This window comes from Cydia fagiglandana, chromosome 7 (assembly GCF_963556715.1).
Source record: "Cydia fagiglandana chromosome 7, ilCydFagi1.1, whole genome shotgun sequence".
Taxonomy (NCBI): domain Eukaryota; kingdom Metazoa; phylum Arthropoda; class Insecta; order Lepidoptera; family Tortricidae; genus Cydia; species Cydia fagiglandana.
The window spans coordinates 20,395,751-20,539,929 of record NC_085938.1 but is presented as its reverse complement, the minus strand read 5'-3'; the positions used below and the strand labels follow the sequence as shown (position 1 = coordinate 20,539,929).

Here is a 144,179-nt window from a genome sequence, read left to right as displayed (position 1 = left end):
CCAATAATTTAAATTTGCGGCCACGCCGGTTGTTTAGGGGATACAAAATTGGCCTAAGCCCGGGCTCTGACACGCCCCGCCTTAATTACAAAGATTTACACTCTGACAATAATTTCAGAATGAGATATTCTCAGATATAGTGGCTAGATATAGATATCGAGCCAATCAGATCGCACCTGGTGCTAAGCTTGCGAAATAAGTTACAGTTTTTTAAAACTAATTTCATTTCAGTTTGATTAAAAGATTTTGCGTAGTTTTAAAAGTAATGAGAACTATTCGAAACGATAAAAAGTCTTACATAAAAATCTCAACACAAAGTTTTTTTTAATACTTGATACCATTAGTTTTCCTGTACGTACCACTTTGGTTTTTATGCATTTAATTTTATTCCTTGTTTTAATAATCAAATGGCGTCGTATTTTGAATATTGAATTTGATTTGTGTCAAGATTAAAGGACATAAAATGAATTAACTTCTGTCAATTAGAAACTTAATTTGAAATACATGCATCTACGAGTTGTAATTTGTACACGTTTTTTCAGATAACATTGTATATTCAGTCAATACTTCAATGGGGATACAGATGTTACACCCAAACTATTTCGTGTGTAACAATCCGCCAAGAACTTTTTTTTGCAACGTTAGCTTTAGGAATTCAGCTCAGTCTATTGAATGCGCATATTTCGGCAAAAACTCTGTGCTTGTGATCTTAATGCTTTTTCTTTCTTTCTCTAAGTCCAGAGTCGCATAAATCTATTGGTGATTGTAACTTGGTACTTTATTGCAAAATCACAAACTATTTTTCATCCTCATTCTGGTTCCATCTGGATCTGGTTGAGCTGATATTTAATAGTAACTCTTCATATTTTTGTATTATGTTTTCATATTATTGTAATCGAAATTATCCTTTTTCAAAATGAAAGTTTCGTTAATTTCCTTTGAAATTTTTGAGTACCGAATATCCAACGTCCCTCGAAAAAAAAATAGAATGATGATGTTGCACAACGCTGTTTTGCTGTGCATTTAGTTTTTAGATTAGGTAAGGTTATTTTTCTACAAAGTTTAAGTAGTACTCTTTTAATTTTTAGGGTTCCGTACCCAAAGGGTAAAACGGGACCCTATTACTAAGACTTCGCTGTCCGTGATATCTAGACAGTTGAAATTTTCACAGATGATGTATTTCTGTTGCCGCTATAACAACAAATACTAAAAACAGAATAAAATAAAGATTTAAATGGGGCTCCCATACAACAAACGTGATTTTTGATCAAAGTTAAGCAACGTCGGGAGGGGTCAGTACTTGGATGGGTGACCGTTTTTTTTTGCTTTTTTTTTTTGCATTATGGTACGGAACCCTTCGTGCGCGAGTCCGACTCGCACTAGCCCGGTTTTTATTTTTTTTATAAGTCAAGCTGTTCCGCCTGCAAATATACAAACTTCAACATTGCTGTCTTCTTTGTCAGCTGTAAAAAGATGCCCTGCTCTTTAAGTTTTAACCCCCAAAATGTCTACCTTAGGGTAATCATTAGCCCATTCCAAAGGGTTACTTGAACAAAGCACAAGCAATAAGCGGGCATTCGCGCGCTCCTAATCCCTAAACTTCCGCACTTTCGAGCCTCGTAAAATTTAAAAACAAGCAACCACATAAACTGGAAACAACAGAACATAATAAATAATGCAAAATATAAATTTTAAAGCGCAGTTATGAATAGGGAATCCGAAGTTCGCGTTGTAAATAACGTTTAAGTCGTCCCGCGGTTATCTTTTTACTTTAAAGTGGGTTCTTAAGGGGAATCGTAAATTTTGCCTTAACCCGAAGACGCGTACTGTAAAATGCTGGGGAAAAGGCCTGTAAATTAACGGGTAGGTATTAAAGTGTCGTGATATTGTAACAAGTGGTTTATAATACCAGATACTTTAGCTAGGAAAAAGTAAATTTTGACGAATAAAATTTTTGAGATTTTCGCAATTAGGTACCTACCTAACATAATAATATTATTATCCTTTTTTGTCACACTTTGTTTAATCGTATAATAGATTTATCAATCCCATGCTTGTATTGCATTTTTTTTTCATTTCTAGGTTCGTTTAATACGGAAAAGTTCATAAACTAGTATGCAATAGATTAAGACTTTTAATCAGACTATTTTTGGAGTAACGCTTATGATTCCTTATTACTTATGTAACAGAATACTTCGCGGTCAATTGCACCAAAGTATCGTTGTCCCAAAAGAACCACAAGCAGGTGAAGGGTTAGCAGCACTTATGAAAGCAGGGCCTATATTCCTGACGCTACACCGCCTCTGCCACGCATACTCATTTTATCAGTGTAGCCTATATATGAGTTCGTACAATTATGGGTAATACCTATTATTAAATCACAGAGAAATAAGGATGGCTCACGTTAGAACGGTCCATGTCCGGGCCGAGACGTCATAGAAAACAAAGAGTCGGACGCCTCCATCACCCTATATTCTGTTGTCCTCACTCAGTGTTTTCATCTTTTTCGTAATGCGACTGGGCTTGGAACAAATTTTTGGCGACGCTCTGGCTGTTTGTCACCTGTGTCATAGTTTTTCATTTTTAACTTACCTAATCTTTGCGAGCCGCAGCGACCTCCTTGCAGAAACTTTCGTTCAACTTACGAGGTGAAAAACACTCGTCTTTCTCATGCGAGCTAATGGTCAAAAATTATTATAATCAGCAAGAAATTGAAGAAATCATAAGGAACGATGAGGCAAAGAAAGTAGGTAAGTTCTTAATGCTGCTGTCCTAAAAAAAAGGCCTCTAATGTCTTTCAGAGCAACAACCGCTAGAACAGCGACATCTAGTGTAACATTGGGACACTATTGGGAAACTATAAAACAAAACATTAAATTTAATTTAATTGTCCATCGCAATTCAACGCGGTAACGCAGCGAGTGTGATGGGCACCTTTGCGCCGGGGGTAGCGCGGGGAGGTCTCGTTGAGTAGTTTTTATATTCTTTATTTTATTTTAGATATATTTAGGGTTGTTAGTTTTAATTTAGTATTATTTAAAGATGTATTTAGTTCATAAGTTATTTATTTGTCTTTCTACTGTCTTTTTCCTATTTAATAGGTCATAAAGTCTGGTTTCAAAAGTAATATTCTTCGCAGAAATCGTACATTTCAAGGGAAGGGAATCGAGCAATGCGCGGACACCGGGGCCTAATGAAAACATGGCGTAAGATAAGGTAACGACTACTGTTTTATTATTTAGGGTGGACTTATTAAAATTCTGCGGAAGTATAGCGGGTATATTTAATTGTCGCTTGTTGAGCAATATAATAAAAATATAGTAAGTTTTTTATACCTATTGCCTGATTTTAAAGTTTTATGAGTTTGTGGAATATTTTTATTTAGTCTCTTGTACCTAACCTAATTGAACCTCTAGCCGCCCAGAGACCTATAAAAAGGTATCTTTTTCCATTCTAATTTGAACTTTGTGTTGACAAAATAAAATTTTATTTTGCTTGGCAAGGTTTGACGTATGGGCGGCTAGAGGTTAAAAACAAATATAAATAATGTACTGTCGATCTTTTAAGAATTGAAGATTGTAAATAGTTACTTCACAATATTCACACCAACTTACATACTTACAAACTTAATCCAGTTTAGAATAGCCTCTCATTCTAATACCATTGAATTATGTATTAAAACGTTGTTACAGACATAAGATGAGGGCAAGACTCGCTGTCGACAGTCCAAGGTGCTGCAATATTCATAGAGAAGACTTTGTACTGCGGACTAAGATGCAACTAAAGAAATCTGCCTGAGGAACAAGCGCGTGGCGAGTCGAAGATAACTATTGTCTGACTCTAAGGTTTGAGATACATGATAGACAATACATAGTACCTACCCAGTTACTGAAATCTTTTTAGTCAAGACCTTGTATTTCGACAAAGTTGCAATTGAAGATAGGATTACAGTCAAGACTAAGATGCAACTAAACTGCTCAAGGTACAAGTGAGTGAGGACTCTATCATAGTCTGATCAAGAACTGGTCAACTACCAGGGGTGAGGGGTGGGTAGGGGTCCTCCCTTCGGGCAAACTCGGATCCGCTGGGCTCAGCATTGCTCCGAGCAATTTTTAGGGTTAACACAACTTGATGGCCCTTTGCGTGCACGACCACAGATAAGATAATGGCTTTAATTTTGACAACCCTTAATAGCCGAAAGGGATACGGACAGCATTATTCGACCCTGAACCGCTGTCAAACTTCGGTTTTATATGAAGTTTCCTTTCTGTACGGTAGTACTATTACTTATTCTGTACAAGTACTTATGCGACACATATGTAAAGTTTGTACTTCTCACCAAAAATCAAGACAGTAGCCATGTAACTAAGGTATTGGCCTACTAAAAGCGACCAAAGTAAAAGCGTGTGTCAATCCAATATTGAATATTGATAACTTAGGAACGAGAAAAGTGCATTCATGCAGTGAATTCAGGTCTTTCTCCGGCCGCAGGTTGCTGAGCCTGGGATCGCGAATACTATTGCTACTGTTCTAACAAACAAAAAAAACCACCAACACTTGCACCACACCCGCCATTCGCACCCAAGAGCGCATTTTATCATATTTTATAAAATTTAAGACCTTTGTCTTGGCACGATGTGAACAAGTATTTATTCATAAGAAACTAGAATTTGTCAGCACTTCGCTACAATGTTGTTTTGAACTTTAATAAGTTTTCCGAAAGTAATGTCAATTTGTAAAGAAGTTGGTGAATGCGTCTGCTCTGGGATTAAAAACTCACCAAAACTTGATTCTGTTCTAGCAATTCGTTACGGATTTGATGTTGTTATAATACAGGGATGATCGCTCACGCTGAGTGGTGCGCAAGATATGTAGTCGTGTCAGTAGGCATCGCACTTATTCCAGTCGTGTCAAAACAAGACTTAAACCGTAACAAATTGTTCATCACACATCTCAATCGGCCTCCTTATAAATTAGGCTACTTTTGAAAACATATCAACACATAACAAACAATTGTTTAAGCCGATTAATTATTTGTTTATTTTTAATTCTGTCGTTCCGACCTTTGTGGTCGCGGACAGATAGAGTTATCGTTGTATTCAGATTTACCTTTACTGTTCCATTTTAATTGCTGACCCTGATTGATTTGTACGACGGTCATAGTCCAATATTTTCAATAGTGCAAAATCACACCGACTTCCTTAGGTTTTGTTGGCACGTCATGAACGCTGTCTAGACATCTGCTGAACTCAAAGTCAAGTTGCCCGCATGCATATATTAAAGGTGTCAGTCCATTTCCAACGACAGCTGCATTACTGTTCATTTTACTATGGAAATTGACAATGACAGCAACGCGTTCAGTACTAGTAGTGCAGCTGCAGTCAGAAATGGAATGTGACCATAACTCACTTTACATTCATGACATTTTTAACGAAAAATATTTCTGAACATCGCTTCGTCAAAATTGTACTCGTAATTGAAAAAAACAGACTCTTCAAAAGTTACTCTATCAAATTTCCCGCCTATCGATATTATTTGGGGGCTAGTTTTTGAGTAACTAGCGCTCGAAATTAAAAGCGAGTGATCGAAAATAATCACACACAATTTGTCACGATTATTTTCGCAGGAATCTAATAATACCTACGTATTTTTGCAAGTAACCATTCCATCGCCATATTGGCTTTTTTGCGTTGTTGTTTTACGCAGAAAATCGATAACTACTTTACAGGTTATTAAAAAAGTATTAAAAACAAAGGTATGATAAATCATCGTTGAAAATTATATTAAACAAGTATCACTTTTTACCCGACTACGGCAACGCCACGGAATAAATAATAGTACTAGGTACAGAAGACTCACTCTCTAACAAAACGCGTCTGTTACGATCAGCACAGATATAGCCGCTAGGTGGCGACAGCGCCACGCGCGGCTTATGGTTTTCCCCAAAATTGGGGTGGAACGGATGTATTTTTAGCTACCTGTAGCAAAGCGACAAAATCGCGGAGTAAGCCACGCCTGGCAACGCAAAAGGAGGGTTAGTGAATAATGTATGTACCTACTTAATAATATTTAAAGTATATTACGATCGTGTCACAAAAAAAAATACATTAGAATTGAACGCTACAAGTGGTCATTACCATCACTCGATTATCAATTTGTATCGCACATATTTCAAAAATATTTATACTCGGGCAAGCCAACTCTGTCAGTACAAAATGACGTCAATTTTGAAAAATGTAGGCACGAGGGATCGATCTTCTATACAAATTTTTAATTTCGCGCCTTTTCCATCTGACAATGATGGCTTGCTAGAGTAGGGTAGAGTTGTTTGTTTTATGGTTTTTCACAGATTTTCGAATGACGAAATCGAGCGCTCGAAATTCAAAAATCGGCCCCTGAATTTCGCCAATAGATTGTCGATTAATTCACGATCTCTGGGGCCGTCTTGTAAAACAGCCAATTAGGAGCGCCCAAGACTTTGCCCGTCGAATTACGATTCGCTAGGAACTATCACTCTGTTTGATTGCGGCGCTTTTGACACTTCCGAAGATAATTCGGAGTGAAGTCGGATTTATTGTTTTCGTGTGGCTGTCGATATTGTGATTGCTTTTCGTGGGAGATAAACTTTACTAGTGGATTTATATCTTAGCTATTGTATTTCTACTATTATTATGAAGCCAATCAAACTTACATTCTTTCTGTGTATTGAATACTGAGATAGTAATAAAAAGACAAATATAAAAATAAATAATTTACTAATCAATTGGCTACCTATACCGTCTTTCGTCGGTGGGTCGTATACACCCGCCTCCACATTTCGTAGGCCTCGGGGTTGGGCACTGGGCCCATTTTGACTTCTTCCCCTATATGGAGCAATTTTATACCCTCTCGAGAGCTGGGGGACCATCGTGGTAGATCTGCGGCAGATTCTGGAGTTGGATTTCTGTTAAAAAAAAAACAATGTAAATATAATGAAAAAATTCAGGGTACCTCAGTTAATTTATATTAAACAAACAAATATTTAGGAGAAAATGGGAAGGACTTATGGTAATTTTGCTTTGCAAATTCTGTGCATATATCGCTTTGAATATAATAAATGATTGCCAGTTTAATTTATGTGAATTTTACGTACCCATATTTAGCGAAATTGGTCCACAATTTAGTCATTGTACTTATTATTTCATTATCCTTTTTGTTCCAGACCTCCACATAATTCGGCCAAAAGTCTGGTTTAAACAAATAGAACAAGTCATCGGCATGGCAGGCCCCTTCAGAGTTCCGATATCCTGATCTAGCTTTCAAAACATTTCTGCTGCCTGCATAGTCGAAGTAATAATTATAAATAGGTTTGTCTGTATTTTTTATCAAAACCTCGCTTTCTAGCAACGACGGCATTTCAAAGTACAAGTGAGTATAAAGATCTGACATGTTCAGTATTTTTGACATATCAATAGTCTCTTCTCCGAAGTAAAATTCTTTCACTTCTTTCGCTGCTTCTTCAGCCTCTAGTTCTGTTTTGAATTCTAAATCAGAAGCGAATAAATAACGGCCGTTCCTTTCATCGACAGATTCAGGCGTAGTCTCTTCACTAATTAAAAATAAACCTTCTTTACTGTTCGATCCATAAATGATGGATATATTCAGCTTCTTCTTTTCAAGAATATTATACGGCAAATCTGTTATGATAGGCTCTACGCCAGGAAAAGGTTTTTCAACGCACGGTAAATGCAATAGTTGTGTGTCGAAGAACTTGTCCAAAGGTTTCTTCGGTCTCGTCCTTAGGAAATCCACCACGGGGAGGTCTTTAAATATATTGTACAGCTCGTGCGGGTCTTCTGTATCATAACCCAGCTGTTTTGCAATAAGACTGTACACCCACACGGGGTTTCTATTGATTGCCCAGTTGGCTATAGACGATCCACTCTGTATGACAGCCCTCTGGAACAAGCCATTGGCTGCGTCGCTAGCTACAAGCATAGACAGCGAAGTAGCTCCAGCGCTTTCGCCAAAAGCAGTCACATTGTCAGGATCGCCGCCGAACGCAGCGATATTTTTCTTTACCCACCTCAAAGCCGCCAGCTGATCCTTCAGGCCAGCGTTTCCTGGCGCTTCTTTTATATTAAGACACATGAAACCTAGTGCGCCTAATCTGTAGTTGAAAGTAACTATGATAACATCATGTTTGACTAGATAATCTGGCGCGTAGAGGAACTTTCCTCCGCTGCCTAGAGCGAAGGCTCCGCCGTGGATGAAGACCATGACGGGCAGAGGGCGCTGCAGAGGCATGGTAGGGACGTAGACGTTTATCGTCAGACAGTCCTCTCTGCCGACTGTGCCCCACTTGGAGTTCTGTGGGCACATGTATATGTGGTCTGTGGCTTTGAAGGTACCCTTCCATGATGGTGGCGGTCCAGGTGCCTGAAATTAAGATAAATTTCAATCTATATGTCAGTAAATTTACTGAATAAGAAAACAGATCAAATTACTTTCTAATCTAAATTAATCATAGCAGAAAGTGAATGTGTATGTTTGTGTATTTCTAGCAGTAAGATAAAACGTTAAAATATTAATTACCTACTTATATTTTCAAGGTCGTTGCTGTAAGATATTCAATTTAACATTGGATATAATCAGCTCGATAACGGACGCAATTATTCCAAATGTAGGTCTAAATTCTGTAAATGGGGTTTTTACTTACCTACTTGCAACTGTAATTAGGATAATCATTTGATCATTATAGTCTCCGAACAGAAAAAATACAATTGTAGAGTAATTACCTATCCATCAGCATTTGTGTCAAAAGTCATACCACTAATTGCTGATTATAAACGTTTCATTACGACAGGATAGGGCCTACCTATCTTTGACATCACATGTATAAAATAAAAAACAGTGAACCAACTCACTTGAAATCTGGTGCTGTGATTAGTCGTCGCATACGGTATACCGACGTACTCGAAGTATGACCCGTCATCGCTGACCTTCCCACTCAGTCTACCTTGAGCGATCTCGACCTCCGGCGCTGGTTGGTCCACCAAGTTTACAGCGAATAACGAAAACAACACTAGATTCTTCGAGTACTTCATTTTAAAAGGCCATAACACAGCCTAAAGGATTATTCTAGAATTATTTTTGTTTATTTACAACTATTTCACCATAGCGCGCACATGTCCTGTGTTATATTTAGGTATATCTAACACTTTGACACTAGACTTAAACTCCGCTTATCACTCACACGTAATCGATAACACTGATAGCCGATAGTAAATCGTATTTAGAATTGAACAGTATAATTCCAATTTGCTTTTATATTATTGTCAGCTGTGTAGTTATCTGTTTGCGAGCAACTCGATTCACATTGTCATTAAATAGTTACGTTTCCGTACACACCGGAATGTAATAAAAATAGGACTTTGTACCCACAAATAAATAAATAAATTTAAACAGATAGTACAATAGATATCGACCGTTGAGCCGGCTTTGCGGCCTTCAACTGACTAGAAGAGGTAATAACGATGTGACGTAATTACCCACAAACACGATAACGCGGTCCTTATACACGTTCTTGTTTAAAATATTGTAACAAAACCAGACCGGCTAGCATGACTTGCGTTCTCGCGCCAGAGTCCTTGAAGAGGTACTTGAAGTCGCGCTAAATATATGAAGTTACGCGCGAGAACAACAGCGAGGTCTGTTTGATAGTAGTAGTAGTAGTAAACTCTTTATTGTACAAAAAGGCATTAAAAATAACAAACAAATAGTAAGAAGTACAAAGGCGAACTTATCCCTTTGATAGTTTATTTAATCTGGAGGCCAATTAGAATAAAATCAACAATCTAATAAATGGTTTTTATTTCTAAACTCAGGAACAAATATTTTTTAAGAACTTACAATGTAAATACACAAATATTTGTGAAGTAATGGCAAAATGTTCTCAAAATGTTGAACAATTCGGCCCCGCGGTGTAATCGCCTCCCAAATTAGCTGGTGTTAGCAATAATTACACTAACGACACAATATTATTCCCGTGACCCATAGCTTTCTCATTGCCCAAAATTGAGTTGAATAAATTAGGAGGCTAACGGTTGAATTTTAACGTAACCCGGGCTTCTGCTGAATTTTAAACAACAACGTGCAACGCCCCTTAAATACGTACTGGTATATTTGAGGGTCATTTTTGAATGGCTGGGTGATTTGAATTCATATTTTGCTAACGATACCTCGGTGGAAAAGTGCTTAGTGATGTTTTAACTGGGGAATGCTAGTAGTTTGTTCTAGTTTATATGTAAATGTAACCAACATTTTCAAAAGTAAGATGGCAGACGTGAGAGTGCTCGTAGAGTAGGTAGGTACCTAGGTAACTACATGCGTAATCTTTAAACTTATTTAAATCATTACAGACTATAACTTTCTATTACAGGTTGACCTTATATTCATATTATATAGGTGCCTATAGGTACCCACTATTGGCATGTATTAGACGTTAGTACACCTAGCTGCAAAATAGCGGAAGGTGCTGGGCCTAAAATACGGCGTTGCGTGAACAAGAGATTTCCTTTGGCAGGGTTCATTTGTGATATCATAATGACACCAGTAATCAGTAATCAGCGTATTTATTGCTTTCATAGGTTATACAGGTTGGTACATTGTATTAGTTCAGCTATGAAACCCTGTAGGGCACTGCAATATAACTTAAATCTAACTTAATAACTATTGCTTAAGGCTATCTCTAATACATTTTTTTTTAAATAACCATACGATCATGCATCATATTATATTCATATATATATATATATACATCTTTTAAACAGTTACAATTTTTTTTTTAAGTTGCGATATCTAAACTGAACTACTATATTAAATACTATTACTATAATTAACTATCTAAGAACTCTTGCACTGAGTAAAAACAGCTGTCTAATAAATATTTTGTTATTCCGAAGTAAAAACACAAAAAAGTGAAAATAATACTTTTTTTTTAATTCCTCTTCACGCTTAAACCGCTAAATCAATTTAGTTAAAATTTGGTACAGAGATAGTTTAAGTCCCACGGAATAACATATAACATAGCATACTTTTGATCTCAAAAATCAACCCATAAGGGTGTGAAAAGGGAGGTGGAAATTTGTATGGGGATTCAATAACTGCAGAACCGATTTTGATAAAATTTGGTATAGAGATATTTTGAGTCCCGGGGAAGAACATAGGATAGTTTTTATTAAAAAATCTCTTAAAAGTTAAAAGGAAGGTACGTACAATTGTATGGGGAATCAATAACGGCTGAACCGATTTAGATGAAATCTATGTCTACATCTTTGATTTAGTTGAAAATGATACTAAACTTGACATAGAACCTAAACTTCAAAAAATATTAACCTCAGACGTCGCCGACCCCCCCACCCCCCATCTGCATCAAAAATCTGGTTGGCTCCACTTCTAAAAAAGTTTTTATTTTGTTTTATTTGATAATTAGATAAAAAAAGTCCACCTAAACTAAACATATAATATTCCCGGTTAAAACATTAAATAATTATCTACATGACGTGGCAGAGCCAGCAGACGAAAGGGCCATCCATAACTTCCAACCATTTCAATAAAGTGTCCACCACAAAGCGCAAGACCAAAGGGCTATAGGGCCCTTACCCATAGGGCCCCTTAGCACTAGAGCCAAAGCGATTGGAAGCCCTTGAATTGATTCGCGGGTCATTTGCATCTCGGACGAGCGAAGTCAGCTATTACTGACGTCTCAGAAACTAATCTTCAGAGTGCTAAGTACCGAGGGCTGTCCGAACAAGGAAGGTATGGAGATGCCTAGTGATGGAATATATCAACGAAGCTCTTCGTATATTGATGACTTCAAAAAACGGGCCATATGATTGACATTTATCTGACACGTATCACTGTCAGTTATTCCTTCTCCATAAATGTACCCCGCCTGTAGCTTTCATAATTACCCAATACACCGCTATTACGCAATTTACCGCTATTAAAATAATATTGTGATGGGTGTCTAAAATTTTTGAATTTCTAAAACAAAATTCTAATCAATTCGTCAATGATTACAATATTTGACTTTGTCAGGCTGCGCGCAGTAAGTAGGGTAGTCTGGCTAATGAAAGTCGAACCGTGTAATCAAAGAGCCGCCAGCTACAGATTTTTTGAATTTACCGCATTTTTGCAGGTTCAACTATTATTAGCCAGACTACAGCTAAGTTTGAGTTGCTCGCGGCACAATACACGTTTACACGTGGGGTCATTATTGAGCTCAAGTCAGACTTCTATAGCTATTCTAGTTCGTTGGGGATGACTCATGGTCTACTTAGATAAACCCCACTAGCTGACATTATTAAGAAAAAAACCGGCCAAGTGCGAATCGGACTCGCGTTCCAAGGGTTCCGTACATTACACAATTTTTAACAATGTATTTATTTATGTGAAACATGAGTGAAATGTCTTTAAAAAATCCGTAGGTGTCGGATCAAAAACTAAGTAATTTAGTCCGACTCACGCTTGACTGTACATTTCTAATAGGTTTTTCTGTCATCTACAGGTAAAGACCTACTTTATGTATTTTTTCCAAAATTTTAGACCCAGTAGTTTCGGAGATAGAGGGGGGGATGGTAATTTTTTGCCTATTTTCTTGAATTACTTCTAAACTCTTTGTTCTAAAATTATAAAAAAAATATATTTGAGATTCCACAATGAGCTCTTTCATTTGATATGTAACACGATATAGTTTAAAAAACTTTATTTTTTAATTTTCTCATTTACCCCCATAAGTGGCCCCCATGTTTAAAATTCATTTATTTACGTTACATATCTGTCATTGGGTCACAAACGTCAAACTTACATATGTGTACCAAATTTCAACTTGATTGGTCCAGTACTTTCGGAGAAAATAGGCTGTGACAGACGGACAGACAGATAGACAGACAGACAGATAGACGCACGAGTGATCCTATAAGGGTTCCGTTTTTTCCTTTTGAGGTACGGAACCCTAAAAAGGTTCGATTTTTTAGATTAGTGTTATGGTGTTTGTAGACTTTTTGTTCTTTATATTTTGACAGCAGCTTTTTTAAACATCCTTCTAATAATATTTTTTCATTCCTAAAACAAACTTTACAATAACTACTTAATATACATTAACAATTCCTAAATTAAGTACCTATACGAGTATTCTTCTAAAACTTTGCCTAATCATTATAAAAACAGTTCAATGAATACATTAATCGAATGGAATTCTTATACATCAATTACTAATTGTCAATTATTTTCTTAAAACTTAGATACAACAAAAGTTAGCGACTCGACATCTTTCTTTATTCATCTTAAAGAATTTTAAGGACTTTTAATAATTTTAAAGGCGTTCCTTCCGCGAGCACGTCAAAGCGAGTCTCGAGGAGTAGAAGAAATAGTTTCCAAGAAAATTACTGTTGAATTCAGCTCAATTAGCATAAAATCTATATTTTTATGAAATTGTATGATGAAAGGCAGAGCGGAGATATAAAATGAATTAAAAATACGTCAGACCATGATGTAAAACGTACGTTTAGTGCTCTGCGTGTCCAGTACAACAACGCCTTCAGGGGTTTGTTGGGGCTGCCCTGGCGATGCAGCGCGTCGGGGATGTTCGCCGAGTGGAGCACAGACGGCTTCCACGCAGTGCTGCGCAAAAGGGTGGCGTCCCTGTGGCAACGCGTGCGGGGCAGCACCAACACACTCCTGAAGGTGATTGCGGAAAGGGTCGACAGCCCTCTTATAACTCACTGGATGACAATGCATGTTCGGTCCAATGAGCATTATATGTTTTACTAACACTAACATTAGAGTTTATCTGTATAGTTTTTATATTTCTTTGTTACCTACTAATACTACTAATACTTAGTTTTGTAGACAAAAATATGGATATTTGGTGTCTGAAATAAATATTTTCATTTCATTTCATTTCATTTCATTTCATTTCATTTCATTTCAAAAGGAATAAATGGCGGCTCTTTTCACTCGTCCCGGGAAATGTCGACCACGTTTTTTGTGTTAATCCTATCCCTAACGACATCTGTCCTAATTTAGCAATATTTTCTTGCAAATCTTTTATAATGGCTGTACATCTTTAAAAAAAATCCAGGATCCCGGCCTGTCATTGATCAGTGAGTCGATCGACGTCGAGTGATGGTCGATCATTTCTTAGAAGAAGTAATTCGATAAGTACATAACGGCATTAAGTCCGCCTGTTGTACTTTTTGTATGTGCAATAAAGTTTAAAAATAAATAAATAAATAAATCCCAACCGAGCTGTATACTCGTAGTTTTGATATTGGTAAATCGGAACGTCCTACCTACAAGAGAGAAAATTTAATTACAAGAAGATTTATCTACAAGAGAGAACATTTTAACAACGCACCTATCATACGCACGCATACGTACGCATAGGTACCTTCGATACTAACAGAACATAGGTACAAAATTACATACACGCATAAATACCATTTCAAAAGAACAAAGGGCATCAATAAACTAAAGCAAAGCCCGAAATGCAGTGATTACGAAACTGCAGCATTTTTAATTGCGCGAATATTACCACTCGATGCGGGAAGTTTGAAGCAGCCATTTTGTTTTTTACAGTGCATACGTGTCCGAGTGGCGGCGCGCGCCGAATAATAAAATTGCTCTTTACGGAAATCATTCGGATATTTTGTATCTTTTGTGTAAAATTTGGCAGTGCTGCGTCTGGGGCATGAATTGATGCGCCCATTCTAGCTTATTTAGCTGTCAGTGTATAGTCTGACAATCCAAATTGTCATAGAAAGGGCGAGAATAAAAAATTGTGTATGAGACCGTAGAGTCTAATTTTTTTAAATTGACCTCCTTTGTCTAATGATATATTTGACTTGCCAATCTTTTTAACTAATAAAATTATACGAACGCAATTTAATACATATAAAATATTAAGCCGAATGGGTAGATCCGATTTTTATACAATGGGAATAAATCAAACAAATTTTACATACAGTTATAAATAAGTAAGTACCTTGGTACCTTTCAACATACATAATACATGACTTTAACATATAATACCAAAGCCAAACGTTACCTATATTACCTACGTTACCTTTATAATTAAATTCAATTCAGGTTAAACCAATATCCAACTAACCAAGTAACCATTTTAATAAATACTGGTAGACGTTAAAATTAATCTTTTCTCAAAAAGGGAGATAAATCAAACTTGCGGCCGACACACGAGTCAACTGAAATAATAAATCTATGGCGTCATCTTATCTCAGACGTTGATTGATCTGTCTCTAATCCGCTTTCATTTGTTACCAGTTAAAACGTGTGAGCGCTTATTTTGCAAGTGAACGCCTTACACGCGCCTTAGGCACAGGGTTGGGTATTATGATTTCGAAATTTTAATAAGGTCATATGTGGCTAATTCCGTCATAGGGACTATTCCGTCCACTAGCGTTTTTCTCGAAGAACGAACAACATTGATAAATTCGTCGACAAAGAAATTGGTTAACATTTTAAAAGAAACGCATACTTATATATTACTATAACTTTACATACCTATTACCTACTCATTTAAAATTTCACCTTTACTAACTTTGAGCTAATTTTACGGTTTCACTTAAGCGAGATTAAGACACTAATAAGTAATAACATATTTAAAATTACATCAGGCTACTTGTCATTAAACTTTTTAATCAACGTTTAATAAAATAGATATTAATAGATACCATTAAACTAAAAGTGCTGGTACAACTAGGGCCAACCCTACTTAGGAGAAAGGAAACGCGACGCGTGCTATTGGTGGGCCATTTTGCATAGGTACAGTCGCCATCAGATATATCGGAGCGGCCAAGGTGTTCACAATATCTGAACACGCACTCTAACGCTCTGACAATAGAGGCGTGTTCAGATATTTGTAAGCACCCTGGCCGCTCGAAATATCTGATGGCGAATGTACCTACTTAAATAAATTTACACTACACAGATTCGGGAATCTTCATATTATTCCTACTCATAAAAAGATGTTCAACTTTTCATAACTCACTCATCATCATCATCATCATCATTTCAGCCTATATACGTCCCACTGCTGGGCACAGGCCTCCTCTTATGCGTGAGAGGGCTTGGGCTATAGTCCCCACGCTTGCCCAATGCGGATTGGGGACTTCACATACACCTTTGAATTTCTTCGCAGATTTATGCAGGTTTCACGATGTTTTCCTTCACTGAAAAGCTAGTGGTAAATATTAAATGATATTTCGTACATAAGTTCCGAAAAACTCATTGGTACGAGCCAGGATTTGAACCCGCGACCTCCGAATTGAAAGTCGGACGTCATATCCACTCGGCCGCTACCGCTTTTTTAACAACTCACTATAGTTCGTTTTTTTAGCATTAGAAAGAACTTGCAAGAAGGTAAGCGATCTTGATATGTCTTTTAAAAGAAAAACGCTTTTTAAAAATCAGTAACTATTACTTATGAAAGCAGAAGAATATAAATGATCGTATTACATTCATAATTGTTACATATTTGCAGTAACTTATTTTAAAATTGTGTTTTCCAATTAAAAGACACATCAAGATTGTTTACCTTATTTCTAATGCTAAAAAAACGAACTATAACGCTTTAAAAAGTATTCCCATGAGCAATTGAGTGCTTACTTTGAGTAATGGAAAATCGAAAATAATAAGATTAATTGGAATACTTTTTCTCCTAGTACCTAGAGAGTCAATCGTGCTCGTGATTTCGAGAAGGAAGAACCTACAATTTATGTGTATTAAAACGCCCAATTGCGGTATTTGGGGATCCGTTGTTGGTTTCAACTTTGAGCCAACCGTTGGTAAGCCTGCTGTTTTCACAACGCCGTCGCTCCAGCAGGTCTTTCATTGTGCCATTGAAATTAGTTAAAATTTAGGATTTCACTTATGGTAATTGATGAATTTGTCAAGATTTCCATTGTTTAGAGGATATACCTAGTGAACGACCACTTCTGCATACAAAAGTAGTCTCTATTTTCCTCCTTGGATATCTATTGATATTTTGGAAAATATTTTTATAAATTTTATTGTTTATGCCCCTATTTTATTTTTTCGATTTTATTATTATATTTAGGAATAAGGAGCGAAAAACAAATAATAACAATTAAAAACGAAAAAAATTAATGAAGCACAATAACTATTACGTAGGGTAGATTTATAAGTATGTCGGTAGTTGGACATTTGGAAATAAACCAATCTGCTATAGATCTCGATCTTTTATTCATCTAACATTGGCGCAGTCGGTAGGATAGTATATTCAATATACATCGAATTGTGTAAAATATGTTCTATAATGTTAATACCCAGGGAGGAAAATGGGGACTGCGTTTGTATGGAGAAGCGGTCTTCCACTATCGTATTAAGGTAAGGTTTGGAAGTACCTAAACCAGAGGTGACGAAAAATATCATCCTGCCTTCTTACCCTCTTAGCAAACACTCCACATAATTTATATATTCGTACATAATTAATTTCCGAGTCGTGACGTCACGTCACTTCGGCGCGTGATTAATGATAATGAGAGCCTTTTTGATTACGTTGCTGGCATTAACATGTTGTTTCCAGCGTTACGTGTAATGTGTGGGTGGCGGTAATTTTGCGTCCGAAATTATGTTCAAAGAAAATATCAGAGTAAGATATCCCTACGTAAGAAAAAGAACAATTATCAATTCGGAAAAGTCCGCCGTGACTATCTATCCAAAGTCGTTTCTGTCTTGACGACGCCGAGTTCGCTAAGGTCCTTTTGCACTTGTTCTCTCCAGTAGGGATATGATTGTCGTTCTTGTCTACGTGACAGCGTGATAAAATGGTCTCCGTCACTTTCTATTCCACGGTGTTAAACAATGACAGTTATTTTATCAAGTGGATAAAGCTATCCATAATACGCCGGCAGTGGTACCTAGGACAGGACGTCCAGACGGTCTTCGGTCATTTGGTACTCCAGACTGCACCACTTTATATATGGACTACGTGCTCAAGCCATCGGAGTCTCCAATGTCTCAGTATGGATACCCGAAGCCTAAACCTCTACCTGGCGAATCCGCGGAAACCACGGCTTATGAGATGACTCCCTATTTATCAAAAACCGGGCAAGTGCGAGTCGGACTCGCGCACGAAGGGTTCCGTACCATAAAGCAAAAAAAAAACGGAAAAAATGCAAAAAGAAAACGGTCACCCATCCAAGTACTGACCACGCCCGACGTTGCTTAACTTTGGTCAAAAATCACGTTTGCTGTATGGGAGCCCCACTTAAATCTTTATTTTATTCTGTTTTTAGTATTTGTTGTTATAGCGGCAACAGAAATAGTTACATCATCTGTGAATATTTCAACTGTCTAGCTATCACGGTTCGTGAGATACAGCCTGGTGACAGACAGACGGACAGACGGACGGACGGACAGCGAAGTCTTAGTAATAGGGTCCCGTTTTACCCTTTGGGTACGGAACCCTAAAAACTAGTAACTTGTAATACATGTGGAAGTCCCTTTCTAGCAAAAGCTGTCAAAAAGGGACTTTCACTTGTATTGCAAGTTACAAGCTTTTGATAAACAGGGCACTGGTTGCAATTCATCAGCGACAATCAACGTGAGCCGCTAACGCTGTTTGCGGCCAAGGTCGTGTCAAAACAAGATGAAAACCATGTTAAATTGTGGGAACAGAATCGACCTAATAGTTAAATGTACCGAGCGCCTCTGGAATGATAAATCTGAGGATAAATTTCAATACTTTAATTAAAATTTTACTAGTACCTACTAACTTACCAGCATTTTACCATATTTTAATAATATAAATGAAAATAGTTTATGAACCTAAAAAGTGACGAAAAACTCCGCGAAAAGCGATCGGGCTTGTCAAAAGACGGCACTGACGTATCTTTAAATGACTTAGCGGTGACAAGGAGGCATATTCTGATTGTAATAACGGGCCATAAATTTGATCTGGATGGGTTATCATATCAAATCAAATTCCTCAACAAGGCCATGTATTAAATCATTTATTTACATACAATATACATGTCCACCTACAGTTGTACTACTAAACGAAATTAATAACTAGCTTAAATCTAAAATAGGCCCTTGAGGCATTATACCAAGGATGCTGGCGGCATTTCCTCTCTGTATCGCAATGCTGATACGTTGTGCGAGGTAGCCGCCAGCTCTTCGGTCACCAATTCCTTCATTTGTTTTTACAATCTGAATACGTATCGTACAGTACAGTAATATAAATGAGCATGAGGTTTTCATGTAACAATTCTGCTATTTAAAAGTATAGGTAGGCATTTTACCACATCTTATAATAAAAATTAAAATATTTGACGAGCCCGAAGGTAAGAAAAACTCCGTGAAAAGCGATCGGGGCATGTCAAAAGGCGTTAAATAATCGAGTTAAGAGTACCGAGCGCGCCTAACATCATAAATCTGAGGAGATATTGCAAAATGGCGGCTATCGCGAGATATGACGTTGAGGAATAGCCCTACATCATTTGGTTAAGGGCCATTTGTTTACAGAGTCTTGGTACGCCATGGCGATAAGATGCTTTTCATTTTAACGCGTCAAGATAGGAAATTAGAATGAAACAAAAGATATGGTGCACTGACAGAAGATTTGGCTGTCGAGCGTGTTTTTACGAGTACCTTTTTATTTCAATTAGATACTCTAGAAATATATTTCTGTTTAAAATTTCGCTCGTCAAATTCCTCGACTATATTCACTAACTGCGAGCATGCGACTTTCGATCCGGAGGTCGCGGGTTCAAACCAATGAGTATATTGGAACTTATGTATCATATATTGTTGACCAGTCGCTTTTCGGTGAAGGAAAATATCCCCTCTGGATTGAAGGCCAGATAGCAGCCGCTTTCGTCAATACGAATGCTTACGCCAATTTTGAGATTAGTTGCCAAGCGGACCCCAGGCAAGATCAACCACCACAAGGAAACTCCCTTTCACGAAAAAAAACTTCATCCCAGTCGGTCCATCCGTTTGAGAGCTACGATGCCGCAGACAGACATTGGCGTCAAATAACACCCCTCCTTTTTCGTCAGGGGTTAAAAAACAGTAGTGACGTCACATTCCCGTAAGTACTTATAAAACTTTATGACGGATGAGCTCAGTAATAAAAACAGAATGCGGAGAATTTTAACTAAACTAATTTAGCAACACGGCTTACACGTGCCGGCGCCGAGGGCTGAAGGGAACTTGTTTGTTCTAAATGTAAGGTTACAAGTATCTTTGTAGAGGATGTATACAATGCTATGCTGATTAATGTCGACGTATCTTGCTTCCACGTAAGTTAATTAGGAGATGAATCATAAAAAGTATGAAATATTTATTTTACCGTGGCAGTAATGCAGCAACGTATGTTTATCATTTGTGACGTTCCACGGCAAAAGGTACCTTATGGCGGCTGGCGCTTACGTCGCATAGCGCCGCAATAATATTGAAGCGACGTTAATAATAGCGTAAGCGCCAACCGCCATAAGGTACCTTTTCCCGTGGGACGTCACATTTTATACAGGAAATTGACAGTGAAAGCGCCCGCGTTAACACTGCAACCATAATGCAGCTGCAGTTGTCATCTGAATGTAACCTTTATGGTAACATTCCATTTCTAACCGTAGCTGCACTACCGGTACTGAACGCCTCGCTGACATTGCCAATTTCCATAGTAAAATGAACAGTAATGCAGCTGTCGTTGGAAATGGACTGTCACCTTAACCTACGCAATATGGTCGACCGTGACGCCAATTCAAAGCATTTTTTTTCGTAAATGAGTCCAAATCTACCCAAATTCCGATCCTTCATAAAGTCGAAATCGTTTTGCACAAAATACAACTTCATTTATTAGGATACATAATAAGTATAATGTTGTAAAGAGACCCAGTATCTGACTTCGCTCGACTTTAAAAACTGAATACCTAATTCAATTATGCTTTAGTTCCATTCTATTCAATTTTGCTTCAAATTACCTATTCTCTTTTCGTACCGACATTTTAAGAAGAATATTTTAAGTTTTTATGATACTGGTTTATTAGGATAATGCCTTTCTACATTAAGATATTCTATTGGTAATTTGTAAGCATTAGAACAGTTACTTAGTCACAAAACAAAAGCGATTATGGAATATAATAAATAACTACATGGTAAGTATTAATTATCTATTCTAGTAATAGAAGTAGGTATAGGCCAAAGGTATGGCGCCATCTTTTCGAGCATAATTTTTTCTTGACTTTCGGAGGCACGTCTTTTTCTTACACTTTGCTTATCTTTAGTTGAAAAGATGATTCGCTCGCGACACAATACACGTGAGATCATTTTGAGCTCTGATCACTTCTATACATACCTACTTGAATTCTAGTTTGTTATAGGTATAGTTCCAGCATAATTTCGAAGATGCCATTCTGGTGGTTTACGAGACGTCTAACAAAGGCGGCTGGTTCCGCCTGGCCATTGATTTTGGGCTGGCAGATAACACGGGCCCATTGCCGCATGGTTTAAATGGAATTGAAATTGTATTGGTTACATGCAAAGTGCAAGTGCGTCGTGTGGCAAAGCTATGTTTTATCACAGATTAGAACGATGCTTTACTACAAACTACAAAAGTAACTTTGTAATAATGTTTAAGTGGTATATAGTATATGTATAACTAGGATTACAAACTTACTTATGCGTGCGAGTGAATGCCATACGTTACTTTCTAGATCATCTGGCAGGTAGAAATGACAAGTTGCCGCAAATAGATTTTTTTTAAATTATTCCAAAACAAAAAAATATTATGTTCCAAATAAAATAAAAAATAAAATAAAATATTATAATCCAAAACAAGGCAAGGTTAAAGATCCGACTAAGATCTGACATATTATTTTTATTACTCTTTTGATATTTTATTTTAAATTATATTAAATTACAGAATGCCTCGCTCGTGCCTTGTGGTTCGGCGGTTTTTTGGCTGAAACCGGACCTTAACCCGAAACATGAATTTTATGCCGAACTTCGGATACCGTAAAATGGGGTGAGTAGGGACAAAACTGAAATTCAAACCTCGATAACATTTTATTTTTACATATGAAAACTGAATGGTGTATATAATAAGTGTTCCGGATGTTTGTATTTTAGTTTTTATTTTATTTTGTGTAGTTCCATTTCATAACTTTGACGATAAAGAGGAAAACCCACCACACCCCGTAGTGCCTCGTATTTGGGGTGAGAGGAGTTTTCATACAAAGGTGATTTTGGAAGATAGTTGGATCAAGTTTTTTTATTATGCGTATTACTATAGCTCCATTTTAAATTGGAATACATTATTTTTGTAGCAGTAGCCTTAAAATCCCTTCTCACCCCCCCTCTCAAACTTTCTCTCCCCATTCATAATCCAGCTCTCCCCGCGAAACCTACTCACCCCGTTTTACGGTACCTAAAATTAAAAAATTTGATGATGATGACGATAATCTAACTATGAACAGAATTAGTTGCTCCAGAATGTAGGCATAGTTCGACACAAAGGAGTTGTTGACTACGGCGTAGACAATACACCGAAGCCGCGTTAATTTGGTCTAAATCACCTCTCGATAGACACCGGACGTACGGTTCACTTCCGGTTTGTGATACAAGTGGCAAACGAGCACATGGGCTGATTGGTTTGGTTGTTATCATTCAAACAGTAGCTTAGCTAGTTTGATTAAAAGTAAATGATTGCGTATTTAGTTAGCAAATTCCATAGAATGACACTTTATTACGTAATAGGTACCCTTATCCAGAAGTTTTAGAAGATCACATAGGTACTAACTGCCGTAAACTGGGGTTACTTTGATTCATGGGGACATAGATCATCGATTATTAAACTATAAGGAATTCCAGTTATGAATGATTCACGGTTAGTTTTACTAGACACCTTGACCTCTCTAGAGCTTCCCTGATTTTCAGGAAAGCATGCATGGTTGTTTATTTATCGCTCTTGTTATGGTTTTGATACGACTTTGACGATCGTCTTGGTGATTAGCGCACATCTCACGCACGACTTTTTCTTCATTTCGCATGCATTATTAGCGTGAGCAATCTTCGAGCTCGTATCAAAACCATAAGAAATTATTAATTCTGAATCGGTCTGACTCCTTATTAGTTCGGTATTTCAGTATCGACTAAAATATCACAAACGGTTTAGACACAAGGACTGTCGTTATGCTCTCATTTGAATAGGGATGCAAATCAGGCCTGTTGGACGTGTCTGTGTGGCCGTCCCGTGTATTGTCACTGGATACAGAGCACAGGCGAGGCAAAGTCCAGCTTTGAGCGATGATATACAAACAGACAAACGAGCAGACAGAGCAGAATCGCCTGATGTTAAACAATTACCGTCGACCATGGACGCCTGCAACACCAGAGAGGTTGCAAAAGCGTTGCCAGCCTTTAAGACGGGAGTACGCCCTTTTCTTGAAGATTTATAGGTCGTATATATCGGTCCGGAAATACCGAGGGGGACAGTCCATTCCATAGTTTAGCTTCTGGAGAAACGCACAGTCGAGGACTGCCAACGTACCAACCATCTGAGCAGTGAAGATGGTAATGTTGTCGCGTAGAGCAATGGCGGAATAAAGCGGCAGGGATTAATCCGAAATTCCTTGGAATACTCCCCGTTATACATGCGATAGAAAATGCAGAGCAAGGTTTTTTAATCCAGAAATAAACCTAGCAAAATCAATTTTGTATTGAGCAGAAATGTCTGCAAACGAGATGCCTATAGTAGTTAAGACTGCGTCGTGCAAAATCAGCGAAAAAGGCAGTCACCGTTTAGTCGCTAGCGTCCACATCGCTTGATAAAAAAAATTATAATAAATATCATTATTATCCCAAAGAGTGTGTTTACAACGAATCACCCTTGAAAATTTGAAATCTTTTACAATATAATAAATACACTCATGCAAAGTTGTACCTAAAACGTGATGAACGAGTGTCAGCGTTTAGTAAAATTTGTATAAAAAATCGATGCTCATGCTACAAAATCGAGTGATTTCGAAAGCCAGATAACTAGACTACAACGAATCAGGCTTTTCCTATTTTGCCTCTTAAAGGCTACAGAGAAATTCAATCGTAAACGTAAACTTTCGTAAAATTTCCATACATCCGCCATATCTGTCAAATTCTCCTTCTCCTCAGATGCCCGCTGTGGGCCGTTGGAAGCGGACGCGTACATGCTTTTTCCAAATTGACTTTTCAATTTGGCATATATATTGACAAAAATTCATGTCCGTATACGAATGATGATACCAGTGAAAAACTGTGTTCAAAATAAATAGGGTAAATGAATAATGTCACACGGAGATCCAGAGTCATTAAAATTTTGATTTGTTTTTATTCATAAGTCATAATACTTTAAAAATATAACAAATTATTTAAAATATATACGAACACAACCAAATCAGCGTAATTAGTTTCTTCCTAATTCACTAAAAATTAAAAAAGTTTGAAGATTTGTTTTATCTTATTGGAATAAATTTTCATTGTGCTGGCATTCATATTACGTCATTTTAAAAACATATATGACATAATGTCAATATACTAGATAGACAATTTATCAACAAATTTCTTCACATTTTAACGTAAACAATATAAATTATTAAAATTTTATTTATGAAGACGAAGCAATGTTGTTCACATAATATCAGCAATAAAATTTTTAGTTTCAACCAGTTTTGTTGCTATTCTGAGAGCTATCACGTGCTTTGAAAGTTAATTCAATGATATATCATCAAGAAATTGAAACCAAGACTCGACCTGCAGTCTCAGCGTGTTTTTGTGGCTATATTATCAGTTGAAAGAACGATATTTCCATCGCAGTGGTATGGTTTACGAGTACCTATATTGGTTTCATGTGACGATGTTTATATAAATGTATCTATCAAATAACAACGTGCTTTTATTTCATTGATATTCGGTGCAAAACGATAACTCAGTAGGTAACGAAAAATAATTACTTATCAAAAATGCCTTAAAGTTTTTTCAGTGAACGTTTATTTATAGGTATTTATGAGGTCTTATGTCTTATCAGCGTGGCTTTGGCCTTTGGACATTTTTGTAATGCTTTGTAATAAGGTAGGTGAGGTATCTATATCCCTCATTTAATAACCTTTTTTTGAATGAATTACAATTTAATTATTTAAATAAATAAGTGGTCTACAAACATACATATCCGCTCGGTCCGCTAAAATAATTTAAGTGCCCTACATAATAGGTATATTTCAGATTAACAATCAGTAAACATCATTAATTACGCTCAAATGCTTGTTTCAGTACAAACTGGCTGAAATACTTCCGACATAAAACCTAAAGGTATAAAAGTACAATTTGCTAAGTAAACTGTCAATCTACATTAATTATAATAGATAGACTCTTAGAAGTCAGCTTACTGAAGATTATGAACAACATATAAGTACTTTCTAAATAAAATACAATTTGTTTTTCCATGACTCATGTAGGCCGTATTTTACTATAGACCATTTTAAATTGAAGATGAAATTAATTCATGATAAAAGCTAATAAGGCCCGGTAATATTTTCTGTTATTCTTGAACTTCTGTTCAAGTCAGTGTTCAACTGTCAGTGCAAGTAACAAGGCCCGGTTCCGAACCAACATGGTATGGTTTTTAGGGTTCCGTACCCAAAGGTTTACCCTTTTACTAAGGGACCCTATTACTAAGACTTCGCTGTCCGTCCGTCCGTCCGTCCGTCTGTCTGTCACCAGGCTGTATCTCACGAACCGTGATAGCTAGACAGTTGAAATTTTCACAGATGATATATTTCTGTTGCCGCTATAACAACAAATACTAAAAACAGAATAAAATAAAGATTTAAATGGGGCTCCCATACAACAAACGTGATTTTAGACCAAAGTTATGCAACGTCGGGAGTGGTCAGTACTTGGATGGGTGACCGTTTTTTTTTTTGCTTTTTTTTTTGCATTATGGTACGGAACCCTTCGTGCGCGAGTCCGACTCGCACTTGCCCGGTTTTTTTATAAAACGTGTATTTTTCAAAAGCGCTGGGATATTTATATAACTATTTTGGTATGTGAAGAAACATGAACAAATGAGAAATCTATATTGAATTGATTTGTTAATAATATCCTGATTATTAATAGAACTATTTCAGTTAAAATAAAGGTGGGCCTTATATGCTTCACCTGACCTTATTCGTCCACATTTAGATCCTATAGCTATATTTGGTCACTTTGGCCGTCACTATCTATTTGATGCCGATTGTACTAACAATTAAAAGTACAGCTCATATGAAAACCTGTACTGAAACTTAAGCATTTGAGCGTAATTAAAGATGTTCACTGATTATTAACATTACGTGTTAAAGAACCGTGTCCCGATGGTGCGTCCATTAATGAATCGCATACTAACGGATAGAGGTTTACGAGTACATTCACGGAAAAATGATTATAGGCAACCCAATACTAGTGGCTTAGTTGCCGTTTATAAATCGTTTGTGTCGAGCAAAATCAGCGGAAAAGGCAGTCACCGTTTAGTCGCTAGCGTTCACATCTCTTGATAAAAAAAATTATAATAAATGTCATTATTATCCCAAAGAGTGTGTTTACAACGAATCACCCTTGAAAATCTGAAATATTTTACAATATAATAAATACACTTATGCAAAGTTGTACCTAAAATGAGATGAACGAGTGTCAGCGTTTAGTAAAATTTATATAAAAAAATCGATGCTCAAGCTATAAAACCGAGTGATTTCGAAAGCCAGATAACTGGACTACAACGAATCAGGCTTTTCCTATTTTTCCTCTTGAAGGCAACAGAGAAATTTAAGGTTAAAGTTAGGTGAGGAATATAAGGCCCGACGGGTAACAAGGCCCAGCATTCAAGAATAGTAGTTAAAATAACAATTAAATAGCTGTAAGCAGTACTGTAAAATACTGATAAGTGTTTGAGGCCTCCTCACTGAGGAGATTTTGTAATGTCATGACCGAACTGGACCAAACGTTGGCATGTTATGATAAGTCTTGTCATTCATGATAGATTCGGGCCCGTATAAAGTAGTATGAACGACAGCCTTACTGGATCGTATTTTATATTTTTCTTAATTCTAATATGTCAATGCGGTTACCAACTTTTTTGTCACGTGTGATTATATGCTCTTTGTCTGTCACACGTGTCTTAGAATAAATTTGCACGTTCTTTGTTCGGTTTTATATTTTGTTTGGAAATAACTTATTTAACATTATGCTACGCTAACATCGGTGCACGTAGAGAGATCATATTCGACACATACATGGATTTTTCATAAATTGTGAATCCGTATAACTCCAGCTAATAAGGAACAGATTGCTATTATATAGTATAGGCTTTCCATAATATTGACAACCGTATGACATCATATGAAGTAATAATACGCAAGATTTTGAATTGTTGATTCCAATCGCAAGTTGTTCAAGACATGAAAATTTTAGCAATATTATTTATTTTTTACTTTTATGAATCATTCATTAATTTATTTCATCAAAAAATGGTTGTCTGTAAAGTCAGTATACGGACGATAATTTTGCGTGATAACGTCATAAGAAAACGTGGCCGTAACGTTACCATGGAAATCTGTCCACAACGTTATCATGGAGATTTGGCCACAACGTGACCGGTGTTCATCGATTTATAAGACGTTATCACGCCAAAAATATTTACAACAACGAATCCACTGCTTCATTGTTCACCCTAATGCCACTAAACATCCCAACTCTGTAGGTTTATAACATTAAAAATGTTTATCAGATCGTTTTCGTGGGAGACTGTACATTTTCAAAAGTTACAACGATAACAAAAGGCAGTGGTATTAAAAGATGCAGGAGTTTGCGGAGCATCGTAAGGTAGGTAAGGTATTAACACAATTATCGTTACGAAACACAAACTAAGCTTTTGCGATGTAGTACAATTTAAATCATTTCTAAAAGTGACGTTTGTATAGGTATGTATATTCTTCTGAGAATAAATTGTCTTATACCTGGAATCGATTGTTTTAGTAAGTTAGGTAACAAACACTCTATATTACAATCTTGTACCTATTACAAATGCAAAGTATAGATCGTGTCATTCACGAAAACGCGTGCCTTGACTTGTATTGCCATGTTATTAAAGGTTAGATTTACCAAAGCAGCGCGTCATCGTGGATCACATGAAACTATAAAACAAAATGCCAACAATCAAATGAATCTAGGCCTTAATTTACTATACAAGTATACAGGGTGGAAAGATAAGTCGGGCCCTGGAGGGAAATTACCTTAATTATACCTTATTTTTAAAAAGAAACAAAACTGCATTCAAAGATTTTCTAAAAACTCGCTTGCCTCGCCCGGGACTCGAACCGACTAAAAATTCCAAAAAATAAAAACTCGCAAGTTTATTCTACTAGTCGATACAGTTAATGTTAATGATAACATTTCTCCAAGAAACATTAGGTCTTACACTCGTCTGTTGTACAAAATATCCATAAAATCTAATATTTAGTACTTAAGATTTCGTTTGACAAGCCAGATTGAATAAAAAAAGAAAAATACTTTTAATGCAGTTTTGTTTCTTTTTAAAAATAAAGGAATGTCTCTTTTAAGTAAAATGAGCCAGCTTAAGGATTTAAGGCTCCCTCCAGGGCCCGACTTATCTTTCCACCCTGTATACCATTTTAAATTTAAGGCGTAATTAATTCCAGATAAAGGATAATAAGGCCTAAAGGGAAATTTTGTAGGCCTTATTACCCACGAACAATGTATGTGAACTGAATAGGATAAAAAGGAACTAGATTATAACATATTGTTCTCATGTTTAGCACAGTGTAATAAATAAATATTTTTTTATGACAAAAACGATCGTTATATGATAAGTACCTACAAGCTGAAATGTATGTACATTTTACCTGTGTGAAAATTGTATAATTGAGATAAATAAACTAAATTATACTTACTATATTCTCTGTTATTCTTGAACTTGTACTTGGGCTAAAAAGGCCCTCTGTCTGTGCGGGTGACAAGGCCCGGCCCCGGGCCTTATTGAACGTGAGACGAAATAGTAAATTTAATTATTTTTATATAGGTAATTATGAGTTCTTTGATTTCCCGATAAGCATCACTTACTGACTTACAAAAGTATAAATGTAGTACATATGTAGTACCTGAATTTTATTAGAGGTTTTTAAAGCCTTATTATCAATTAAGTTATAAGTGAAATATAATAAGCGTCTTTAGTTGTAAAAAAATATTACAAGCCCTATAACTAATGAGGGGATCGTTTTAGATATAGTCCACTTTTTTCGAGTAGGTAAATTCGGACTATGTTTACAAACCGCATACCATCGCCCATGACCACACTGTTAACTGACAGTTCGTAAACCTTATTACAAAAGGCATAAGGTCCACCGATGGACAGTTAAGAGCATCGCCGTTTGTACCTATCTTAATACAAATAAAAGTCAACAACGAAAATACAGTAAAGGGCCAAAAAGAATGCACATCGGCAATCATCGCATTTCCGAATACAAACGAATGCTCATTTCCATGTACATCAATTATTAGGTTATTCGTTTATCAGAATTTGAATTTAGAACTAAGTACTTTATTGTTGTTTTGTTTTGATTTCACGTGAAATATATAGAGCTGTAAAACACGATGTAACTATTTTTAATTATTGCTATGTTCTTGTCAGGGAAAAATAATCTTCATAAATATATATTTTATATAAGATCGACAAAAAGTGTAATATTGTAATGACAAATCTCTGTTGAACCTAAATAATTACTTACATTAACATCCTCATGTTTTTTAAATTGGTTGGCTTCAGATAAAAAATATTTATAAACATTGTGGATAATTTCGCGTGACTAACGCGTAGAGTAACGGCTTACCTTTTTTCCCTATAGATGCCATAGTACAAATTTAATTTTATAGGGGTTTTAGCAGCTCTATATATATATTGACTTAGATAGGCGACTGCACTCTCTCGCATTTGAACCATGACTGACAAAACAAACGTCATGGTGTGTGCGACACAGATATCGCTATACGAAGTCGAAATTAGCCGATTGCCTCTTTCTAAAGCTCGATGTGCATTCTTTTTGGCCCTTTACTGTAATTAATTACCTAATACGTCACATACCTATGACATGACATGAACAAACAAGGAAAGCTATATATAAAAAGTGATTTTTCTCTGTCTTCTCACAAAGGAAAGCTTTGACAGTTTAAATTCCTGAAAGAAGGTCCGTAGTTAACACTAAACTCGAAACAGCACCTTTAAAAAAACATTAGGGGTCACTGACCTGTCCCAGTAAATTGAGGTAGTGTGTGTGAGCTGCGTTTGTGTGTGAAATGGGGTAATTTGACAGAATCTGAAAATTTACCCTCCTCGACGCCCTCTTAAGTGATTGGAACATCGCTACAGGCCCACACAGGCGAAAAATCAATAAAAGTCGGACAAAACCTAAACATTCAGGATTATTATAGAAATCGTATTAATGCAGGTTTGCCAACTAATAAAAACAAAATTACAATTATATTATGACATTTTATTAAATTTTGATCATAATATCTTCTTCTAAAAGCGAAGCTTCTTGGGAAGCGACTTTTTACCACCCAATTTTCTTAGTCCTGTTATATAAGGATCGGAAGACACTAAAAGTCTCTTGAAAGTGTCTTCCATAGCCATTTGCCTAAAAAAAAATGTCGCTTAGTCACATTTTTGATTAAACTAGTCATCGATTAAAATGAAAATTTTGTTAAAATGTCGCGTAAGGTCGCATAAAATAATGGTTGTATGTTAAAACCCAAGTTCTGTAGTTTCTAAAATTGATAATATCAAAACCGGATCTATCAGGAAGTTGTACTTTTCTCCTTGGTGAAGTTGAACAATGTGCAAAAAATACAAGACATTACACTTATTTTTTTTTATAATAAACAAGCAAGCATAGCTATCAAAAGTAACTATTAGTAATTAGGTTATTACCTCCTGGAAGGGTATCCATCATTAAATCACAACTTTCTGAAAGCAAACGATAAATAAGTAAGCACATAAGTAACACTTCGCAGAGCACTAAAATATTCGCCTTTGAACAAGTCGAACTTTGGAATGAGAACGTGTCGCGTAGATGACTCTAACATGAAAATGATTATGCGAGTAGCGTGCACTGTTTATTGGACTACCCGCTAAGATTGGTTTTTGCCTGTTGGGGCTACTTAGAAGTTTTTTGGTTTTGTCCGACTTTTATTGATTTTTCGCCTGTGTGAGGCCCGACCGTTACAGCCAGCCTACGTAGAGGCGTGCCGAATGCCGTGTTTCCAAATAGCGAATCTTTTCATTTCAATAGCTTGTCACCACATGACTATTGGAGCATGTTATAATTAGTATACAGTATGTAAATTAACGAAAAACATTTACTTACTCAAAACCGTAAATGTGTAGGTCACACTGAGCAACTTTTACTATGACACCAACCCCGAAATCGCTGTATATACTTACTGTATCCTAGACTATGAAGCATGTTATAGATACGACAACCGAGCGGAATTAATGAAAAAGGTTTTAAATAAGTACAAAAATATAATTATTTAATAATATACAACAATGTAACACGTATAAAACATTAATAACATAAAAATATGGTTTTTGATCACTCAATTCGTGTACTTACATAAGAAATTACCTATTGATTTCAGAACTATCATATGGCCTATTTGGCTTACAGAGGAATCAGGTCATGACCTTAATTAAATCAGCCCCAGACTATATACATATTATACATATCAATATATTCAATATACATATTCAATAGAGATGGCCAAAAGTGTAAACATATCAACCTGATTTTATTGACCCCAGTTAAATCATTTTTGTTCGGAATATTTTCAAATTTAAATGGAATATTAGAAAATTAAAGCACAACAAATAATATTCATATTTCGGTTATAAAAACCAGTTTACAGTTTTGACCAATTTCAGGGCTCAGTTAACATTTAATATTAAAAGATGTAAACACTTAGGCCACCAACGCTAGGTATTTCATAATTCACACTCTAAGGGTCCGGTAAGACCTTGTACGGGTTAAGGATGCCGTTGGGGTCCATCAGCCGCTTGAGGTCCCTCATGAGGTCCAAGGCGGCCGGGTCCTTGCTGTAGTGCACGAACTGAGGCTTACGGAACCCTATACCGTGCTCCGCGCTTATGGAACCCTGAAATAACAAACGATTTGAACAGGTTACCTAGTATTTAACGGCCTCCTAGCCTAGTCGGTAGTGACCCTGCCTATGAAGCAGGAGGTCCCGGCTTCGAATCCCGGTCAGGGCATTTATATGTGTGTTTATCACGCATATTTCTTCCTGAATATGGACTTTATTTCTTCAAGATGTTAATAGTGTATTTTAAAGGTCTAGATGAAAATCTAACCTTGAGCTTAGCGACCTCTTCGAAGATATAGGGCTCCAAAAGGTCCGTGGCCTGCTTGCTGTACTCGGGCACCGTTATATTGATGTGTATGTTGCCGTCACCTGGAAATATTCACATTTATAAATATTTTATGTGTCCCATTTACACTACAGTCGCCATCAGATATATCGGAGCAGTCAAGACGCTCAAAAATATCTGAAAACGCCTCTAATGTCAGGACGCTAGAGTGCATGTTCAGATATTGTGAACACCTTGGCCGCTCCGATATATCTGATGGCGACTGTACAAGTCCTGATTCGTCCAGAGCAGCGGTCGGCAACAGGCGGCCCGCGGGTCGCATGCGGCCCGCGAACGCCTCACTTGCGGCCCGCGAGCCTCTCTGGCTATTTTGTATGTAATATTGACAAACGACAATGTCTGATAAAGTCATTAAATATTAACAAAGTGCGGCCCGCGTCAACTTCGTTAACTACTATGTGACCCTTGGCTGCTAAAAGCTTGCCGACCGTTGGTCCAGAGCATAGACTAGAAATCCTCTAGACCGAGTTTAGAGCAATTATTTCATGCAACCGATGATGCCAAAAATGCAAGGGTGCGCGGGACGAGGTGAGCGAAATCGTGCCGTGATTGGTCCGTTCAAAGACACGGACGTCACACAAATACACTTTCGACTCGAACATGGAGTAAAATTACCGTATGCGTGGCAGAGGGGGTAGCGCAACTATGCTCAGTCTGGAGGATGTTTTGTCTGTGGTCGAGGGTCGCGAAGTTGGAATGTCGACACAATGCTAATTTTAATCGTTTTATGGTGAGCGTTCCGAATGAACGTATAGACACCTTTAACAAGGAGTTGTGGCCGAAGGGTGTCAAGTTTTGGCGGTTCCACGGCCGGCTCCTTGACACAGCGGGTCAGACATCAAGCTTGTATAAGTGGCCATCTTACCAATGTGGCCATATCCGTAGACCTTGGTGGTAACACCCTTCACTCGCTCGCTAAGTTTAGGCTCTAGATCTTAGCTGACAACAGGGTCACAAGTCAAGCTTGTATAAATGGAGATCTTACCAATGTGGCCATATCCGTAGACCTTAGTGGTAACACCCTTCACTCGCTCGCTAAGTTTAGGCTCTAGATCTTAGCTGACAACAGGGTCACAAGTCAAGCTTGTATAAATGGAGATCTTACCAATGTGGCCATATCCGTAGACCTTAGTGGTAACGCTCTTCATACGCTCGCGTAATTTGGGCTTTAGATCTAAGCTGATAACATGGTCACAAGTGAAGCTTGTATAAGTGGCCATATACTTAGACATGTAACGGTCTTCATTCGCTCGCGTAGCTTCGGCACTAGATCGTAGTAGTTGGCGACGGGCTCACACATCAAGCTTCTATAAGTGGCCAACTTACCAATGTGGCCATATCCGTAGACCTTGGTGGTAACGCTCTTCACTCGGTCGCATAGCTTCGGCACTAGATCGTAACTGACAACAGGGTCACACGTCAATCTTGTATAAGTGGCCAACTTACCAATGTGGCCATATCCGTAGACCTTGGTGGTAACGCTCTTCATTCGCTCGCGTAGCTTCAGCACTAGATCGTAATTGACAACAGGGTCACACATCAATCTTGTATAAGTGGCCAACTTACCAATGTGGCCATATCCGTAGACCTTGGTGGTAACGCTCTTCATTCGCTCGCGTAGCTTCGGCACTAGATCGTAGTAGTTGGCAACGGGGATGGACACGTCGTATTTGTACACATAGCCTTCTAGGAGGCCGGAGCCGGCTATGCTTTCGCGAAGGTTCCAGATCGTCTATGGAATATAAGAATGTACTTTAAGGTGCCGTAAGTTTAAAAATCAGTTTTTGAAAAATCGTACCGTTTTTTTAGACAATAATACGGTTGTCTGAAATTTAATTAGCAATCTTGAGGATTTTTCTAGAATCTCTAGATTCTAATCCTAATTTTTTGACATTCGTTCGATTGGTCTAAAACGCACTTTAAACATTTGTAACAAATTATACACAAAAACTGGCCACGTGCGAGTCGGACTCGGGCACGAAGCGTTCCGTACAGTTACGCAAAAAACGCCAAAAATATCACGTTTGTTGTATGGGAACCCCACTTGAATATTTATTACATTCTGATGTTTTAGCGGCAACAGTATAGGTACATATTATCTGTGAAAATGTCAACTGCCTAGCTATCACGGTTCATGAGATACCTGTCCTGGCCTTAGTAATAGGGTCCCGTTTTTACCCTTTGGGTAGGGAATCCTAAAAAGCTAAACATATCTAGCTTCTAAAAATGCGCAATTTTATTTTTGACTCATTAGTTACCTACTTATTTTGTAAAAACGTCTCGTTTTAATAGATAACAACGTTATGATTATGCAATAATAACATTCACACAGATAAGAAATATGCTGTAAGTAAGAAAACAGTTTATCTCTATGGTGTCCATAATTAGCTGTATTTGAACGCATTATTATATTTATAATTGTTCCTGCGTTATGGATATTTTCTGTGTTTCAGTACTTATTACAGCTATTGTTAGGTATATATATCGTCCACAACCCAAGTCTTGTCGAGCTTACTGTGTGTCTAGGTCGATTAGTGTGATTTGTGTTTGTTTTTTTGCGTAAAATTTGCGTTAGGTGGGGTAAGACTAACATAGTTCTTTTATTTTGCTTGGGGCAAGACAAACATTATGAGGATATAGGAAAAAAATGTAAAATTATTTTTACCTGGATCTTAGCGGGTTCTGACGCGACGGTGACATCTAAGAACAGCCCACTGCCCATCTCTCGCTCGAGGAACCGGTTGAGCATCTCGCTGTCGTGAGTTTCATCGCCGCCGTGCGTGTCTAGTCTAGATCTAATATACCTTTTCTGTATCTTAGCGGGTTCCGAAAGCGGCAGTGACATCTAAAATGTAGCGACCGCCATCTATATCTAATTTACCTGGATCTTAGCGGGTTCCGACGCGACGGTGCCATCTAAGATCAGCCCACTGCCCATCTCTCGCTCGAGGAACCGGTTGAGTTTTTCGCCGTCGTCAGTTTCATCGCTACCGTGCGTGTCTAGTCTAGATCTAAAGTACCTTGTCGGTATCTTAGCGGGTTCCGAAAGCGGCAGTGACATCTAAAATGTAGCTACCGCCATCTATATCTAATTTACCTGGATCTTAGCGGGTTCCGAGGCGACGGTGCCATCTAAGATCAGCCCACTGCCCATCTCTCGCTCGAGGAACCGATTCAGTTTCTCGCTGTCGTGAGTTTCGTCGCTCCCGTGCGTCTCCACTAGCACGTAGAACGGGAAATCCGCTATCGGGTTCCTGTTCCACAATCAATCATTTTCCAATTTCAAACTTCAAAAATCATTTATTCGAGTAGGCTTAAAATTAAGCACTTTCGACAAAAGAGGTACAGTACATATATATTTTTTAAGTAAGGACGCTAAGGAAGAAGAATTTCGTACATTGACCCGTCATTTCCTATCTCTATCGCACGCGCATAATTGTGGCTTTCCATCAGAGAAGGGTCCGTATGCTTCATGTGCAATAAGAGCTTTTTTATTAGAAATTCCGTCATGGAAAGCCACATTAATAATTTTATATTTAGCTTTTTCTATTTTGGTGTCCCACTGCTGGGCAAAGGCCTCCCCTCGTTTTCTCCACTCGACCCTATCATCGGCATTTTCCTACCATTTGAGGTAGAATTCATCCAAGTCGTCCCGCCATCTCCTTTTGGGCCTGTCTGAACCCCGGCCTGCGCAGTCTTCACCATTTAGATACGAAAAATAATTAAAAATACATAAGTATAAGAAAACAGTGTAACTGTCTTAAAATAAACAAATATTATATGATAAGCACGTTAGGTATTTGTTTAACTCTTATCATCACTTGTACATTACATAATGCATTACACAATGAATCGTCATACTTTGAAGTAGATTCAAAACATTCACAGATCTAAGAGATTTGATACAGACAAGATGAAAAGAAATCAGTGACATACATAGTGGTAAATCACATATCTTTTGCAGTATAGATGTATTAATAGTAGAATCATACTCACACACACACACACACACACACACACACACACACACACACACGCACACGCACACACACACACACACACACACGCACACACACACGCACACACTTAATAATAATAAAAATGTATATTTTAGCTTAAGTTAGTGTAAGGTAGTTTTTAGATTAGATTACACTAAACTAAATCAAATTTTAAATGTATAACGAATAAATTGTTAGAACAAAAATGTTAGCTGGGAAGAGCGGGGTCTCCTGTCACAGGTATAATTATACTTACTAGGAGACTCCATTAACTGTATTGTTAAAACGAAACCTTTACCTAAATATATAATTTTTCATTTTCATTTTTTCATCCAGTGATTTCTCGTTAAAATATTTTTTAATACAGTTGCTCAAAAAGTGCTACTTTACGTAGCTGTTTAGCGTGCGGAAAGTTGGTTATCTCGAACTAGTGCTTTTTACTTTTCCAATTTTTTTAAATTTATACTTGTTCCAATTCACGACTACTTATTGATGAGTGTTAATATTAGTTTCCTTTAAACGTCGTAATCAGCATAAAAACCTACCGTTAATGTAAGAATACGAAAAATATTACATATTTCATATTTAATTACTTACCTCTTCATCATTATAACACGTTTATTTTTTAATATTCAATATTGAAAATTCCGTTCTTAATAAGTTGACTGAATGGAACGGAATAGCTGCCAAACGCCCATAGATATAATATACTCAAAGACGACGTCTAACCGAGCTGTCACTGTTACCACTTTTGTTTAGTGTACGATTAACAATGTTTTTCTTATTTTTTCGCAACTGTATTAAAAAACGTCGTTCGATACACGTGCGGAAATGTCATTCTTCACTCGTCCCGAGTCTTGCCACTCGCCTGCGGCTCGTGGCAAGATATCTCGGTACTCGTGAAGTAATGACATACCTTCCGCACTAGCATCGAAATGTACTATTTCGTTAACCCACTCCCTGCAAACGCGCTAGCTAGCGGACGCCCTTTTCTCGTATGGTGGGCAGCTAGGTTAAAACTATTATTACTGCTAGGGAAGTGTTAGGTACACTTACGGCAAATTGAGATTCTTGCTGGTACTCTGGATGGAGTAGTTGTCGGCCATTTCGAAGGCCGACAGGATCTCCCCGAGAGACGCCTTAGCGCTGCGGTACAAACTCAACACGCTCTCGAAATCCTTCACGCCTGAAACATAAACCAGATACTTTATCCTCGTAAGGCCCAAGGTCCTATCTATAGTACTAAATCAGTTTGATGAAATTTAAATCATATCAAATTAGAACAGAGTTGCATTTTATTTTGTGATGTCAAGGGTCTGTGCATTAGGTAGCAGGGCAATGCACGGCAACTTTAGTGACCAGTCCTAGCATTCCCTTTAGGCAATAGCCGCATTGTTGACTATTATTGATGACCTAAGTAATCAAAAGGTGGTAACTATACTTACCAAAGAAGCCAAGGTTCTGTGCTTTAGGTAGTACATGGCAATGCACGGCAACTTTAGTGACCAGTCCTAGCATTCCCTTTAGGCAATAGCCGCGGTGTTGACTATTATTGATGACCTAAGTAATCAAAAGGTGGTAACTATACTTACCAAAGAAGCCAAGGTTCTGTGCTTTAGATAGTACAGGGCAATGCACGGCAACTTTAGTGACCAGTCCTAGCATTCCCTTTAGCCAATAGCCGCCTTGTTGACGATTCTTGGTAACCTAAGTAACCAGCATGTGGTAACTATACTTACCAAAGAAGCCAAGGGTCTGTGCTTTAGGTAGCACAGGGCAATGCACGGCGACTTTAGTGACCAGTCCTAGAGTTCCCTCTGAACCGATGAAAAGGTGCTTCAAATGGTACCCGGTGTTGTCCTTCTTGAGAGTTCGGAGGCAATCCACTATGGTACCGTCTGCTTTTACCTAAAAACAATAGTGTACAATTTATTTTAATCTTTTTTTTTATAAGGGGTTTTGTCATACAGTGACGATGTCACTTCCTAATGAGATCTAATAGTTATAGCGTACAATTAATAAATTAAAAAAAAAAGTGTATTGGGACTTAATAAATACTATAATGATTCTCCACTTTCTACTCACTGCTTCAAGCCCCATCACTGAACCATGCAGGTTGCCGTAGCGTAGCAACCTTAGGCCTCCAGCGTTAGTGCTAACGTTGCCTCCAATATGACAGGAGCCCTTCGCTCCAAGGTCGAGCGGCATGATGAGGTTGCGGTCTCGGACATAGTTATCTAAGGTTTCGAGTATGCAGCCCGCCTCGCAAACAAGGGCACCTAAAATATATAGTTGTTTTACAATGGGTCAAAGTTGTTTGTTAATTCCTCTCGCTAATATTGATACCGAGGAAGCGAATAATCCCAAAATGGAACAATAAGTGTTGTAACGTTAAAAGGCATAAAGGTTAAACAAACTTTGCTATCAAATGAAACACTACATTAACATATATTTATGTATTTACTAGATGAAAACCCGGCTTCGAAAATAAATAATAGTAATAGGTAATACTCATTATGAATTAAGTAATTATTTACTTTTAGACTTCAAACCTTCATCAAGGCGGTTACAAACCTATCTCATCTCAGAAAACTTTAAATCCGTAACATTAACTCGAAAAATTTACTATTCCGATATATCTAAAAACAAATATGTAATTAAAAAAATCTCATCTGCTTTTCTGGTAGCAGTTCGGTTCTGTAAGGGTCGCAGTTCTAACCTAACCTAACCCACTTCTGGTTGCAGTTTGGTTCTATAAGGATCACAGTTCTAACCTGACCCACTTTTCTGGTCGCAGATCGGTTCTGTGAAGGCCGCATTTATAACCTAGCCCACTTTCCAATCTCAAAAGAGGGAACCCTTTTGTACCTACCCTTCATGGCACTAAAGTGAAAGTATGGAAATTATGACTACTATTTCATTCTTTAATATTAATGCCTATCCGTTAATATTAAATTCGTTAAAAAAAAAACTGGATAAGTGCGAGTCGGACTCACCCATCAAGAACGGAACACTTTTAAGTATTTGTTGTTATAGCGGCAACAGAAATACATCATGTGTGAAAATTTCAACTGTCTAGCTATCACGGTTCATGAGATACAGCCTGGTGACAGACGGACAGTAGAGTAAACTGAAATAAAGGTTCCGTCACACCGGCGCGTTTTCAGAGCCGGGCCTGAGCGTTTTATATGAAAAAGCGGCGCGCCCCGCTCACGCGCCGCACGCGAAACGCGCCTGTGTGACGGAGCCTGAAATATCAAACCGGTCAAGTGCGATTTGGACTCGCGCACGAAGGGTTCCATACTTTTTAGTATTTGTTGTTATAGCGGCAACAGAAATACATCATCTGTGAAAATTTCAACTGCCTATCACGGTTCATGAGATACAGCCTGATGACAGACAGACAGACAGACAGACGGACAATGAAGTAAAACTGAAACAAATGTCATATACCTACTAAGAAAAACCGGCCAAGTGCGAGTCGGAATCGCTAATAGGTTCCCGTTTTTACTTACCCTTCAGGTACGGTACCCTAGTATGGTACGATACCCTAATCAGGTACGGTACCCTAGTATGAGTGTAATAGATTTGTAACCGGTCAGCAATGTGAGTCCCTTGGAGAAGCAGAGGTCTAGTCTAAACTCCCACTTACCATCGGCATTAACAGCCTTATATGCTTGTTTGCCACCAATATGTCATATTAAAACATATTAATAAAAATTTACTCGGTCAACAATGTGAGTCCCTTGGAGAAGCAGAGGTCTAGTCTAAACTCCCACTTATCATCAGCATTAACAGCCTTGTATGCTTGTTTGCCACCAACATGTCATATTAAAACATTTTAATAAAAATTTACTCGATCAGCAATGTGAGTCCCTTGGAGAAGCAGAGGTCTAGTCTAAACTCCCACTTACCATCGGCATTAACAGCCTTGTATGCTTGTTTGCCACCAACATGTCATATTAAAACATATTAATAAAAATTTACTCGGTCAGCAATGTGAGTCCCTTGGAGAAGCAGAGGTCTAGTCTAAACTCCCACTTACCATCGGCATTAACAGCCTTGTATCTTGTTTGCCACCAACATGTCATATTAAAACATATTAATAAAAATTTACTCATTTCATTGGCCCCGCTTAAATATTTCTTTAATTTGTTTTTAGTATTTGTTGTTATAGCGGCAATAGAAATACATCATTTGTGAAAATGTAAACTGTCTAGTTAATCTAGTTATCACGGTTCATGAGATCTTGAGATACAGCCTGGTGACAGACAGACGGACAGCAGTCTTAGTATTTAATAGGGTCCCGTTTTTACCCTTTGGGTATGGAACCCTAAAAAGTGACCAAGGCCTCCAGTGCCCCAGGCTGGAATCAAAGCAGCGTCCTCTGCTATTGCCGCAGGTGCCTGTGCCATTCTGCCACCGGGCCATCCACGGCGGCATAGGTCGGATTTTTCCAAGTATACTTATGCACTACTTACTGAAGGCTTATGGAGCCTAAATTAAATATTTTCTGAAAATAATTTGTTTTGTTCTAATAATATATTGGAGTCCTAGTAATAGGGGTCCCGTTTTTACCCTTTGGCTACAGAACCCTAAAAATCAACCTAGTTTTGGTACTACGCTTAACTATGACTCTGAAATTTTAGCAGGAATTAATGTTTTTTTTGTTGTCACCTGTCAAATTAGAATAGAATAGGATAGAATAGCCTTTATTGCCCAAAAAAATAAATTTCAGTACATATTACATTTAAATAAATTCACATTTCATTTATATCAATTAGTTTTTCAATATTTTTTCCTTAGTAACTTTATTAAATAATTTTTATGTCATTGCTTTTTAATAATTATTTCAGTCTGCTTTCTTGGCATAGGCCTCCCCCAGCTCTCTATCCCTTGCCGTCCCTATCCAATTCGGCTCCGCATGCTTCTTTATGTCATCCGACCACCTCATTATTGGTTTCCTTCTCTCCTTTCTCCATCTCTAGGATACCATTCCGCTACCTCTCTATCCCACTTATCTTTACCTTCCCTTGCCATATGTCCAGCCCAACCTTTTGCAGTCAAAAGTGTGAACTGGTCAAAAGAACTTTTAACCGACAAAAACAGGCAAAACTGCTTTTGACTGAGCATGTTGGTCAAAAGTAGTTTTACCTGAAAAGTTTTACCTGAGAGACCGATGTTTATACTAAACACAATACTCCCATGGAACGCTTTGAAGTTCAAATATCGTTACGTTACGATGGCGTTTGCACTTTGCACTATGTTCGGTGACTATTTTTAGAGCACCGTACAAAACTTTGTTCACGGTGCTCTTATGGGATCACTTCGGTCTTGCAAATCGGTTAAATGCGTTTTTCTCAAAGACCGTTTGATGTAGGTACCTGAAATTTGGAATAGTTATGGCAAGTACCATCACTAACACTGTGAATAAGTCGAAACTGCTTATTTCTGATTTTAGGGGGAAATTTAGGGGTTAAGAGGGGTAGGCTGAATTTTATTTTCAATTGTAAGAATCGTGTGAGGTACCATTAGAAAGCTTGCAAAAAATTGAGTCGATGGACTGATTTTGACTTCATTTTAGAATGCAATAGTTTCGATAAAAAATGCATTTAAAGTTGCAAGTTTTCATACAAAAATTTTCACCTCTGTCCTGGCGATTTTCGGGAAAACTATAGCTAACAGGCAGCTGACCAGTCAATATCCAACTAAAACGACTATGGAGACGGCGGGAAAATTATCAGGTTAACTCTAACTTTATTAGTTTTTAAACTGCAGCCTGATCTTTGGTTGCTTAGGGCTAGCTAACTGATGCTTACACTGGTCATTCATATTAAGAAGTAGTTTTAGTTAGAAAGATCCTTACTTAAAACTTTGACATTGAAATTTATGACTTATGTCTTTGATACAAAGTTTAATTCTACTTACTTACTTTTGTGAGATATTTCATTTTTTTCCTGAATAGCCTACTATAAGTATGAGAGAGTAAAAGATCTGCAAAATGCAACCTTATTATAAAGCAAATAAGTTTAAATTTCGAACGGGCTTTCCAACCAATGGACTATCGCAGTGTGCTCAGTAAGAATCATATTTTATTATTGGAGTTTATCAGTTTAAATTTAAATTAAGAATTCCGTTCTTCACTGTCGTTGTGTTTTTTTTTCACATTAGGGCACATAGAGTTAGTAAAGCGAATAGAGATAATAAAGTCATTCAATATTTATTAACAGCTATGGCGTCATCTACCTATAGATTTTACTGAGAGTATCTAATTCGTCGAAACAATACCTATTCCTTTTCATTAAGTACCATTACATTTATGTATTAATTGTATAACGGAAAGAGAGACCTAAGCCCTCCTACGTGTACACGCTCAACGAAGCTGGCCAACTGTATTGTCACACGTGCAATAGAGTGTTTAAGACCAAGTTCGGCCTGGCCAGTCACATAAGGGCTCACGCTAGACAGCGTCCATGATGTTTATCTGGGGTCGCCGTCATCGAAAACGATGAGGAGGACTATATATAATTGTATAAAGTATGTATATTTTTGAACCGATCGGTGAGAGCAGCGACTAGATACTGTTCTGTGACAAAAAAAAAATTAAAATTCACAATTCACAGTTTTTGGAAACAAAGGTAAAGTTGACGAAATATAAAGTAAGCCGATCTTGATCAAACTTGTTTGAGTGACAAAAATGTCAGTTAAGATTTGGTACTCATGAATTCCAGTTCTACTAAAATATTTTTGCTTTTAAAAACTGATGTACAATAAGTCCAAAATTGTCCGGTAAGTTAGGTTTATATTCAAATACGCAATTCTTTGTAGCAACTCCGCCAAGTGGACGGAAACAGGTACTGGACGGCAACCTGACGCAGTTACCCTACTTGTACTAAAACTTAGACATTTATTATTAGGTACTTATTTCTGTGACTTATATGAAACATGAGCAAATTGATTAATACTTTACGTTAATTATATTTTGAGTCAGAAACAAGCCTAACGTCAAAAACCGAGAAATGCCGAATCACAGACTTAATTGTAATATTATTCCTTTTTGAGTCGTGCCTGCCCAGTCTACAAGTTTAAAATAAGTACAACAATTGCGACTATATCAAAGATTATGAGGTTGTATGTATACCCAGTATTTTTGACGGATTTAGTTATTCATGCTCGAAGTTGCCTGTCAACTCTGACGTATATTAAATTGTCAACTATTTTGGTGTTTGAAAAAATCAATAATTGGCAAAGTACCGTGGCAGAAAAAGCCATTCTCACAAAAAAAGAATCAATAATAATGAAAATGTTCAGACAAGTGGAAGAATATCATACTTCAATATGTTATGGATGCTAGTAAGATGTAAAAACAACAGTTTAGCGGAATGTCAGTTTACGAAATGGTTTGTACAAATTACAGAGAAATTCATAATAATTTGTTTCTACTAGAAATGTGCCTTCACCAAACGTTTTAGATAAACGGTATTAGGCCTATATTATATAAACGTTCTTGATTTCGGTTGGCCGAAATGGGACTTACGATTTTTCCTCTTTTCACCTCCAAGATGAGGTTGATTGTTAGTGTTCGAAAGCTGTAATTTGGTATGGATATACAATCAACCCGACAAGGTGGTAAATAAAATCTTTAATCTCTAAAAAATATATCTAAGGTAGAAGCTTTGTAACTTCTACGTTACCTATACTAGCCCAGAGGACTTTAATAAAAGTCCAAACTCCAAGGTCCCAGAGCTCCCAGACATTACCTTCTTATTTCCTAGTCAATAAAATGTACTTATGGGATAAATTAGTATTAGTATCCAAACTTAAAACCACCTAGGGATGTGTCGTACGGTGCTCTGAACACCGTAGTCTTGACTTCGTGCTTGGCCAATTATTTATTGTTAACACACACAATACACTATTTAACAGGTTTTTATCACGTATTTTCGAATAAATTAATAATTCAAAACACCCCAAAGCCGAATGGTGTTGACGTCTAGGCAGTGTTGCAATCGTCTTAAAAGCCGTAACAGACTATCGCACGTTCTGGTTTAAAAAAAAATTATGTAATAATTCTACCGGTATACATATCCATATGAAACGAAACTTAATGCAAATAATAACCATTATACATACCGGAAAGTCATCAAATAAACAGTAATAGTCGTCTTGCTTTTTATTAAAAATAATTGGCCAAGCACGAAGTCAAGACTACGGTGTTCAGAGCACCGTACGACACATCCCTAGGTGGTTTTAAGTTTGGATACTAATACTAATTTATCCCATAAGTACATTTTATTGACTAGGAAATAAGAAGGTAATGTCTGGGAGCTCTGGGACCTTGGAGTTTGGACTTTTATTAAAGTCCTCTGGGCTAGTATAGGTAACGTAGAAGTTACAAAGCTTCTACCTTAGATATATTTTTTAGAGATTAAAGATTTTATTTACCACCTTGTCGGGTTGATTGTATATCCATACCAAATTACAGCTTTCGAACACTAACAATCAACCTCATCTTGGAGGTGAAAAGAGGAAAAATCGTAAGTCCCATTTCGGCCAACCGAAATCAAGAACGTTTATATAATATAGGCCTAATACCGTTTATCTAAAACGTTTGGTGAAGGCACATTTCTAGTAGAAACAAATTATTATGAATTTCTCTGTAATTTGTACAAACCATTTCGTAAACTGACATTCCGCTAAACTGTTGTTTTTACATCTTACTAGCATCCATAACATATTGAAGTATGATATTCTTCCACTTGTCTGAACATTTTCATTATTATTGATTCTTTTTTTGTGAGAATGGCTTTTTCTGCCACGGTACTTTGCCAATTATTGATTTTTTCAAACACCAAAATAGTTGACAATTTAATATACGTCAGAGTTGACAGGCAACTTCGAGCATGAATAACTAAATCCGTCAAAAATACTGGGTATACATACAACCTCATAATCTTTGATATAGTCGCAATTGTTGTACTTATTTTAAACTTGTAGACTGGGCAGGCACGACTCAAAAAGGAATAATATTACAATTAAGTCTGTGATTCGGCATTTCTCGGTTTTTGACGTTAGGCTTGTTTCTGACTCAAAATATAATTAACGTAAAGTATTAATCAATTTGCTCATGTTTCATATAAGTCACAGAAATAAGTACCTAATAATAAATGTCTAAGTTTTAGTACAAGTAGGGTAACTGCGTCAGGTTGCCGTCCAGTACCTGTTTCCGTCCACTTGGCGGAGTTGCTACAAAGAATTGCGTATTTGAATATAAACCTAACTTACCGGACAATTTTGGACTTATTGTACATCAGTTTTTAAAAGCAAAAATATTTTAGTAGAACTGGAATTCATGAGTACCAAATCTTAACTGACATTTTTGTCACTCAAACAAGTTTGATCAAGATCGGCTTACTTTATATTTCGTCAACTTTACCTTTGTTTCCAAAAACTGTGAATTGTGAATTTTAATTTTTTTTTTGTCACAGAACAGTATCTAGTCGCTGCTCTCACCGATCGGTTCAAAAATATACATACTTTATACAATTATATATAGTCCTCCTCATCGTTTTCGATGACGGCGACCCCAGATAAACATCATGGACGCTGTCTAGCGTGAGCCCTTATGTGACTGGCCAGGCCGAACTTGGTCTTAAACACTCTATTGCACGTGTGACAATACAGTTGGCCAGCTTCGTTGAGCGTGTACACGTAGGAGGGCTTAGGTCTCTCTTTCCGTTATACAATTAATACATAAATGTAATGGTACTTAATGAAAAGGAATAGGTATTGTTTCGACGAATTAGATACTCTCAGTAAAATCTATAGGTAGATGACGCCATAGCTGTTAATAAATATTGAATGACTTTATTATCTCTATTCGCTTTACTAACTCTATGTGCCCTAATGTGAAAAAAAAACACAACGACAGTGAAGAACGGAATTCTTAATTTAAATTTAAACTGATAAACTCCAATAATAAAATATGATTCTTACTGAGCACACTGCGATAGTCCATTGGTTGGAAAGCCCGTTCGAAATTTAAACTTATTTGCTTTATAATAAGGTTGCATTTTGCAGATCTTTTACTCTCTCATACTTATAGTAGGCTATTCAGGAAAAAAATGAAATATCTCACAAAAGTAAGTAAGTAGAATTAAACTTTGTATCAAAGACATAAGTCATAAATTTCAATGTCAAAGTTTTAAGTAAGGATCTTTCTAACTAAAACTACTTCTTAATATGAATGACCAGTGTAAGCATCAGTTAGCTAGCCCTAAGCAACCAAAGATCAGGCTGCAGTTTAAAAACTAATAAAGTTAGAGTTAACCTGATAATTTTCCCGCCGTCTCCATAGTCGTTTTAGTTGGATATTGACTGGTCAGCTGCCTGTTAGCTATAGTTTTCCCGAAAATCGCCAGGACAGAGGTGAAAATTTTTGTATGAAAACTTGCAACTTTAAATGCATTTTTTATCGAAACTATTGCATTCTAAAATGAAGTCAAAATCAGTCCATCGACTCAATTTTTTGCAAGCTTTCTAATGGTACCTCACACGATTCTTACAATTGAAAATAAAATTCAGCCTACCCCTCTTAACCCCTAAATTTCCCCCTAAAATCAGAAATAAGCAGTTTCGACTTATTCACAGTGTTAGTGATGGTACTTGCCATAACTATTCCAAATTTCAGGTACCTACATCAAACGGTCTTTGAGAAAAACGCATTTAACCGATTTGCAAGACCGAAGTGATCCCATAAGAGCACCGTGAACAAAGTTTTGTACGGTGCTCTAAAAAACGACCAACCTAACTTGTAAGCATGTTTGCAGTTTCTAAACGCAACAAACGCTGTCAAATGACAACCAACAAATTGAACATTTGCATTCTTTGTCGAAATTTTTTCACTTTTAAATGCAAAATACTCGACAATACGAATTTTGCGGATACATGTTCTCGATTCAAAAGTGATATTTTTTCAAGCTCTTTCGATTGAGCATAATTTCATTCGGTTTTACCGTCAGAGCCGCTCGCGTTTATATATAAAGATGTTATGTTAGCGTCGCAGTGTCCATTGTAATACACCTTGGGCACACAAATATTAACAAAATAATGTAATAATTTACCTGATGTCTCATCCAAGCTTATAATTTTGTTCATCGACCCGAGACTAACGACTATCTCATCGAACACCGGTACAGAGCCTCCGACAAGCCCAGTATTGCCGCCCTGTGGGCACACCGCCAGTCTCCTCTCATTGCAGTATGCCAATATCTGCGATACCTGCTGTGTTGACTTTGGCTTTAGAACCACCTTGGATTGACCTGAAAATATGACACAATTGTTCACATTCATTAAAAGCAGCGGGGGAGAAGTGGTATAAAGGAACCAGGTTTTCATATTATTAATTCTTAATGCAACTAAGGCAGTGGTTCCCAAAATTAACTTGGATCCAACACACCTAACAAAGGTCCCAAATTCGGGACCCATTTCTTGGCTGTCTTAAATAGGGAGCATGAAATATTATTAGTACCGGCTGTTAACCCGATCAGTTGGCATGTTGTCTTATATGTTCAAGGGCCCACTCAAATTTCACTCGCAATCCACCAATATTAGTATGTGTCCCATAGTTTGAGAAATGCTGAACTAGGGGTTAAAATAATATATATTTTATAGTTTTACATTAATTACCTCTGCAGTTCTTAATCCAGTCTATATTGAATGGCAGAACATCACTCTCTTCTGTGAGCACTTGCTCTTCACTCAAGATAGATTTAAAATAATTAACATCTTCCGATTGGACCACTCCAAATTCTTTCCTCTTAACATTGTATTTTGTCTGTTGAGAATCAGTGTGTTGTTAATTAGAATGCTAACCCATTATAACCTGAGTTTTTTTAGGCATCAGAATTGGAAAATTTTCTAATAAGTATATTGTTCTTGAAATAATTTTAGGTGATTAAAGCTTTTTAAACTTATCATTTTTCCATACAAAATATGGTAGCATATGGCACCGCTAGTCTATAATGGCCAGAGCTCGGATAGGGTGAGCTATTTGCCTTATAATTTGACATGTCTTATGTCATATATAAGGCAAATAGCTCACCCTATCCGAGCTCTGAAATGGCATAATAGGTCAGGAAATGAATGCTCAAAAAACGTTGTAGAGGGAAATGCTAGGAACATAATTTTTGACTCCGTAACTTTGTTTAGACTAGTTAGGAGGTGAACATATCAAAAGTCCCCGGCTGTAGCCCCGGTGCTGCGGGGTAGAGGGGGGTAAGAAGGTCGAATTTTTCGGTTTTTCATTGATATCTTGGAAACTTTGCATCTTAGCGACATGACTACTAAGACAAACCGAAAGCTCATAAAATTAGTTACAAGTTTTATCCAGTCCAGTTTTTCGATATCTTGAATAGTTTTTGAGATAGACGCTCTTGAAAGTTTATTTAGGGATTTTAATGTTATCTTGATATCTACATCAGTGATGCTGTTAGGCCATGTTTGGCATCATTTTCGTATAAATCGGGGGTGCTGAATTAATTTATGGTATCACATTGGCACTATTCCGAAGTTAAACCAAAATTAAAAATATATATATTCTTTAAAATCCCTCTTCACGCTTAAACCGCTGAACCAATTTCGTTGAAATTTGGTACAGAAATAGTTTCAGTCTCGACACAGGACATAGGATAGTTTTTATAACCAAAAGCATCTTTTGAGGATGTAAAAAGTGGGGTGGAAGTTTGTATGGGGAGTCAGTAACCGCTGAACCGGTTTAGGTGAAATTTAGGATGGTATACATCTGTGATTTAGATGAAAATGATACCAAACATGACTTCAAACCTTACCTTAAGCAGTATGAACCTCAGGAATTCAGTTTCGTCGATGAAGTTGAATTCCCCCCATACTTCATTTCACAACTTTAAAGGATGATTATTGAGATAAAAAGTATCTTATGTCCTGTCTTGGGACTCGAAATATCTGTATACCAAATTACAATTAAATCGGTTGAGCGGTTTAAGCGTGAAGAGGAATTAAAAAAAAAAGGTATTTGTTTAAAGTTTATATGTTTTTTCTTAGGAATGGTGTCAATGTGATACCAAAAATGAATTCAGCATCCCCGATTTATACGAAAATGATACCAAACACGGCCTAGCAGCTTCACTAATGTAGATATCAAGATAAAATTGAAAGCCCTAAATAAACTTTCAAGAGCGGATATCTCAAAAACTATTCAAGATATTGAAAAACTTGACTGAATAAAACTTGTAACAATTTTTATCAGCTTTTGATTTGTCTCAGTAGTCATGTCGCTAAGACGCATAGTTTCCAAGATATTAGTGAAAAACCGAAAAATGAGACCTTCTTTCCCCCTCTCCCCCCCAGCACCGGGGCTACGGCCGGGGACTTTTGATATGTTCACCTCCTAACTAGTCCAAACAAAGTTATGGAGTCAAAAATTGTGTTCCTAGCATTTCCCTCTATAACTTCTTATTTCTTGGCCTATAATACTATCACTCTTTCTGTGATAATGGATAAAACCTGTAGGTGGTATTCTATTATAGAAATTCATGATCACAGAAATATTCAAGATAGATATTTTTATCAAAACAAGTTTCATTGTTAACATAAGAAAAAAATCAATCTTCTGCTCTAAACATTATGGTTCAATTTTGCATGCATAGATATAGCTGTCAAATACAGATGTTATTATTACCGCTGATAACTGTGGCAGAGCTTGAGATGCGCAGCGAGTTTGAGATAAAATTAAACTTGGTTTACTAGTCCCGAGTGTTCTGACGAGCACTATCGCGGATTTTATCATATTTGCAACTGTCTTGAGGCAGTATTAATCTTGCACTAACATAAATATAGTTATTAAACAACCTTATCTACGTTTATGTGATAATGAAATGTCACTTCTACTTCCAAACTTGTGGCACGTGCTGCCATTGAACTTGAAAGTTTAATATTAATTATTTTAATTATTACTTTCTATTATTTGTTAAATTCAAAGCAACCGCGATTTTAACAGTTGAATAAATAGATGATTTTTCCAAATAAAATAAATCATTTAAATGCTCTTTCGTTCATTTGCATCACAATGTTTTTAAAAGTGGCTTAAACTGCGACAGTTGACAGATGTCATTTCACACGTGTGTGTAAACGAGAATTCGTGTTTTGTGTGGCTCTAACCTAAAGAAACAGAAAAAAACTGCAATTTCTATAAAAGTGACTACAAATATATCGTAAAAATGGTTAAAGTAAAAGCAAAAAGTTCTAAAAAGAAAGAAATAAAAGCTCATCCGACAAAAATGGAAGTAGAAACTGTTGTGTTACCTCCAGTGCGAATGTCGGATGATCCTACTCCTAAACAGGTACAAATACTACTTTTATTTTATTATTTTGTCGTGTTTAGATAAATATAACGATATATTTGTTGGTTATTAGGTAAAATGGATCAACAGGCAGAGAGTATTGGTATTCGCGGCTCGTGGTATCAACCACCGGCACCGTTATCTCATGGAGGACATTAAGAAACTGATGCCCCACCACAAGACTGAGTCCAAAATGGAAAGGAGCAAGAACCTGTACGTGGTGAACGAGATCAGTGAGATGAAGAACTGCAATAAATGCATCCTGTTTGAAGGCAGAAAGATGAGGGATCTGTATTTGTGGATGGCTAACATTCCTAATGGACCGAGTGTTAAGTTTTTAGTAGAAAACAGTGAGTATATCTTCATACATTGACACATATCCAACTGTAACTTGATTTCAAGCAACGGCCGAGCACCTCAAACGGCGTAAATATGCAGCCATTGATTCTGGTTGCATGTTTGAGCCGTTTGGGGTGGAAACCCTCGGGCCTTGGGGACCCGGGGCACACCAAATATTTAGGGAGCTGCCAAAGCGTCTTAATGATGCTACGGGTGACCAGAGGGCTGGGTACTTCCTTGCCCAACGAATTGGCATTGCCATTCAGCGCGGCAATGCCACCAGCCTTCTGGGCACCCTACCGTCCGGCGCCGAGCTAGCTCCCATTTTTTATCTGTAAATATGTGTATATAGTTGTTAGAGTTTAGTTTTAATTTTAATTTTTAGTTTAATTATTTTGTTAATTCTTTTATTTATGTAAAAATAAAAAATGACACTAGCAAATTAGTCTAATCTGTGGATTTATTAAAATATATCTAAGCAATGGCTTTTGTCACTCTCCACTCTGGGATACCATCCTGCCACTCTACCAACACCAACTGAGCTGCCAAGACTTACCCATTGACAGTGAATATTTCCACCATATCCTTTGTATGTGCCTAAGAAGGTCCTTGTCTAATATATTTAAGTGTAAAACTCATTAATTGAATGTCAAAAAAATTCAACAGTATACCTAGATCATGGCTTGTCATTTTACAGAGATCTTGATACACAAGCAAATCAGTACTATATGCATGATTTCTTTTACAGTTTACACAATGGGTGAGCTCAAAATGACAGGAAATTGTCTTAGAGGATCCAGACCGCTTCTTTCCTTCGATCCTCAATTCACCAAGGACCCTCACTACGCCTTGCTAAAGGAACTACTAATCCAGATCTTCGGGGTGCCCAACCACCATCCTAAAAGTCAACCGTTCTTTGATCATGTGTATACCTTCATGGTGCTTGACAACAGAATTTGGTTCAGAAATTACCAGATTTTATCGGAAGATGGTGCTTTGGCAGAAATTGGACCTAGATTTGTGTTGAACCCTGTAAGTAAAACCATAAGTGTTCAGACAACAGATGTAATTTTGAAAATAAACTAAATACGAAAGAAAAATAGAATAAGGATGATTCCTACATTTTTATATCAGTATGTCTTATACTTTTGTATGCCTCACTATCAATGGATAAAATAAGATAAAATTTATTTCATTGAAAAATATCCAAAAATTAAAACAATCATAATACGCTTAAATACTTACTTAAATATTATAAATGTACAATCACAGTGGTTATGAACAGGTACAGTACAGTATGGTCACAGTGGTGATGTATGTCAAGTTATGAACAGTCTGCCAACAATCCGCAGTTCGTTGTTGCTTTTCGCTACTAGTTTTCCCATGCTATAAGGCAGTTAAAATTGTAAGAGATTTATCTCCTCAACTGCTTCCGAGCTACAACAAATGCTTGTAGAGCTAAGCACCGCAAGCCTCGAGATTGGACTGAAGATGAATATGTCAAAGACCAAGCTTATGACGAACAGCACACCACGTAGGATAGAAATAAATGGAGAACAAGTTGCATATGTCCATGAGTACATTTATTTGGGCCAATTAGTCTCCTTCCAGGCGCGTCAGGAAAAAGAGGTCGAAAGACGGATTGAAAACGCCTGGAGGAGCTATTGGTCCATGAAACACCTGATGAAAGGTAATCTTCCGATGTCACTAAAACGGAAGCTCATGGACATGTGCATACTTCCAGTTCTAACCTATGGTGCACAGACTTGGTCTTTGACTAAAGCTCAGAAGTCCAAACTCGGGGTTTGCCAACGAGCTATGGAGCGTAGCATATTAGGTGTCAAATTGGTGGATCGAGTCCGAAACACCACGCTGCGCTCCAAAACACAAATCGTCGATGTAGCTCGGAAGGCGGCCAAGCTAAAATGGGACTGGGCTGGTCACGTCTGCCGAATGCCGAATGAGTTGTGGGGCAAAATTGCTACAGAGTGGGAGCCCGAAAACTCAAATCGGGGAGTTGGCAGACCCCGCCGGCGATGGCGGGATGAACTAGACTCCTTTTTAAAGGAGTGGCCAGACACAGGAGAGGAAAGAGATCTCTGGAGAAATTGGGGGGAGGCCTTTGCCCAGCAGTGGGACACGTAAGGCTCCAAATAATAATATAATAATAATAATAAATTATAGGATTCTGCATTATGCTTAATGGGGATCCTAGTGTCTTATGTTTTGTCTTCTTTTTCTTCATGTACCTACTATATTGTGGTATCAAATAACTGTCTTCTTTCAAAGTTTCATACTCACAATATTATTGCAGGTAAAAATATTCTCCGGTTCATTCGGTGGAGTGACCATCTGGGAAAACCCGAAGTATGTGAGCCCCGCTAAACTGCGGCAAGCTTTCTCCAAGAAAGCTGGTGATAAGTACGAGAGACGGATTGAGAAGAAAGCGGTGTATGAGGCCACGAAGCCTGAGACAGGGTATCCAGATATTGAAGATGCCGATTTCTTCAAGGGTGATGCTGTGGAGAAAGCTGAAGAAGTGGTTGTAAAAGGTAAGAATTATTGTTATTAACCAGTGAATGTCTATGAAGGTCTGAGGGAAGTTGGCGGTGGGTTCAAGGGACTCTTAATAAATGTCAAATGCCAATATTATTGCCCAAAACTACGTCGGCACCGTCTATTGCCCAGAATTTAGGTTGCTGTATGACCAGATTCCGGAGGTTAGTAATTAAAAAAGGTTGACAACCTGCGTACAATACCACATTCCCTGGCATTGGTGTTATATTTTAATTTTGCCATTTTATGTTTCTGGTACAGTCAGCATCAATAGTAACGGATGAAACAGCGCTCCAAAAGTATCTGCCACCCTGGATTGACCTGGAATTATTTTCTAAATAGAGATACATCACAAGAAATATACTTTAGAACACAAACTGTAGCGATTGTATCTCTATTTAGAAAATAATTCCAAGGCAAACCAGGGTGGCAGATACTTTTGGAGCGTTGTTTCATCCGTTACTATTGATGCTGACTGTACCCATCAAAAAATTATTTTAAAGTGAAATTTAAGGTACACACCCAACCAATTGTAATTATATTTAAGGCTGTTTTCATAAGCTATCTATATTTATTTCACAGACGAAATAAAGGAAGAGATGGACAGTGAGGAAGAGGTTCAGGTTAGACCTGCCGTCAAGAAATCTAAGAGCAAACCGGACATGGCCATCAGACGGAAACAACTCAAAGCCAAGAGCAAGCTCATCTCCGACCAGATCAAGAAGAGGAAACAGTTCAAAAAGAAGAAGCCTACTAAAAAATAAATACCTGCTAAAGGCTCCGTCACACAGGCGCGTATTCCGGGCGGGGCGTGAGCGCGGCGTGTCCGTTTTATATTTTTTTACATGGCGCCCCGCTAACGCATCGCCTGCAAAACGCGCCTGTGAGGGAGCCTTGATCCCTTGACCGCCGAAGACGTCAATTGACGCGCGCGCCCAATATCAACCCTTCGTGCATTCCGAAAAGCTTCTCGGTGACGCGCCGCGGACAATAGGCGATTTTGTATTTTATGAAATAGGTTATTGTCAAATAAAAAAAAGTATTTCCACACAAAATTAGTTTTATTTCGATGTGAGAAGCTACAATAAACAGGTACGGTTGGAAGAAAATGCGGTTCACAACATGATTATAGATTCTTAATAATAATACAAATGTCCAAAACGCTAAATTACTCAAATTAAATAGATGAGATCTCGATTATTAGAGTCGGACCAAGCTAACTCTGCCTGTCATTTGCAATGACAAAGTGTAACAATGTCATTATTAAGCCTTAAGGGTTACAGCCAAATATCAACTTTCGTGCAATGCGACAAGGTTCCCGATGACGCGCCGATGTGACACTATTTGACTTTGTTAAAGTTGGTGCATAGTTAGCTTAGACCGACTGTATGACTCTTAAACATGGACGGTTGTCAGTCATGAGTTTATATTATTTTTGAGCCAGATCTACGTAGAATGAACTAATTTAACCTAAAGAAATGGGTGAAAAATATTTTTCAAAAACCTTAAACAAAATGCAGTTTAACAAAATTTGATCAGGAGGAAAAAATATAATCTTTTTTTTAATTCTGTAGCTCATGTAACTAGTTTCCTAGGATAGCGGTGCCGTCATATAGCGGCCGTCTCCATACAAATACTACGACATCCATATTTAGCCGTATTATCTAGTATGGAGACGGCCGCTATATGACGGCACCGCTATCCTAGGAAAACCGATCTTTAACCCTCTGACCGCAAAACAAAAGACGTGCAACTGACGAGCTCGGTTACAGGGTAATATGAACCTTTGCGCATTACGATAAAGTTTGCAATGGCGCGTTGTATATAATAGGCGTGGCATTCAAAAGGTTAAACCCGTTATCCAGGAAATAGTTTTGTTACAATTCCCTGTCCTAACGGTCATGGTACAGTATAGAATTTTACTGATAAACTCAATAAAATGAAAATTTATAGTTTTCCTCCTGTGCTTTTCATATGATTCACAAGTTTGTTACAACTTTCAACGGAACACTCAATTATTATTCTCATAACACTGTTTAATCTTATTTAGTGCTTAAAGTTTTAAGTATTACAAATTAATTCTTCTTGCATTGATTTTTATATGTAAAAATATAATATTAATTAATGATTTAATCTTAGAGCTAAATAAACTATCTTAGAGTATTAAATAATGAGATTTATAAAAATACTTCAGGAAAGGAATGGACTCATGGAAGTGAAAAACCTTAAATTGAAAGGATATAAAAGATGCCAAAAGGAATTAAATCAAAAGTTAAGATTGGAGTATTTTTCTCGTCTGTTTTTTTTAACTATGAAGTTTAAAAATAAGAAAAAATCAGACTAATATTATTACCGTAGGTACTTATGTTAAAGCTTCACACTGAATAATATAAGAATATACTGTCTCAATTAAAAACAGTCTGCCAATATAAGTCGTGTTTTATACTTTATACTACAAAAATAAAATTCAAATCTATCAAAAATCGCATAAAAACGCTATAAAATACTAGCAACTTGTATAATAGATATCATCAAAACTTAATATTATCTTGCAATAGTAGCGCCAGGTATATACATTTTATGAGAATATGTATAACTATAAATGCAAACTTTAATAAAATGATTTTTAAAGTCTTACAAATTAGGGTGCGTTTGAATCTAATATCAATTAAATCTTTTGTGCGCACACCCATTAAAAACATTAAAGTTTATTAAACGCTAGTGATTTTTAAAACAGGTGCTATCACAAGATATCACCAAAATTAGACACCAGATTCAATAGAGTAGTTATTACTTATATCATATAAAGATGGACAAAAATGCGATGAGAACAATACTTTGAATAGCAATAAATTAATGTCCTAAACACCTATCTATAAATATAAAAAAAGATTACCAATAAGAGCTTCAAATAAAGGTACATGCGCCTCTAATTTACATACACATAAAATTCTTGCATGAAAGCATTTCTCGATGTTTTTCGTTTTAAACTTATACCTACTCTATGTTTATTTGATAAATAATATAAATGCCTCCGGACTTTCGTTACCTGAAAATCAAAGAAACATTTTTAATTTTTAACTAATAATTTACATAATTAGAGGTACCGAAGAAAGGGAACCTTTTAAAGGCGATTGGCTGTGCACTGTTTCATGTGTAGTACTCCTTCTACACTGGCCGTTTTGTGCGAGAGGAAATTGCCTCGCGCGTATGCTCGCTCTGCGTGGACCCGGGTATTGACGATTAAAGACGATATTGGTTAGCGATGTTTGTTAATATTTGCTGTGCGAGAGGCATTTGCCCAGCAGTGGGACACCATAATAGGCTAGCAAAAAAAGGAAGTCATTTGCACTCGGGTTAACCGACTTCAAACTCATATCCTCAAATTATCTTCTTCTTCTCAGCGTATTTGTGTCCACTGCTGAACATATGCCTCTTTCGTGGATTTCCATGTTGTTCTGTATGCGGCGGTTCTATGCCAGGTCGGCCCTGTCGTCTTTCTTATATTGTGAGAGAAGATGTAATTACCGTTAATACTTGGCGTCGAGATTGCGCAGCTCGTGGTCGGTGGTGTCCAGGTCGTCCGGCTTGTGTCCGCCGAGCTCGGCCAGGCGGGAGTTCTTCCAGCGGCCCTCGCCGGCGTTCATGTTGCGGTCTTCACACACGCAGAGGAACAGCGTGTCCACTACCATCTGTAAGAAACAAACGTTTTAGTCAAGGGTAAGGGGTTTAGGTAAGGGTATCATTATACTAGTCGGCTATAGACGACAAGCCCTACAAAGCAGAAAAACTACCATCCGGCCAATAGACCGGGAGATAGTGACACATTTTACTGGGTCATTTTAGACCGGGAGATAGTGACACATTTTACTGGGTCATTTGTACCAGTATGGCTGTTCGTCAGGGGTCTAAGTACGTAATGAACGAAATAAAAATGATGGTCATAGCGCTGGTACCGGCGGCCCAATCGCGTGGGCGTTAGTCGAACGTGTCGGATAAAATACGAGTGTCGAACGATTTGTTCCACAAAAATCCTCGTATTTTTCGATAGTCCATAAAAAAGAAGTAGACGGTAGCGTAATGCCATACTTCTCCGGTGTGACTTACAGCCCGCCATACTGAGGCGAACACATTAATTAAAAAAAAAACAATTCAATCATTAGTGCCAAGCTAATTTTTGCACAGGTGATCATCGTCGAGCAGCCATTCATGGACATCACCATGCCATACTTTTCGGATGGTTCCAAATGGCCGCCATACCGCCGCAAAGGAGTTATTTTTTTTATTGCTAAACGATTTGTACCATCTTGTAATTTTTTTTCAAGACTCTGTGTAATCATAAATGGAAATCTCATAATGCCATACCTGTAGGAGGTGGCAAATGTGTACAATTTTTTTTTTAATTTCAATTATGGTGCCCCTTTTTCCCCCTATTAGAAGTATGGCAAATATAATAATGGTCACATTGCATCATATAATTTCCAAAAATCCAAATGCCATACTGGTACAAATCCGCAAAAAATTGTTTTTTGTTTTAAGTCTTGGCTTAAGTCTCACAGTCGTCCGCCCCGTAGTTATAAACTGAAATATTTTTTTTTAGGTATAATTGTATCCAAACAAATAGAATATGATGATGCCATGCTGTAAAAAATTATTTTACGTATACATAGTCGTATTTTTGAAAAGTGTCGATTAAATAAGTTTTTCAAGTATGGCAGCACTTTTTCCCCCTACTATAAGTATGGCAATTATAATAACGGTCACATTTTATCAAATACTTTCCAAAAATTTAAATGCAATACTGGTACAAATCGTTTAGCAAAAAAAAAATTAACTCCCTTGCGGCGGTATGGCGGCCATTTGGAACCGTCCGAAGAGTATGGCATGGTGATGTCCATGAATGGCTGCTCGACGATGGTCACCTGTGCAAAAATTAGCTTGGCACAAATGGTTGAATTGTTTTTTTTTTAATTAATGTGTTCGCCTCAGTATGGCGCGTGGCGGGCTGTAAGTCACACCGGAGAAGTATGGCATTACGCTACCGCCTACTTCTTTTTTATGGACTATCGGAAAATACGAGGATTTTTGTGGAACAAATCGTTCGACACTCGTATTTTATCCGACACGTTCGACTAACGCCCACGCGATTGGGCCGCCGGTACCAGCGCTATGACCATCATTTTTCTTTCCTTCATTACATGCTTAGACCCCTGACGAACCGCCATACTGGTACAAATGACCCAGTAAAATGTGTCACTATCTCCCGGTCTATTTCTAAACTATTTTTTTCACTAACCTCGTATAAAGACAGGATGCAATGCGCAATAAAGAAGGAGTAAATGCAGATGAAGAGCGTGGGCACGGCGTAGAAGTGCAGGTCCGGGTTCCGTTTGACGAGCAGCAGCCCGATGATGCCTTGAGCACTCTCTGATTATATACTGCTTGTCGAAAACTAACTTTTTAACTAACCTCGTATAAAGACAGGATGCAATGCGCAATAAAGAAGGAGTAAATGCAGATGAAGAGCGTGGGCACGGCGTAGAAGTGCAGGTCCGGGTTCCGCTTGACGAGCAGCAGGCCGATGATGCCGGTGACGGCGGTCACGATGCACTTGCCGAGGAACAGGATGAAGTCGCCCACGCTGTTGATCGTGGCCACTTGGAGCGCGTTGTTCACTATTGTGCTGAACGCCTGAAATAAGTTAGGTCTGTAAGTTGTCGTTTAGAGCCGACAGTCTACTAAAACAACACTACAGTTATTGGAACTGAAAACAACCTGAAAAACCCAGAGCATTATTACCCGCGGCATTATTGAAAAATTTCCTTTAACCTGAATATCAATGTGGTTCGGTGAAGGGGACGGACTGAAAATCAGCGCTGCGCAGGCAATTTGTAATGAAATGGCTGACGCAGCGTATGCTGAGACCTTTCCTTTTACACACATGCCAATTTTTTTTAAACTATTTTTTTTTGTAATTTGTCTATTTTTTGTGTGGCAATAAATGTTAGCGTCTAATGTTTTTTATGTCTGTATGTCTTTTTTTTCTATACGTAATAGGTTGTGGCGTTAAACATATGTATTGTGTAATTGGCTCTATATACCTATTTATGATTCCATTATTATTTTTTTAGCTTTTGTATCTCCTATGTAAATAAGTATTTTCTTTCTACCTTGCCAGCAGCTCTGCAGAAGTTGCAGCGCTCTATAGTGATGATAGTGTAGGCGTTGTGGTTGAGGTAGCGCATGAACTTCTCCAGGCAGTAGAAACAGCAGATGCCGCACTTCAGGCCGCACTTGGCGCATTCCGAGCCCTTGTCGGCACTGGCCGACAATCTGGAAATAGAAGAAAATAATAGTTTTCTATATTGCTCGAGCTGATTAAGTTCACTCAATATAAAGTTCCGTTGGCGTAACAGAGGGATTCCACTTACTTTTTATGCAAATTTAATCTCAGAATGAATATTTGTTGGGTTTCTTAATTTGATCCAGAGACAATTAAGAAAGTCCCGATTTGTATAATAGAAAATTCGCAACGAGTGGCGATAAATTAAAACACGACTGAAGGGAGTGTTTTGAATCGACACGAGTTGCGAATTACCTATTTGTACATGTATCGTACAACGTTTTACAGTACATATGGGTATGTCCCTTTTAATTTTCTAGTCACGTGTGCCAATTATCGCACTAGTGCGGTAATTCGGTAAAGTACTACTGTAAAAAAATTGAGACACTAAAAACTTACTGAGTGGAAACAAATAAGAATAGGGAGTAGAGCCTACGAAATTTTCATGTTTGTTGACGAAAGCCAACCTTGGCACGAACGTACGAACTCTGTAACTTACTTAGCATGTAGATAAGTGAGTATAAGCCTCGGTATCTTGAACAGCGTGATGAGGAAGGAGCCTTTAGCGACGGAGCCGAGATGGTACTTGACCAGCTTGCCGATGGAGTACAGTACGGGAGAGTGCGCGTTCTCACCGCTGGAAAAATAAGAAAAAAACGTTTATACAGCGAAGTGTTACTGAAATAAAGGAATAGGTTTTACAAACGCTGGCGATGGTCATTTTAGAATAAGTATTTAAAACCCCAGCTCGCATCAATTAGATATTGGGATTTATGTTATGAATTATAATACAATACAAATACTCTTTAATGCGTTCCTCAATAAAAGAAAACAGAAACAACAGGCAATTAATCAAGGTTCAATACCATTTAATGTAGGAAAACGGCCTAACCTAAGAAAACCGGACCCTATACATCCAATACTTTTACTTACCTTATCAGAATCAGATGCCTACTATGCTATGCTATACTGCCGATAGCAAATCCTGGGCTCCTTTAAGCTACCGGACTGGAGTCTAAAAACACTATGACCTGCCACACAGCTGAGTATCAATAAGGCCCAGTTTTCCCTTCTGGGCTAAAAAAAATTTATAGTCGCTTACATGAAATTATTACGCCAGTTTTCAGAAATAGGTTGTTAAGAGTGCTATTACATTTCGGGGTTGAGCGAGTTTAGGTATTTTACGCGCTGCGGCAGGCCGTGCGAGCTCAGTATTCCGATCCCTTCTACCACACTCGCACTACAATGATGGATTAAACATTCTTGATCCTTCGCGAAGCATATTGAAATCAACCATAACAACACTAACTGTACTTAAATTTTAAAGTCCTAAAACTGTTATTTGGTAAGTACGAAAATACTAAATGCAGTGCAAATGTACATAGGGGCTGTTCATAAATTACGTCATCTATTTTTGACCCCCCCATCCCTCAAATCATCCAAAAATCATGCTTCGGATGACTCTGTTTCCTCCTACGTCATGCTACCATCATCCGATGTCCAGACCCCCCCCCCCCCTCCTCCCATTTGAAACGACGTAATTTATGAATAGCCCCATACTCGTACTTATGAACGTATATTACTCGAAAGAAATTATAGGTACTCGCTTATTTACAAGAAACAAGTTACAAGAAACTGAAAATACACAGGGTCTGATGATGGAGCTGGAAGGTGGCCACGGGTACCAGTCTATCATGTAACTAAACCACTTCGTGTTTGGGCTCGTTTGATTCGTCTCAACAAGATCTTTGACATTGAAGATACACAGGGTCTGATGATGGAGCTGGAGGGTGGCCACGGGTACCAGTCTATCATGTAACTAAACAGTTTCGTGTTTGGGCTCGTTTGATTCGTCTCAACAAGATCTTTGACACAAGATAGTACTCAGGGTCTGATGATGGAGCTGGAAGGTGGTCACCATTACCAATCAACCATACAACTAAACCACATCGTGTTTAGGCTCGTTTTATTCATCTCAACAAGATCTTTGACACTATATAGGTGATACTCAGAGTCTGATGATGGAGCTGGAAGTTGGTTACCGGTACCAATCAACCATGCAACTAAACCACTTCATGTTTAGGCTCGTTTGACTAGTCTCAACAAGATCTTTGACACTAGGTGATACTCAGAGTCTGATGATGGAGTCGGAAGGTGGTCACCGGTACCAATCAACCATGCAACTAAACCACTTCATGTTTAGACTCGTTTTATTAGTCTCAATAAGATCTTTGACACTAGGTGATACTCAGAGTCTGATGATGGAGCTGGAAGGTGGTCACCGGTACCAATCAACCATGCAACTAAACCACTTCGTGTTTAGGCTCGTTTGATTCGTCTCAACAAGATCTTTGACACTAGGTGATAAACCAAACACGAAGTGGTTCAGTTATGTGATAGACTGGTACCCGTCGCCACCTTCGAGCTCCATCATCAGACCCTGAGTAGTATCTTGTGTCAAAGATCTTGTTGCGACGAATCAAATGAGCCCAAACACGAAGTGGTTCAGTTACATGGTAGACTGGTACCCGTGGCCACAGTCCAGCTCCATCATCAGACCCTGAGTACTAACACGTGTCCAAGGTCTTGTTGAGACGAATCAAACGAGCCCAAACATGAAGTGGTTCAGTTACATGATAGCAGTGTTGGCAAAAGCCGGGCAAGTGCGAGTCGGACTCGCGCACGAAGGGTTCCGTACCATAATAAAAAAAAAACAAAAAAAAAGCAAAAAAAAAATGGTCACCCATCCAAGTACTGACCCCTCCCGACGTTGCTTAACTTTGGTCAAAAATCACGTTTGTTGTATGGGAGCCCCATTTAAATCTTTATTTTATTCTGTTTTTAGTATTTGTTGTTATAGCGGCAACAGAAATACATCATCTGTGAAAATTTCAACTGTCTAGCTATCACGGTTCGTGAGATACAGCCTGGTGACAGACGGACGGACGGACGGACAGCGAAGCCTTAGTAATAGGGTCCCGTTTTACCCTTTGGGTACGGAACCCTAAAAATCAATTCGAATTGACGATTGAGAATTGACCGATCAATTCGAATTAACGATTGACGAAACTAATTCTAAATCTACTGATTGAAGATTGACGATTACTAATCGTTAATTCGAATTAATCGGTCAATCCTCAATAGTCAATTCGGATTGACGATTACTTTGTATGTACCTACCTAATGTCCTTTTTATTTAGGCCATTTTTGTGAAACTGACCAAATGCGTTCAAAAGCGGTGTCTGAGTTTACCAAAGGTTCCGTAAACATGTTTCCGACGGCTATATGAAGGATGTCCTTTTTGGAACATTTTCAGGACTTTCCTTGAAATTAACCGATAGCGTTCAAAATCGATATCTGAGGTGCGCAAAGGTTTCGAAACTTGTTTCCGAGGGAAATATTGAGAGATGTCCTTTATTGGGACATTTCTAGAAATTACCCGATTGCGTTTAAAATCGATATCTGAGGTAAACAGAGGTTTCTAAACATTTTTTCAACTGCAATATTGAAAGGTGTCCTGTTTTGGGACATTTTAGTGACATTCTTTGAAAGTGACTGATTGCATTCAAAATCGATATCTGAGGTGCAAAATATGGTTTCAACGGCAATATTTAGATTCTACACTTTAGCCGCGTACTTACTTTACTACCTGCATTACGCCACCCTGCTGAAAAAAGGTCATTTTTCGGTATTGCCGTAAGAAACATGTTTCGAAACCTTTGGGCACCTCAGATATCGATTTTGAACGCAATCGGTTAATTGGAAGAAATGTCCCATAAATGTCCAGAAAAAAAGGAAACTCCGTCTGTATTGCCGTCGGAAACATGTTACGGAACCTTTGGAAATCTCAGATATCGTTTTAAAGTGCCAACGATCAATTTAAAAAAATGTCCCGAAATGGAAGGAACATCCTTCAATACTGACGTCAGAAACATTTTTCGGGACCTATGGTCGACATCGATTACGAATATGAACGTAATTGGCCAATTTCGAAAAATGTTCTTAAAAGGGACATCAGTCAATACTGACATCAGGAACATGCATTCGAGCCTCTGGGAACCTCAGATATCGACTTTAAGTCCAGTAAGTAAGTCCCTAAAAAGGACACCTTTGAAAACTAATCTTATGGAAGGGACCCTAGGTTAATCTAGATTCAGAATTGATTTAATCCGAATTGAGGATTGATGCGTTAATTCCAATTGATTCAATCGGATTGACGCGTCAATCAGAATTAAATCAATTCGAATTGATCAATTCGGATTGATCAATTCGGATTGATCAATTCGGATTGATCAATTCGGATTGACGCGTCAATTCGATTGATCAATCCGGATTGATTTAGTTCAGATTGATGCCAACACTGCATGATAGACAGGTACCCGTCGCCACCATCGAGCTCCATCATCAGATCCTGAGTACTATCTTGTGTCAAAGATCTTGTTGAGATGAATAAAACGTGCCTAAACACGAAGTGGTTCAGTTACATGATAGACTGGTACCCGTGGCCACCTTTCAGCTCCATAATCAAACCTTGTGTATCTTCAGTGTCAAAGATCTTGTTGAGACTAATCAAACGAGCCCAAACACGAAGTGGTTTAGTTGCATGGTTGATTGGTACCGGTGTCCACCTTCCGGCTCCATCATCAGACCCTGAGTACTATCTTGTGTCAAAGATCTTGTTGAGACGAATAAAACGAGCCTAAACACGAAGTGGTTTCGTTGCACGGTTGATTGGTACCGGTGACCACCTTCCGGCTCCATCATCAGACCCTGAGTACTATCTTGTGTCAAAGATCTTGTTGAGATGAATAAAACGAGCCTAAACACGAAGTGGTTTAGTTGCATGGTTGATTGGTACCGGTGACCACCTTCCGGCTCCATCATCAAACCCTGAGTACTATCTTGTGTCAAAGATCTTGTTGAGACGAATAAAACGAGCCTAAACACGAAGTGGTTTAGTTGCATGGTTGATTGGTACCGGTGACCACCTTCCGGCTCCATCATCAGACCCTGAGTACTATCTTGTGTCAAAGATCTTGTTGAGACGAATCAAACGGGCCCAAACACGAAGTGGTTTAGTTGCATGGTTGATTGGTACCGGTGACCACCTTCCGGCTCCATCATCAGACCCTGAGTACTATCTTGTGTCAAAGATCTTGTTGAGACGAATCAAACGAGCCCAAACACGAAATGGTTTAGTTGCATGGTTGATTAGTACCGGTGACCACATTCCGGCTCCATCATCAGACCCTGAGTACTATCTTGTGTCAAAGATCTTGTTGAGACGAATAAAACGAGCCTAAACACGAAGTGGTTTAGTTGCATGGTTGATTGGTACCGGTGACCACCTTCCGGCTCCATCATCAGACCCTGAGTACTATCTTGTGTCAAAGATCTTGTTGAGACGAATAAAACGAGCCTAAACACGAAGTGGTTTAGTTGCATGGTTGATTGGTACCGGTGACCACCTTCCGGCTCCATCATCAGACCCTGAGTACTATCTTGTGTCAAAGATCTTGTTGAGATGAATAAAACGAGCCTAAACACGAAGTGGTTTAGTTGCATGGTTGATTGGTACCGGTGACCACCTTCCGGCTCCATCATCAGACCCTGAGTACTATCTTGTGTCAAAGATCTTGTTGAGACGAATAAAACGAGCCTAAACACGAAGTGGTTTAGTTGCGTGGTTGATTGGTACCGGTGACCACCTTCCAGCCCCATCATCAGACCCTGAGTACTATCTTGTGTCAAAGATCTTGTTGAGACGAATCAAACGAGCCCAAACACGAAATGGTTTAGTTGCATGGTTGATTAGTACCGGTGACCACCTTCCGGCTCCATCATCAGACCCTGAGTACTATTTTGTGCAAAGATCTTGTTAAGACGAATAAAATGAGCCTAAACACGAAGTGGTTTAGTTGCATGGTTGATTGGTACCGGTGACCACCTTCCGGCTCCATCATCAGACCCTGAGTACTATCTTGTGTCAAAGATCTTGTTGAGACGAATCAAACGAGCCCAAACACGAAGTGGTTTAGTTGCATGGTTGACTGGTACTGGTGACCACCTTCCGGCTCCATCATCAGACCCTGAGTACTATCTTGAGTCAAATAAATACATATAGAATGTCAGGTCGTTTCAAATATTTTTAATCCTGTCCGGTAGTTTATTAAACTGTACCATTATAAATTATAATACTATAAAAAACAGTGCTAGGATCAAAGTCTCTCGTTACGGTTTACACGCACACAGTATAGCGTTTTACACGGCGCCCGCCGCACACAATGATAAAAAACCTCGTCGTCGCCGTTGAAAATGTGCGGAGCCGACCGACACACGTCCTGCCTGTACAAGCTCTGCCGCGGCACTGAGCTGGCGAGCGCGCGTCATCGGTAATATAGAGTAGTTTTCAAAAAATTGCCAAAAAATTATAGTAGAATTTCATAAACACTAATGTATACCAACAGTATAAGCAAACGTTGCAGATTGCTTGACTATGAAAATGACTTCGATATTAAGTAGATTTTCGTAGAAATTGACACTTGTTTCGGAGAGAAAATTGAGTTCGTTTTACTTTGATTTTCTCTTTCTCAAAGGTATGTAGGAAAAATATCGTTTGATATGCCTAAAGTACAGGGTATTAGTAATACAAAATAGCCAGGTTTAGCAGAGTAAACTTCTCAACATTTCCAAATAAGAGCTTGCCGTTCAGTGCTTCACGCGGTTTTTCGGAAACGACCATCAGAAAAAAATTCATTATTAATTTAATAAGTCCTTTTTCTAATATTTACAACGATATTTAAAAAGATAAGAAGACGCTTTTACTGGAACAAGTACTCATTGTTTCTAATAATGAGCTCAAAGTCCTGAATTTCGTCGACTAGTATCATCAATTTTGCATTATTTCGACTTTTCTTGTAAGAGCGCTCTTAAAAGCGAAAGGCTTCTAAGCGAAATCATTGCAGAAGCTCTCAATGTAGGTAGTCCAGCTAAATGTGCCAACTTACCGGAAGTACCAGTGCGACACGGCTCCAGCGATGGTCATCTGCTGGCAGCCGAGGATGAACTCGCTGCCCCACACGAGGCAGATGAGGCACATCCACCACATGCTCTGCACCCATGAGGGGCTGAACTCTATGGGGTCCAGCTATATGTGCCAACTTACCGGAAGTACCAGTGCGACACGGCTCCAGCGATGGTCATCTGCTGGCAGCCGAGGATGAACTCGCTGCCCCACACGAGGCAGATGAGGCACATCCACCACATGCTCTGCACCCATGAGGGGCTGAACTCTATGGGGTCCAGGCTGAATGCTGTAATGTGAAAATCATATCTAAGGAGCGCTGGGGTAATAATGAAAGTGTTTTTTCAGAGTAAGTTAAAAAGTCGCCCGCAATGCTGTGGTAATTTCGGGATACGGACGAATTTTAGACTTACCCCTTCAAAAAAATGTTTCAATTTTACCCCAACGCGCATTTAAACTGAAGATTTTTCAACATGTGATCTGAGACATTTTTTAGTTTACTGCTTCGCTGGTGACGCTTTGTGGTTATAAATAAGTACCCACTGGTGGTGGTGGTTATTGTGGTTAAGATCATTGTTATCTTTATTAAATAAATAAATTGAAATTGAATTGATAAATACACTTCTACCGTGACCGTACGCTTGTGTTACATGGCGACCCCGCCTGCTACAGTACTTATACCTTCTTCCTATTTCTTAACAGTTCTATATCTTCAATCGTTAGTTCGTATAAAAATGACTGCATTAGCAGCATTATAATGCTTACGTTTCGGTATAGCGCTGCTGTTGACATTTTGCGTTCTGATAGATGCGTTGTTGACCACATCTGGCAGCTGGGAGCCGTTGATGAAGAAGTTAAACTTGTACGGAATGCCGGGATACGTGGCTGTTGCGAGGCAAGCCTGGAATTTGATAGTATATGTGACGTTCCACGGGAAAAGGTACCTTATTGTGGTTGGCGCTTAAGCTGTTATTTGACAGCTACGCGTCGTAAGCGCCAACCGACATAAGGTACCTTTACCCGTGGGACGTCACATATTAACTTTTAATATTTTGGCCGCCACCCAATAGAAAACCTTATTAGAATGTATCCATATTTTTAGGGTTCCGTACCCAAAGGGTAAAACGGGACCCTATTACTAAGACTTCGCTGTCCGTCCGTCCGTCCGTCTGTCACCAGGCTGTATCTCACGAACCGTGATAGCTAGACAGTTGAAATTTTCACAGATGATGTATTTCTGTTGCCGCTATAACAACAAATACTAAAAACAGAATAAAATAAAGATTGAAATGGGGCTCCCATACAACAAACGTGATTTTTGACCAAAGTTAAGCAACGTCGGGAGTGGTCAGTACTTGGATGGGTGACCGTTTTTTTTTTTTGCTTTTTTTCGTTTTTTTTTTGCATTATGGTACGGAACCCTTCGTGCGCGAGTCCGACACGCACTTGCCCGGTTTTTTATACTCTTCGAGCAACACCGGCTTCCGACACGTCGGAAGAGAGGAGCCCAAGCGATATCTTACATTTTTTGCGGGCGGAAAAATGCACACATGCGTTGCACCATTACACTCACTACATACAAAGTCCAATCTGTAATGACGACACAAATACAATATGGCACACGACAAACACAAATCTTTCACACCTCGATAGCTTCTTGTGTACGGATGAGTCACAACACTCACCGCGCTAATTTTGTGCATGCTCAGTTCGGCATGTGCTTCGGCAGAGGGGAAATAGTACGAACGAATGCCGTCCCTTCCCGGTGTCGCTGGAAGTATTTGTCGGCTATGGCCAAAGAAGGAGATACTTACCACGACAATAGACCAGAAAGCGAAAAACAGCACGAGGAAGAAGAAAGTGATGATCGGCTGGACGAACAAAGCCGGTATGGAGCCGAGACAGTGTGCGGTCTCGCGAAACAGTTGAGCCAGGAACGATACGCGGGAACGCATCACGTATACTAGCAGTAGTAAGATCACCTAGAACAAAAACATCGTTCAAGATGGGGTCGTAATTTCATAGAAGTTTGACGTTTAAATAATATGTCACTTACCGTAATAATAGTAGCAATGATCGAATACCAGAGGAATGCAGTCTCATTCTTAAGATTTTCCTAAAACAAAATATTCATATTATTCTGATGCCCTTGTTAAAATAGCTAAATATATGCACTTTATTTCTCATTTCCTTTACAGTTCGCGATTGCGTTGTTTTCGTGCATTACTTTATTTCAAGTTCATACTTTAAACTGTAAGGTTAATAAAATTTAGAAGTTTTAGCAAACTACTAATAAACATAATAAAAAAAATAATGAAAATCAGAAGAGTTAAGGGGTCGCTAATCATAAGACTAAAAAAAATTAAAATAAGAAGACTAAGAGGGTCGCTAATTATTTTTCTACTAAGGAGGTCGTGTATGCAAAAGGTTGTAAAGAACTGGCATAGAAGTAATTTATCGTACCTACTTTCGTCTAAGGGTTGTTTCACACGTACCCCAACCACACCACGTCGCAGCGTTAAAATGCGGTCAAGCAGTGGTTACGTGTGAATTGTACTATTCATTAAACTGCTACGGGTAGGCGGAGAGGAAATTAAACAAAGAGTTAAGAAAAGTAACTAATTTATTCTCCGCCGCAAGCACACGAATAGGTCGTAGGGTAGGGTTCTAGGCCGGTACTGATTTTGCTCCGAGGACAGTTCCACCACGCAAGTACTCCCCTGAAGCTGCCGGAGCCACTGCGGGTTTGGAGACGGAGACGGACGAGCTGAGGGACGTCAGCTGGGCCGCTCAGGAACTGCCGGCTGGTCTTCACGGCTACGGTCTTAGCCGTAACTAGGCCCCCTGGAATTTATTTCCATAGTGTGAAGAGAAGTTCTTTATATGTCTCCGCTGACTGTACCCGGCACGGCAAGAAGCAAAGCAGGAAGCAGTACTGCGTGATGATGATGGTGAAAGTTTGGTGATGTGCGGAATGGTACAGTCAGACGGAGTTTACACTTTGCACTGATGTTAAGTTTAAAAGAACAAGTTATAAAACAAAACTGAGTATAGGATCTAACGGTCAAATTTTGAATTTAAAAATTACTGGAAATTAAATTATCTCATAGACTTTAAATAAACACAATTTAGCAATTAAAACGAGATGAAATAAGAGTGGAATGATTGCAAGAGTACCTAAATTAAGTGGCAAGCAAAATCACACAAAGAAATAGCATAGCGAAATAGCCGTTACAAATAACATTTAAATCTACCTGCTTAGAATAAGCGTAAGAAATGTTCAACACTTACCCAAAGGGGATTTTAAACACTAAAAAATGATTCCATTTGCACTAAATGAGTGCAGGAACGGAATTAATAAATATAACCGTACAAATTCATTCTCGCCGGGCACGACAGACGTCGCTGCGCGAAGGCAAGCGAGCGTGCGCCGGCGACGAAAGCTAGATCTGTCCTGCCCTGATCGACTGGCGCGCGGGCCCGCGCGGAGAGAGGGTCCGCGGGACGGGGACGCCGCTAGCCGGTTTACTTCGAACAAAAGAGTGTTGCACGAAGTACAGTAAGTCGCAATTAGAGGGAACAGTTTTGTGTAAATAATATTAAAGTGATATTATTTTAGTGTATTTAAGACAAGTGATTATTATTAAAGTATTTATATTTTAATGCCATATAAGTTATTTTACAATCTAATTTAATTTTATAAATGTAACCTAGGTTACGTAACGTATCTACGTTACAATACATACAAAATATGCGCCCGATCACGTGTTGTGGTTGTGGTGTGGTTGTGGTTGTGGTACGTGTGAAACAACCCTAAGAGAGACCCCGAGCATCGACGTCTAGTCAACTCTATGGCAGCTTCTGGACGCAATGTTGGCGCAACTGAACAAATCGCTGTCGCCGCGTAGTTGTGCCAATGTTGCGTCCAGCAGAGAGAGAGAGAGTTGATTAGACGCCGACGCTCGTGTGGGGGGTCTCTAAACATTAACACAAGTGGCATAATTGACTTACTGTCAAATATATGGATCCTGTGAAGTTCTGGTTTCCACGTCTCAACTCGTAATATGTGTACCACAGAAGAATGGTGCCAGCAATGCTTACTACTGATACGACTATCATGAAAATCCAAGACACGACGGTAGCCAGCAAGTGCAGTATGGAAACCATGATCAAGGAACACACTGGAAATTGGAAGAATTAGAAATTAGAGTGGGATCACAACAGTTTTAAAGTGGGAAACATATAACCTGCACCAAAGAATTTTAACCCGTTCACACTTACAAAAGTATGATATTTTGAAAGTAGGCAATATTGAGAACCGGGCCTTGTTTGAGGCAGGTATATGACTCATTCTATTTCGTGCAATGTGGGAGAGGTGGAAAATAGTCAATTACTACACTTTGTATTCCACAGTTTCGTCAGTCTCTACGCTTGTTTGACATATAATCCAATCAGATATAAGGCTAATACGGATAAGTGTGGCTGTGGGGTGAGTGTGGTGTGGCTCGCCACACCCCCACATTGGGCCTTGTTTACGTTTAGTATCAAACGCACTCACACTAAACACAATTCAGTGTATACATAAACAGCAAACAGCCCCAAGGAAGTGAAGGCCAGCAGCCACACTTACCCGTCGTCCCGTAAACCCTAAACCTCATGACGATAATTTCGCGTAGATTTCAAAACCCAGCATCATTCACCCCAACACCATCTTGAGAATGATAGCGGAAAAACCAGACTGTCCCATAATGTTCCACTGTGAGGGACTATATACTACAAGTGTGATACAGTGGTAGCAAAATTAAGAGTTTGGCTACTACTGTATTATATCTATTTGTCAATTTTACTGTGTATATGTTGTGTTTATGTGTAATTCTTGTATGTTTATTGTGTTGTATAGCTATGTGTGTAAATCACATGAAATAAATAGTTTAGAATTTTTTTTTTTAAAGTTATTAAAGTTCACGCAATCATTATCAGCATAACTGCCGATCATATCTGGGTCAAGTAGGTAACAATATGTAACAAGTACAAAATTATCGACCAGCAGTAACGAAATGGAACGCAGATTAAACTGTGATGGTTATCATTATCAATTTGGTTGTACGGGTGCAAATGTACCTATACAAAAAAACCGGGCAAGTGCGAGTCGGACTCGCGCACGAAGGGTTCCGTACCATAATGCAAAAAAAAAAAGCAAAAACAAAAACGGTCACCCATCCAAATACTGACCACTCCCGACGTTGCTTAACTTTGGTCAAAAATCACGTTTGTTGTATGGGAGCCCCATTTAAATCTTTATTTTATTCTGTTTTTAGTATTTGTTGTTATAGCGGCAACAGAAATACATCATCTGTGAAAATTTCAACTGTCTAGCTATCATGGTTCGTGAGATACAGCCTGGTGACAGACGGACGGACGGCCAGCGAAGTCTTAGTAATAGGGTCCCGTTTTATAAATAGGCTGTCAAAATGAGCGTCGCTGCTGTATTTAAGTACAGTCTGCAGCAGAAGTTGCTAAACGGGCGAGGTACGAGGTACTTATTCAAAATTACCTTGATGCGCTCTTATTCTCTTAACAATAAAGTAGCGTCAAGATCATTTTGAACACCTGGCCTGCTTAGCAACTATCGCTGCTGACTGTACAACATTATTTATCTTCACCGATGGCGCGCAATCGGACTGACTCTTGAGAATGACAAATGTTATGACCATGAAATTACAGACTTAATTAGATTTTCCCTCGTGCTCTTTGCTCTAGCCGAGATGTAAATTATGGCCGACGTAGATTTTTAGAGCCAACCCACGCCAGCGTCTCTCGAGCGTCGGCGTCTAAGTCAACTATATGGCAACTGCTCGACGCTGACAGTGTTGCCAACTTGGCATAAATGATGCCAGATCTGGCATATTTTCATTCGCTTTGGCATCAAAATTTTCCATTTAGCATCTGGCATATTTTTTTGCATAATTTAGTCTAAGCCAAGTTTGCAGCAACTTGGCAGCAACAATATAATATACGCCATCGCCTTATGTGGTTCATATTTTCATATGAATTTTGACTTTTGTGGACGGATGGACGTCGTCGGACTATATAAAGATGCAGTTGGCCAAGCAGATCTTGTCAGTAGAAAAAGTGGCGGAAAATTTGAAAAATGTATGTTTTTTTAGTATCTAATTTCAAGTGTCATTTTAGGTATTTTTTTCAGCATAATTCAAAAAAAAATTGGCATAATCTAGACATTAGTCTAGCATTTTTTTCAAAAACCGAGTTGGCAACACTGCGACGCAACGTTGGCGCAACCGCGCAGAGACGCGATTTTCCACAGCGCTGACTAGACGCCGACGCTCAAAAGACGCTAGTATGTGGTTGCCTTTAGAATGTATTACTGTATAGTGATACTAGCTTCTGCCCCGCGACCTCATCTGCGTGGACTGATGGATAATGATGATTGATTTACTGTAATTATAATTTGAATCTTGATGCCTAACCAGTAAAGTCGTTATTTGAACAGTTTCGTTACTTTCATTAGTTACACCAGCGGTCGGCAACCTGCGGCCCGCGGGCCGCATGCAGCTCGTGAACCTGTCACTTGCGGCCCGAGCGCCGCCTTGGCTATTTTGTATGTAATAGTGACAAACGACAATGTCTCATAAAGTCATAAATATTAACAAAGTACGGCGCGTCACCTCCGTTAACTACTATGTGGCCCTTGACTGCTAAAAGGTTGCCGACCGCTGAGTTTGACAATAAATTGTGCTCACTCTAGTCTAGTGTGCCTTTCTACTCAGATTTGCTTGTGTATATAGATAAGAAAATGTATATTTATGTAAATTAATTTCAAACACAATGAAAATTGTTTATGAATAAACTATGACTATGACTATGACTCATATTGTTTGTTTTAGTCGCAAAATGACGCTTTTATTTATACGTCTGCCGTTCTAGGGTCCTTTACCTTACGCACGCCACATGACAAATTATAAAAGCTATGCTTATATTGCTTATATTATGATTAAAAATTACCTAGAGTCAGATCAAGAATAGTCTGCAGCAGATTTGATAGCCCACGCAGTGAAAGTGTTATTTTAAACGTCAAACTTCTATGAAATTATGGCGTATAAATAACACTTGCACTGCGTGGGCTATCAAATCTGCTGCAGACTATTCTTGGTCTGACTCTACAACATTAATAAAGAAAACAATTTAATTTAACCTTCATTCACTAACATTTTGCAATAAACACTGTGAAGGCTAAGAGAATAGGAAGTTTTATAAAAATGCGTGAGTAAGTTCAAAGGCAGTACAATAGACTGGTTTCCTGTAGACCAGTGGTTCTTAACCTTTTCAGTCCGGTCACCCCTATGACTAACTAGGGACCCTGATTTTACCCCTCCTCCCAATGGTAATAAAAAATAAAACGTGTACGTTTGTTGTATTGTTATATTAGGCTAGCTTATTACCCCCGTAAAATACCAGTTTTACCCCCACGGGGGTAATTACCCCTAGGTTAAGAACCACTGCTGTAGACTGTAAACAAGTTAAATTGTTCCTTTGCAATTATAATCACTTACATTAAGTCATTCTTAAGATTTTATTTTGAGTCTTCAATAGTCAACTTTTATAATATAGTCTACTATGTGTTAAAGATTAAAGATCATGATTAATAAGATCTTTAATTCTATGGCATTAAGCCCGCCTTTCGTTAGATATCTATCTAGACACGCGGCAGCGTGTCAAGCCAAGTTCAAGCAAAGGAACTGGCTAGCCAGCGCCGAGTGTAATATTACACGAACCACTTGGTGCCACTTTTGACCCTTCTATAACTCAAAACATCTTTGACGTAAACACATAAAACTACGTGTGTTTAATTATATCCATAAGGATATCTAGAAGCCCAAATTTCATGAAGCTAGCTCAAACGGTTATAAAGGTATGAAGGTCAAAAAGTCGTAAATTTTAAGACTGACTTATGACTTATAGTACCTAAACCTAACCTACTTCCAGATGACCTAGAAGGATGAAATTTGGAATCCAGCTTGGTTATTATGTGTAACCGTAGGAAAAAATCTAAAAATAAAATAAAGTTAAAAAATAGGGGGGGTCCCCATACAAAAAAACCACTTTTTATTGGGACTGACATATAAGTACCTAAACCTAACCTACTTCCAGATGACCTAGAAGGATGAAATTTGGAATCCAGCTCGGTTATTGTGTGTAACCGTAGGAAAAAATCTAAAAATAAAATAAAGTTTAAAAATAGGGGGGGTCCCCATACAAAAAAACCATTTTTTATTGGGACTGACATACAAGTACCTAAACCTAACCTACTTCCAGATGACCTAGAAGGATGAAATTTGGAATCCAGCTCGGTTATTGTGTGTAAGCGTAGGAAAAAATCTAAAAATAAAAAAAAGTTAAAAAATAGGGGGGGTCCCCATACAAAAAAATATTTTTTTATTGTAGCGTTGGAACCGTTACAAGCAGATATTTGAAACTACCCCAATATATGTATTATTATATTTGCTATATTAAAATAAAGTTTAGTCAAAAAATAAGTGGTGTCCCCATACAAAAAACTTGTAATACGCTCTAAACAACCGGCCAACGGTGTGTCGTCGGCGGCGCGCGGCACCACATAATTATACAAAGAACTGAAGTAAAAACCATACAGCGGAAACACAAGAAAAAACATTAAATCTCAATACCTGCCTAGTTTTCTTTACAAAAAGTATTGATATCCCACCAAAAACATAAATGTAAAAAAGGAGAGCCAAGTTCAATACAAAAATTATGCTTGGCTGTGGGGCTCGCCGCAAAAAGAATGGAGATCTAAATGAGTGCCACTGCCAAGTTCTATGCAAAATCCAAATATGTATTTATAGGAACAAAATAACATTATAAACAAGTATTAAACTCTATTTCTTTGCTTTATTGGATACCTATAACAATTGCTGTTATTTAAAAAAATGTGAGATCTTAAAGTAGGTTAGATTTGGCTTGGCCAGGTTTTATCAGAATTACAATATATATAAAATGATTGATATAATGAAAACTGGCCAAGTCAAATCTAACCTACTTTAAGATCTCACATTTTTTTAAATAACAGCAATTGTTATAGGTATCCAATAAAGCAAAGAAATAGAGTTTAATACTTGTTTATAATGTTATTTTGTTCCTATAAATAAATATTTGGATTTTGCATAGAACTTGGCAGTGGCACTCATTTAGATCTCCATTCTTTTTGCGGCGAGCCCCACAGCCAAGCATAATTTTTGTATTGAACTTGGCTCTCCTTTTTTACATTTATGTTTTTGGTGGGATATTATATAAAGCTGTAATCAATCAATTGGCCTATATTAGTTCTTATAAAACTACATAGTATTTTACACACAGACACACAGGTAATAAAGAACTAGGTATTGAAAAGTTTAACTAAACTTACTATGACTTAATAAGTATGTAATATGAGCATATCTTTTTATAATTAGGTATTAAATGCCGTTTACTATAGACTTTAGAATATACTTAGTTATTGACAAATTGTTAACAGAAAAACTGAAACCAGGAATAACATTTTGTTAATCACCTACTAAATTAATTAATTAAAGTATAAAGTTCCCTTGTTAATTAATTAATTAACATATAACTTTTAATAAATTACCACTGTGGTGATGTCATGTCATACGGCATTAAACATGAGTCACCCCCTCCCTCGGAATTAGATCACTGTGTCAATTGCGATACACCTCAAACGGCTAGAGTCGGGTCGCATCTTACTAGAGTCAAAGGATTTTGAACCATGAAAACAGTAGTTTAATTTCATATTTCATTGGCAGCTCATAAGTAGCGGGCGTGCGGGCGGCGTATAGCAGTGCCGCGCAAATGTGATATGTAACTTATTGTTAATAAGGTTCATTTTTCTTTTCTTTTGCAAAATGGGCCTGGACTCCAAGTAACTTCATGTAAATAGTACATTAGAGGATATTAACACCTACGTTTCTACTATTTACGTCTACCTGTTAAATAAATGGGAGGTTCGTTAATTAGTTAAAAATAGATGTCAATTAACACCATTGGCAAAGATCTATTAGATCAATGTTTGTATAAGTTTTACCCCTATAAGTATCTCTCTTGCCTCATAAAATCTCCTACCCCACCTATTACCCTGACCTTAGATTTGGAGTCACATAATTCTTTTTTTTTATTCATAAGCTATAAATTGTATGTGTACATGTTGATGTTAGGCAATACAGTGAGAATCGATACAATTTTACCCAGTGGGTGTAGCTACATATTTACTTACATACCTACTTATTAACTAACCGTTTATATTATAATATTCACTTAACCCTTTATAAGGCATAAAGGTGTCAGGAATTATGCAAAATTGAACTCTATCACTTTGAAATAAAGTTCAAAATCAGGTGGAAAATATATTCCCTCTGCCTTATAAAGGCTTAAGCTGTAGGGGCATAACTCAATGACAAATTTTTTAAGTGCTGTCACAAATTTCAAGTCATTGGTTGACTTAATTTCTACTGGCAACATATTAAACACTTTATCTTTTCTTAGTTATTTAGAAAGTATTTTTAAGTAGTTATTTTCTTCAAAGCACACATAAATTAAGGCTAATTATTTAACCACTCACAGCTTATCAGTTAAGACTTAATATTTTAATAAATAAACCCATTTAAAATAGTGAGATGTTAAGATAACAATAAGGTTAGTGTAATTTTCAACCTTGTATTAGTGAATGGTTTAAGAGAGAGTTAATGAGCATATAAGACCAATCCTTGGTATTGCCAGTGGTGGATTTGCAATCTTAGCCGCCCTAGGCACTAGGCCCATTAGCAAGTACTAGCCACCCCTTTCTCAATACCCATCTTATAGACTGCCACCCTAATATTTGGCTGCTCTAGACCCGGGCCTACTGTGCCTTAGCTCAAATCTGCCACTGCTGCCAACCATACACAAGTTACTTTTTCTGTTCTCAAAAGTTATGGATACTGGAGCCTAATTTCTGGGTGTGACTTACATCAGGTAAAACTGGTCTCAACAGTTTTAAGCTGTGTCAATAATGGTGGACATTTACTTTACTACTTTTTTAACCTTTGAGAACTGAAAAGAAAAATTCTGCCCTAAAATCTGTGTGACCATGCAGCTTTTATTAATTAAATATATTGTGGAGGACCCGTTTGTGTAATTAAATATGTGTACAAAACGCGAGAGTTTAAAGAGTTATATGCAACTAAACTTCATTCAAATAAATAACACATCACAAATACAAGGCTGAATTGTAATAACATGTTATTAAAGATTACTTACATAATGCAACGATGACACATATTATCATTTCTTTCCATGATGAATACAAGTCCGTCAACATCTGTTCAATCGTACCCCAACTATTGAGCAAGTTGTACACATCTGTAGAAACTTTCTCCGAAAACTCTTTAAAGGACTTCGGAATGCATCTGTTCAGGAGAGGAAATGTTTCAACTACAGGTGTTACGGGGCATGGCCCTATCATGCTGTGCAGTCCATCGTATTTTACCAGCTCGTTCAGCCTTGTTTCATAAGTACACAGATTAGAACCCGTTTCACGATAGAACTGCTGTATAGCAGCCAAATCGTTCAATTTCTTATTAGGACATTGCTTTACGCAAATTTTTATAGATCTCCTCAGTTCCTTTATATCCAGAAAAAACAAATAGGGCTTGTCTATTGTGCTGATTCCCGCTAAAGGATAGTTTATGAGCTTCTGGTTGGTTTTGACACCACATGTGTTGCCGAATGAGTCAAACCCATTGATTATTCTTGCAGGATTCCCGTAAACGAACGATATTGCTGCGATTACGAGCTATAAAGAGAAATTAAGTTGAAATTAGAACAGTTAATAAGCATAATAAAAATTATAAACAATATCAAAGTTTTTCACTTACCATAAGCACCCAAAATATAATATAGATCACCAACCAAAGGACATCGGTGCAACCTTTCTTCGGAGTTTCATTTTGGGGTGAAATCTCACTTTGCGCGCAACCCATTTTTACTCTTCACTTGACACTTATCGACTTAATATTACTCACAACACTGTACTAATTAAATATTTTGAGTGTCTTTAAGATTAATTTACGATCATAGTAAGTTTATCTATAATTATACCAGCAACAAACAGAATAGGCCGGGCCGCGGCCGGGTACGACAACAATATCTGTGTAATAAAGTTAAACAAACGAAAAAAAGTTAGGCGTGGGTTTGAGCCTCACTTGCTCGGCGAGCGGGGACCGGCGAGGTGAGGTGAAGTGGGGGTGGAGGATGTCAAAAGCAGTTGAGAAGGAGTATAGCTGCGTCCCTGTTGTCAAACACTTAATGCCCAGCCACAATAGATACAAACAGATAAGTTCTTGTTGAGATTGGGTTTTTCACATAATCATTCATTCAAAAACATCCTTAAAATGAAATTTAATATTTTTTCGTTGAATTTATTAAACTTACCACTTCTTTCTCAGATAATAATAAAAAATCAACCTGTGAAATATGAAATATTACATATTTAGCTCTGATCAAAGATTTACAATTTCAGAGCATACCTCTTTTTTGACGTTGACACTGACATTATTTATCTGACATAAATTCACGAAATTCACATAACCTAATTTCGAAATTTTGATTAATTTTGTAATTCTTATATTGTGGATAAAAATCGAACTTAAAGTAGCCCTAGCTAGTTTCTTAGTTATAAATTTAAATCATGCATTGGCGTTATTTAATCAACGTGCGGACGCAATTGTCCAATTTTACAGTGCATAGATATTTAAGTAATAATATACCTGAGATTACCAAAGTACACAGAGAAATATATACGAGAATGTATCCAACGACGGTAGTGCTTCCAGATGGATCTTCATTTAACATAAGATATCATGAGCCTAGGAAAATTATAAAGGTATGATGTCTGTAAGGTGTGCAATGTACCAGTGTGTAGGTAATTTTGAAAGGGTCAGTTCGGCTAGGTATCTGTTAACTTAGTTATTTACAGCTATAAACATACCCTAAATATATACTGCATAATAATTATAACTGGATCTAAATGTTTTAAATAAGGCTTTCAGTTTGGTGTTCATTGTGCCTTAAACATAGATTCAAAGAGTAACTTATTTGATTTGTATTATTTCAGCTTCCCTTAGACTTATCGCAGCTGTCTGAAGAGGAAAGAAAACAGAGGATTGACAAAAGAAAACCAAGAAAGAAGGTTAAAATTACTGAGGATGTTGAAGACAATTTTAATGCAAAAAAATATTTGAAATATATGAAGAAGAAGTGAAGATAATTAAATCTGTAAACTGTAGATTCTTATTGTTTAGTGTTATTAAAATTGAAGATTGTATTTAAATGGGAGTCATTTCATTTGGATAAAAAAACCAAGCCCTTTGATCTTCAGTATGAGTTTAGTAAACACTATTATATCATTAGCATTACGACAATGTATATTGCTTTAAAATAATACCCCATTCCAACCAATATTCGAAGCTATACACTTTAATGGGAATTTTAGAAACCGAAAGAGAATCAGGGAATGCAAACCGGTTTTAATGGTATGAAAAAACCGGTTCTAAACCGAAATTTCATACAAATAAAAACTGGTTTGTATTCCCTAAAGAGAATGAAATGAAATTAATTCAGTCTGCCAGAAGACTATTGATCTTGCGTTTGGATACTACACGAGCGTGGAATGTCATTTTTATAATTTGTGTGTTACGATTAGTGATATTAAAGATAATTACTGTCATTCCACGAAATATTAAAATTTCTTAATTCATTTAGTATTTTCGTATTGAGAAACCCTTATTTATGAATTAATCTCTACTTACGAAGTTACATACGTGGTGAACAAAACGCAAAGTGTCAAAATAAACTGTCAAATTCCTTCACATTTACATCGTATAAACGAAAACATGAGCCGCTCGTTCAATAAGTACTGTTTAAATATGCTCCCGATCAATTTATTCTGTAAGAAAGCAAATCATTAATTCTACGAATTACAGTGTATCAAAAGATAGCGAGAGTGAAAATGGGAAGAACGCGACGTATACGAAGCCAGAAGGCGCGTACTTTTAGAACTTGTGGTGCTGAAAGCGAACTTATACTCTTGAACTCCTGGCTCGCTAAAGAAGGAATGTTATACAACAGCAAATTGACCCTGGCCGTATTCGAGAACACCGGCCGCGGCGTTCTCACCAAAAAGAAGATAAACCCTGGAGAGGAGCTTATGAACTTACCTCTAAACTTAACTATAAATGTAACCAGTATTTTGATGGACTCTACATTTTGTAGTATTTTTTTAGATAACGATAAGAATTGTTTGATAGAATATAAGCATACAATATCATTTCAGTCACTGATGGCATTTTACTTAACGTTTCTGCAATCACAGGGTTCAAAATCAAAATGGTTTGTGTACTTAGAGAGCTTACCTAAAGAATATACTGTACCGTACTTTTTGCCTGAAGAAACAAAGTTATATGTACATGCGGATATACTTACTGTTGTTGCAAGGCAGGAGGATGTAATTAAACATTCATTCCATATTTTTGAGGATATATTGTCTCATTGTACAAATAGTCAAATTGATGTGATTAGAATTAAAGATTTTTTCTGTCAATCTAGATATGAATGGGCGTACTTTACAGTCAATACTAGATGTGTTTACATGGACTTAGATAAGGTAGTAGATCTGAAAAACATTGAGAACTCTATTTTGAACCTGATTACTGATAATACTAAAATATCACTATGTCCTTTTTTAGATATGATCAACCATAGTCCCTATGCCAAAAATGAGACTAAATTGATGGTCAGTAAAAATATAGAAAATATTAGCATAAATAACTTAAGCCAAAACTTATTTTCTGATGTGAGATTTTCTATTTACACCAAAAATACTTTTAATCCTTATACAGAAGTGTTTATATGCTATGGAGATAGTCACAATCTGAAGCTAATCACGGAGTATGGATTCTGCTTGCCGAATAATGACTTAGATTATGTCGCTTTTGAGTTTGATGATTTAGTTTCATTCCTAACAAGTATGCAGATAAAATTGTCTCAAGAGCAAATTGCATTTATAAATAGTCATAATTTGAGTAAAGATTTGTATATTGATTTGAAAGGCCTCAGTTTTAATTTCTATGCTCTCTTGATGGTTGTCAAATATTACTATGAGAAGAACAAAGATGTGAGCAGACTGATATACTCCGCAGCTATCTGTTCTAACGACTCTGACCTCAACAATCTGATAATGCCAATGATGGAAAAGAAACTAAACTTGATCAAAGAATCAATTACTAAATTGAAGACTTATGAAAGTAATATAATTTTGAATAATTGTATATCACTTATGTGTCAATATGTTAGGATATTAGAGAAATTTATTAAATGTTAGAACTAAATTTGAGTTTTCTTATATACCTAGAGGTATTTCGTATAAGGTGTTGCGGCGCACGTGATTTTAAATTCTCATTAAAGTATGGACGATAAGCACCAGGTATTTCATACATTAACCCACCTGTTCCAATCTCTAATGGCACAAACATTATACTTACCATTTTTATACCTATTATGTCAGTGAAAATAAAACACAGTTTGTAAACAAAATAATATACTTAATCAACTGTACAAATACTCAACGACGTGTTTTATGGTCTAAATTTTACAATACAACAGTCAAATAACACTTAATAACGTGTAACTTTCGTTGGTTTACATTGACACATTTAAATCTTGTCTTAGTTGGATTTTTTTCCATAGTCTAAAATCAGAACATTTACAAAATATACATTGGAAACAACACATACTTGTGAAATAATACATCTGTAAAATGTTTAACATGTGTGCACCAGGCACATACTTGTAAGTTCTTAATTACAAATAAATCATAGTTAATTAAGAAAGACGCGCAAAGGACATAGCAGATGGCGCTGCCATCGTTAAAAAAAACATGTCGATCATTGATGTTTGGGAACTAAAAAAATCGTTTCCTCTTATCGTTAATTTGAGAGAACGATTTTTTCGAACAGTTGATAAGACACTGAGGGTTCACTTTTTGCTAACATTATATCACACGGCGGTAATATGGAACAATTTAGCTTCAACTACAATGTGGCTTTCCATCACAAGAAGGGTCCTTATGCTTTATGTGCATGACGGTCCTTTCCAACAGAAATTATGACAAAAAGTTCCTTATTGCACATGAAGCATAAGGAACCTCTACTGGAAATGGAAAGCCACAAATGGCTGGCAATTAAAGACCGTGACCATATCAAGACTAGAGCATCGTCATATGTTGAAGGTTGTATAGGTACATTAAAAAATAATAATAATATACACAAAAGCAGGATACATTTCTTCAGCTATTGTAATCCTTTTATTTCTTGAATAAGTTTTACAAAGGATTACCTCAAGTTAAAATTATCATATGAATTCGTCAAAACCATAGTCAAAGGAATCGTTCCTTGTGTCTATGATTGGAATACATCTGGCTGTATATTATACTCTGACAAACCCACTTTACCCAGTAGAAAAAAGGCGCGCAATTATAAATTCTATGATAGGACAACCCGTCACGCCTATTATTTTTAAATATGCCTTTTTCTACTGACGGAAACGGCTTGCCAAACTATAGGTACTTGGTAAGCACAACGCTGTATTGTCTATACTCTCATGCCCTTGAATCATTTGATTTCTCTGAAAAAAAAAATTAACATAAATCATTATGATATAGAGTTATAGACGACACGTGTAACAAAATTATTTATATCTTGGAAAGGCATGAGTAATTGAATGATCCTCGTTTAATTTCAACGAAAATGATAAACATGGAATTATATTGTATTGCCACAAAGCAAAAATGCAATATTCACTAGTGTCTCGTCGGCGTCAGCCACGGGGGAGAGATAGTGCGCTATGTCATCGTTGCCATCAGATATACTGGAATAGTTCCGCCAAGGAGCTCAACCCTTGCATTGATGGTCACTTAATTCTATTATTGACTATTGTATAGTAAAAACAGGAAGGGACCAAGCATTGCACCTTGAAGCACTCCACGGGCTACTGGAATCCCGCCGAGTGAGTTCCATTATTCCATTAATAACTACTAGCCGAGTTCTATCCGAAAGGTACGATAAGACTAGGTCAAGAGCACCAGCTTTTATCCCATAGCGGCATAATTTTCTCTTTAAATTCTTGTGATCAACGCAATCAAATGCTTTTGATAGATCACAGAAATTATATATTTTTCACCACACCAGCTCGGAAAGGCTTACTTTGCACTTCAAAAACCGATAGCAAAGTTGTATTTTATTCACATGTGAGGCAAAGTAATCAAATGCAAATGTTGAGTTGTTTTCTTGTATTTGCTGGTAGAATTGACTTTTAAATGATGATTTTGGATGATAAATATTTAGTAACATTCATTTGGAGTTGATATGGTTTGATTTTGTTTGATATTTTACATTTAATATTTGCTTCATGTTGGTGTGGTGAAAAATTTTGTGTTTCACTCGGGGGCAAATTTTGTTTAACCCTCGTGCTTTGAGACCCTCGTAACGCTCAAGATTCCATTATTCGAACCACTCGCTACGCTCGTGGTTCAATTTTGGAATCTTTGCTCGGGTATCAATATTAGCACGAGCGGTTAAACAACAACTTTGCCCCCTTGTAAAACAAATAACTATTGACGGTTATTAGAGTTAGACCAGGAAAAGTCTGCAACTATTTTGATAGCCTACGCAGTGCAAGTGTTATTTATATGTCATAATTTCAAAGACGTTTGACGTTTAAAATAGCATTTGTACTGCGTGGCCTATCAAAATCGCTGCAGACTTTCTATCTAGGATTATATTATAATTATAGAGTTATACCTGTTTTGCTTCTCCCACAGCCTTGCGTAGAGCGATCCACTCTTGGCTATAAGATCGTCGTGTTTCCCTCTATCTGTTATATTGCCGTTTTCCAGCACTAGTATTTCGTCGGCGTCCGCGACGGTGGAGAGACGGTGCGCTATGCAGATGGAGGTGCGGCCTATTGTGGCCGCTTTGAGGGCTTGTAGAATAGCCTGTAGAAAAAAAAAATCATTACATTTGCATAAACGCAAAGGAGTTTTACATACATTCGATTCGGGTAATGAATTAGAGATTAACTAGATACGATATAGTAAAGATATGTGACGTCCCACGGGTAAAGGTACCTTATGGCGGTTGGCGCTTACTGCTATTATTAACGCCGCTCCAATATAATTTCGGCACTACGCGACGTAAGCGCCAGGCGCCATAAGGTACCTTTTGCCGTGGAACGTCAAATATCTTTACTATTTCATATCTAGTGAATCTCTAATTCATTTCCCGAATCGAGCCGATAATAAGCTGTACTTAATACTGCGCCATTTATATGTCAATGGAAACGCGAATCCTCTAAAGCTAATTATTAATAATGACGTGGCCTCATCGAACGCTTGAACCCACTCGCACACTTCTGTTTTAGCCCTTTACAACTAACTTTAGTGTGATATCAAGTATGTAACTCACATGTTCAGTAAGCGAGTCAAGACTGGATGTGGCCTCATCGAACACTATTATAGGCGAGTCCTTGAGTATCGCTCGGGCGATGGCGACTCGCTGTTTTTCTCCTCCGGATAATTTCAGTCCGCGCTCGCCCACTTGTGTTTCGTAGCCCTGCAATTATGAACTTTATTACAAGGGAAAAGTGACCAAAACAAAAGTGAAGTAAAATGATTCGAGGGTGTGAAGTTGTAGGGGTGGATTCACATCTATCAGCATTGAGCCGCATTTTAATTATACTCCCGGCCAAAACTATGGAAACAAGCTTATATTTCAATAGGAAAGTGTGTGGATTTTATACTACTCGTCAACCTTTTGAACGCCAAACGCCGCATCCATTTGCCGTGCCACTAACGCCACGGGGGTAAAATTTTGTTTTGTGAATAAATAATGCCAACATAAAAGTGGGGTGTTTTAAAGTAGATTTTCATCAAAACACGCTCGACGTCAAATGCCGTCTTTGGCGTCGTTGTCACGATTTTGCGTTGACGCCAATTGCCGTCTGTGTTCAAAGAGTTAACAATTTAATAACAGAAAAGTAAAAATAATAAAATAACATTTTAAAAGTAAATTACTCAAATTCTGGCTGTGATGGTTACCAATTCAATTGTAAGGCAATCAAACTGGCGCCATCTATGCAAACCTTTAATCATTAAGCATTTGCATAGTAATACACATACCTTGGGCCACGTTTTAACGGACTCGTGCAGCTCGGCCATCTGGCTCGCCTTGTAAACTTCCTCTACCGGCCGCGACAGGTCGCCATAGTGTAGGTTATGCAAAATCGTGTCGTGGAACAACACGCAGTCCTGAAATATACACATAGTAAGAAAAATCACTTAAAAACTAACAAGGGTATAAAATCCAAACATAAATATATCGATAGGTAAGGTGTATTTGGGTAAGACAAATTAGTAGGTATAATCACGGAATTTAATGGTTTATCGATTTTCGATTCTATGTAATGACATTAAGGTTCAAAAGCGTCAAACATTCAAGTTCCGTGACTGCAATGTACTTCAAAGCCTGACTTTAGTGACTTTAGATGGCGCTGTACGGCTCTGTACAATATGCAGTAACCGACTGGTAAAACTCGAGTGTACTTACAATTCAGTTACTACAAAACATGGCCGTATATCCTCCTAAGGCCCAAGGTCTTACCTATAGTACATCCATCGTACTGTTTGGTTCAATTTTCAAACAACGCAAACTCTACTCTATTTCCTACACCTTAGGTTCAAATTTCAGTGGCGAATTTTGGATTTTTCATGTGTATTGCTGGGCCTTAGGAGGGTACAGTGCCATATTGCATTATCAAATTCAGGTGCACATTTTCACATCCTTGCTTAAAGCTAAAACACGGGGCTCCCCATATTAGTAGCCTAAGGCTCATTTAGACGACGCGCGAACTCGCTTGCGATTTTAGTTACATTGAGATTGAGAGCCATTGCGTGCCATTGAGATTACATCAACTCAGCCGACTGATCAAATAACGCAATGTAATGAAACTCGCATGCGAGTTCTCGCACCGTCTAAGGGCTGATTTAGACGGCGTGCGAACTCGCATGCGATTTTAGTTACATTGTGGACTGTTGGTTACGCCCAATTCAACCGACCGATCAAAAACAGCAATGTAATGAAACTCGTATCACAGAATAAATAATAGTACTAGGTACGGAAGACTCACTCTCTAACAAAACGCGTCTGTTACGATCAGCACAGATATGGCCGCTAGGCGGCGACAGCGCTGACAGGCTTATGGCTTTCCCCAAAATTGGGGTAGGAACGGATGTATTTTTAGCTACCAAAGCAAAGCGACGAAATCTCGGAGTAAGCCACGCCTGCTCGTATGCGAGTTCTCGCATCGTCTAAATAGGGCTTAAATGAGCCTTACCTGTGGCACGATGGCTACGGCCCTCCTCAAGCTGGCCAGGTCGACGTCGCGTATGTTCTGGCCGGCCACGAGAATCTCTCCCGACTGCGGCTCGAAGAACCGGAACAGTAGGCGAACCATCGTTGATTTACTGCAACACATTTACTGTTAGAGGTGCTTTATCAGTGTCAAATCGGTCAATACATAACTGGGTCAAATGAAGTAGTTAAGTAAATTATTTATTATTATTTAGTGACATTTGAACTAATAATATATTACTCTACAGCTAATAGAGCAAAAATACTGATTTTGATAGTTTACTATTGCAAAATTAAATTAATGCATGTCACATTTATACTTTAATTTTTTGAATTAAGTTGAATTGAATTGTATAAACAAGTCTTGTCTGAGCAACCATAATGAGCTAATTAATTAGTGGAAACTGTTTTGGCTTATGTAATATTTAATTGTAATTATCTATATGTGTTATTTTTCGCTGTTTGTTTCCTATTATCAATAAATAAATAAATAAATTTGTTATTATTCGGCGTCGGGCTTTTAATGACATGATGATTTGAAGGGATGTTTACAAAAACAACATAACTGACTAAGTACACTGGTTGACACCTGAAACGATTAAAAATGTTCTTAAAAAACCGGGCAAGTGCGAGTCGGACTCGCGCACGAAGGGTTCCGTACCAAAAAGCAAAAAAAACAAAAACAAAAAAAAGCAAAAAAAAACGGTCACCCATCCAAGTACTGACCCCTCCCGACGTTGCTTAACTTTGGTCAAAAATCACGTTTGTTGTATGGGAGCCCCATTTAAATCTTTATTTTATTCTGTTTTTAGTATTTGTTGTTATAGCGGCAACAGAAATACATCATCTGTGAAAATTTCAACTGTCTAGCTATCACGGTTCGTGAGATACAGCCTGGTGACAGACGGACGGACGGACGGACAGCGAAGTCTTAGTAATAGGGTCCCGTTTTACCCTTTGAGTACGGAACCCTAAAAAGTGTCAACCGCTCTTAGCAGTTATGTTGTTTTTGTGAACATCCCTTCATTTATAGATGTTGCGCATAATTGTTTTCCACAGTATATTCTCGGAAATGTTCGTATTTGTCATGCTACTTCAGTCAACGTCAGTACTTTTCGTACAGTTTGACTGAAATAGCAAGTTCACGTTTGTACGTTTCCGTGAAAATACGATGGAAAATAATTATGCACTACATCTGTACTGAAACATTTATATCGCGTAGTTTTTTAGGGTTCCGTACCCAAAGGGTAAAACGGGACCCTATTACAAAGACTGCTGTCCGTCCGTCCGTCCGTCTGTCTGTCACCAGCCTGTATCTCACGAACCGTGATAGCTAGACAGTTGGAATTTTCACAGATGATGCACTATAACAACAAATACTAAAAACAGAATAAAATAAAGATTTAAGTGGCGCTCCCATACAACAAACGCGATTTTTGACTGAAGTTAAGCAACGTCGGGCGAGGTCAGTACTTGGATCGGTGACCGTTTTTTTTGCATTATGGTACGGAACCCTTCGTGTGCGAGTCCGACTCGCACTTGCCCGGTTTTTTATTTATTCAGAGACAAAATTGTTTGCAATAGACACTTCATTTCGAATAAAACGTCACCTCGACTGATATTAGAATAGAGGTAAAATCAAATTGCTTTGTTTCTCAGAGATATTCTAAATTTGAATGTAATTAAAGTATCGGTTATCGATACTGTAAACTTTAAAATGCCGCCACAGATACAGGTTTCCTTATATAGGCCTTTAGCTCATCGTTTCTAAATAAGTATATTATAGGGAGGTGTTATGATATGGATGTAGATAATAGTTATTTACGATACAAGTGCGGAAAAGAGGAAATTCGAAAAGAGTGGCGATAAATTAAAGCACGACCGAAGGGAGTGTTTTAAAACGACACGAGTTGCGAATTACCTTATCGCACGTGTATCGTACATATGGACAACGTTTTACAGTACATATGGCCCTTTAAACTTTTGACATACGCACGAAAAGTGCTATTTTACGCACTAGTGCGGGAAAATAGGACCATATGTACCTACTGTAAAATAATTTTGTTTGCTTCCTAAGTCCAAATTGATAACAAGGCCTTCCCATGACCCTGATAACCAGATGTTATAATATTTGTTTAAGTTTCTGTGTATAGTAGGTAGGTAGGTACCTAATCTACGACGAAAACAAAGTAATATCTTTCAGTAGAAAAAAGCAAGATCACAGTCGCTGAGAAGCATTCACGGAGTCAAGTTGTATATTCAGTAGTCCCTATTTATATTTACCTACTGTGAGTAAAATATATATTTATTAATTAAAAAAATATTATGTAGAGTCTGTTCGGAAAGAGAAGAGGCGTGGAATGTAGTTGTAATTACTATGGGGAAAGAACACTACACTATATAACTCCTCGGATTTATAATAACATTAGATTTCTGTCTGTAAATGAAAATATTACAAAAGCAGCGTTTGAAAGAAAGTTAAAACTGAAGATGTTGGAAACATACTTACATAAAAAGTAATAAGTTCAAATACATACTTGCCTAAAAAATTATAAAATCATTCCACAAACATGTACATATTAAAATTATCAGTAACATTATAAATAGCTAAAAAAATGCATGCTTTCTTTTCTACTAAGAATAGTATAAATCACGATTGTAAGGTAAGAGTTGAGTGCGGCGCGCCAACAAACTCCAGTTTGGTGCATTTATTGTATACAGGGTGATTTCGGGGTCGTGGAGCAAGAGAGCCAGACATCATACAGAATCCAAAGATGAGCCTAATGATGTTGTTAATTATTGTTTATCACCAATAATGATGATTATTTTCCAGATGAAAAGTAGGAAAAAAACACTTTTGCATACAATTTGGTGACCCTACTCAATGTGACGTCTTGTCGCTTTCGATACAGCGTATGTCAAAAGTCATAGGGTGACCATAATTACTTAGTATAACATTAATTTTACTTGAAAAATAAGAATAATTAAAGTAATTATCTTTTAATCAAATACTACCATATGATAATGTGGATCATTTACAGAGTCAGAAAAAGTGGTTCTGGATCACGACCCAGAAATCACCCTGTATATTATGTAACGTTGTAATTTGTTTATATGAATAAATGAATTAATAATAATAATATAATGCTGCGACCGGGTCATGTATGTCTATTGTTGCGCCTGTGAACGGGTTCCAGCAGGCGTTCTACATGACATTAAAGCTCTCCAAGGGCCTCCACGTGTTGGATCTATATCCCCACGCAAGCCTATCACAAGACCGGGATTTATAGGCCCGTGAAATCCAAAAGGAGACACAAAATAATATAACATTTTCTTTCTGTTAAGTTTATTGCAGTATGCGACGCGACTTCGATACACAAATAATTATTTGTTGTATTAATACACGGTGTAACGTGAGGAAACCGAATAATTTTAACCACGCATTTCTGAGGTCAAAAGAAGGAAAAAATTTAATATGAGTTTAGGTCTATTTCGCCAAAAAAAATTTTTTTTTTGTTTTGATTTTTCCATTTTTTGAATGCATTTGTACATAAAAAATAAATGTTATTTGTAAACTTGTGACTTAAAATTGATTTTTGCATTTTTTTTTCATAAAACCTTCTTTTTGCAAAGTGTTACTTGTCACTTTTTGACATCTATCAATAAAGATATTTAGACTACGTCCCATGGCAGCAACATTACCATCAAAAAGGCATTTTACACTATGTAACAACAAAAACTTGTTTATTTTTAAATTAATATTATCTCTGAAACTAGGCGTTTATTAAAAAAAGTTTATAGGACATTGTTGTCTCTAAATATGATCAGGAATACGCTGTTAAAATTATTCGGTTTACTCATGTTACACCGTGTATAATTTCAGAAACAAACGGAAATGAAGACTATACTAATAATCATGAGCATTGCCTGCTTCGTGGCAGTGGTTCTCGCGAAGCCACACGATGATGATATAGCCTTCGAACTAGAGGGAATAACTTCTTGTGATGACGACAATGCTGATTGCGATGAAGATACTTATTGCAGACAAAAGCCTGATGGAAAATTTTATTGCGTGATTGAACCTGATAACCCATATAATTTAAAGGGGCCCTCCGCCCCAAAACGTCACTTTGGAAACTGAACCATTGTAATAAGACAGAGAAATAAAACATTTTGTCTAGCTTTCCTCGTGTGTTAATGATATAGGTCGAAAATAAAATGAGCATTTATCCCCGAATTATAAATGTATCATGACGTTCCACGGCTAAAGGTACCTTATGTCGAATTGCAAAGAAAATATACATAAGTAAATAACAAATATTTCAGGTCATTTTACCGTATTTATTCAAGGCTAAAGAAATGAGTCCTCGGACCGGCAGCCAGCTGCAGTATTGACAGGTTTTGGATTTTATTGCTAAGTCAATAAGGGAACGGGACTGTACTTTATGCACTAGAGCATAAAAATCAACTTCATCCCGTTTACACGTGACTTAAACACTAACTTTACATGACAAGTGAAACTACCCACTTACCCACTCCCTGAGCCTCCAACGATACCAATCTTCTTGCCGGCGGGGATGGTGAAGCTCAAATTGTTGAATATCGGCTTTCCATTTATGTACTTGAAACTGACGTCTTTGAATTCGATGGTGGCTGTCTTCTGGTCTACTTTGAGGGGAACGGCTGTGGTTTTCTCCTAAAAATAAATATGTTTTTGGCAAAAATTTAGTTCTTGCTACAAGCTCTTATTGCTGACTGTACTTTTCTTTCCACATGCAACTATTACTCATCGAGACAATTCTAACAACCCCAATCAAAATTAGCTTGCGTTCTTTCATCACAGAGATCAGAGATCCTATGGCCACCTCCTGTTTCCATCATCAGATCAGCTCCATTTCATCATAATATTGCATTGTCATCCGATTTACATATGTATGAAAAATTTCAGCTCAATCGGAAATCGGGAAGTGGGTCAAATTTAGCTTTCAAGATTTGACCCACACTAACTAACAAACTTACATACTAACAGGGCAAGTTAAATAAAAAGCTTGTAAAAAGAGGCAATAGCATGGATATTGAAATGTTACGGTGTATTTTACGTAACAATTATTTGTTTTTTACAAAAGTGGAAAAATTCATTGCCTTCAAAGCCTCCTTTAGCCTCATATGCGGTGGAAACATTCGCATGTATTGGATAAGGTTTTGTTAGCTCAGATGACGGAGCTCTAGCGATCTAATAGTCGTGGGTTTAAGTCCCACCCAAGACAGTGAATTTTTCCACTTTTAATTTGTTTCTAAGTTTAATATTACCTTAATTCTGGATTCTACGGTCATGAGCGTGAACATGGTCTGCATATCGATGAGCGCCTGCCGCACCTCGCGGTACACCGAGCCGAGGAAGCCGAGCGGGATGGACAGCTGGAACAGCAGCCCGTTCACCATCACCAGGTCGCCCACCGTCATGTTGCCTGCCGGATTTGAGACGTATGATTTACATGTTAAGGTTCAAAACGCCATGCCACCGACATAAAAGGAAAAAAGCTAAAAGTTGAAAATCGAGTTTTTTTAGATCTATAAATTTGAACAACCCGACTCGTTTTTGCGAGCCTTAGCGCTTACAAAACTTCCGAGTCTTTAAAGTCGCGAGTCGAGTCCTATATTGAGTCTTTTTTTAAGCGCAACTCAGGTCAGTCAGATCCTCCCGAATAAAGACTCCGTCAACAATTTTATAGATTTTATCTACTCGTAAAAAACAGTAAAAATATGGCGTTACTCTATGAAGTCAGTCTTATCGCTAAAGACCGAACTCTTCCAGACCAGACCAACTGGGAAGAAGAAACAGTGAGTTTAATCAAAAAAGTAGATGTTGCGAAAATGTTATTATGTATAGATATTGTTGTTTTAAATTACCTTTAACAATCTCGTTGGCAGCCAATATCATGATCAAGCTGAGTCCGCCGCTGAATATAGCGTGTTGGCCGAAGTTGAGCGCCGCGAGGCTCGAGGCCGTCTTCAGCGACGCGGCCTCGTACTTTTGAAGGCTCTTGTCGTATTTCTCAAGTTCGTATTTTTCGTTGTTGAAGTACTGTAATAGAGGGGGTGTTGTATGAGGACAAATAAAATAGGAACGAGTTGGACGGAGTCGCATAGTTGAGGTTTCCGGATTTTTAACAAGCTTTTATTAGGTCGACCTGTATGTAACTAACTATGTAATGGAATCTAAGGGAACTAATTTAACCATCTTCCAAGGAACGTAGCGTCATGAAAATTGGCAGATGTATGTAGTTCTGATGACAATACAATAATATGGTACTGTCAAACTGATCTGATGATGGAGACAGGAGGTGGCCATAGGAACTCTGTGATGAAACAACGCAACCTAATTGTGTAAGGGGTTTTTTGAATTATCTCGATGAGTATTAGTTGTCGGACGTAAGAAAAGTACAGTCAGTGATAAAAGCTTGTACCAAAAATTAAATTTTTGCCAAAAACTTATTAAAAATGTTTCAATGTGACAATTGAATAAAGTCTATTGACGTTACAGAATACTGCGGAGAGCATAACGACATAATATAAGAGAAACTTTATGGGTTTGGGTGACTGTTTGACCTCTTGGTCTATTGGCTCACATGTTTAGCGAACTTGGTGATCGCTACTCTTCGGCCTCTCGACCTTGCGTTTAGTCTCATAGTTTATCACAATTATGACCGAGTATAAAGCTTCGTTTTAGACCTCGCTCTCCGCTCTGTTTACTGCGCTGCACATTTTAAGTGCATTGTTTTCCGGCCTCTGGGCCTCGCTCTTACCTTGAGAGTCTAGTAGTTAATGAGCGATTTATTCTCCCTCCAGTTCGTGTCAAAAGCGCTTTATGAGCTTCATAATCGTTGTCTTTCGGCCTCTCGGCCTCACATTTACCTTGACAGTCTCGTAGTTGATGAGCGAGTCGATGGCCTTGTTCCCGGCCTCGTTCTCAGCTTTATTCATGTGCACGCGGAACTTCGTGCGCCACTGCGTGATCGCGAGCGTGAACGCTGCGTACACGCCGACGCAGCCGAATGCGAGACCTGTTCACAAAACATTTTTATGAAACGACAAAACTATATATTTTAACAGATTAGATATATAGCGAAATAATGATTTTTAAATACATACATACGTCGGAATGTACCCATCGACATGAGTAGTGTGTGTCTGTGTGTGTGTAGTGTGGCCCATAGCTTGGGAAATGCTGTACTAAGCCTTACGCCGAACAGAATTCAATAAAAACACAGTGCATTACTTGGGGTTCTTATGCACGAACAGAGGTGTCTAGAAGTATGAGGTATTTATAATAATGTTGCTTACCTGTGAACGCCAAGCCCCCTTTCAGTCCCAGAATTGAAGACACCAACGTCAGCTCGAAGATAGTCGGCACAATGTTAAACACCATGGCTGAAAGGACGAAGTTGATGGCGCGCGAGCCGCGGTCTATCGTCTGTTAACAATATTTAAAATTAGAATGTCTCTTGTGTAAATAAGGATAATCTAACGCCAAGGGTTAATTACATATCCCTTTGACCGCTAATGCCCACTAAACCTGGAGTTACCATGGTTACCAGTACAATTAGACACTAGGTTAACAGTTTAACTGCTTAACCCAGGGTTAGTGGGATGGTGCAAGTGGCCCTAAAGATGTCAAAGCCAGGACTTTACGCCCCACCTTAAGGTTCGCTTGGGCATCTTACATGGCGACCCCGCCAATGCTTTATTACAATGGCGGTCCTTCTCTAGTCAGTAGTTTTACCCTTCTAAGTTCTGAGTTCCTTTAAAAAGAACAAATTAAAAACGAATTTTGAACCATAATGGAATAAAAGAAGGTTCAAAATTCAAAACTACAAATATGACTATTCACTCTGGGTCTTTGGAGGTTACCTTGGAAAGAGCGCCGGTCTGCCGTCCCAGATGGAAGCTAAGATCCAGGTTGTGTATGTGCATGAACACGTTGCAGGCGAGGCGGCGGATGGAGTGCTGGGCTACGCGCGCGAACACGGCGTTCCTTAGCTCGTTGAAGCCGGCTGCTGTTGCTCGGGCTATGCCGTCTAGAAAAAGTATGATGACACATGTCCAATTTTATAACAATATCTAGTTAAATAGACAGAAAATTAGCAATTATCACTATAAAATTGACACTTAACATGTTGAACGCCACAGACGGCAATTGACGTCAAAGCAAAATCTTGACAACGACGCCAAAGACGGCATTTGGCGTCGATCGTTTTTTGATAAAAATCTACTGAAAAACACCCTACTTTTAGGTTGGCATTATTTATTCACAAAACTAAATTTTACTCCCGTGGCGTCAGTGGCACGGCAAATGGATGCGCCGTTTGGCGTTCAAAAGGTTAATAAATAGACGGAAATGATAAAAAAATACAAGACCTACGATTCAAAATTTAAGTTTAAATTATTTCAAAAGAGAAAAAAAAATTGTACACGCAATATTTCACCGACAAAATCGCAATTTACCTGTTACCATGGCCGCCTTCACTTGATCTTAATAAGGCCTAGTTTCGCTTTTGGGTAGTAATTAAAATATGCAAGCTAAAAACAACTTTATACCTCTCTAAATAAGATTGAAAATGAACTTACATCCAAGAAGTAAACTAAAAGCGGTAGTTCCCAATGCCTGTGGAACGGTCGCCATCCCCAATAAGGCGTCTCCAGACGTCGCCGTGACCGTGTTCACTTCGTCCACGGCGTATTTGAACAGGAAAGGGACGGTAACATTCATTATCTTCGCACCGAAGAGGAGGGACAGGGACAGCATCACTCGGTTGCGGATTGCGGGGTTGTCCTGAAATTGGTAAAGACTTTTTATCCCTATTTTATACAGAAAAAAATACTGCATATAAAAATACGGGCGAAAAATGTCCTTAATCGCATAAAATTAAGGTCATAATACCATAGTGTAAAAAGTAACAGTGCTCCGACGGCCGTGTACCGAGCTACCAGGCGTGGCTCACTCCGCGATTTCGTCGCTTTGCTACAGGTAGCTAAAAGTGCATCCGTTCGACCCCAATTTTGGTTTGCCATAAGCCGCGCGTGGCGCTGTCGCCACCTAGCGGCCATATCTGTGCTGATCGTAACAGATGCGTTTTGTTAGAGAGTGAGTCTTATTTATTCTATGGAGCTATTATTTATTCTGTGGAGCTACTAACAATGCGATGACAGCGATGTATGCAGCTCGGGTGCGCGGGCGTTAGTTCAACTCTATCAGTTATTGTTTTTTTGACATGTAAATTTGACTCACCTGAGGCCATATGTACGCCAGCATGCCCCTGATCATATCAGCACCGGACACCGGCTTTGCATCCTCCAGGTTTATGTCTTCTCGGGACAAAACAGAGGCACCTGGGTGAAAGCAGTCTCTCTTTTGGATACCTAGGGCGGAAAGTACAGGATTGGATAGGTTGGGAAGCTTGCTGTGTCCTTTAGGCGTATTCTGTGTTCCATGTTATCTTGGTACTCTGGCCTTTTAATCTACATTTACTTTACTATCATAGTAATTGAATGAGATATTCGGTGAAAATATTTACATAAACTTCTCACAGCTAGCACATGTTATTCTTAATAAAACCTGTTTTTTTTTGTTTTTGTTTTAGCTAAAATGTTTTTTTTTCTAGTCAAAGTGGCCAGTAGTTTTTCACAACCATACAGGCATTGTAACATGCCTTAAATGAAAAATTATAGTGACCTTGATGTTTTTTGTTTTCATTATTATTATTTGTATGTCTTTTCCATATCTCGGGACCATGGGGTCCCGGACCTTTGGGAGGCGTACGTGGGGCCGAAGCCAACAGCGCAGAGGCCCTTTAAGACACTTTAATCTAAAAGCAAGGGATACACGTGGCGGATACCATCCCCGAACGCACAATGTGATACATCCGGAGATGGTCCCCGCCAGGTGCAAAGACTATTGCAGTGCAGCACTTTTGTGCTGCGATGGGAACTAAGGTCATGGGCTATAGATTTGAAAGTTGGATGGACTGGATAATGGGCTATGGGAGAGACTAGCGGACACCTGCCGTGACAATCAGTCTCAAAATTGTATAAGACAGGTGGTGACTCGCCAACTCATTGAGTGGGCCCCGCAATGGCCGCACGCACAGTGCGACAACAGGGCAACACTTTGGAGCGGCTGTGAGGTTGTCGAGAGGTGAGTCTGCGGTAGCCAGATCCCGGTAATCCGTTCAAGGGCCGCCGGCGTTATGACATTTTACACTTCCAACCTGGAGCATAGGTCCCGCTCTTGCGACTCCACTCTGGCCGGCCAATCAAGGCAAGCACAGAGGCGAGGGCCAGATGACAGAGCCCTCTGGAATAGGGGTCCGCGGTGTCGCCACTCACCGTCAGCTCGCCACAAGCTGCCCCCGCGGGGTTATTATTATTATTATTACAGCTTTATTTATTTCAGCGAATATAATGTTTGTTTATATGTTGTTGTATTATTTGTTAATTCTTTTCACTGATCCCTATTGGGTAAAAGCCTCCTCGAGTCCCTTCCATTGTTCTCTATCTGTAGCTAATTTCATCCAATTTATTCCTGTTTTTCCAACTATTTGAACTATGTCGTCTGACCAGCGCTTCTGTGGCCTTCCTTGATGTCTTTTTCCAGGTGGTCCTGTCCATTCAGTCACAGTCTTAGTCCATCTTTTGTCTGTATATCTTGACACATGACCAGCCCATTGCCATTTTAGACGCAGTGTTTGTTTTAGGGCATCCACAAGTTTAGTTCTTTTCCTGATCTCTTCATTTCTGACTTTATGTATTCGTCTTAACTTCAACATACTCCTTTCCATGGCATGCTGACATGTGGAAATTTTATTTTTTATTGTATTTGTGTATGTCCATGTTTGACAACCATATGTCAGACAAGGTAGTATGCAAGTGTCCATTATTATCTTTTTTAACTTTGGATGGTAGTCGCCTTTAAGTACTTCTTTTTGTGACCAGTATTTTCTCCATGTGTTGTTTATTCTTCTGTCGACTTCTTCTTCATTTTGTTTTTTATTGAAGGACACTTGTTTGCCTAGATAAATATAGTCATTTACGTACTCCACTTCGCTTCCATTCACTTTTATTATCCGAGTTTTAGAGTTGGTCATTGCTTTAGTCTTTTCTATGTTCATGTACAGTCCGACGCGCATGCTCTCCTTTGCCAGAGATTGCATCATTTCTTCTAGTTTCTTTGATGACTCGGCAAAGATGACAATGTCGTCTGCAAATCTGAGATGACTGAGATATTTGCCCCGTATCCACAGTCCTTGGTTACTCCAGTTGATTTTTTTGAAGACTTCTTCCAGTACTGCTATGAAAAGTTTGGGTGATAAGGGGTCTCCTTGTCTTACTCCCTTTCTTATTGGTATTTCCTCTCCAGTTTTTTCCAACCTTACTCTGCTGACGCTTTGATTGTAGATGTTTCTGATTATGTTTATGTAGGTTTTGTGTACTCCGCAGGATGTAAGTGCTTTCCAGATTGACTTGTGCGTTATGCTATCAAAAGCCTTTTTTTTTTTTTTAAAAGGCTTTTGTTTTATTATTCAAAGTTTTTATTGTATGTACTTTACGGCACTTAAAAGTCATATTTACAAAAGTATTCAACTGCATATAAAACTCAAGACTGAATGAAGAAGAAACAGAAATGCTCATGAATTCTATGCATATTGAAGCGAACAGCATAGCAAACTAATAGGGTTAGGTGTCACAGGCTACGGGTTATAGGACAAACATGAGGACAGCAATTACCCGTTGCAGAGTGGGTAAATTGTGCCGGTAGGCTAAGTAAGGGTTATCGGGACAAACACACGGGTAAAGGGTGCAGGTAATGGGGCTAAAAGAGCTACATTCAACCAAGTATTAGTAACACAAATGGGGAAAACAAACATAAGTAGGTTTTATAAAGTGTGAATGAAATTAGCAACACTATGATTTCTAATCTAATTGTCACACCATATTGGACATTTTATTGTGTTGTTATTAGCTTTCGTACATATATTTAATATCAGTATGGTCCAACAAGACAAAATAAATATGTGACCACCATTACTTAGCCTTTGCAACTATACATTTGAAAACAATAAAATTTATCTTTATTTGTAACACATTGTATGGTCATTTTTCCAAATGACCATTGTCAAATATTCAAATTTAAAATCAAGTTTAGCAAGAGACTAAGAAAACATACATATTATATGTGCACTGTTATCCAAACAGAAGATAAAATGGAAATATTGACTCTGGAAATGAAACTAGACATTAAAGTGAAACATAAGCAGCAAAACATACATGGCAATATGAGTAGCTAGAAAAATATACTACAAGCATCTAAAAATTTACAAACTATTGTACGCCCCAAATAGTGTTGGTCCCTAAATAATATTAAATACTGAATATTTTAAAATGAATTAAATTAGTACCATTTTGATAATTTGCCTATCCTTCACCACAGTAAGATAATAGATAAACAACAGATAAATGAATAAGCTATTTTAATTTCGGCTTTCATCCCATGATAAACACTACCACTAACGAAATTGATCCTTTGTTGGTCTTAAATAAATCTAATTTAATTTAATTTATAAAAGTTGCTCAGTATGGTTATGCAGAGTATGGCGGGTAAAAAAAATTCACCCCGTATTTAATATAAAAAGGATTAGGTTGTATCTAATATGAAACTTATTTATTTTATTGATTAGTAGGTATTGTACATATGCATTTACAGGTTAAGTTAAATTTAGTTATGCTTGGTTTCATCTAGAAATAACGAATAGAATATTCACGACATTTATTCGTTCGGTACGCTGCTATAGCGTATCACAATATTTGGCGGCATTGAAGACAAGGTCAAGTTTAATAGGTTATATAAGTGTCAAAACACGACTAAAATCCAACATTAATGTATCAATAGATTCGCAGTTTACTAGTAATAATTAGTCAAGTTTTTACTCCGCAGTACTTACCAACTGGAATTTTTCCAGCTTTTGGTTTGTTTGCCAACACCACTGCCAATACGTTTTTAGCCGCGTCTGAGCCTCCAGCATTGCTTGGTGGTTGCGTGCTGTGCAACTGCAATAACAATAAAGAATTACGTAGGTATTTAACGTTAAGAAACACACAATTTCTTTAGAGAACACATAGAAAACAAGAATGAAAGCAATACATGGAGTAAGATTAGATACTCACTCTGAAATGACTTGTAACCGCATATTGTTTACATATTAAATTGAACTGTGGTTTATTTAAAATTACCAATTTATTACTCGATAATGAATTCCTAAATCTAACATGATTTTTAATAATATTAGGGAATTTTGTATTTGACAGCAGCACAGCCGCCATGATTACCGATTGACAACTGACATGACAACCACAACTGACATCTGACACTGACAGCATTTGAATGTCGCCCAACTTAAAAAAAAAAATGTACGGCCATAATATTGTTTGGTCAGATATAGCTGGTCAAGCAAATCTTGTCAGTAAAAAATCGATAGCTTCTACAAAAGCTGCAACAATTGCTATTCTATAGCCAAACAACATTTTCAGTAAAAAGGACGACGATACGGACGATTACCATTCGTGACTAAATTTTTTTGTAATTTACAGCTTTTTTTCTACTGACGGAAATGGTTTCACTGACTATAGTCTGTGAAATTTAAATAATCTTTAAATATTAACTTTCTATTATTTAAGAAATAAATGGATCCCTAACAAAGAATATAATACTCACTAGGAGAAGAACGGTAACTCCATACAAAAAAATGTCCCCAACCGTTTATACGTTTATACTACTGGCGCCCTCGATGTGTACCAATGGAACTAAAGTTAACAACCGGTTTAGCCGGGCGGGTATTGGTATTATAGGTATATAGTAATTATGTTGATAAACATATTTGTTATCTTCATATCACGAAATATATGAAAGATGCAAATATTACCCCTTGTTTGTGGTATTATCTATTGATTTAAATAAAAGGCATATTTATGTTTATAACATTGTATTATGTTTTACATATAGAAATATACACTGAAAATTAAACCCTGACAACTTAATAAAAATAGACATTAATAAAGCGCATTCACAAAGTTTTCAGTATTATACAAATTTAATAACATTAGGCATACCTACCTATTACACTTACAAACAGATACACTACACTTTACACACGGCATTTTACACAGATTTCTAACTTGTATTCATACATTTCTTCACGGTTAATTAATACGCTTTCCAGATGCGTTATGACTCGGTTCCTTCTGAACCCACTAGAGCTGTATAAATTTCACTCTGGCTGCTTCAACAGCCATTGCTCCGCATTTAGCACATTTTCTATGTGCATTGCTGTAATCTATGTAGGTACAGACTTACAGTCTTAAGTGGTTGTACCGCTACGTTGTATTTATTATTTAAAGATTTAATAAATAAAATGTTCGTTATGAACTTTAACCACAGCAGTTGGACAGAGTCATTGACAAATATATTTTTTTTATTATGGTGGATGATTATGCAATAAAACTTTGATTTTATGAAAAGACGCATTGTATTATTACTTTTCACACACATTTATACCGTGAATCGACACAATAACTAATTTTCAGTTTTATTGTAAAGGAAAGCGAACTAGCTTGAGCGGCCATTTTTGCAAGAGCGAAAAGCACAGATAAAATATCTTTGTCATAGATCTAGGCCGAGCTGTTTGAGGTTTTAAATTAAACTATTTCCACTATAAATGGTAAATTACTCATAAATCTTATAATAATACATATAACGCTCAAACAAAGCAAATATTCATTATAAAACTTAATCGCGTGTAATTAAGTTTTAAGCATTTTAAGTCCCGTTTTATGATTAATTATGTATAAAATTCGTGATAATTTAAATCAGAGTTGGGAGCAATGTTGCTGTAGAAAAATGTTTTTATTTTTATTACTCGCAACTTTTTCTCGGAGGCCAACGCACACATAGAAGCTTCAGGCGCACACATGCGCAATTATTTGGGGACATAACTTTCTTAGGAAGTGAACAGGCCTTGATCCCTAATTTCTATGGAAAATTTGCAAATAAAACTAGTGAGTATTATATTCTTTGAATAAAACAAACCCGCCCAACTTGTCAGTAGAAAAAAGGCGGTAAATTCAAATTTTCTACGGAAGATCAAACCTTCGCGCCTACATTTTTAGGGTTCCGTACGCAAAGCCCGCGATGGGGATTACTAAGACTCCACTAACCGTCTATCAGCTGTCTGTCTATCTGTCACAACACTGTATCTCATGAACCGTGATAGCTAGACAGTTGAAATTATCACAGCATTTTAAATAAACTAATAATAGTTCTATCTTTTTTGGAGAGAGGTATAAACATTTATGATAATGTATAAGCAATGATTTCAAAAGTAATATAATATGTATATAAGTACCTAACTAACCCAAAGTCCTCTAAATTACTCCCTTGGGAGTAATATCGTGTAGATTCGATTTGAATATTTCTACGCAGACGAAGTCAAGAGGCAAATACTAGTAATGGCATACTTTACTCAGTCCTCTTTATAATACCTGTGATTGGGTTACAAATACAGATTGACCTACTAATATCTATCTATAATATATCTATAATGAAATAGGTACAAAGTATGTAGCACAAAGAGTACCGCAGCCTATTCCGCATTGGTATTGTCAAAATCCGCCAATACAAGGCTGTCCGATTACAATGTTTCAAATCCTATTGATTGTGACAGTTATCGGTTTCCTTGGCGACGGATACACAACACTACTTCAATTACATTTTTTATCAAAACAAGCTCAAATTGAGCATTTTTTACACAAATGTGTTGAAAATGGAGTGAAAGCTATGTCCAGCTTAAGTCTGATACCAGAAGATAAGAGGAAAGAATTTCAAAGGTTGGTGATTTTAAAATTGTATAAAGGTTAGTTGGATAGAAATATGGTAGAATAGTTTATTCACACTGTAACGCATGACTGAATAGCATGAGTAGAATATTATTAGGTATTTGGCCAGTCAACCGTGCCACTAAAGAGCTCACCACTTTGGGCCAATCTACAGATTAGAAGCAGCTATAAGTAAGAGGGAGCAAACGATATTACGATCTCGTTCCATCATAGAGCTTTCGTCCTGTAGATGAGCCACGACTCCACCGTGGATCGGACATCAAATTTTGTGAGAATGTTTCGTACGGTATCGTCTTGGGTCGTCCCATTCGTTTTTCGTCAAGTTCGTAAATGAGTCCTACTCTGCTTTCGTCGCTCATTCTACATTGAAAGCCACCGTTGATTCTGACAATAATATCTGTAGAATGGGTGACGAAAGCAGAATAGGACTAATTTAACCCTTTGACCGCCGTTGTCCGGTATAGAAGACAACGATAGAACGATACGCTGGCGCCGTCGTCTTGTATACAAGACACAAATTCAACCACTGAGTTAATGTGAAAATAATAACAATTGCAATTTCATTTACACTCGTGTTCATATTTAAGGTCTTTGTTTTTTCATTTATTTGCTTTTTAAGCCGCTATATAAATCCCTTCTTTTATAATAAGGCATTTAAAAAAATTGCTCTAATTTTCAACATTTTTCATGTTCCTCGTCGCCGTTGTCTTGTATAAAAGACAGCTAGGGATGGGAATGTTAACTCGATATGGGAATTTTTAAAGTAAATATAAAGTCAGAAATATGTTTTTATCTAAGTATTTGAACACTTGTTAATCGCCAATTTTTTTTAACGAATAGTAGGTAACTACTTACTAGAATACGTAGAACGAGAGTCAGATAGGCATAACTATATTTAAAGTTCAGGTAGCTTCTTTAGCTCTATAAAGTAGAGCCAGACAAGTAAATTTGCCATTGTAGATTGTGGACTATTTAATTGCAGAAGAGATAAATAAAAAAAATAATTGATGTTATTTTATAGCTTAGTGGGAAGGGATACACCGCAGCGACCGCTTCGCACAAGTGTGGTACAGGGACATACCTGTTTATCAGACTTTACTTTTATTGTTATAACATTGAAGTTAATGTGTAATTTTTTTGTAACAAGTCGTTGAACGTTTTTTTGATAAGAGTTTGCCTACAGATTAATGTAAACCAAACTGAAATTATAATGATAGATTCTAATTCCGGAATAATATCTTCACTCATTAAAAATTCAACCCACGTGTAATTTTCACTAAAACAGTTCCGGTATATTGACTTTATCGACACATGATGCGCAGCTTTAACGTTACGCCAATAAAGTTTACGTACCGACAAGCGCTTACGCCGTTGACCTAGAGACTATTATTACTTGATCCGCGCGGAAACAGTCCTTGTCGGTCTGCATTGCGGGCAGTCCATGGGCGCCGTTGTCTTGTATAAAAGACTTCTCGTACAGCCTAGTGCGGCGATATCACGTCTTGAATCGACATTGTTTAGTGGTTGTTTTTTATGTTAAATCCCCATATTTTAAACATTTTCGGGTGTAAAACATATGTTTAATTTTGGCAATTTGGAATGAAATTAAAACAGGATAAGAACAAAGCTAAATTAAAAAGATTTTTACCATAATATTTTAAATATCGATATCACTATTTGCAATCCCTAAACTTTTTATTAGTTGTTTACTTAAAATTTGCTCTGGCGTGTGAGTGAGCGTCTTTGCGGACTAGGTCCGGCGGCCAAAAGGTTAAGAACTTGACGAAAACCGAATGGGACGACCCCAGACGATACCTTTCGTACAATATCCGGATATTTATTTTTATGTCAGTACTGTTATGAGTTGAGCATTGGTGTTCCACCTCTGACTACGATGGCTGATGGTCAGATTATAGAAGATGCACAAAAGTAGGTGCTTACAGCTTACCTAAATAAGAAACAGTTACGTGTTACGTACATGATCTTGTTGCCTACACATGTCATTGTAAGTAGATATTTTGGGCATTAATCCTCATCGATAATTATAGACGTTGATTGTAACAAAGGGAGGAGGCATGTGCCCAGCAGTGGGTCATACATAAGGCAGCGATAAGCATGTTAAACTTCAATTGCTAGGTAGTCGCTAGGTATAAATTGGATCATGTTTCCGTGAACTTCCTGCTTTGGATAGGATAGCGCCAATAGCGTAAAGTTTTATGAATATAAATTATGTTTGAGTCGAGTTAGAGTGGTGTAGGATTCTTCTCTGGATTTAGCGGTTCGTTGTCGAAGCGATAGCGATAGTAACCTTGGCTAGGCCGGCAGCCAAGTACAATCGTTATCGCTTCGACAACGAAAAGCTTTATGTCTCTCTATCACTCTTCCATATTAGTGCGACAGTGACAGTTGCGTTTCGATCGCTACGGAGCGTAAGCGATTGGCATCTTGGCTACGCGGTTAAAATATTCGGCGCTTAAAAATTGGATGATTAGAATATTACACTTATTGCTGCTAATAGCGACGAAATAACCCTTTCTCTGCACCGGTCAGCAGAAAGTGTCTGAAGAAAAGATAGCCCGTTTATTAAATTGATTGACCTAACCGTCCGGCAAGTGGGGTGAAATGTCGCTTCCTTCACGCCTCTAAGGGTGGTATTCCACCTGTCCATTTCTATGTCCAATGTCAGTGCGTCTCACTCTCTCATTAAAGCAAAATGTGAATACGGGTGGTATTCCATCTATCCAATTAAGACCCTACTGTTAGGCCTAAGATACACTTGTAAGTTTGACTTAGGCACAGGGCGGACACGCCATACATCAAAACTCGTTTGCGTGTATATGTGTGAACGGCAAGTCTGTACACGCGCCATTGTGTGAGTAAGTCGCTTAGGGCTACTATTTACATGTTTTTGAGTTCACGGAGCGTTATCTTTGTACTCGTAACGTAAATATCAAACATTTTTATTCCTAAAATTAAAGAAACAAACATAATTTACAAGATGGTATTTTCTCCTAGATCCTTGCTATAATAAACTGTTCTATTCACAGGTCACAGCTAATATTATTTGAACGTATATGCGAACTTACCCGTAACCCATAAAGGCCGTAAAATATTACGTAAAGTATGGTGCGGCAATAAATTACCAAAAATGTCATGTCGAATTGTCGATACACAATTAGCGTGGACTAAATATAAATAATTACAAAACGCTACTTTTTAATATATGTATAATAAAAATAAATGTTCTTTATTTCGTGATTTTGAAAAACAACCTTCTCGGTCGCATCCATCATGACTGATGATCGTGGTTGGTGGGTTTTGTTCGGGCACGAACACACTCTCGCCATCGATTCCGGTCCATCGCTTTCCTCACCACGTCATAGAATTTCTGAGATGGTTCCTCGCCTTTGAGTTGGTCAGTCCATCGTGCTGGTGAACGGCCCCGTGACCTTTTGCCATCAGTATTACCAACAACGATTAACCTTTCCAAACTTTCGTCTCCCCTTCTCATTATATGGCCAAAGTAACTTAGGAAGCGTTGTTCACAGATTGTGGACAATCGCACTTTCACGTCGAGTTCCAACAGTATGGAGTGATTCGTGCGCTTAGCTGTCCATGGTATTCTCAGCATACGCCTCCAACACCACATCTCAAAGGCATCGATCCGTTGTTTCTCTCTGCTTTTGATTGTCCACGTTTCGGCTCCATACATAAATATTGGAAATACCAGGGCTCGTACAAGTCTTATTTTAGTGTTTCTGGATATTCCCCGATTACGCCATATTTTCTGAAGCCGCGTCATGGCATATTTAGCCATTCCTATGCGCCTTTTGATCTCCGGAACACAGCTGCCATCATTACATATCTTTGACCCCAGATATACGAACTCATCAACAGTGTCTATACCCTGGATTGTAGGAGCTGCAGACAGGCGGCCGGCGCGATCCACAATCATCAGCTTGGTTTTGCTTCGGTTGATTGCAAGACCTAACTTCCCGCTCTCGACCTCCAGTCTGTTGACAAGTTCTTGCATGTCAGATATTGAAGATGCCAAAAGGACAGTGTCATCAGCATATCTCAGGTTATTAATTCTCTTCCCACCAACAGCAAACCCTTTGTGCCATCCTTCCAGAGATTTACGGACAATATACTCGCCATAAATGTTAAACAACATTGGTGATAGTATGCATCCCTGTCGGACTCCTTTTTTGGTCTGGAACATTTTGGAACATTCTGATCCAATTCTAATGTAGCTTCTGTTGTCAGTATACAAGTTACGAATTAATCCTATGAGATGCTCCGGTGCTCCCATCTCTGTCAGTACAGACCATAGTTCCCCCCACTGCACGCAGTCAAATGCCTTTGTGTAGTCAATGAATCAGAGAACAACTGGATTGTTGAACTCTCGACTTTTTTCAATAATCTGTCTTATGTTAAGCATTTGCTCGCGAGTGCCCTTCCCCTTCACGAATCCCGCTTGCTCTTCAGGAACCTGTCTATCAAGAAAGTGTTTCAGGCGCTGGTTAATTATGTGAAGGAGAATTTTGCTTGCATGTGGGATCAGTGCAATGGTCCGGTAGTTGCCACACTCCTTTGTCGATCCTTTCTTATGAAGCGGGATGAAAACCGACTCCCTCCACTCCTCTGGCCATCTACCTGACATCCATACGAGGTTACAGAGTTTGGTCATTATGGCTAAGCCCGCGTTACCCAGATTTTTCAGAAGTTCGCTTGGAACTCCATCCTTTCCAGGCGATTTCCCAGTCTTTAAACTCTTGAGGGCTTGCTCAACTTCCGAAGGGAGTATGTCAGGTTCATCCGCGGTCCACAAACTCGTCGAAACTGAGGCGTCAGTACAGTCGTAAAGTGACGCGCAGTACTTCTTCCAGCGGTCCAGTACTTGATCCAGTTCCGTAAGAAGTTGACCATTTTCATCATTGACTCCATATTGCTGTACCGGTCTGGATCTGGTCAGCACTTTTAGCTTCTGATACAGGTCTTTAGTTTCGTTTCTTGACGAGTGCTGTTCAAGGTCCACACAGATGTTATTGATGTAAGCGTTGTAGTCTTGCCTGCATTTCCGTTGGACTTCACAGCTTAGTTGAGCATACCGTTGGAACTGTTCTGGGCTAGATAGTCCTCCCTGCTTCAATTCCCGGCGTTCTTTTATGACTTTGGCTGTTTCATCTGAGATATGGCTTTTCAGAGTTGGTTCTGTCTGGGCAAACTTCCTCGCTGTTTGTACAATTGTGTCTCTCAGTGTGTTCCACAAGGCATTACTCTCCGGGATGTCGTCTGCTGGTATCCTCGCCATCTGGTACTGCATTTCATTCGCGTATGCCACTGTATCCACTTTTTGTAGCTTTGGAGCCGATTTTGACTTCATGATCCTTTTTAGTCGTAATCGAATCGTTGCAACTAGTAATTGATGGTCGCTGCCACAGTCTGCACCTGGATACGTGACTACGTTCATTATAGACGATCTCCACCTTGAGCGCATTAAAATATAGTCAATCTGGTTCTTAAATCTGCCTCCAGGAGAAACCCAAGTATACAGCCGTCTTATATGATGCTTGAAACAGGTGTTCATCGCTGTAAAGTCTTCTTCCGTACAGAATTGAATGAGCCTTTCACCTCTCTCGTTTCTCTCTCCGATCCCATACTTTCCGATCTGTCGACGAAGATCTGATCCATGTTCTCCTTTGCCTATCTTGGCGTTGAAATCGCCGATCACCATAGTTATCTCGCGGTTCGGGATTTCGTCGATGGTTCGTGATAAGGAGTTATAGAAGTTCTCTATTTCCTCCTCACTGGATTGACACGTAGGGGCGTAAACCTGGATCACGTTCAGTTTGCACGGTGTGGTATTGATCTTGATGCTAATTATCCGATCATTGACTGGCTTGTATCCTGTGACATGTTTATCAAGTTGAGGTGGCACTACGAAAGCTACACCCCTACTGCTGTCATTTTCCGGACCCGAGAAGTAAATTTTATTTCCGGAATCGGATAAGTAGTGGCCGGAGTTACGCCAATGTGTTTCGCTTAATCCTAGCATGTTGATGTTCACTCGTTTCATTTCATCCTCTATGATCTTGAGCTTGCTTGGGTTGGTAACAAGTCCTTGAACATTCCAAGTGCCAATGCGATGAGGGTGTCGGATGGATTCGGTTGTGTTGACGGCACCAGTAGCAGAGTTTCCATGCGCAGCCTGGCGAGCCACATGCACATGGCCGGTAGCACATTTCACACCACCTTGCCCGGTAAGATGGCGCCGGGCGTCAGCCGGATCGCACGACAGAGTCCTTACTTCATGCCGACTTTCCATCTCAACTTTCAAGGGAATATAGTGCAGTGGTTTCCCGTTGCCTTCTGCACCAGACACTTTAGGAAGTATTTAGCCTCCAAGGCTCGCTGAAGCCTCCTCTACCCGTAGGTAGGTGATGAATGGTTATTCCGCCATTAGCTCGGTCGTCAGAGCCCCGTTGGTTATCTAGCAGGAGGTACCACGGTTTCCACCGCCGTCATTACACGCGAGCAGGAGGGGTTGACATTTGGGGTGGATAGATGTTCCTTCTCCCCCTTACCTCCCCAACAAAAACAACCATACATCGCAAAATACATCGGCATTTTGAACGTTGCGTCATCGCGCCGCGGCGTTGCTAGCCGAACTGAGAGTATGTCAGGAGTCCGTCAGAACTCAGTCGCGGGGCGAGGTAATCCGAGTCGGGGCGGGGCGGTGCGTGTCCGTTCTGTATGATAATACTATTACTTATTCTGTGACTTAGGTACGTACCTAAGTAGAGACAAAGCTATTTGTTATAATGAGATAATGATATTCATCTCTCATTCTGTTGTGTAGCTGTGTCCATACATACATACCTAAGTAACCTCGGCTACACACGTAACTATAAATCGTACGATATGTCATACACACGGTAGATAAAACTGCGCAAATCGGACTGCACAGATTAATCGCTACGATTTATAGTTAACGTGTGTAGCCGGGGTAAACGTACAAGTGTATCTAACGGCCTGTGGCATATTTTATAAAGCTAAAAATTACAATTTACAAGCGGAAGTCTCTTTCTAACCCTATGTGTTAGAACGAGACGAGTCTTACTGCCTTACAGGCGTGTAAATATATTTTTGGAAAGATGACCTGACCATAGCATGACGTATGAGTTGCGTTCTCGCGCGCGACTCCATACTATACTTCTATCTCGACTTCAAGTATGGTATGGACTGTAATGTCAACAATTTGCTAGCTTAGCAAGTTTAAATGGTAATGTCATCCCCTTATAATTTTCCTATAATTATGGATAGGCTGTCAACTCAAGTGAGATCGAGTTAGTAAGTTGCCGACGGGGCGTTATTATAACCACTTTTTAAACTAAAACCCATTTATAAACGTGGTCTATGGTTGTTATTATTTGTATCGAATTTTGAGGTCAGTTTATGCTGGTTTAAATGTTTGGTACATTGAGTTGGTAGGAGGACCGGCGGGCAAGATCAGCACTCGGAATACTAATAAGGGTAGGCTCTTAGTATCGATACTAATAATTAGGGCGCCTAGGTCAGCATTCCAGCCAGATCAGCAATTAAACGATTCTCTCGAAAGATTTATTGTTCATCTTTTAAGTTGGTTCTCTTTTTCTTGAGTTGTAAAAGCATTAACAGTGTAATTGTTTCTAAAAATATTGCTAAAATACTCAAGTACCAGCAAGATTGCATACAGGGCGGCCCAAAAATTCGTTGGCATGATGATGATGCTCTCCTGACCGATTTCGGCCACAGCGACTGTGTGCTCTGGAGTAGGCAATTTTTGACTCGTATTGAACACCTCACCCGTTTAGCAACGTCTACTGCTGACTGTACATAGGTACCTATACATGCATATGTCGGCGGCCGATCGTAATATCAGTCATATCATGGAACGTCTCGTTGTCCAAGGACGAGTGGAAGGCAAGCGGTCACGAGGTCGGTCACCTACGCGCTGGACAGACCTGATAAAATCTGCGACACAAACCACCATAGTCCAATGTTCCCGTAACGCCGAAGACCGTGGCAAATGGAGGCGCATTGCGAGGGCTGCGTTATCCACGATAGACACGTCCCATCATACAACCACGACCACTCTGTCAAGAACGTTAAAATCTTTGACTCGTTCCCTGAGTCGACGAGCCCCGCTACGCGGGACTCCTATTTCTGGGCAGTTTGCCCTTCGGGCATCTGAAGCAACCTAACGAATTTAACCTATCCTTCCTACATATTGGTTTAATGTGACTATCGTCAAAATATTACACAGGAACATTATGATCTGCCTGATCTTACGATCGGCCGCCGACACATACATAATTTTATTTAAAATTAGTGTAAGAAAAATATTTCTAAAAATTCGTTGTTAACGTATTGGTAAACCAATACGCCCAAAGGCCATGCTTTGAAGTTTATTCTGTTGTATTATAACACGTCAATCTAAATGGTTATCTCAGTAAATATCCTCAATCCCTTCACAACTTTGTGTGGATTTAAGCGAGTTTGAAGGACATCGACTCGTGTTTCCTTTATGGTTTTCCTGCCCATTTACCGAACTGCTTTGTTAAACCCTATTTGTAATATGAACTTATATAATGGGCCTTCGTAAATACCCCTACAACTATGTCGAGTACGATTCCTTTCACACATTGTTTAAAACACGTGGTTAGAATTCCTGTTGAGTGGATTTGGTTTTACTTTCGGCTCAGATTTATATTTAACAACTTGTTCAGATTTAACATCTTATTTTGATACGACCTTGAAGTCGTATCAAATGTATCAAAACCAACTAGTTTTGATAGAATATTGTTATTGGTTTGAACTCAAAACGGTTACTTGTTGTTATTGATAACTTGTTATTAAATCTCAATCTCAATTAAATCTCGTTGGAATTGTATCGGGTTGTGTTCCTTCGTCCGACACTTTCTGCCAATATGCTGCAAAGAGGGAGAGGCTAACAACTTACATTTCTAAGTCCCTCTCAGCAGTGTTCTGCAAAAATAAATAATTTTTCCTTAATATTTATTACAGAAAAGAGTCAGCAGCGACCGTATACAGCAGCAGCTCCCGTCTAAACTTGCTGACAAAGCGCAAGCGCATGAACCCTCTCGCCGGCGGCATGTCCAGCCAATCACTGAAGCCGGACCGTTCGGTTACCCAACGTGTGCTGTCAGCTAAAACGCACCGAGTGAAGCAGCTACAGAATCAGTTGGCTGACGCCCAGTATCACTTGCAGGTAATTTGATATATTTTACATACGCAACGCAAGACGTGGAAGACGCACCGGGTGAAACAGAGCGGCTACCGCGAAAACCGAAATTCGCAAATTGCGGGGATCTTTCTCTTTTACTCCAACGAAGGTGTGAGATACGTAGTATAAAAACAAAGATCACACTTACATTTTTACGAGATGGTTCACTTTTGCTAAGCTAATACGTACTTATATCGAAATAATAAGTTAGAACTGCTGTTCAATAACACAACTACCCTCCATGTATATTTCTTGACCATAACTGTCAGAACATAAGTAAGGTAAATAAAGTATTTTATAATAATAAGCCATGATATTAAATTTGTATTAGTTTGCGTTAATTATTCTATAATAAATTAAACTAAATGCAGCAAATACATTTGTTGAATTGAATTATTATAATAACCGGATGTGCAGGAAACATCTTATTTGTTATTCCCACCAAGAAGTGGTAGAAGGGGTGAAGTCTAATCGAATATAAGCGGGTGTCTGACAGTTGTGGGTCACTTCTCAGTTGGAGAGCTACGACGACGAACGAAGTTAAGTGTAAATTTTATTTAATTGTGATTTTATGACTTGTTATAAATTTCTGTATGTTTTCTTTGTGTTATAGTCTGATGGTATGTACGTTACAATCTTTAATGTGAATATAACCCTTTGATGAGTTTTTAATAGTTACTATGTAACGTATATTCCAACTGATTACGGTGTAATACATCATGTGGCTTATTGCTCGATCTTTATTACTATTTTAAACTATGCCAAGTGTGTACGTTAAGGTAGCCAGTACTAACTATTAAGCCACCAATATTTATTACGCATAAAATAATATTTTTGTGAATGATTGGTTACACTTAAAAATAGGACTCTATAGGTATGTTTAGATATCGAATCACATCGAATAGTTACAGAGTTAGATAAACGTAAACGTCTGTCCTTTTCATAACCTGTTATGTAACCATAATGACGCATAAATAAATATTTTCTAATCTATACTATTCTAAATGACGACTTAGTTAATGACTGAATCGAATAATAATAAAAAAAAGAAGCTATTTGTGAAATTGGATTTTAAAAAAGCAGTTTGGTTTGAATAAGTATCCAAACGTTGGAATAACGTTATTTATGGCCTGGATAAATATTTTAATCGTGATCAGTTAGCTACAACTCGAATCTCATTATAAGATTTTGAGGTCTGCATTAAAGACTACGTTGGAAATTTTAGGCGGTTAATAACAATGGGCATTTTAATTGTAACTTACCGCGTGTCTTAAGTTAGGTACGTTTATCAAGTCAGGTTCAGCTGTCGGTTTAGTTACGAATTTGATACTTAATTTAATTGTCGCGGTTATGATATTTGTCGTCAGATTTGTGACTTTTCCTAACCGGCCGTTAACGGTATACAGTTAAGTGGAAATACCCTTATACGTCCTTTGAATTTTTTTAGTCACATTATTTCTTATTTTTGTTACGATTGATACGAATAAATATTTATATAACACCAGTTACTTAGGTTCAATAGTCTGATATCGAAGGCACATATCTTAGAGATTCTATCTCACCGATCAGGATCTTATCAAGGAACTATTTCAATAAGTATAAAACAGTAAACAATATTAAACTGTCAGGTCGTTTTAAAACTGTAAAGGATAAAGTCAACACGCTTTTGGTTTTCAGTTACAAGCCCCTCGTAAGCTTATCGATATTAAAACAGTCGGTGGTAGTCGTGATACTTTCATAAATAGTAATAACGGCTATTTACAATTTTGCACCTACAGTGCTTATTGCGAGTTCTGTGTACAGATAGTAATACGCGTTTGGCATAAAAGCGTTTTTGAAAGTATGCTTCCAATTTGATAAATTTACTGATTGATGGATATTAAATGACTATAAAAAAAAAAGGATATCTCAGTGACAACCTTAGACAATTACGTCATACAAAATAGTAGACTAGTCAGTATTGTTCTTGTGGTAATCAGAGGTAATTCAAGTCCCGTGTTAGTAAATTATGTTTTGAAACCGTAAAGTTGAAAGATTTTTGCACATGCAAATTAGTCAGTAAATAAAAAGCACATATTCTCTTGGTAATAAAAATACTTTACAAAAAAAAGGGGTAAATATACAACATAGAGTACAATAAATGTGTACAAAGTAAATATATTCCTTTAGGACCATTCATCTAGGTGACCTGTAACTGGGTTGCCAACTTTTTTTTTGGTGGAATATAGTATTTTCCAGAATAAGGCATCAAAAATATAGTACATTTCAAAAAAAAAAATAGTACTTTTAGATAAAATACTAAACATGAGTGTAATATACTTTTTATCGGAAATATAGTATTTTAGCGTACTATATATTTTTCCAAAAGTATATAGTACAAAGAGCCAAAATATAGTACAATCTACAACCCTACCTGTAAGGAATATAAAAAAATATATACACGGTGTAACATGAGGGGGCCGAATAGTTTTAGCAGCGTATTCCTGATTATATTTAGAGACAAAGTCCTTTAAACCTTTTTGAAATTCGCCTAGTTTCAGAGTTCATTTAATACAAATACAAAAAAAAAAAAAAAAAATTAAAAAAAAAACTAGTTTTCTTTTTGATGACGATGTTACTACTATGGGACGTAGTCTAAATATCCTTATCGATAGATGTCAAAAAGTAACAAGTAACACTTTGCAACAACTATGATTTACGAAAAAAAAAAATTTGTAAAAATGCATTTTAAGTGACATGTTTACCAATAACATATACTTTTTAAAGTACAAGTACATTAAAAAAAAAAAAAAAATTTTTTTTTTTGGGCGAAATTGACATATACACATATTACATTATTTTCTCTGTTTTGACCTCAGAAATGCGTGGTTAAGGTCTTTCGCATTCCTTGTGAACACCATGTATATACGATATTTTAAACTGTTATATACTTTACCAGTTCTCGTAGTAAACTCGCATAAGCCCTTGGGTATATGTACCACCATTTACCTGGTCTGGCGGTAATTAAATATGCTGCGGTAATAAAAAGCCTATAACAATGGCAATTTTGTACCTATGATCTTCTGGTTCATTTTAATGTTTGTTTTAATTTTGGTACATACAAGAAAACATAAGACCACCGGAATACTGATAAAGCCAAGTGGAAGGTAGATAGGTGAATTAACCTTTTGGTGCCACTTGTTGCTATGAGTGAGCTGTTCAGTAATAAAACGAATCGTATAATCCTGATTCTATAGTATTTAGCAAACATCAATTTTTATTTTTATTTATACCTAACCTATTGCCATAATGAAGCATGACTGATATAAATAATATGTCTTCGAATTAATTGTGTCCTACCCAGAAGCCCAAAACATCCTAGACCCATCCTAGAGAACAACTTTTGTAAGATGAATCCGCCTTTGTACGATAAGTTAAGATTCAACTAGAAGAATATCGCGTTATCTCCTGCGGTTTAAGGACAGTTACGATGGAAGCTCCAAAATACCATTTCATAAAAAGAAATACGTTGCCTATTATTTGTAACCACATTTTTATTTTGCCACCGAAGCTTCAGCTAAATAAAAGATAGATCTATACATATTGAATACATTATAGATAATACTGATCACTGACTTTTAAAATAGTTGTTTTGTGGGATGGCCGAACGGAGTTTAAAATTCTGTTACATTAGGTTTATATAATTCATGGGAGTGCCCAACGTAGGAAGTTCTAATGGAATGAAAAAAAAAAAGAACGAAAAAAAAAATGATAAATGTTTATTTCTGTTAAACGATTCAGGTTAATTTATAAAATTATTAGTATTAAGAAGTTTTATATACTTAAGGTAATTTATGTATTAAAAAAAAAAAAGAAAAAAAAAAGAAAAGTTTATAAAGTTTACTTATGTGAATGAGACATGAGTTGATTATCGATCGATTGAGAACTTCCAGTGTACATCATTCCAGTGTAGTTAAAAAGCTTATTTGACAAAATAATAACCGATTAATAATTGCTGCCGAGCCTGCGAGCTCTCACTTGATGTAAGTGAAAAAGTAGCAATATAGGGACCTGCTGCAGAGCCTGCGTGCCCCACTTGATGTTATAGGTGGACCAGTAGCCAACTCAGGGCGATACATGCTACCGAGGCTGACTTGATGTGATAAGTGCCCGTAGCATGGTGATTGTAAGTAGGATAATTGCTGCCGAGCCTGCGAGCTCTCGCTTGATGTAAGTGAAAAAGTAGCAATATAGGGACCTGCTGCAGAGCCTGTGTGCCCCACTTGATGTTATAGGTGGACCAGTAGCCAACTCAGGGCGATACATGCTACCGAGGCTGACTTGATGTGATAAGTGCCCGTAGCATGGTGATTGTAAGTAGGATAATTGCTGCCGAGCCTGCGAGCTCTCGCTTGATGTAAGTGAAAAAGTAGCAATATAGGGACCTGCTGCAGAGCCTGTGTGCCCCACTTGATGTTATAAGTGGACCAGTAGCCAACCTAGGGTGATACATGCTACTGAGGCTCACTTGATGTGATAAGTGAAACAGTAGTATGGTGATTGTAAGTAGGATAATTGCTGCCGAGCCTTCGAGCTCTCACTTGATTAATGTGATATGTGATATAGTATCTGACTAATAAAAAATAGTCATTGCATATACTAAGTTTAATATAATAAATGAATAATAATAAATATAGAAATAAGGTACTTCGAGAACGAAGCACCTGTCAGTATGGCCGTGTGAGATACGTAGTATAAAAACAAAGATCACACTTACATTTTTACGAGATGGTTCACTTTTGCTAAGCTAATACGTACTTATATCGAAATAATAAGTTAGAACTGCTGTTCAATAACACAACTACCCTCCATGTATATTTCTTGACCATAACTGTCAGAACATAAGTAAGGTAAATAAAGTATTTTATAATAATAAGCCATGATATTAAATTTGTATTAGTTTGCGTTAATTATTCTATAATAAATTAAACTAAATGCAGCAAATACATTTGTTGAATTGAATTATTATAATAACCGGATGTGCAGGAAACATCTTATTTGTTATTCCCACCAAGAAGTGGTAGAAGGGGTGAAGTCTAATCGAATATAAGCGGGTGTCTGACAGTTGTGGGTCACTTCTCAGTTGGAGAGCTACGACGACGAACGAAGTTAAGTGTAAATTTTATTTAATTGTGATTTTATGACTTGTTATAAATTTCTGTATGTTTTCTTTGTGTTATAGTCTGATGGTATGTACGTTACAATCTTTAATGTGAATATAACCCTTTGATGAGTTTTTAATAGTTACTATGTAACGTATATTCCAACTGATTACGGTGTAATACATCATGTGGCTTATTGCTCGATCTTTATTACTATTTTAAACTATGCCAAGTGTGTACGTTAAGGTAGCCAGTACTAACTATTAAGCCACCAATATTTATTACGCATAAAATAATATTTTTGTGAATGATGTGATAATAAAGCCGATTAATTGTTCCGTAAATCTACAATATACTTTTACTTACAATCTGCTTATATAAATATATTACTTAAATAATGTCTACCATTTTTCATATTCTAAACCTTGTAGTTGTCGCTATAATAAATACATTACTTTGAGCAATAATTAACTAGTCTTAATTAAATACTGCCTTACATCCTTATTTCCTATTTTATCAACGATAATATTAAAGTAAATCTGACAAAGGCGTAATTAGGGTGACAGAGAAAAATCCCCGCAATTTGCGAACTTCGATTTTCGCGGTTATAGCCCAGGTTACAGAGTCAGTTGACGCCCAGTATCTACTACAGTACTATAGTATAGACTAAATTTCGATTTTCGTGTTTCCCGGTAGGCCGTTTATTAACAAACCGCCTTGATGCATCAATGTCATAATTTGTTTGTGAAAACTTGCCAAAAAAGAGTTTAAGGCACAGTGTGTATATAAGTTACGGATTTTTTTATATCTGTCATTGTCCCTTTTCCTGGCATAGTACGATTTATCGACCACATACGTGCCAATAGAATATCAACTTTAACATTACGATTTAACGTTCAAATTAAAATTGAAAATGTGGCTTGTCTTCAAATGAGTCATCAAAGCCGGATTAATTGGAATTTATTTGTTTTTTTTTTGGGAAAACCATGTAGATTGGTGCGGCCTGGAAAAGGTTTAACAGGATTTCGACTCAACGAGTTTAGATAAATTTTAAATTAAAATTTTATGTTACGCAGGAGCTGAGTAATGAAAATCGGGTACTGCGTGCTATGCAGAAAAAACAAGAGATAGCGTTGCAAAGGTTAGTTATCACCATACTTACTTTTTGTGTACAATCAGCATCAAAAAGATCTGACGGCCAAAAATGCCAAATAGTTACATCGTAACACGTTTTTGTTACCATAGAAATAAAGATGTGTTCAGATGGCGTTCAAAAGGTTAATCATCTTAAATGTTTCTTTTTAATATAAATAAATTACTAATGAATTTTTTGGAACCATGCGTTGTCGTGGATGGTTCCAAGACCTTACCCGAAAACGCGCAATGAGGCACAATCCCGACGCCGAATATGTTGCCGACATGGCTCCCTGCTTCAGTCACGAATGCGGTCGCAAATGTCTCGCATTGGCTTATAGGCCAAGCAATAAGAAGTTATAGAGGGAAATGCTAGGAACACAATTTTTGACTACGTAACTTTGTTTGGACTAGTTAGGAGGTGAACATATCAAAAGTCCCTGGCCGTAGCCCCGGTGCTGGGGGGTAGAGGAGGGAAAGAAGGTTTCATTTTTCGGTTTTTCACTTATATCTTGGAAACTTTGCGTCTTAGCGACATGACTACTAAGACAAACCAAAAGCTGATAAAATTTGTTACAAGTTTTATTCAGTCAAGTTTTTCGATATCTTGAATAGTTTTTGAGATATCCGCTCTTGAAAGTTTATTTAGGGCTTTCAATTTTATCTTGATATCTACATTAGTGACGCTACTAGACCGTATTTGGTATCATTTTCGTATAAATCGGGGGTGCTGAATTCAGTTTTGGTATCGCATTGACACCATTCCTAAGAAAAAACATATAAACTTTAAACAAATACCTTTTTTTTTTAAATTCCTCTTCACGCTTAAACCGCTCAACCGATTTAATTGAAATTTTGTATACTGATATTTCGAGTCCCAAGACACTACATAAGATACTTTTTATCTCACTAATCATCCTTTAAAGTTATGAAATGGAGTATGGGGGGAATTCAACTTCGTCGACGAAACTGAATTCCTGAGGTTAATACTGCTCAAGGTAAGGTTTGAAGTCATGTTTGGTATCATTTTCATCTAAATCACAGATGTATTCCGCCCTAAATTTCATCTAAACCGGTTCAGCGGTTATTAACTCCCCATACAAACTTCCACCCCACTTTTCACACCCTCAAAAGATGCTTTTGGTTATTAAAACTATCCTATGTTCTGTGTCGAGACTGAAACTATTTCTATACCAAATTTCAACGAAATTGGTTCAGCAGTTTAAGCGTGAAGAGGGATTTAAAAAAAATATTTTTTTAAATTTTGGTTTTACTTCTGAATAGTGTCAATGTGATACCATAAATTAATTCAGCACCCCCGATTTATACGAAAATGATACCAAACATGGCCTAACAGCTTCACTGACGTAGATATCAAGATAAAATTAAAATCCCTAAATAAACTTTCAAGAGCGGGTATCTCAAAAACTATTCATGATATCGAAAAACTTGACTGGATAAAACTTGTAACTAATTTTATCAGCTTTCGGTTTGTCTTAGTAGTCATGTCGCTAAGACGCAAAGTTTCCAAGATATCAATGGAAAACCGAAAAATTCGACCTTCTTACCCCCCTCTACCCCCCAGCAGCGGGGCTACAGCCGGGGACTTTTGATATGTTCACCTCCTAACTAGTCCAAACAAAGTTACGGAGTCAAAAATTGTGTTCCTAGCATTTCCCTCTACAACGTTTTTTGAGCATTCATTTCCTGACCTATTACACAGCCACGAGAGACGTTGTTCCTCGCTTACAGACGCTGCATAAATCAGCTGTCAAGATGTTAAAGGCCTGATGAATGATTTTTTATAAATGTTAAGCTAACAATGTATGGATCTGAGGAATCTGATTTTTTTAAATTTAATTTTGTTTATTTATTAATATACCAGATACGAGAACTCGAACGCAGAGCTGCCGCAAGTGCTCAACTCTCACACCGAGGAGATGAGGATCCAGCAGTTGAAGTACAAGCAGCTGAAGCAACAGATGAAAGAGACGCTGACGAAGCTGAAGGAGCGCGACATGCAGCTGCAGCAGCTGAGGGACGAGCACCAGCACCTGCTGGACTTGAGTAAAGACAGGTTAGATCTACTTATGCCCGCGGAAACTTTCCAAGATTACCAAATCTCCACGTGATAAAAATCCGAAAACTTCCCTTTTATTGTGTAGGATTCAAAAATTTCCATTTCCAAAATTAAAGTTTCATTTGTTTCCTGTGATATTTATCTGAAATTTTCGAGAACTTTCGGAAACTTTCCGCACCTTGTACATATTTAGTTAGATCTATAGGAAAATAAGCTCTTTATACACCTAGTGCTGTATCACCGACTTTTTTTCTTCAAACGTGGATGGTCACTAATTTTTTTTTATTATAATTTTAAGAGTTTAGAGTAAATCGTCTATCATATCCTTGGTTCGACGCCGGGACCAACCTGGGGAGTGAGAACGAACATCCCGGGGAAACGAGCACTGATCTATTCTGTCCGCAGACTTTTAAAATAAAACTGTTATGAGACGAGACGAAATAATATTTCTTTCAGAAACCTTCTCGAGCGAGAGAAGCTACAATCCCAACTGTCAGACCTTCAGCTAAAGGTTCAGCAGCAGAACGAAACTATAAGCACTCTGCAGCGCCGACTCGCACTTGAAGCCAAGAATTTTAAGCATCAGTTGCAAGCTGAGATCAACAAACATAAGGACACGCGGCATGACTTGGACTTGGCTATCCATAATGCTGATAAACTGTCCACTATTATCGAGGTACAATCAATTAAGACGAAACGGGAGCTGAGCTAAAAGTCAATTTTGAGATTTCAAGCTGAATATACCCGTCGATCTGACGGGGCGTAACCGCGGCGTGACGGACTGTATTTGTATGTGTAATTCACGCACACAGACGCGTGCGGTGCGCCCGTCTGGCGCGCACCTCACTGATTGCAATTTGCATTGTCACTTTTTGTTACTGCTACTACTAAGTAGGGTAATTCGCCAGTAACTGGCCACTTTTAATAACTGGCCGCCCTAAACTAAAAATGAATCCTATTCACCTATAAACAGAATTCATTTTAGTATAAGGTTTCAATAACTTCAATAACTGGCCACCTTATACTAAAATGAATTCTATTTATAGGTGAATATAATTCATTTTTGGTTTGGGGTGGCCACTGACGAATTACCCTATTGCGATTGAACTTTTTTACTTACCCGGCTTACGTTTACGGAACTCGATATCGAATAGGGTAATTCGCCAGTAACTGGCCGCCCTAAACTAAAAATGAATTCTATTCACCTCTATACAGAATTCATTTTAGTAGGTATAAGGTTTCAATAACTGGCCACCTTATAATAAAATGAATTCTATTTATAGGTGAATAGAATTCATTTTTGGTTTGGCGTGGCCAGTTACTAATAGTGGCCTGTTACTGGCGAATTTATGTACTTAGTGGTTAATACTAGTATCAAGTAAGTATTTTTTTTTTCAATAATGCTCAGAAACGAAGTATAGACATGACAAATATAAATATTAACGTCTTTGTAAGGCAGGATTGGACATTCTATAGAGTAAGAGTAAGTGTATGAAACAATTCAGCTAGGACTAGGGAATGCAATCTAGATCTCGCAATTTCGAGATCTCGCTAGATCTCGCACGTATTTTCGAAATTTAACCTAGTTGACATGAAATCTCGATATATGCAATCTCGGTCGAGATCTCGATTAATAGTTTCGAGATCTCGAACAAGACTGAAAGTGAAATACTTTGTTTTAAGTAATATATGACCTTAGATTCATGTTGTTCAGGCAGTGCTATTATGTGTCCGGCTTTAGCTCTATTATTGTTACGCAGTTTCTAAGTAAAGATGAATAGTGGTTTAACATCGATAGCATTTCATAGAAGTAAAGTAAAAATTAAAATTGATTTTATGTTAAATGTCAATTTAATTTGTTGTTGTTATTTTCAAAATATAACATGAGGTACCTTAAATAAGTAGTATGTCGGCGGCATATCGTAAAATCGTAATCCTAGGCGTATCATGAAACGCCACCATTTCCTGATCTAATATTAACCCAGGCATATCACGATCTTCCTTATGAAAGAGACGGCAGATCCATCAGAGCAATGCATTCTTTGATATTCCTAGCTTCATAGCGGGCGCATTGTAAAATAATTGATCGAGAAATCATATATTTTCAATGATTTTGTAAATGACTACAGTTATGACTACGGTTATTAGAAACCAATTATAGTATGTTTAATATTCTTTCTAATGGTATGCATCACCAATTGATCAGTTAAATAGAACCCGAGAAATAATGATCAGTTGAGGTCGGTCGCCCGCCATTTACGCGACGGAACAAAATTCATCATTACTTTGTTATATAATATCATACAGCAATAAAACTTCTGTTTTTGGAAAGCTAATGAAATTTTTCGTATATTTTATAATAACATTAATTGCGGTAAAGTTATAATTTATTGAGTTAGACGCATGTTTTGTCAGTACTTATGCCATCCATGCACGGTAAAAAATCATATATTTTAAATATTTTGTAAATTACTACAGTTATGACTACGGTTATTATAAAACAATAATTGCACGTTTAATACTCTTTCAAACGACATCTCACACGAACCGATCGGTCCCATAGGACTAAAGACGTGAACAAATATCAATGCTGGTCGGCCGCCCACTTTTTCCTTTTTTTCGACACGTCCCCCCCCTCCATAAAATAAAAACCTGTCTATTCATATTCTGGAGACCACGAGGAACACTTCCATACCAGTTTTAAGTATTTAGAAGAGATGTCGACGAAAATCGTGAAGGAGACGATTTTTGTTTAATTTGCATATAGACTATAGGAATATCAGAATATCACACCTTGAGGTTTGCACAAAATGGCTGGTGTTCGCTAGGCAGTTCATGAAATGTCGGCGTTTCATTATATTCCTAGGAATATCTCGATACGCCCGATTTTACGATGTCTATATGTATGGAATTCTTAGAGATTTTTGATTAAAGTAACACATTTTTAGTTACTTTGTCAAATTCGATCTCGTCGATATATTAATCTCGATCCCGAAAATCTGACTGTCGAGATCTCGAGACACCCAATCTCGATTCGGATTTTTCGTGCGAGATCTCGAATCGCCAATCTTGGTGCGAGATTGCATTCCCTAGCTAGGACCTTAAATTGCTCGACAATTACGGAGCGTGACTGTACCTAAAAATTTTGTAAACCGTTATGGGTTTAATGCAATAAAATATTTTTGATTTTGATTTCTAATTTGAAATATTAGAATCAAAAAGTTCAAAATAGATTGTACCTATGTAACTACAAAAATGTGTTCCCTCTCAACGCAAAACCCCTTGTGTCTTAGGAGGATCTAGATATTTTCACACAAGACGGTTTATCGATAACTTCTTACATCACTAGATTATCGACATTAAATGTCGACTATTGCCCATCACTTTTCTGGCTGTGTACGTATTTAGAAACTTGACTCCGCCCCTAGAATTAGTGCGATAGGGACAACTGCAGCTGAGGCGAAAAATCCTGCGTAAAAATGACTAAAATCGAGGTTTCGTAGTCCTCTTTTTCCTCCTCCAAAACTTAACCAATCGTAACCAAATTTGGAAATCTAAATGATTATGAAATTATCTGTATCGGACCGTTTTGCTTTTTTGGCTAATTGATATCAGTTTTGAATACCACGCCTCTCATTGCGGCATAGTCAATTAGGCCATTTTGGCCATTTTTGAAGGGCTCTAGCGCCTTAAAAAACAAAAATATCAAAAAAAGCAAAACGGTCCGACACAGATATTGACAATATCAATCTGTGTTGAAAAAATCATTGCTCTAGCTTCAAAAACCACGGAGGAAAACGAGGACTACGTTTGTATGGAGAAATGACCACTCCTGTTGGCTCTTAAGAATAATATTATTTAGACTATATATTTTTCCCGTGCTTTGCTACAGTATCTGTGTCTCGAATCTATTGTTAATTTGTTCTAATGTATGTTTCTAGATGAAAGAGAAGATGATCTACTCGGCGCGTCCGGGCAGAGTCGTAAAGTCCCCAGTGAAATCTATTCCAACGCAGCAGCCACGTAAATACACGCGCAGCCAGGATATCCGTGACGACGACAGAGGCAGTGTCAGTATGTTAGCTAACGAGTATGTTAAAATCTTGCTTGGAAATAATTCACTCAGGGACACTCAGGCTAGAAAAAGAAATGTCCTACAACCGAGTATTTAACAGGTGTCACATAGTTCGCAAATCCCATTTTTAGTGTAAGTACTAACAAACTATTATGTTATTTTATACAAACATTTCTTTTATAGTAGGTATGTTATTACTCTCGTTAATAGCGTAACCAACCTACTTAGATGTGAAGACGTCGAGCAAGAGAGGTATCGGATGGCATTTGTTGGAAGCTGTCGATTTATTGATAATTATTTATTACAGGGGGACCAGAACAACATGCTAGCAAAAATGTGCGAGAACTCCCGCAGTCTTAGCAGCGCCTTGTCTCACGACGAGGAAACCAGCTCATCCGGCGAGCCCCGCCTCCGATTCGCAGCTCGTAGTCGCCTCAGCAACAGCACTCGGTCCTCCAACAACACCAGCAAAAGCTCCAAGGGATCCGACGACATGATAGAAATAGCCAAATCCGTACAAGACGGAATGGCTGACCTAGCTATCTTTGACGAAGAACTCGATTTCAAAAACTCCTCGCCTGATGAAGTTCAAAAGAAATTAGATACTATGAAAGCAGATTTACTCAACAAAATTAAAAATGATGATTCTTTATCCAGAAAATCTAGTGCTCTAAGGAGGAGATCCACTGATGAATCAATAGAGGAACAACTTAGTGAAGTTGACGATGAAAGGCCCAAGTCGAGAGGAAGGAGACATTCCAATGTTTCGTTTTATGACGATGTTAATATTGAAGAAAATACAACGATTATCAACGAAGAATTTAAAGCCATGGAAGTTTCTAATCCCGTGCCAGCAACTAGAATAAACCTGGATAAAACAAAGACTGAACGAAAATTGTCTGGCAAGCCTATTGAGACATATTGCAAAGACATCATCCATGACATAGAAAAAAGTAGCAAAGTTATCGACAAACACATGAGACAGTACACCCAATCGAGATTTAATAACGATACGATAGTTGAGCATTTGCAAGCTGTCGACAAAATCAATGAATTAGTCAATGCGCAAGGCGAAATACCCCCTGAAGCTCTGTCAGAGTTAAATAATAATTTCAATATGATATCAGACCAGGTTTTTTCTGCTGAAGGTATGCCGGTTGCCAGGAAGAGGTCAGTTTCTGGACGAAGGAGCTCTAGGGTGGAATCACGGACCAATATCTTTGGCGACTCTAGTCTGAGTAATCAAGATTTGTTAAATGATTTACTAGGGAAAAAATGATATAGAAGCAATAATTGTTTGCAATTATTTCGAGACACGAGGCTGGTTGCTTGTTTCACTTTATAACCAAGTTATCGGGTGTAAACAGGTCAATTATGTTATTCAATAGACCAATTTATAATTATAAAGTTTGTTGACATAATAATTAAATCAACAAGTTTAAGTTAGGAAACTAATATCAATTGTAATAAGACCGTTTTTTATTTTGCTTGACTGTCGTGGAAGGGTCGGCAATGCCTATGAATGTTAAATGAGTTTATACTGGTGATGTTTTCTGGTCAACTTAAGAAACTGACATGGAAACTAAATAAGAAATCGTTTTAAGTTTCCCATGGTCAGCTTTTAATTAATTTCGCGGCTGATTGTATAATATCTACTTAATTTTAATTACGTCAACGTGACTATAATTAAACTCATAAGAATTGAGTTTTAATAATTCACATGAGGGACAGTCAACGGTAAAAATATGGGTGTAGACAACTTTTTTTTTTTTTTTTTATTATGCATGGGTTTACTCATGGCCACAGACTAGCCGAGGCGTAGACGTGGCCTACGATGGAGCGAGCTCGCCCAGAAGGTGCCTGTTCACTCTTGATTTGAAGGTTGCCGGGTTATAAGAGCACGGAAATATAGACGCCGGCAAGGAATTCCATTCCTTGGCAGTGCGCATAAGGAAAGTAGAAGCAAAGCGCTTAGTGCGAATTGGCGGAATATCTACCAAGTAAGGATGGAAACCGGCCGTGTGTCTAAAAGTCCGATGGTAGAATGGGGACGGTGGAATGAGCTCGTGTAGCTCTTGGGCACACTCCCCGAAGTGCAACCTGTAGAATACCGACAGGCTGGCGACTTTCCGCCGATGGGCCAAAGTCTGAAGCTTAGCCGTTAGCTTCTTGTCGCCAATCATCCTCCTGGCTCTGCGCTCCACTGAGTCCAAAGCGCCGAGTTGGTATTTAGCTGAGCCATCCCACAGGTGGCTGCAATACTCCATACACGACCGGACTTGAGCTTTGTAAAGTGTTAGAAGCTGTCCAGGTGTGAAGTATCGCTTCACCTTATTTAGGACGCCCAGCTTTCTGGCCGCAGTTTGTGCTTTAGACTCAATGAAGCTGCCGAAGCCGAGGACTGAACTCAGCTCCATGCCGAGGAGTTCCAGGCTGTCGGTAATAGGTACAGATGCACCCCGGAAAGAAGGAGTCAGGTCGAATGGACTCCGTTTAGCGGAAAAAAGACACGCCTGCGTTTTGGAGGCATTGAACGTGACCAGATTGTCATCACCCCACTGGGAAACGAGACTAAGGGTCAAGTTCATTCGCTCAACCATGGCCTCTCTCTGTGAACGTATATCCTCCCTGCTGTCCCTTGCACTAGCCAAATATCTCTCAACAACCGTACTGTCATCTGCATAACCTACAATGCTGGGTTGCAGCATGTCGTTAATGTGGAGCAGGAAAAGGGTTGCGGAGAGAACAGACCCCTGAGGAACACCGGCGTCAATGGCCATGAGGTCCGAAGAGCAGCCATCAATAACTACTCTGATCGACCGTTCACTCAAGAAATCAGATAGCCAGCTACAAAAATCAGCAGGGATGCCGTAAGCAGGAAGCTTGCTAAGGAGACTTGCGTGCCAAACCCTGTCAAAGGCCTTCGAGATGTCCAGTGAAACAGCAAGCGCTTCACCGTTCCTCTCGATGGCCTCGCCGCAGCAGTGCGTGACATACGCTAAAAGATCCCCAGTAGACCGACCTCGGCGAAAGCCATATTGACGGTCACTGAGCAGATCATTTGCTTCGAGGTATGCCAGCAGTTTGCCGTTAAGTACCCTTTCCATGACTTTACAGAGCATGGAGGTAATGGCGATTGGTCGGTAATTGCAGGGATCAGCACGACTACCCTTCTTGGGTACTGGCTGCACGTTTGCAAGTTTCCAGGATTTCGGCACCGTTCTTGTTTGGAGAGAGAGTCGGTACAGGCGTGTCAGTACAGGAGACAACTCAGGCGCACACTGCTTTAGTACACGTGCAGGTATACCGTCTGGTCCATTGGCCTTATTCACGTCAAGATTCAGCAGAGCTCGGCGTACCTCTTTTTGATGTATAGCAATTCTCTGCATAGAGGAACTGCAATGAGGTAGCGTAGGTGGAAGTTTTGAGCCTGCATCTAGACGTGAATTGCTCGCAAACAGAGAAGCAAACAAGTTAGCTTTCTCTGTCGCGGAGTGGGCCAGTGTCCCATCAGGTTTCTGCAGAGGTGGCAATGTGGGTCGGCAGAAGTTGGATTCGACCGCTTTCGACAGGGACCAGAACCGCTTGCTACCAGGAGGGTAGGAGGCGAGTTTGGCCCCTATTCGACTGACGTGGTCGAATCGAGCCTTTCGAAGCACCCGTTTGCAGGACTTGGCAGCTGAGTTAAAGGCTTTTTTCTTCGCGCGAACCCTCTGTGCTCCAGCTTTGGTATCGCGGGCTAGTACCCAAGCCTGGTATGCAGACTGCTTAAGAGCCTCGGCTCGAGCACAGTCAGAATTGTACCATGCTCGGGTCTTGTGATCGAGCGATAGGTCGGAGAACGGAATGAAATATTCCATTCCCTGCCGAATCACATCCGCAACAGCCTCAGCAGAACACGAGGGGTCACCCGAAGAAAAACAGACCTGCTGCCAGGGGAAAGACGCAAAGAAATGCCGCATCTCATCCCAGTCCGCTGACTCGTATCGCCATACTCTCCTCGTGCCCCTAGGGCAGAGATCAGGAGGAGAGTGGATCGACACGGAATTCACCAGACAGTGATCGGACGATCCTAGCGGAGCTGAGACCGAAACCGAGTGCCTGTCTGGATCAGTTGTCAGCAGAAGGTCAAGGCAATTGGGTGTATGGTCAGTAACATCCGGTATCCGCGTCGCAACATTTACCAGCTGGGTAACTTACTCAAAAATATGTCCCATAGTTCTTAATTCACTGACATAAGAGTTATGGGACATATTTTTGAAATGATTTGTACACCCATATTTTTACCGTTGACTGGACATGAGTCTGATTTTGGGATTAAATTAAAACATAATAACGTTAACCAAAACTGACAAAATTATAGTGGACCTAACTCACAGACATTTTACTCCAAGTATCACAGGTGTATGAATGCTTGTGACTTTCCGGCGATTGAGGAACATTATTCAAGTTATTTTTAGGTCCAGTTCTCGAAGTTTTGATTAGATTTGTCTGTGCGCTTTGCTTTTTAAATGTCAAAGACAATGTAATAGAGGTAAATTAGATTGTGTACATATTTTTGGGCGAGGACTTTGATATTCAGTTTGTATTTCAAATTGATACCCACGCTTCTACTTTCGTATTTCTTACAGTACTTACTTACATCTGGTGCCCAAGTACAACACCCTGTGCTATAATAAGCACATTACGTAACTACGTCGAAATTAAAATTTCGACACGAGTGGCTTTCCTTTTTTTCGCACTTGTATCGTAAATAAATATTATGTCATCGGCATTTAGGTTTTTATAGACTTTCTCGTAATCCATGATCCTTTGTATAATGTTACTTACAATTTGCAATTATACAATAAAATTCTTGATTGGGAAAATAGTGAAAAGGCATCGGCATTGTTGGTTTTAATCACATGTCAATTCATCAATTGCAAACACAAAACAATATGGCCGCTACACTCGTAAAGTTAAAACTTATAGCCTATAAAACAGGGCCCTAGAAGTATAAATGACAATAGGCTGGTAGGATTTGATAGAATTTTATTAGCAATCGGGGTATTGTTACAAATGAAAACTATGCCAATATGGAAATAGGTAGCGGGCAGAAGCTAGTAGGTAATAACCCTTTCGGACGACTCGATATAATCGTGCAAAATATTTTGAAATATAAATATGGGTTGGCTTGGTGCAGGGGTGCGAAACTCCCGACTTCGGTCAAACTCGGCTCCGCTCGGCTCAGCATTGCTCCGAGCAATTATTAGTGTTGGCACCACTTGACTTCCTTTTGCGTGCACGACCACAGATAAGATAATCACTTGATTTTTGACAACCCTAAATAGCCAAAAGGGATAGTGCCATATATTAGAAAGGGACAGCATGATTCGACCCTGAACCGCTGTCAAACTTCGGTTTTGTAGGAAGTTTCCTTTCTGTACGGTAGTACTATTAATTATTCTGTGCTTGGTGAAGATACGGATCTGTCAGTGTCAAAAGTGACATTTCTTCAACCAAAAATGTCACTTTTGATACTGGCAGATCGGTAAAGGAGCCCATGCCCCTAAATACACAAAACGCAAAATTTTACAGCTCCGGACAACTGACAGGCTAATATTATTATAGTATTTATAGTCTGCGGCGAACTGGTAATCTGTGGGCCCCTTAAGTATTGTTCGAATTGGGTCGCGAGGTGCTATGGGAAAAATATCGGTTTCGTTTCTATGGTAACACAAATAATACCTACAATACGTTGTAATCGTTTTGCGGAATAAATGGAAAGGACCCCTGAAATCAAATATCATAATCACGTTCCTAGGTTTCTCGATTTAATCTTGGAGGGTAATATAAGGTAGGTACAGTCAGCAGCAGAAGTTGCTAAGAGGGCGAGGTGTTCAAAATGATATTGACACGCTCTTATTCTTATAACAATAAAGTCGCGTCAGGCGTGGCTCACTCCGCGATTTCGTCGCTTTGCTACAGGTAGCTAAAACTCCATCCGTTCGACCCCAATTTTGGGGTTTGCCATAAGCCGCGCGTGGCGCTGTCGCTAGCGGCCATATCTGTGCTGATCGTGACAGACGCGTTTTGTTACAGAGTGAGTCTTCTGTACCTAGTACTATTATTTATTCTGTGGTCGCGTCAAGATCATGATGGCCCGCTTAGCAACTTCTGCTGTTGACTGTATAGAAATATAGTCCCATTGTATTAAACCGACACAGGAATATTATATTACGTACCTAACCGTACGGATATTTTTTTTACAAAATCAGTAGTTGATTGTTATTAAATATAAATGCGTCCCTTGGAGTGGCCGGCGCTAGTCCATCGTGTAGAAAAGCCATAAAATATTTACTATTGACAAGTGTTTCGTGTGATTGAGTGTGTCATGTAATTTTGTAAAGTTTGTGTATCTTGGATGTATTTATACGAATTGTTATCAAATAAATTATGTAGATGAAAGTAAATAAATATATTTTTCAAAAACTGCGTTTTATTGAACTTGCCAACAATCTATTAGTTAATACAATAACATTGTGTACAGTCGACGTCATAGATATGTTTACACTTTTGCATCTTACTCCTTTGTATAACGCGAAAAGTGTAAACATATCTTTGACGTGACTGTAAGTACCTACGCGTTGGAACGCGGCCGGCCAAGGGTCAAGTAAACTAATTTGTTAACATGAAACTCATTAAACTTATTATCTACATATTAACTATTGCAGAGCCGTTTACGTTTATTAGTTTCGACCCCCTAGCTAATAGCTGGAAGCGGTAATCCGCAAAAACTTTTGGGTCTAAACACCGCCAAATTCAGGAACAATTCGCGTGTTTTCATTGGTAGCAGAACATTGGTTGGTGGGGCCTTTTTATTTCCCTATAAATAATTAATGTAGGCATTGCTTTCGTTGCATGCCCATAGGGCCAACCAGCGTATTGTTACTTTAAAAAGCTCGTATCTCGTAACGGTATCGTCTTGGGTGGTCCCATTCGTTTTTCGTCAAGTTCCTTCTTAAATTATTCCTATTCTGCTTTCGTCACCCATTCTTCATTCGTCAAAATCGTCGGTTGCTTTCAATGTGGAATGCATGACGAAAGCAGAATAGGATTAATTTTAAGAACTTGACGAAAAACTAATGGGACGACTAGGGTTGCCAGATCGAAAGGCGCTATTATCGGGAAACAATATAATTTTTTCGGGATTTTGGGACTTAATTCGGGAAAAAAAATACATTCAAATTAAAGTAATTATGTTATAAACAACGATATTTTACATTATTGGCCCTACGTCAACTCGCTCGCTTGACGACAGTTTGGGACTTGAAATTATTGTTTTATAACGTGAAGCTGTTTTTCGGGACAGTTTAGACTTTGTCGGGAATCGGGAACACATGCTAAAAATCGGGAGAATCCCGCCAAATCCCGACCATCTGGCAACCCTAGGGACGACCCAAGACGATACCCTCGTAACTTGAGTGTTGCTTTAAATTGCATTTCTAAGGTCCACTTGCACCATTAGACTAACCCGGGGTTAACCGGTTAAACCAGGAGTTGCCATGGTTAGCCGTACAATATGACACTAGGTTAACAGTTTAACCGCTTAACCCCGGGTTAGTGGAATGGTGCAAGTGGGCCTAAGCAAAATTCATCTTAATATAAGTACTTCTTAGGTCCTATGCTAACCAACTTTTAAATTAAATATTCGCCCGTATTGGATCGTATTCAATCGTGTGTCTATCAAAGGGATAATGGAATAATAGTGCTATACTTCAAACGCCTCTAATGTGTTAGATTTTATTTATATTAATCTACTGGTTCACCCGAAAAATTACTTCCCTACGCTCGACAAGCGATAGGAATGACACAGGAGGGTCTCAACAGACAGGGAAACTCAACAGATGGATGTGACATGCGGTGTTAAACTGTGTTTATTAATTTAAATGCTTAAATTGCCCTATGACGGTCGTCCCTGGAATAAATTTGATATGCTGATGGTCTTCCCACATTTGTCCATCCTAAATTTACGAGTATACTGCCGCAGTCAGCCAAATATGAAATGTCTTAGTGTCGCGTCACCTTCGGCCTTATCCTCGGCCTTTTGAGACCTGCGCCGTGACCGTACACCTCTGGAAAGATATTGGAATACAAATCAATTAATGTTTTGGCAGTAAATAGAAGCCAACATTGTAGAAAAAGCACTTACAACCATCTTGGAACCAGGTGTTAATAATAATAACGTACAATTAATGCAAATACTTACGCTCATATATGTCATCTGTAGGTGGCGGCGGCAAAGGCTCTCGGTTTCTCAACGCTTCGTCTCTTTCAAATATTTTCACTGGAATAATTTTAGTCGTATTCATCCAATTGATTCTTAAATCAAATTAATCTTTAGACAACTATTTTTGGTGGCAATCCATGGCGCCCTTAACCCATGCATGATTTAAAAATTTCTAAATTTGGTGTAATTCGACTTGTCATTTTGGATACCTGCATATTGAGCCACGGGCCATCAAAATATACGATGTAGATCTACATTATAATTAGTGTCCTTCAAATAGATAATTCAAAACGGATAGCTATACCTACTACTAATGACTCTTCGAGCTGATGACCACGCATGAAACCACCATTTCCATGAAACGACCATTTTGAAAATTTGCTAGTAACGAAATCGACAAAAACATCTGTATAATTACCGATCCCGCTAACCAAATTTCACGAGAATCGGTGGAAAAATGCGACCTGTGGTCAGGAACATCCGGACATACAAAAGATTTTATGCTTAAGCTGAAACGGCCACCTTCTCTTTCGCTCGGTCAATTATGAAAGTGAGAGTTTGTTACTATATTTGAATGTTTATGTGATTGCGTCCCCTTTACACCACAAAGGTTAGAATTTTTTTTACGTACTTATAACCTAGCAAAATATATAATATTATAGGATTTATAGGGGATTTGAAATTTTGTGTCAGAATCCTAAGGTTTCCTTTCACATGAGAATCCTACTGAAGAAATAAAACATCATATTTAAAATTGATTATCTTACCTTTTCTCCTATACTTCATAATTACTGTTGCCAAAATAACCACAAGTATTAAGGCCACAATAGCAACAGAACCTATTGCTGCCAACAGTGCCAACGATCCAGCGTTACCTTAAAAAAATATGTCAATGTGGGTAAAGACGGATATATAAAATTTATTGCATGTACGGCCGACAAAGGGCAAGAACGGAAGAGTATTTGTTTACTACGTCGCTCAGACACAGAAAGGAAGAGCTTCACTCCTTCTGCTCTACCGACCTTCCGCAAGAGGAGTAGGTAAGTATGTGTACAAACACAGGAATTAAAAGCGACGATCTTCCCTTATCCACATCCTCTTTCTTGTCTTTTCCACATTGATCTTACTGAAAAAACATCGTTATTACAAATAGAAGCATCACTTTGGTAGCCAAGTGTAAAGGATTATTTGAGTTACCAGTCGTTTTTAGTGAAGGAAAACATCACAAGGAAACTTAATATTATAGGTAGTTTTGCGTTGGCAGGTCAGATGACAATTTTGTAGAATTTAGTGCCTGTGATCTTGGAATGCCCCACCCCAGGCTCGCTCGGTGAACTTACTTACTACTTGAGGATCTTCAGAAGCAGCTCCAACAGTCCTGTTAAGCGCCAGACTGATTCCCTTGCTAATCACTCTTTCTGAAAGTTTGCCTTCAAGAAAGTACCGCGCGACGCAGTACAACCCTGTGTCTCTGTCCGACTCTGAGAGAGTTTTGTTTAAAGTCGAGTAGTATATTGTATCAGAGGTGGAGTTGGGGAGCGAAACCGTCTTGAGGACAACACGTTCAGTTCCTAAAAAACAAGTAGGTGGTTTGAATTCGTGTGAAAACTAATAGTGTGTTCGCGCGAACTGTACATTTTTCTCTCCTGTGAGCAATAGTTAACAGCTTGTGGGGCATGTAAGTAATGATTTTATCATAGTTCTCTAAATAAAAGGATAGGACCTTTTCACGTGGATAAGGGTTAAATAAGAAAATTAACCTTTATAGCCCTTAACTCTTGTGTATGTCTACAGGAAAGACGTAACACATCTGTTTGACCCTTATACATCGTAATTTTATAGAAGTTTGACGTTCAAAATGACACTTGCACTGCGTGGGCTATCAAAATCGCTGCACACTTTCTCGGTATGACTTTAGCTATCACGGTTCATGAAACACAGACTGGTGACAGACAGACAGACAGACGGACAGTAGTGGAGTTTTAGGTAGTAATATTAGGGTCCCGTTCTTCTTCTTAGTCGGATACTCTTGTCAGAGCAGTCGTGGTCATTGAGGGTCCCGTTAGCGTACCGTATATTGGCGTACCGTCCCGTAGTTTTAATAGGTAGTAATATTATTAGGTAGTAATAGTAGGTTACCCTTTGTGTACGAAACCCTAAAAAGGAAGAGAATGTACCTTTCATCTGATGCCAAGACAGGAGGGCTAGTCGCTCCCTAGACACTGTACATGTAAACATTGCAGAAGCCGCACCGGTGTCTTTGAAAGGGCTGGGAGATATCATTGGTGACTCTAGCCATGGTTCTACTGTAAAGACAAATACATCGCCTATGAAACCGATGGTCTGGTTCGAATCCTGCATTAATTTGTGTTGAACACAGATATTTGTTCCTGAATCATGGTTGTTTTCTATGTATTTATCTAGATACTCGTATATACGGATGTAACCATATACCATGTGCTGTAGTCTGTCAGCTGACTGTACATGACAGGTATTAATCAGTACTGTACTGTTAAGTAACTCTTATGTTTGTTTCTGTGTCATCTAGGTACATACTAGCATGTACAAACAGCAAGACTCTTACTTAACTGTCCATCGGTGGACCTTATGCCCTTTATAATAAGGTTTACGAACTGTCAGTTAACAGTGTGACCGATGGTACTCGTACTTACAGTGTTTCCCTTTACGTGGGTTATCCTGTTGCTTTGGTGATACGTACTGGAGTTTTACCGTAGATCTATTAGGACTAAAGCTGAAGTCGTCAAACCCTAAGTAGGTCGCGTTACAAACTATTTCTGTCTGGTTTTTGTGGAGCGTGAATGTTCTTGATACTTTTCCTGTAGAATTTGCTTTGACAGTCACTGAGGAAAATACAATTATAAGTAAGTATAGGTATATAAATCAAATCAAAACTAAATTAAAGTATCATTCTATGGAACTTAATGCTAACTATGTAAACAAACCGCCATATTGAAATTGTCTCTGAATGATGAATTTGCTAGTGACTTTTGTTTACATAGTTAGCAAGTTCCATAGAATGACACTTTAGCTGTTATTTTAGTAAGTAGTACCTAGTTAGGTATTTAATACTAAAAGGCTTAATTACACAAAAAAAACATAACATAGAGAGCAAACAATGAATGTACGAGTATACAAAGACGAGATAATCTCTTTAAGGGATCTCTTCCAGCTAACTTTAACGTTGTAAATTTGTCCTTTAAGCTACAGGACAGGATAAACTAAATTAATGATACTAAAACAAATGTAGTACCCATTCTACTGTGTCCACTTCCGTCTAAATAAAAATTTAGGATGTAGTTTTTTTCCGCTAAGCATTCAGTGCAGTTTAAAATGCAGTCAATAGAAACCTTCTCGTTGTCGTTAAAGCGATATACTCCTTTATCTGGCATCGTGTATGTCCTATCATTTGTTCTTCGGATGATACTGAGTTTTTGAGCTGCAAATAAAATAATATATCGCACACTTACTATGAAGAATATAATATTATATTGTGCAATGAGGGGAAGACACAATAAAACACTATAATATATCTAAATGTCACGCTCTCGCCAGACAAAGAATGAAGGATTTTGGAGCAGGATATCTGGGACCAAAGGACTTTAAAACGCTACTCATGAGCTCCATGCGTGGCACTAATCCAAAAGCGACATAATTCTTTAATAGGTAGGTACCTACGGCGACGTTTTAAATATTCCTCGGCACTTTACTCTGAAAAATGCTCCAAAAATGCTCCAAAAATCAAAATTTAATTTAAATTTTTAATATTGTCTTCGGTTACCGCGATAGTTACTCATATAATAAAACTATTGAAACGGATTGTAGCGCGTGTATTGTTCAATAAACGCGATATAATACGTTTCAATAGCTTTATTTCTTAAATTTATAGTATAAAAGTTAGTTTTCATAAATTAAAAAACTGTTGGAGCACAACAAAATTAACAAGTGGGAAGCAAAGTAGGCACTTTTTACTGTACTAACTGACCTCTTTGTATAAGAAACGAGTATTTGTAAACTTACTCACTTATAGCCTCTTTCGAGCTTATCACAGAAAATAATAACAAAAATAATAATCTCATAATTAGTAAATCACAGCAACACAGTACTTATTAACGTTAAGAACGTCACCGCTAAACTGCAGGTAAGGTTGGTTATTGTTTAGTAAGGATTGTAAGGAAATACTATAATTTATTAGTAATCAGTAATCACGTAAGGAAAACATGCAACATAATAGCATAGTAAAATAAATTAATGTCTGTTTACCTGTTAAATAAAGGTCAATTTATATTCTCTTATAAGTAGTTTATTTTTAAGCTTAGTTTTTAATTTTTATTTTATGGGTTTTTATTGTTTGTTGTATACCTACTTGTCTTCTAGTAATAAAGGCCAATTTATTTATTGAAAAAATCTGAAATAAAATATTTATTTGCAAAGTCTCATAGGTAATGCGGTCCCTAATGTAATTTAAAAAACTTACAAGGCAATACTTAGAAAATTCTTTGTTACAATACAAGTAAGTATTATTTATATTTAGTTACGTAGTCGCAACCCCTCTCGGAGTGACTAACTAATAACATACGGAGATAATAACACGATTTTCCAATTACCAATAAGAGTGTTACGATGTATTGAACTCATGTGTAATAAGACTGGGAGTAATAACATTATCTCGGTTTTAACGAGATAAAATATCATAACGAGATTTGAAGAGTATTATACAATATTACATTCCTATAAAACCGGGCAAGTGCGAGTCGGACTCGCGCACGAAGGGTTCCGTACCATAAAGCAAAAAAAAAAACGGAAAAAATGCAAAAAGAAAACGGTCACCCATCCAAGTACTGACCACGCCCGACGTTGCTTAACTTTGGTCAAAAATCACGTTTGCTGTATGGGAGCCCCACTTAAATCTTTATTTTATTCTGTTTTTAGTATTTGTTGTAGCGGCAACAGAAATACATCATCTGTGAAAATTTCAACTGTCTAGCTATCACGGTTCGTGAGATACAGCCTGGTGACAGACGGACGGACGGACAGCGAAGTCTTAGTAATAGGGTCCCGTTTTACCCTTTGGGTACGGAACCCTAATAAAGAACCCTAATAAAATTAATGCGAAAATATTTTGTGTAATGTGTAACAAGTATTTTTAGACGTCTATACTTCCACTCTTATTACTGTTAATATTACATTTGCCGGATTCTAATAAAGCTTGTAAGGTAATTTCAAGTTCTTTCTGTTGGAAACTTGGTGTACTTTTGTATTTTCGGGGGTATATGCGAACACGTAACAAAAAGTAACTAAATTATTTAATTCTCGTTTGCATATAGTAATATTAAGGTATATTTTATCTTCTTCTTCTTCGACTTAGCGTTTTCCCGGACTAGCGCCAGGTAATATATATATGTATATAGTAATATTAAGGTATATTTTATAAAAATAATCTTTCTTTATTATATAACAAACTTAATATAAGTACCTTATAAAATAAATCAGTTTATTTTATTGTATTTATGCTACCTAAGAGCCAGTTGCCTAAAAATAAATATTTTTTAGGCCTGAGCTTGGTTTTAACATAACTCGGAGTAACTCACATAATTGTATGAGCGAAACGAGGCAACTTCCTAAGGAGAAAGTTTCAGAATCACTGTTGTTGAAGTGGTCCTAAAGTTTGTGCATGCATTTCATAATTTATTCGTCCAGAAAACAAGGTTCTCTTATTTAAATTCGCGGTAACTCTGACGCAACTCAAAATCTGAGAAAAAACTATTTAAATGAAGTTTGGTGTTTTCTATTACCAGCTTTTTGAGTCGGTGTTGTATTACCACCACCACACGGTGGCGGGTGGTGGAGGTCTAATCCACCAATCATGGTTAACCATGTTTTTTTTATTGGTGGATGATGGTGACTGCAGCTGTCAAAAAGACCTCTCGTCACAGTGCTGCCATCTAGTGAAAATCTCGATCGCGGAAACTCTCATTCCGCCAGGTGACCACCTGTCATTCGCTGTAAATTTTAACATAATATGCGATCTTGACACTTCGTTAGCGACACCGCATTTGCTTACGTTACCGTTAATTATAATTAAATATTGCGTCGAGTTTGTTGAACCCAACACTTGTCTGGAACAAAATTTACTTAATTAGGTACCACCTGAATCGCGAGAACTGAGAAAACATATAAGGACTTACAGAAACATCTAAAAATAAAGTAAGAGCTTGTAGTCAAAAGAAAATATTAATTAAAATATTTCAGGATTCCTTTAGCTTAGGGTTGCCATAAATGTGGGGGCCCAGACCGGGACATTTAAAGAAAACCGGCCAAGTGCGAGTCGGACTCGCCTTCCAAGGGTTCCGTACATTACACAATTTTCAACAATGTATATTTTGATGTGAAACGTGAGTGAAATGTTTAAAAAAGACCCGTAAGGGACGATCAAAAACTAAGTAATAAGTCCGACGCACGCTTGACTGCATATTTCTAATAGGTTTTTCTGTCATCTATAGGTAAGGAACTATTTAGTATTTTTTTTTTAATTTTGTAGTTTCGGAGATAAAGAGGGGAAGTGGTAATTTTTAGAATAGAATAGAATAGAATTGAATGTTTTTATTCGTGACAATTTTTTTTGTCTATATACTTAAATTACTTCTAAACTATTAATCTTAAAATTATGAATAAAATATACTTATTTGAGATTCCCACAGCTCTATCACTTGATATATAACACCATATAGTCTGCAAAACTTTGTTTATTAACTGTCTCATTTACCCCCCCAATAAGTACCCCCTATGTTTAAAATTCATTTTATTTACGTTACATGTCCGTCTTCGGGTTATAGATTGACATAATATAGGTATACCAAATTTCAACTGTCACAAAATATTAATAATGTAGGTACCTAAATGAAAACGCGAGCGAAGCGAGCGCGAAAATTTTTCGAGATAATAGTAGGTAGATTTTTAGGATTTCGTACTTCAAAAGGAAAAAGCGGAGCCCATATAGGATCACTTTGTTGACCGTCCGGCCGTCTGTCTGTCTCAATGCCCCCTACTAAATAACTATGATTTATAAACCGGGACAATTTGCTTATGGGCCGGGACACCGGGACATCATGCTTCAAACCAGGACATGTCCCGGCGTACCGGGACGTATGGCAACCCTACTTTAGCTTCACACCAGTTTGGTCAAAAATAAAAGAAGCAACTTTATTGAGAGCTTGTACAGTCGACATCAAAGATATGTTTACACTTTTGGACCTTACTCCTTTGTAATAAGGCAAAAAAATGTAAACATATCTTTGACGTCAACGGTACCTAATTTGTACTAAGTTTGCGTTAGTGTGGCTGGACTCTATCATCTTCTTTATTTTATAAATGGTTGCAGAATAATATTTTTTCTATGTAGCTTTCAAAATTATTTAATGAAGATTATTCTTTTCTAAAATGTATATTATTTTGAAGCAGGATCCGTAAATTAAATAAGAAAATTAATATGTTTTTTTTTACAGACAAATCATCAGTTATGAGGCAAATAATAATAACGACGTCGTTGCTCAAGACCTGCTCAAACTCGGTCATGGCGACTGGTGAGAGCTATCGCAAGACCGAGAAACATGGCGTGATCTAGTGTCGGAGGCGGGACTCAATTTGGGTCTTTGCTTAGTCGTAGCCAAAGTATTTAAGTAATGTTCATATCCAGAAAGGGAAATGTGTAATAATAATGTGTAGTTTAACCTAAATATTGAGCCAAACACAATTAGAGGCCTCTAGTTGAAACATAATAAGGGGCGTTGGGGTAGGGTACGAATATTAATTGCTCACGCTTGGCTTTATAACATTATAATAAAATTTGTCATAGGGTAACGTGAGTAGAGGTGGGGTAAGATTGAATGAGTTTTTCATGAGGGGTAAGATAAAAAGTTGCCTGTAATGCTTCGGCATACAGACGATTTTTAGGGTTCCGTACCCAAAGGGTAAAACGGGACCCTATTACTAAGACTTCGCTGTCCGTCCGTCCGTCCGTCCGTCCGTCTGTCCGTCTGTCCGTCTGTCTGTCACCAGGCTGTATCTCACGAACCGTGATAGCTAGACAGTTGAAATTTTCACAGATGATGTATTTCTGTTGCAGCTATATCAACAAATACTAAAAACAGAATAAAATAAAGATTTAAGTGGGGCTCCCATACAGCAAACGTGATTTTTGACCAAAGTTAAGCAACGTCGGGCGTGGTCAGTACTTGGATGGGTCTCTTTTTGCATTTTTTTCCGTTTTTTTTGCTTTATGGTACGGAACCCTTCGTGCGCGAGTCCGACTCGCACTTGCCCGGTTTTTTGTCCTAAGCCCTTATGAAAAATCCTTTCAATCTTAACCCACCTCTATTTACTAACGTTACCCTCTGACAAATTATATTATAAGTTTATAAAGCTAAGCGTGAGCAATTAATATTCGTCAGTGATATATACCAGTTAAGACGAAACAGGAGCTGAGTTTTAAGTATTTTAGGTAAATATACCCGTCTCGCTAACGGAAGCGGCTCCTAAAACTAGTGCGACGAGGACAAGGCGAAAAATCCTGCGTAAAAATCTCAAAAATCGAGGTTTCGTACTCGACTGTTTCCTCCTCCAAAACTTAAGCACTCGTAACCAAATTTGGAAATTTAGTTAAAAGATTATGAAATTATCTGTGTCGGACCGTTTTGCGTTTTTGGCCAATTGATATCAGTTTTGAATACTACGCCTCTCATTACGGCATAGTAAATTATGCCATTTTGGCCAGTTTTGAAGGGCTCTAGCGCCTTAAAAAACAAAAATATCAAAAAAACCAAAACGGTCCGACACAGATATTGACAATATTAATCTGTTGAAAAATTCATTGCTCTAACATCAAAACCCACGGAGGAAACAGTCGAGTACGTTTGTATGGAGAAATGACCACTCCTGTGGCTCTTAAAGACTTACGTAATTGAGTGCAAATAATGTTAAACCACCCTACTATATGTCTTAGTTTAGATACAATTATAAAATAGTTCTTACAAGCAGATTAGTTTATCTCATTATATAGTGTGTCAGTACGGGCGAATAAGTATTTAAGCGGTGGTTAGCATAAAACCTAAGCTAAAAAGTATATTGGGATACATTTTGCTTAGAAATACAATGAAAATATTACCCATGTAATAATTCGGCCCGTAATGTACAACAAAAAAACAACACAAATTGTCACGAGACACTGCTTAAATAATCATCATTATTGGTGATAAACAATAATTAATAACATCATTAGGCTCATCTTTGAATTATGCACAGCTTGTTCTCTTACTGCACGACCCCGAAATCATCCTGTATTTATCTACATATTCTCTTTTTGATGCGACAATTATTCTGAAGTTTACCTTCATGGAATAAAAACGTGTTTTGAACTTCGACACAAAATTATATTTTCGTTCCACGTAACTACGCACTCCGGCAAGTAAAACACTTCGCAGTTACTCTGGGGGCCGATTTTTTAATTTCGATCGCTCGATTTCGTGTATTTCATTCAATAATATGTCCACTGTCCAGTACACGGCATTTAAATTATACTATACTAATAGAATTGTGGACAGTACCACTCGATTCATAATTTCTATCACTCGTATTTCAAACGTTCTTAGCATTTCGCTGTTTTCAACCGATTTTCGAGTGACGAAATCGAGCGCTCGAAATTCAAAAATCGGCCCCCTGAGTAGTCTGAACTGTGTGCGTCAATCAAGCGCGACCTCATCGGCCAATAATTCGTCGAACGATAACATTTCGGAATCGAAATTGCTTCTTTCATAACACGTAGGTATTTATTTTATAGGTTGTCGTAAAATACGGCCGGTATTGAGTAGGTATCGAAGAATTTGGTAAGGTAACATATATTATAAGTAATTTAATGAAAGAATAAGGCAAACAGTAAGGGTTTAAGGGCATACATATGTCACAGAATTATTTCTCAATATTATAAGTACGATGATGTTTATGAGTTTCCGAAACGTCCCGCTTGGCGCGCTGTTTAAAATCCCACAAAAGACAACACAAACCCGAACGCTCAATGAAATTCACACTGGGAGTCATTGACATATATATTACTTCTGGGAGTTCAATAAACCTTTGCTAGTTTCTCTAAGTTTCAATTACGTCTATGAAATTATTCAAAACATTAATGTGATTAATAGTTCTAGACTTATAGGGCAATAAATCGAAATGTTGCAAGAGAATTTATAATGTTGATTTTAATTACCTTGATTGGTGTGTTACCAAAGAGAATAGAGTGTATAGAGGCTTATAAATCTTATAATGTTGTCATAGTTAAATTTTGTAATCATAGTATATTTACTACTACCGTTTTTCGACACAGGATTAAAACTAAAAATGAAAATGAATAAAAATTTCAAAAAATACTTGTCGGCATCTTCACGAGTATTGGCCAAAGGTAAGGCGCCATCTATTTAAGCATATTTTTTGTTTATCCGAGTTTTTTTCTTTCAGTT

The 144,179-nt window shown here is 37.9% G+C and overlaps 9 protein-coding genes across 13 annotated transcripts; 4 read left to right on the top strand and 5 right to left on the bottom strand.

Annotated features, from left to right (window-relative positions):
- Positions 1-6,738: 6,738 nt before the first annotated feature.
- LOC134666125 (esterase FE4-like) lies at positions 6,739-9,499 on the bottom strand. Its single transcript, XM_063523279.1, has 3 exons — positions 8,907-9,499; positions 7,133-8,418; positions 6,739-6,943 (listed from the first exon to the last, which is right to left on the bottom strand). Exons 1-3 carry the CDS (start codon positions 9,084-9,086, stop codon positions 6,772-6,774), a joined length of 1,638 nt encoding a protein of 545 aa, XP_063379349.1. The 5' UTR covers positions 9,087-9,499; the 3' UTR covers positions 6,739-6,771.
- Positions 9,500-31,624: 22,125 nt separating this feature from the next.
- LOC134666136 (D-2-hydroxyglutarate dehydrogenase, mitochondrial) lies at positions 31,625-50,479 on the bottom strand. The gene is made up of 10 exons (XM_063523291.1): positions 50,270-50,479; positions 48,241-48,388; positions 47,676-47,873; positions 38,638-38,831; positions 38,292-38,460; positions 37,609-37,738; positions 35,652-35,808; positions 34,121-34,286; positions 32,477-32,577; positions 31,625-32,262 (listed from the first exon to the last, which is right to left on the bottom strand). The coding sequence occupies exons 1-10, from the start codon at positions 50,375-50,377 to the stop codon at positions 32,107-32,109; spliced, it is 1,527 nt and encodes a 508-aa protein (XP_063379361.1). The 5' UTR covers positions 50,378-50,479; the 3' UTR covers positions 31,625-32,106.
- A 237-nt stretch (positions 50,480-50,716) lies between these two features.
- Positions 50,717-54,601, top strand: LOC134666124 (ribosome biogenesis protein BRX1 homolog). 2 transcript variants are annotated; one of them, XM_063523277.1, is made up of 5 exons: positions 50,717-50,930; positions 51,004-51,280; positions 52,018-52,301; positions 53,584-53,821; positions 54,408-54,601. In XM_063523277.1, exons 1-5 carry the CDS (start codon positions 50,808-50,810, stop codon positions 54,587-54,589), a joined length of 1,104 nt encoding a protein of 367 aa, XP_063379347.1. In that variant the 5' UTR covers positions 50,717-50,807; the 3' UTR covers positions 54,590-54,601. The 2 variants fall into 2 exon arrangements, with proteins under 2 accessions (XP_063379347.1, XP_063379348.1); XM_063523278.1 differs by having other exon boundaries at positions 53,584-53,833; positions 54,423-54,601.
- Positions 54,602-55,513: 912 nt separating this feature from the next.
- On the bottom strand, positions 55,514-79,451 carry LOC134666142 (choline transporter-like 1). Its single transcript, XM_063523298.1, has 12 exons — positions 79,135-79,451; positions 78,518-79,052; positions 71,204-71,373; positions 69,249-69,308; positions 69,007-69,174; positions 67,958-68,093; positions 67,334-67,481; positions 60,668-60,805; positions 59,996-60,158; positions 59,295-59,516; positions 57,354-57,517; positions 55,514-56,874 (listed from the first exon to the last, which is right to left on the bottom strand). The coding sequence occupies exons 1-11, from the start codon at positions 79,237-79,239 to the stop codon at positions 57,356-57,358; spliced, it is 2,007 nt and encodes a 668-aa protein (XP_063379368.1). The 5' UTR covers positions 79,240-79,451; the 3' UTR covers positions 55,514-56,874; positions 57,354-57,355.
- A 378-nt stretch (positions 79,452-79,829) lies between these two features.
- Positions 79,830-80,588, top strand: LOC134666370 (large ribosomal subunit protein mL55). Its single transcript, XM_063523510.1, has 2 exons — positions 79,830-80,141; positions 80,373-80,588. Exons 1-2 carry the CDS (start codon positions 79,947-79,949, stop codon positions 80,517-80,519), a joined length of 342 nt encoding a protein of 113 aa, XP_063379580.1. The 5' UTR covers positions 79,830-79,946; the 3' UTR covers positions 80,520-80,588.
- A 558-nt stretch (positions 80,589-81,146) lies between these two features.
- On the top strand, positions 81,147-82,642 carry LOC134666123 (SET domain-containing protein 4). The gene has a single exon (XM_063523276.1). The coding sequence runs from the start codon at positions 81,267-81,269 to the stop codon at positions 82,635-82,637; it is 1,371 nt and encodes a 456-aa protein (XP_063379346.1). The 5' UTR covers positions 81,147-81,266; the 3' UTR covers positions 82,638-82,642.
- Positions 82,643-82,836: 194 nt separating this feature from the next.
- On the bottom strand, positions 82,837-101,130 carry LOC134666120 (iron-sulfur clusters transporter ABCB7, mitochondrial-like). Of its 2 annotated transcripts, none has more exons than XM_063523271.1 (15): positions 100,942-101,130; positions 100,719-100,824; positions 97,010-97,140; positions 96,349-96,553; positions 95,632-95,798; positions 95,065-95,194; positions 94,636-94,784; positions 93,631-93,805; positions 93,031-93,188; positions 92,253-92,416; positions 87,704-87,833; positions 86,490-86,618; positions 85,777-85,923; positions 85,114-85,307; positions 82,837-83,938 (listed from the first exon to the last, which is right to left on the bottom strand). In XM_063523271.1, exons 1-15 carry the CDS (start codon positions 101,095-101,097, stop codon positions 83,926-83,928), a joined length of 2,154 nt encoding a protein of 717 aa, XP_063379341.1. In that variant the 5' UTR covers positions 101,098-101,130; the 3' UTR covers positions 82,837-83,925. The 2 variants fall into 2 exon arrangements, with proteins under 2 accessions (XP_063379341.1, XP_063379342.1); XM_063523272.1 differs by having other exon boundaries at positions 97,010-97,086.
- A 2,286-nt stretch (positions 101,131-103,416) lies between these two features.
- Positions 103,417-127,159, top strand: LOC134666121 (uncharacterized). Of its 2 annotated transcripts, none has more exons than XM_063523273.1 (7): positions 103,417-103,656; positions 112,735-112,939; positions 119,172-119,236; positions 121,115-121,306; positions 121,766-121,985; positions 125,251-125,379; positions 125,692-127,159. In XM_063523273.1, exons 1-7 carry the CDS (start codon positions 103,466-103,468, stop codon positions 126,661-126,663), a joined length of 1,974 nt encoding a protein of 657 aa, XP_063379343.1. In that variant the 5' UTR covers positions 103,417-103,465; the 3' UTR covers positions 126,664-127,159. The 2 variants fall into 2 exon arrangements, with proteins under 2 accessions (XP_063379343.1, XP_063379344.1); XM_063523274.1 differs by having other exon boundaries at positions 103,417-103,682.
- A 5,986-nt stretch (positions 127,160-133,145) lies between these two features.
- LOC134666369 (uncharacterized) lies at positions 133,146-137,812 on the bottom strand. Of its 2 annotated transcripts, none has more exons than XM_063523509.1 (8): positions 137,692-137,812; positions 136,925-137,110; positions 136,326-136,514; positions 135,831-135,959; positions 134,994-135,224; positions 134,421-134,528; positions 133,633-133,710; positions 133,146-133,498 (listed from the first exon to the last, which is right to left on the bottom strand). In XM_063523509.1, exons 2-8 carry the CDS (start codon positions 137,061-137,063, stop codon positions 133,434-133,436), a joined length of 939 nt encoding a protein of 312 aa, XP_063379579.1. In that variant the 5' UTR covers positions 137,064-137,110; positions 137,692-137,812; the 3' UTR covers positions 133,146-133,433. The 2 variants fall into 2 exon arrangements, with proteins under 2 accessions (XP_063379579.1, XP_063379578.1); XM_063523508.1 differs by having other exon boundaries at positions 137,696-137,812.
- Between the last annotated feature and the right edge of the window lie 6,367 nt (positions 137,813-144,179).

Coding starts and splice junctions, on each gene's coding strand:
- LOC134666125 (XM_063523279.1), bottom strand. CDS start 9,086: ATGAAGTACTCGAAGAATCTAGTGTTGTTTTCGTTATTCGCTGTAAAC. Junction 8,419..8,906: donor ATCACAGCACCAGATTTCAA/GTGAGTTGGTTC, acceptor TCTTAATTTCAG/GCACCTGGACCGCCACCATC. Junction 6,944..7,132: donor ACCAATTTCGCTAAATATGG/GTACGTAAAATT, acceptor TTTTTTTAACAG/AAATCCAACTCCAGAATCTG.
- LOC134666136 (XM_063523291.1), bottom strand. CDS start 50,377: ATGATAAAATCCGCGATAGTGCTCGTCAGAACACTCGGGACTAGTAAA. Junction 38,832..47,675: donor AAGCTTGGATGAGACATCAG/GTAAATTATTAC, acceptor TATATATTTTAG/GTGCCCTTGTTTGCGAGGCG. Junction 35,809..37,608: donor AGCAAGAATCTCAATTTGCC/GTAAGTGTACCT, acceptor ATTGTGGAACAG/GAACCCGATAGCGGATTTCC.
- LOC134666124 (XM_063523277.1), top strand. CDS start 50,808: ATGGTTAAAGTAAAAGCAAAAAGTTCTAAAAAGAAAGAAATAAAAGCT. Junction 52,302..53,583: donor CTAGATTTGTGTTGAACCCT/GTAAGTAAAACC, acceptor ATATTATTGCAG/GTAAAAATATTCTCCGGTTC. Junction 53,822..54,407: donor TGAAGAAGTGGTTGTAAAAG/GTAAGAATTATT, acceptor TTTATTTCACAG/ACGAAATAAAGGAAGAGATG.
- LOC134666142 (XM_063523298.1), bottom strand. CDS start 79,239: ATGGGTTGCGCGCAAAGTGAGATTTCACCCCAAAATGAAACTCCGAAG. Junction 79,053..79,134: donor TTATATTTTGGGTGCTTATG/GTAAGTGAAAAA, acceptor TTCTCTTTATAG/CTCGTAATCGCAGCAATATC. Junction 69,309..71,203: donor CAGGATCCATATATTTGACA/GTAAGTCAATTA, acceptor ATTTTGTTTTAG/GAAAATCTTAAGAATGAGAC.
- LOC134666370 (XM_063523510.1), top strand. CDS start 79,947: ATGCATTGGCGTTATTTAATCAACGTGCGGACGCAATTGTCCAATTTT. Junction 80,142..80,372: donor AGCCTAGGAAAATTATAAAG/GTATGATGTCTG, acceptor GTATTATTTCAG/CTTCCCTTAGACTTATCGCA.
- LOC134666123 (XM_063523276.1), top strand. CDS start 81,267: ATGGGAAGAACGCGACGTATACGAAGCCAGAAGGCGCGTACTTTTAGA.
- LOC134666120 (XM_063523271.1), bottom strand. CDS start 101,097: ATGGCGGCTGTGCTGCTGTCAAATACAAAATTCCCTAATATTATTAAA. Junction 87,834..92,252: donor GTTGGAGGCTCAGGGAGTGG/GTAAGTGGGTAG, acceptor AATGTGTTGCAG/TAAATCAACGATGGTTCGCC. Junction 85,924..86,489: donor CCGTTAAAACGTGGCCCAAG/GTATGTGTATTA, acceptor TCATAATTGCAG/GGCTACGAAACACAAGTGGG.
- LOC134666121 (XM_063523273.1), top strand. CDS start 103,466: ATGTTTCAAATCCTATTGATTGTGACAGTTATCGGTTTCCTTGGCGAC. Junction 103,657..112,734: donor AAGAGGAAAGAATTTCAAAG/GTTGGTGATTTT, acceptor TATTTATTACAG/AAAAGAGTCAGCAGCGACCG. Junction 119,237..121,114: donor CAAGAGATAGCGTTGCAAAG/GTTAGTTATCAC, acceptor TTAATATACCAG/ATACGAGAACTCGAACGCAG.
- LOC134666369 (XM_063523508.1), bottom strand. CDS start 137,750: ATGAGATTATTATTTTTGTTATTATTTTCTGTGATAAGCTCGAAAGAG. Junction 136,515..136,924: donor AAGTGGACACAGTAGAATGG/GTACTACATTTG, acceptor TATTTTCCTCAG/TGACTGTCAAAGCAAATTCT. Junction 134,529..134,993: donor TGAAGATCCTCAAGTAGTAA/GTAAGTTCACCG, acceptor TATTTTTTTAAG/GTAACGCTGGATCGTTGGCA.